Source organism: Notechis scutatus, chromosome 2, assembly GCF_049901735.1.
Source record: "Notechis scutatus isolate UNSWTSFEM ecotype Mainland chromosome 2, rNotScu1.2, whole genome shotgun sequence".
In the NCBI taxonomy this organism is placed as follows: domain Eukaryota; kingdom Metazoa; phylum Chordata; class Lepidosauria; order Squamata; family Elapidae; genus Notechis; species Notechis scutatus.
Window position 1 is genome coordinate 36774353 of NC_142010.1, and position 118626 is coordinate 36892978.

Consider the following 118626-nt stretch of genomic DNA (forward strand, 5'->3'; position numbering starts at 1 on the left):
CATTCTAGATTTGATACTTTAATTTATAAAGTAAATCCAAGAATTTATATCCTGCTGGTTTTATTTTATAATCCTCCAGATTCTAAAGAAAGGTAACATAGTTCATCAGGATCAAGTTTCAAACATTTTGCTATTTTGTATGAATCACCCCCTGTTCTTGCATTAAAAAAATTATACTAATTTAATAGTGTTTGCTAGAAAATTGTGTTCCAATATATCTATTGTATTTCTAGTGGCCCTGTTTTTGAAATTTGCACAAATAGGGGGCATACGAAGATTTATATAATTAGGGCAGATTTATTTGTTGTTATGAATTTTATTATCAGAAGGCGGGGGATCACATTTAATCAGAACTATCTTCAGATTCTACGTCCTATTTAACAAAATACCCAAAACCTTAAAAGGTGGTGTATGAAATATACCTTCCATGCTGCAACAACCGTCAATCAAAATCCTGCTAAATAGATTATACCACTCTGCCTTTATGGGAACATGTTTTCTTTGTTGGATCCAATGTGGGTCGATCACTGGGACAAGAGGTTTAATCTCCTGAGCTTTTGGACTTATGCTGGAGCCTATTCTCAGAGAAACTCTCTCTACTGGAATGAGACGGACCCAGACTGGATCGTGCAATATTCTGAGACATGTATATTTGCCTTCATGTTTTCTTTTTTTAAAAAACACAATACTATGTGATTTTAAACAATCCTCATCAATTTGAACACTACTATGTTCCAATCCAAACCAGGATGGATAAGATGTCTAAAGCAGTATGGTTTAATTGTCATTTTGCTTACGAGGTCTTGTTAATTGTAGAAGCAGAAAGTTGCATGGTGTTTATGAACTGAGCATCGTCAGTAAAGTTTGATGCCTGGAAAGGTTTGTTCCTACTTGTTATTTTGGTGCCAATAATTTCATACCCTTAACTGGAATTAGCCAGTGGGCGAGGGCTTAATGTCATCTGAAATGCTTAATCCAAAAAATGTTGGCTTGTTTGCTAAAACCAGGAGGTGATCTTAGATCTACTGCCAACTGAATTGCATTGCGGTTAAATTTTAAGAAGGTAAATTCAGGTAGTTGAGGGAACCCTATATCTGAAAGACATGCATGCAGAGTGGGGACATAATGAATTATTTTCATATCAAGGGTTAATCTCTGTTACTGTTACCTACCAAAAATGTAGGCACTATATTGTGTGTCCTCCCCCCCCCCCCAAGAGATGATTATTATACACTTGTCTGTTCTCCTCAATACTGCTAAGTTTGTTGCAGGCCCAATTTTTGGATTCCCCTTTTCTCTCCAAGCATACCAATATGCAAAGCTCCACCAAGAAAAGAAAAATTTAGAACGTGGACGAGAGCATCAACTGACCATTAGAGGGAGCTTTAACATTTTATGAATGTGAACTTTCTTGCCTGCTGTGGCTTTCATCAAAAATATACATTGCTTGAAACAATTGTAAATCAGATTTCAGAATAGTAGTCTTCAAGCCTTAAAATTGCTATCTACTTTATCTGACAGTTAAATAGAATAAAAACAACTGTTATTATATGTATGCCTATATAAAGTGTGAGTTATATAACATGCTCATTTCATCCCAATACATTTTAGAAATGATAAAACTTAATTTTGACAAATGTCCAAGAAAGGACTTGGCCAAACTCTTAACATCCTTTATGTAGGAATCCCCATTTGACTCCGATCCAGACCATGCCTTTTTTTTTCTTCCTTGCTTGTTGAAAAGGCTGACCAATTCCATTCTGGTTCACATGTCATGTTTATAAGTACCGAAGTTGCCTAACAGTTAAATGCTCCCAGAGCTGATGTATCATATAGTCCTTGAATATAATTTGTACTGCAGTAAAGGAATATACAAAGATCCTGTCTTATCAGTCTAGGAATGCTTCATCTGCTATTTAACCCTGCTAAGGACATATTGGGTTTAGAACTTTATATATGCAAAGTAAATGCTTCATCTTGCCTTCAAACTAGCTTTATTTTTCCATGAAATTACACTGTCTCTTTTAAAAAAAAACCCAAAGGAAAGAAAAATAAAATCTACACTTTTGTCTGACTTTCTGAACGCATCCATCTCTGTCAATGAATTAAATGAAGAGTCATTTCAGCTCTACTTACCTGCTTGCTTATTCTCTTTTATGTATAACACTAATTTTGAAGGTTTTCATTTATTTCATAAAGAGTAATCAAATATGTTTTCCAATGTGAGAAATACATATTTCCCCCATCATTTAAGGGGATAACTAGAGGCAATTATGCCTTATTTAAGTCTCACAAACTTTGACTTCGACATCTCAGTAATCACCCTGTAGATTTCAGAAATTGATCATGCCTGCTAAAAATAAATTTCTGAAGAGTTCTATCAGAAAGCCCATGATGCTATCTGCCTGGAAAAGGTTATAGCACCATTTCTAAGATTTTAGAGCTCTACCAATCTATAATCAGAGTCATAAATTTGAAATGACAACATTTTGGAATAATATGCATGTTCCCAATCGTAGCTTTCTTGTCAAAATTGTCCCACAAACGTATCATCAAGATGTTACAAAAAATCCAAATGATAGGCCATTCTTTCTTAAAATCAATGTTTATTTATTTATTTAATTTTATTTGTTTGTCCAACATGTACAATATAACAAGTATAAGTATGAACATAAACAAGAACAAAGGAAGTAAATACAAGAGATAAATTAGGACAGTAAGACTGGGATGGTAGGCACACGGATGTGCTTATGCACGCCCCCTTTAAGGACCTCTTAAGAATAGGGTGAGGTCCACAGTAGACAGTTTGAGGTTGAAGCTGTGAGGGGTTGTTCATGATTGTGTCATCAAAAAAGCCAGACAGATAAAATTGGGATTCCTGGAATACATTTGTGTCAATTCCAAAAAGCACAGAGGGTGAGTCAAAAGAATTAGGGATCATGGGTCATACTGGCAGAAACACGCTTGAATTCGCAAGACCTTGTATCATTTCGCATAGTGATAATGCAGGTTGGGAAAGCAAGACTCGTTTGGACTGAAGGACCAAATCCTATACAGAGAAGCACAGGAAAAAGCACTGTCAACGATCAACGCTCAGACAGGACAGGATAACTAAGAGAATGAAGAGTAACGGGGGGGAAAAAAAAACAATCAATGAGACCCCCCGGACCAGAAGAAGTACTTAGTTCAGTAGAAGAAGCAAGAGCAAAACCACGTCAAACTTAAGAATTTAGAAATGACCATATTGGTTCCAAAAGCAAGCACATAGCTAAAGATCCAGACTGGTGGAGGAATATTATAAAGGCAGATGAGTCAAAAATAGGACATTTCAAGTGACATGGGTATCATTCAACATGACATGGCGAGTTTGAGACCCATGACCTAGGGGAAAGAATGGAAAAATCTATTTCTCTATGATATACTTAAATACAGCTGTAAGATGCTTCCAGTCTGGTGTTCTACATATGTATAAGGTAATGAAGCACTTACTTAATTACAAGATACAAAATGTTCACCTCTGGAGGGGAATTAAAAAAAAACACAACTTGAGCCAATAATAGTATTAGAGCAAAGATATGGTGATCTTCTGAATGCTAATTACAACTGGATTGAGAAGTTTATGGTGTCTTAGTATCTCCCCAAGCTCATTAGCTTCACTGTGTTGCTTTTAGGAACACAGGCCAATGATTTTAAAAGCTGTTAAAATAAACATGTAGAAAGTGCCTGTGGGTTACTCAAGATTTAAGAAAACTGTTGAAGAAGAGTAGCAATGAAAGAACAGGATTCAAGAGCAGGTTATTAAATAACCAGTTTTTAAGATATACAAACTAAGATGCAATAATCTGAAAAAAATATGAATGGTTATTGAAATACATTCAAAGGTAAAGCTGGCTGTATACTGAATTAATATGCAGCTCCTGTGTTTGCTACCTAAGGACGAACCATTTAAATAATCTATCCATAAATACCATTTAGTGAAGTAATATCTATCTTAAACTACAATAGGGGAATTGTTTTGGAAATGAAAGAGGTTAGCAGTACAATTCAACATTATTCAAATTACCTAGTGCTTTGAAATAGTTTGGCATATGGATTGGGAAGTGACACAGGTTGAAATTTTAATAGCAACCATGGTGTCCAATTAATGTTTTGAGTTACAAACATGATATTTAATCTTAACTGATGATGTTCTGAGATGAACTAATTCTGAACTGAACAAATCTAGAATTTGTCCTAATTTGGGAAAATGACTTCACTAATATTAAACAAATATAATTAATCACAGCTAAATATTAGTTGTGTGATTGTGATACTGAAAATGGGTTATTTTACAGAGCATTTGTAATGGAACGTTGAAACTGGAGGAATATTCCTCTCCTTTTCCTTTTAAAGTTGCACAATTACTATACATTTTTTTACTGTAATAGAATATTGATTCTACTTTATATTTGTTGTCTTGTGAACCTACTTCTTGGTGGTAATAAATCTAAAATAAAAAAACCAAACACTTTTGAAACAAAAGATAAAATGATCTTTAAATACTCATCTCCACTAATTTATTTATTTAAAACATATAGCTGCCCATCTTATACAGGTGGTCTTTGACTTACAAGTACAATTGAGCCTAAAATTTCTGTTGCTAAGTGAGACAGTTGTTAAGTGAATTTTGCCCCATTTTACAACCTTTCTTGCCACAACTGTTAAGTGAATCACTGCAGTTGTTAATAACACAGCTCTTCTTAAGGATGTTCTGTTATGCGTGTACAAGATAAGCTATAAACAGGAAAGTTCAGAATTAGAAGATGATCAAACGTGGAATACTATATTATTTTAGTTAATATTGTAGTATGACTTTCCTTCTATGTGCAAAAGTGACTACAAAACCTTTCAGATACAGTGACTGGGATCTTGCCTGACAGAAACATGTATCATATTTCCAACCCTTAATAAAGGCAATTTGAAGCAGAGGTGGTATTAAGCAGGTTGTGACCAGTTCTGAAGAACCAGTAGCAGAAATTTTGAGTTCGGAGAACCAGCAAATACCACCTCTGACTGGTCCCGCCCCCATCTATTCTCTGCCTCTTGAGTCCCAGCTGATCAGCTGGGTCTTCTTCTTTTTTTTGAAAATTTTATTTGGGTTTTCACAAAAACAAAATACAAATAAAACATCTTTTTTTGAAAATAGCATGGTCCCAGGTTATCACTTCTTCATACAGACACAAAACTCAATTTCATGCTCATTTGTATATTCTATTCCATATCTTTTCCTGTTTTATATTTTTTACATCTTATTTAAGCTTCAATGTATACCTTTAAAATTATAGCATTCAATATACCGTGTTTCTCATATAATAAGGCCGGGTCTTATTTTTTTAGCCCGGAAAAAATGGCTAGGCCGTCTTTTGGGGTGACTTAATTCCCCGTATCTTTGGGCAGGCAGCCCAGCTTGGATGTTGACTCGATGTGGTGGGGCACTCATCAGGTCGCGCAGGCAGCACCATTCCGGGTATGCAACAAAAGTCTTCTAAGCAAGCCCCTTGCCCCCATTTCATGTTTTAATATAGGCCTTAATATGGGGAGGGTAATTTCATTCATGCCTATAAAACATGCGGGACTTCCTTTGGGGAGGCTGTATTGTTGGAGAAACAGGGTAATACACTTCCAATCGAATTCTGCTACATTCTTAAAATACACACTACATTCTTAAAAAGAAAAGATTATATATATATATATATGTAAATAAAACACACATTCCATTCCAATTCAATTCTGTCATTAATATTCATTAAAATCTTAACATCTTTAACATTTCTTTTCAATTAAATATCATACTTCCTTGGGAACACTTATAAACTTTCCATAGTTAATTCTTTTTTTCCCCATATTTCTCACTTATATTTTTATAAATCATTAATAATAATTAAAATGTTCCCATTTAGGTTCTCTCATTCACTTTAATTCATTTATTTATTAACAAACATTCCACTACAGTAAATATTTTATCCATCATTTTAGTCATATTTTCTAAATTTATTTCTGTTTGTAATATAACAATGCTATCTTATCTACCTTTGCAGAATCCCTTTTACAATTAAATTTTCACCCATTATCTCTAAACAAGCTTATGGTTACAATTCTTATATCTTTTCCCTGTTTCTCTATTTCTTGTTTCTGTCTTTTACAACTTCTTTTCCTTACCTTCTTCCCCCTTTTCTTCTCCCTCCCATTTTTACCCCCTCGTCTCTCTACTTCTAACTCTCTCATCTGTAATCCCCTCTTCTGTTGCTTTCTAATATTATACTTATCTTTCAAATTGTTCTTCTTTTTGGTTGTTTTTTCTGGTTCTAAACCTTTCACTCTCTTTCCCCCCTTTCCTTTTTTTCCCCCACTTAAAATTATTTTATCATTAAAGATGGCTTCTTCTTTGTCCCAATCTTCTTGTTCTGCAAGCGTTTCTTGTTGTTTCTCATAGTTCCAGATCTCCATTTCTAAGAATTGAAATACGAGCCAAAAGAACCTCTCCCTTCTTGTGCATCTTCTTTCCATTTTTTAAGTTCCATTTTCAGTTCTTCTAAGAGTGATACCATTTTAAAGACTTTTAAACAACCACCCAGTTAATTTTAGTCATATAGATGCAAAAACCAAAAATCACCAAATAATCCAAATAATCCAAGGCTGTTTCTTCTTACTTCTTTTTCCCACTTTTTCTTCCTGGGGTTCTATTATTTTGTTGCCAAGTTTCAGTTAAAATGTATCTTTGAGGAATCTTGTTAAAATTTCACTGTAAGTTCCTTTTAGTTACAGTTCCATTCCTTAGTTCCAGGCAGTCTCCTCCATTTTTCCAGATCCTGCCCTTTTATTCTTTTTTTTTCTCCTTTCCTGCTTTTAAAAACTTTTAAATATCCAGAAATCTTTATTATCCCTTTGACTTTTATTTTCAGCTGAGATGCCTATTAATGTCAAAGTGGATTTTTTTTTCAATTTCTTGCTTAAGTCTCTTGGCTGTCAGTATAAGGAAGGGAAGAAAAAAAACCTAATCCTTTCCCTTCTCTCTCTCCTTCGCAGCTTCAAAATCTTCTTTGGGAACAATGTTATTTAATTAAATTCCAGGGTACCTTACGTTGTTGCTTTTTCGGTTTAACCCGGTCGACCAAAACTTTCTCTTATCTTCCTCCTGCACATTCTTTTCCGGTTCAGTTCTTCTCTGAGGTGGCCATTTCTGACCACCGCTGCAACTGCCTTCGGGAAAGGGAGTAAAGGCCAGCTGGGGAAGAGAGATGCGGCTCTCCTCGACCCTGCTGGCAGTCTCCCCCTTCTTCACCACCTCTACGGGGTGGCTTAGCCCCAAAACCAGCCAGCTCGGGGTGCTCTGGCGGCGACCACGGATCGAAACTGTGCACGATCGCGGATTTCGGTCTGTCGCCAAAGAGACTCAAACCGGAATGCCAGCTGGGTCTTTTTTTGTCACCCTGCACAGGAGAATGGAACTGGAAAGCAGGTTAGCAGGGTGGGGAGGGAATGGAGATTTTGCAGTAACCTTCCCCTGCCATGCCCACCAAACCACGCCCACCAAGCCACACCATGCCCACAGAACCAGTAGTAAAAAGTTTGAATCCCACCACTGATTTGGAGACTTTCAAAGTGGTCCTGTCTGAGTGGAAATAATGACTGACAAGGGAAACTCCATATTATACTATATGCATTAATAAACCGATCTTGCAGGGAAAAAAAGTAATTATGGACTTGTAAAACAATTTTCATTTACAAAAATGTTCCTGGTTCACACATTAGTCTCATAAGCATTCTTTGAAATAGAAATGGGGAGAAGGAGAACTAGGATGTTAGTTTTCTGGCCCAGGTCTATACTGACTTGTATCATGGTTGGGTTTTTTCTTTTTTAAATCTGAATTACTACAATTATTTCTTTTAAAACAAAGCATTCAAGTTAGCCTATTACATAACATCAATGTATATATAATACATGCGCCAAAAAGGGAGCCATAAATATGTTATCAACTCTGTCATTATTTATGGTGTTCAATATATCAAGGTATTTACAGTATGTGGGTATTAATGACATTAAGAGGTGGTAGTGATAAAGATGAAGAGACTTTTTGTATTAAGGGCCTGTTTCTACCTCTGCCTCCACCCCCAAATATAGTTTATAAATCCTGTCTTTTGAACACGAGTACTCTAAAGCATGAAAAGTGTATGTGTATACAAGTATATATCCCAGGGTACTTTGAAAAAGTACTATAATTTTTAAAAACTTTTTCTAACTTGGCTTTTCCAAAAGTTAGAATACCGTTCTGAGGTAGTGCTCTATTAAGCAGATACATGTTCTTCTTCTGTTTCTGCACTAAAAAAGCACTTCTTAGGCCTTGAGTTCTGTCTGAAAGATTAAAAGATATATCAAGAAACTCCTTTTATATTCCATGTAATTCAGTATTTGTTCTTGGGAAATGGGAATGGTTCGCCCAGATATTAGGTAAGGAATCTTTTAGCCCAACTTATAAGCATGAGGAATTTGGGTCTCTGTAATACAAGGATGTGTGCTGTCAATGAACTGTGGCATTTCTTTTGCAATGATACTTATTATAATATAAGCCATGGTAAATCTGCTTCAGGTCAAGCTTAAATTCTTAGAGACTCTCTCACACTGTTTAGGTTTCTAAAACAAACCATAGGAACCGGCTCTTCAACCATATAATAAATAGCTGAAATTCTGCCTCTGTACACCTTTGAAGCAATACAATTTGTGACACTAGTTCGAGAAGTAAATTTTCAATACAGGTAGCCCCTGAATTACAACCACAATTGAGCACAAAATTTCTGTTGCTAAGCCAGACATTTGTTAAGTGAATTTTGCCCCATTTTATGTCCTTTCTAGACACTGATTAAGTGAATCACTGCAGTTGTTAAGCTAGTAATATGGCTTTTAAGTTAACCTTGCTTCCCCATTGACTTTACTTATCAGAAGGTTGCAAAAGATGATCACATGAACCCAGAACACTGCAACCATCACAAATATGAATCCATTGCTAAGTGTATGAATTTTGATCGTGTGACCAGAGGTGATATTCAGCAGGTTCTGACAGTACTGGAGAACCGGTAGTGGAAATTTTGAGTAGTTTGGAGAACTGGCAAATACCACCTCTGACTGGCCCCGCCCCCATCTATTCTCTGCCTCCCGAGTCCCAGCTGATTGGCTGGGTCTTCTTTTCTTGCCCTGCGCAGGAGAACGGAGCTGGAAAGCAGGTTAATGGGGTGAGGAGGGAATGGGGATTTTGCAGTAACTTTCCCCCAGGAGTGGGGAGGAAATGTAGATTTTGTAGTATTCTTCCCCTGCCACGCCCACCAAGCCACGTCCACAGACCTGGTGGTAAAAAAATTTGAATCCCATCACTGATGTGACTACAAGGATGTTACAATGGTCATAAGTGTGAAAAATAGCAATAGCAATGGCAATAGCAGTTAGACATATATTGCTTCATAGTTCTTTACACCCTCTCTAAGCAGTTTACAGAGTCATAAGTCACTTTTTTCAGTGCCCTTGTAACTTTGAATGGTCACTAAATGAACTGTTGCCAGTTGAGGACTACCTAGTTTAGTCTGTCATAGATTAAAAGATCTGAATGTTGTGTTAATTTTGCCCATTTTGATTAAGTTAAAGCAATTTTATTAGTTACACAGTATAAAATTTGATAAGTCTGAAGTCTTTTAGCAAACAAAACAAAAGATATAGGAACAGCAAAATATGCTTTGGCTCTATTACTGTTTATTTTTTTTTCATGTAAATGGCACTTCACACAAATTTAAGATAATAATGCATTTTATTAGCCTTTAAGGTGTCACCCATTTTGTTGGTTTGGGCTGCAAAACACCAAATGTGACCACTTTTCTGGAACCCTTTAAAAGGGAGCAGAAGTAGCTCAGACTCCAAGCTGATGATAAAAGCATTGCAGTCCACTATATTTGGAGGGCACGAGAAATTTTATATATAAAATTCTCCTCTCCTCTTAAGCATATTTTGGGAGCATTGTCATATTACAGGTAGTCCTTCACTTATAACATTTATTTAGTGGCCATTTAAAGTTACAATGGCACTGAAAAAAGTGACTTTGAATTTGAATTTTTTATTGTCATTGAACGTATATATACAGTATACATCAGGGGTCCCCAACCACCGGTCCACGGACCGGTACCGGTCCGCGGAACAAGTCCTACCGGCCGCTGGTTTGCTGGCGCCGCCATATTTTTGATGAAAAAGTGCTTCCCGTGAGCTTTTCCGGTAGAAAGCTCACCGGAGCACATTTTCATCAAAAAGATGGCGGCGCCAGCGTCATGAGCTTTTCCGGGTAGAAAGCCATTTCTCCGGAAAAGCTCACGAGCGCTAAGCGCCGCCATCTTTTTGATGAAAAGTGCTTCCGGTGAGGTCACCGGAAGCACTTTTTCATCAAAAAGATGGCGGCGCCAGCTGATGCTGAATGGGCGCGGCGCCCAGCTGATGCCGGTACCGGGCGCGGCGTAAAAAGGTTGGGGATCACTGGTATACATACAACAAAATTCACATAACACCCAGAGACCAGACCCAATACACACACGTACATGACAATCCCCCAAAATCCCCCCGCCCCCTAAAAACAAGCATCCACACAACAGACCAAGTAATACTGTCCAACAGCTCACTGATGGTGGTCCTTAAGTTCATTGTTAAGTGCAATTATAGCTCTGGGATAAAAACTGTTCAGAAAACGTGTGGTCCGAGTATTAATTGTTCTGTATCTTCTGTGAGTTCACAAAGATTGTAATGGGAAGATGGGAAGAGTCTCTGAGAATTACCATCGGCTTTCATGCTTATGACCATTGCAGCATCCCCACAATTACGGTACATGACCTAAATTCGGATGCTTGGCAACTGTCATGTATTTATGACATTGGTACTGTACCGGGGTCATGTGATCCCCCATTTGTAATCTTCCTAGCTGGCTTCTGTCAACCAAAATCAATGGGGGAAGCCACATTTGCTTAATAACTGCATTTATTCACTTAACAACTGCAGTAATTCTCTTAACAACTGTGGCAGGGAAGATAATAAAATGGGACAAAACTCACTTAACAATGGTCTTGCTTAGCAACACAAATTTTGGGCTCAGTTTGATGACCACCTCTGTATCTATCTGTATAAGTAAATTGACCACCAAATAACCAGCCCGGAGTCATGCAGTGAATTCTCCAATTAAGTGAGAGATATTAACCAGGAGAGATGGATCTGTGGCCCTTCAAACGTGGCTTGAACTATGAACCCAGCATTTTAGTTGTTTTGTTTACCGCATTTATCGCTCATCTTTTCCCTCGCACCTCAAGGCAGCCGAGCTGGAAGTTGAGCCTCAGCAAACTGCAAAGTGAGAGGAGGAGCCAACCAACCAGCTTAAAGAGAGCAGTTGGCCCGCCCCCTTTCTTTCTGCGGCACGCTGATTGGCAAGTTGTTGTTGTTGTTTTTTTTTCATTCTCTCTTTTGAGGGAATGGGGGAATATGGCCAAATCAGAGGCGGCTCGGAATGAAGGATGAGCGAACGGCACTTTAAAAGGGCAAGTTGCCCGGAAACGAAAGGTCTCACTGGGACCAACTGACCCAGGACCGTGGTGGTTTGGGGAAGGGAGGGTGGGAGGAACTGATCCAGCCATGACATGTCGATGCAAACTTGCACGCGGTGGCATCCTTTGTGCACTGAAATCATTCCAATGACATCATGTTGGCATTGTTGTGGCTTCCTTGTGTGCGCTTATTGTCAGGGAATCTCGGCTTGTTTTCGAAGATCAAGCTGCGTCTTGGCCATCTGCTGCCCTGCCCTGATCTGTGGGGATGCTGATGAGCTGGGTGGGATAGATTTAGGCAGGCAGGCTCGGACGCCCAGCCTCCCAGGAGTATCAACGGGGCAACGCGTTGCCTGACCGAAAGCCGCAATGAAAAGAAGCGACGCTTGCCGCTGAGCGACCTCCCCCTCCCCAAAACCGGGTCCCCTTTTGCGCAGGCTCAGCCTGTCCCTCCCTCCATCATCCCCGGAGGAGCATGCCCACCGGAAGTGCAGCGGCAGCCACTAAGACAAGGTGGCTGCGCTCGAGGCTGAACTGGGGCTCTCCGCGCGCCAGAGCTGCTGGGGCGCCGTCGGGGAAGTCCGCGGCCAGCAGCGGGAGCAGGAGGAGGAGGAGGCGAGCCCAGCCTTTCCGCGGAATCCAAGAGCGAAGCAGAAGGTACCCGACAAGAGGAAGGCGCGATGCTGGGGGAGCGGCGGCTGCGGCTGCAACCGCGCGCCCCGGTCTGGAGAAGGAAGGCACGCGGGAGTCGCTCCTCTCCCTGCAGCCTTGCCGGCCCGCTCCCGTCTCCCCGGGGGCTGTTTTAAAGTTTCGGGATGGCCGCCCCGCGGATTAAGCGGGAGTCTCGCGTTCCAGCCGGGCTGCCGAGGAGAAGGGAAAGCCCTCGGCGCGGAGGGTGCCGGAGAAGGCGGCTCCGCTGAAGCCAGCCTGCCATGCCGGAATGGGGGCGCCGGGCTTGCGCACAGCCTGAGCTCGCCGCCGCCGCCGGGCGGGAGGACGGCTCTGCGGTTTGGGAGCGAGGCCGAGGAAGGGAAAGCGAGACGGGAAGGGAGCGGGGTAGGGATGTCGCTGAGGGGAACATGGGTGCAAGCAAAGGGGGCTCCAGAGCGGGAGTTTGTTTTCTGGGCGAGAGGAGCCCGGCAGGGCGAGACGGCGGCGGCCGTTGAAGAAGAAGCCGCCTCGTCCCCGCCCCTGCCATAGCTGTGCCTGAGCGTCGGGAGAGAAGGGGATTGTCTCCGGCCCTGCTATAGATGGCGAACTCCAGCGAGCTGGGAAGCAGCAGCAGCAGCAGCAGCCCACACCTGCCTAGCCCCGGCAGCCTCCTGGGTGCCTCTGGCCTGAAGCTGGCCTCCCTGGGCTTCATCCTTTGCCTCAGCCTTGCTGGCAACCTGCTCTTTGCTTGGCTCATCCTCAAAGACCGCCACTTGCACCGGGCCCCTTACTACTTGCTCCTGGACCTCTGCCTGGCGGATGCCTTGCGCTCCCTGGCCTGCTTCCCCTTCGTCATGCTCTCGGTGCACAGCGGGGCTGCCTTCTGGCCCCACGGGCTGCTCAGCTGCAAAGTGCTGGCTTTCCTGTCGGTGCTCTTCTGCTTCCACGCCGCCTTTCTGCTCTTCTGCGTGGGGGTGACGCGCTACATGGCCATTGCCCATCACCGCTTCTATGCTAAGCGCATGACCGGCTGGACCTGTTTGGCCGTGGTGTTCATGGTGTGGACGCTCTCCATGGCCATGGCCTTCCCTCCTGTCTTTGATGTCGGCACTTACAAGTTCATCCGTGAGGAGGAGCAGTGCATCTTTGAGCACCGTTACGTAAAGGCCAATGACACCCTGGGTTTCATGCTCATGCTTGCCACGGTCATGGCGGCCACCCACCTGGTTTATGGCAAGCTCCTCTTCTTCATTCACAGCCACCGCAAAATGAAGCCGGCCCAGTTGGTGCCGGCCATTAGCCAGAATTGGACTTTCCATGGGCCTGGAGCGACTGGTCAGGCAGCTGCTAACTGGACAGCTGGCTTTGGCCGGGGTCCTACTCCTCCTACCTTGGTGGGCATCCGACAAAATGCTACTCATAGCCAGATCAAGAGACTGCTGGTCTTAGAGGAGTTCAAAACGGAGAAGAGGATTTGCAAGATGTTTTACATGATCACCCTCCTATTCTTGCTTCTCTGGTCTCCCTACATTGTGACTTGTTACTTACGTGTCTTCATCAAAGCCAGCACAATCCCACAGATTTATTTGACCATCTCAGTCTGGATGACCTTTGCCCAGGCAGGAGTCAACCCCATCCTTTGTTTCATTTTCAACAAGGAGCTTAGAGTCTGTTTCAGATCTCACTTCTTTTGTTGCCAAAGCATACAGAACACTCAAGGCACAATTCTGTGTGATCTGAAGAATTTGAGGATATAATTCATTCCCCCCCCCCCAAAAAAAAAAGGAGAAGAAAAAGTTTAAAATGTCTATGCTTATTCTGGCATGTGCACTTGCTAATGATTATCTAAGCAAACCTCTTGGCCTCGGCCAAATCAGTAGTTTAAAATAAGGTATTTATATTCAGATTTGATCTGAGGGGGGGTTGGGGAATCTTTTCTGTGTCTCTGGAGGGTAGGAAAAAAAAAACAAGACAAAGTCAATTTTTTCCCGTCTGTTCTGAATTTCTACAGATAATTCTGACATGGATTAAATGCCATAATTTTGTGTTAATTTTTCTTCCCAATCTTGCCAGTTTTGATAAAGGTTTAGCAATTTTATTCCTTAAGTAAAATTTGATAAAAAGGGCAAGACAAAATTTTGTAGTAAAATTATTTTTTGATGACTTCAGAATCTTGTATTGTAATATTTGTCTTTCAAGGGCAGTGGAGATGGAGAAAGTCACTTCCTTGTGGGGAGACTTGGGGCTAATTTTGTTTCGGTACTTAAAAGTAACTTTCTGGCCTTGCCTGAAATATGGATACTGTCTTACCCTGATTTTACTAGAATCATTAGGTCATTTCCTGCTAACCTAATGAACATTGTGTCACCTGATCTGATGTAGAACTTCTTTAAACTTTCTTGTTGTACTGTTTCTTTGATAGTGTTTCAGAAACCTAATGAAAAATGGTAATTTTAAAAGAAAAAAAATGATCAACTTTTAAAACTGTTATCAGGTTTTAAAATTATAGTGACTTTCATACTTTATTGGCTTTATAAGTTCCTATCTACAAACTGGACAACACTTGTATATTTCAACTGTTTTAATAAAACACTCCAGTTTTTGTACATACATGAATTTAAATGTCTGGGTATGCTTTGCTGCCTTCTCTTTAAATAAGCAGGATTTGCCTGCAGACCATTCAAACAACATTTTTTTTAAAAATCACACCTTAGATCACAATCTGAGCCCATAGGACCATCTCTTATTTTAGAAAGTTAAGTAGGATTACAACTAGTTGAGACTTGGATGGGAAATGTCCAGAAAATCTCAGGGTGTTGTCCACAATATGGAAGAAGGCAATGGTGGACTACTTCCTTACACTTGTCCAGGAAGTTAGTGAACCAACTAGACTTTAATTTTTTTCTTCCATCTATCCCAGTATGCTCTCATATGATTCTCACTGGGTTCACAAAATACAGATTTTAAAACAGTTATGTATTTAATTTATGTAGCCACCCATTTCACAAATGGAACCATAATCCAGTAACACCCAAAAACAAAGTACCAAACCACAAAATCCAGTCCAAGAAAAACAGAAGACAGGCATCAAGTGCCAACCTTGTCTAGAAGAGTTCATTTTAAATGCTTTTGGAAAGTAGCTAGAGCCAGGGTTAGTTTAATATAAAAACAGCCCCTTTCATGCCTCAGTTGCCCACACCTCCTCATAGAGGAGAACCCACACTTCTTGCTTTTCCTGGCAAGTTCAAGTCAGTGGAAGCAATTCTAATGTAGCCCTGAAGGTACTTGGTGCCAAACCATAAAGGACTTTATAGGTTAACACTAGCACTTTAAGTTGCACTGGAAGCTGACATGGGTTCTGCAGCATGGATCTAATAAATTGTGACTGCTGGACAAAATGCAATGACTTCTAAAGGCAGCCTTATGTAGAACACATTATAGTAGTCTAATTGAGTAGTGACAAGGTGACCTAATAAAGAAGTTGTGTTTATTTTTGACTACTTATAAATAGAATTATGTTTTTATATTATAAAGGGAACATTTTGTTAATGATATTTTAGGGCATAAGTAAAATGACTACCTTCTCCCTGACATACATATCTGCCCAATGTAATTTCTATTTAAAAATAGTTGCTCATCTGCTAGTGCCAGAAGAGTCTCTAGACAATTCTGGATTGCAAAATTTAGTAGACAAAGCAATTCCTGTGCATAATTGCTTATCTGTTTATTTGTTTGCACAGTTGCTAGTGTATTTTAAATTTCCAAGCCCTAGCATTTTTAAAGATGCAGATTATGAATTTTTAAAGCTTTTAAAATAACCTTTAAAATGTCCCGATTTACCTTTAGAAAATAAGCTAACAGCCTCTTTTTAAAATCTATTTTTAATACCAAAGAAGCCAAAGGTGTTCAAAACTGAATGATCAAAAATCATACCTCTTCCAGAACTTTCAAAAATGGAAATGTTGCAATGTTTCATAATACAGAACCGACATCATAGTAAGAAGCAATGTGGCTTTTTAAGAAATAAGGAAATGGAAACACATACAATCTGTTTAAAATCTCTTACATTCCTGAATTGTCTTCCTTTTTAGAAAAAGCTCTCATCCCTTTGATTCAAGTGAACTTTCTACTGAAGTTGATGATGTGCTATCAAGTCATTTCAACTCTTAGCACCCACACAGATTTCCTCCCCGGAATTCTACTTTAATCTGGTGCCTTAGATCTTCCCAGTGCCACTGTCACTGAATTTATTGATTTTTATTTAGATAGCTGCCATCTCACATATGTAATTCTGGGCAGCTTATAAAATGAAAACACAATAAAAAAAAAGAAGAAGGGGAAAAAAGGCAAAAATAACCATACAAGGTTAGAAACATTAAAACAATGCAAACACCATATAATGAATGCACAAGCACAGTCAATTCAGGAACAGTACAACCATTTATAAGGCTACCACTACCTGATCCCCAGACCAGATAGCAAGCCAGATCTTGAGGCCTTTTCAGGATACCACCCTAACCTTGGGGGAAATGGTAGGTATAGTAGCAGAAAAGTACCTCCTTCTGTATCCTCCAATATTAGGAACCTGCAACATGCCCCTTCAGCCACAGCTGAGGGGACTGCTAGATGAAATTGGGGAGAAGTGGCCCCTCTAATGACCCCCATCATTAAGCTTATGCAAGATTGCAATGTACAAACTCAACCACACATGCTTTTGATAATTCAACAAGACGAGTTCATTAAGCAAAATTGAAATAATGTAACTTCAGATCCACACAAGACACAAAGCTATAAAATGTCGATGTTTTCATATTTCCTGATCTTAATTTTTGCAATCTGTAATCATCCAAAAAGACCGTAAATTAATATAAACATGGTTATCGTCTACATTTTAATACAATATTGGGAGGCAAGCTAGACAACAGGACATTGATAGGGCTAACATAATCTACAAATTACATAAATTATTTAGAGGCACTCATAGTAAATTGGAAAACTAAAATGGTTAAAACTCACTAGGTTATGAATGGTCCCAAAACTTCTAGAGGTTAAATATAATTCAAAAATATATTTTATAAAATTGGGACAAAGCAATATTAATTCCTAAAATAAGGTTTAAACAGACAAGTGACATATAGCTTATTAGACTAAAATGCAGTTGGCTAGTTGCTGCTGCAATATGAATCTGGCTTGTATTTTATCTGATGCTGTGCAAATCCAGATTCTTGGCTTAATTCAATAGGTCATTGTTTAATAATGTTAATGTGCAAATGCAGTTAATTTGTAAAAGAGAAAAGAGGCTTAAGAGAGGCATCCCTTCCAAACGCTGTATATTCAATACATGTTTATATGGTTTTCTATTTTTTATTTCATGTTTTTGAAATTCCAAAACAACAAGAGCAACAACAACCCTGCACAACCTGTTTGCTGATAACAAAATCTGGATGAATGCATGTTTATTTAATTCAATTTAGACACTACCTCAATCCAAAGTGATTGGGCAGTTCACAATATAGTCACAGTAAAATGCAATATAAAACAAAGTAGGTTGGAATCTGGTTGTTCTATGCAAAACGTAAAAGTACATTCAACAAGGAGCTCCATCTATCATATTTCATTAGTTTTGATCCAAATGCTGAATATTCAACAGTAGTAAATAAATTGGAACAAAGGCGTCTCTCTATACTTTTCTATTCTAAGTTAATTTGTGAGGAAGCAAGTCTGTGAGGAATTTGCTTTTCATAACTTCTGTTTGGTGTGTAACTATTGAAAGATACAAACTCTTAATCCATGATATAATGCATTCAAGTTTAGAAATTATAAATATTGCTTGTTGAACATAAATCACATTGTATTTAGTACACAGTGAAATTTCCATACACTAGTGTGAGTAAGCATATTTATAATTTCTAAACTTGAATGCATTATATCATGGATTAAGAGTTTGTATCTTTCAATAGTTACACACCAAACAGAAGTTATGAAAAGCAAATTCCTCATAGACTTGCTTCCTCACAAATTAACTTAGAATAGAAAAGTATAGAGAGACACCTTTGTTCCAATTTATTTTGCAACAGAAAACTGTAAACCATTATATATATATATATATATATATATATATATATATATATATATATACACCATTTTATATATATATATATATATATATATATATATATATATATATATATATATATATATATATATATATATATATATATATATATATATATATATATATATTATTTATATTTATATTTATATTATTTATATTTATATTTATATTTATATAAAACCGCCTTCGGGAAAGGGAGTAATGGCCAGCTGAGGAGGAGAGATGCGGCTCTCCTCAACCCTGCTGGCGGTCTTCCCCCTCTTCACCACCTCTACGGGGTGGCTTAGCCCCGAAACCAGCCGGCTAGGGGTGCTCCAGCGGCGAGCCCAGACTGAAACCGTGCACGATTGTGGATTTCTGTCTGCCGCCGAAGAGACTTCAAGAAGACCAGTCTAGATTACTTTATTTGGCTTGTGGCCCCTTCCCTAAGACAGCAAGGAAGCTCAGGGTTGACCAAAACAGTCTAGATTCACACTTTGACATCTCCAGTTAAATAACATTAAATAAAGAGGACCAAAGAGAAGGTGCTATGAAGAATCTTTTCCTGTCAGTAGACAACATTTAGAAATGGTACAACGTAAAAAAAAAAAAGCTAGCTTACTTTAATATCGATTTTTTTTTCTCAACATAATTTTTCAAGAAGAATATCTTCCATGGGATGAGACAGGCAGATAATATGATGAACCTGGAGAAGGTAGGCTCTCTTCCAGGACATAAGAGATATAAGGAATAAAAGAAGAGGAAGCCCAGAGTCTATGAGTGGTGGATACACATTTTTATTTAAAGATAAATGTGTGTTTCAATTTTCAAATATTCTGACATTTTCGGTAATGCTTCGGTGAGATGACTGACATCAAAGTTTAATAATAAATAAACAATAATGGTGGAACATTTTGAGACTTTAGGTTTAAAAACTATAATTCTAGTAGGAATAATATTTTTTTTGAAACAGTGGAAACCTATTATAATTTCTAACCCTTAATTATTTGCATAAATTTTTTATTCACAATTTATTTACATTAATCCAGCACACCTTGTTCATAAAAATGTACCTTTGTGCACTTCTAAATTGTAAAACCTCCTGCTTACTAATGACTCATGTATTTTTCTTTGAAAGCAGTATGGATGCGTCTATGTGCTTGTTCTTTTTTATCAAAACAGAATGAATCACAGATCATACTAGAGATATTAACCCTTGCATCCTTCTGTCACTTCTGAAACAAAAAATAGCATTTTAACACATTGCCATTTTTTGTAGGGAAAAAGCGCTACCTTACTATGCTGAAAAATAAAGTTTTCAGACTGAAATTCATGGCACTTTTTGACAGCCAGAGAAAGTGGAGTGATTTAATAGCATGCTAGTTCATTCTATCAAAATCCTCAGTCTATTCATCTGTCACCCAGCCTCTAGAAGGCAGATGAAAAGAAAGCAGCTGAGCAGTTTCAATGACACAAGTAAATCAAAGGAGGATTTTATTGCTATGGGGTTTTGAAATCTATTGCATACTTTTTTTTTTTTTTGCAGTTGAGGGTTCTTCCATGTGGGATTTTCCACATTTAGCAGAAGTAACTCTGCATCTTTGTAGTCTCTGTGTTCTAGGCTGTGTTGTATGTTAACAAATTTATTTGTGGTTCAGCTGGAGGTATCCAGAATTGTACAAAGAAAATATTTCCATTTGCTGGGCTGAGGTTAGGTATAATTTGTGAATGGGCTTTTTTTCCCCATGGGGTGGACCAGTCTGTCCTCTTATTTTAAGAGTAGGTCTTTCAAATGTGTGTCTCAGCAGTTTTGCATCTCTCAGTTGTATTTGCATAACAGAACAACATAATATATTTGGGAAGGACCTTGTTGGTCTTTTAGTCCAACGCCCTTCTCAAGCAGTAGACCCTACACCATTTGTGACAAGTGGCTGTCCAGTCTCTTCTTGAAAGCCTCCAGTGATGAAGCACCCACAACTTCTGAAGGCAAGCTGTTCCATTGATTGATTGTTCCCACTGTCAGAATTTTTTTTATTTCTAGGTTGAACATCTCCTTGATTAGTTTCTATCCATGTCTGTTTCTATCCATGTTCTGTATCTGGCCTTTGGTCCATCAAATATTGGAATGCTGCTGTCATGTCATCCCTGGTCCTTCTCTTCATGAGAATAGCCATGCCCAGATCGTGCAACTATTCTTTATATGTTTTAGCCTCCAGTCCCCTAATCATCTTTGTTTCTCTTCTCTGCACTCTTTATAGAGTCTCAACATCGTTTTTATAGTGTGATGACCAAAACTGGATGCAGTATTCCAGGTATGGCCTTACTAAGGTTTTATAGAGTGGTATAATATCTCACGTGATCTTGATTCAATACCTCTATTAATGCAACCTAGGACTTTTTTGGCTGCTGCTGCACGCTGCTTACTCATATTTATTTGGTTGTCCACTAGGACTTCAAGATTCCTCTCACAATTACTGCTGTTAAGCCAGGTTTCACCTAATCCGTACCTGTACTTTTGGGTTTTCTTGTCTAAGACCTAACTGTTGGCTATTCCTGCCATCTTAGTATAATTTGCAAGTTTGATGAGTTCCCCTTCTACTCCCTACTTGAAGGGGAGAGGAGAATTAAAGGCAAATGCAGACATCCTGATTTTTTATTGGGGAATCTTTCCAGACGTCCAGTTTGCTTTAGTTCTTCTGATTCACTCTGAGATAAAAGCAGCATCGGCTAGGATAATTGTCTCATATCTGCACATCATTCTTATCATTCATCTACAGTCTTCATATCCTCCAAGTACCCCTTTCACCCCTTTGTCATCTCTAACTCATTAACAGCTTCCTGGCTGGTTTTCAACTTTGAAAATATCTAAACAAGTTCCTGTTGAGTTGTTAGTTTACTTTTGTCTTGAGGTCCTTTCACAGGATGACTGATTGACTGCATTTTTATTATTATCCTTCTCTTTTCCTGCTAGAGATTTTGCACTTCTTTTGGATTCCTACTTTCTGGCAAAATTAGGTGGGATAAGTTAGTTTCCCTTCTAGCTCTTAGATTGTATGAATATAAAAGGACCCCCCTCCCTATTATAAATCCAGAGTGTGAAGTCCTGGTTTCCTTTGAAGCTTAGTCTCTGGAAGTAAATCAAATTGCCTCCCTCCCAGTTTTCCTCCTTTGAAAAAATTATGTTTCTATTTGTTATCCTGGTGATGAGCTCAGACCATCTGCTCAGCAAAGAAGCAAACATCTCTGCAGCCAAAAAAGCTACATAGCTCCACACAAGCAATCAAATAATCATCCTGAAAATTAGCAGATCTCCCCCACAATGCAGCAACTCCCTTGCAAACTCCTCTGTACTTGTTATATTTTGGGCACTTTTACGAACAATATTTTTCTTCACCTTGTTTATAGGCTGATAGGGTTTGCTGATTCTTTGAAATTATGAGCAAAATTTAGGAAATCAGAAGGTATCAATGTTCTTTTTCTAAATATCAATAACTGCTCTGGAAGTTGTTTGACTTCTTGCTTTTGCTTCTCTTGAAATATAGTTATTCATGCTCTTATATCTTTTTTCTTTTCCAAATTTAATTTGCATCTTTGTTTTATCACTTTTATTTTTTAACTTAAGTAGAAATGGTTAATATCCATTGCTGGAGATTGGACTAAATCAACTATTAACTCTGAAAAGGATTGGTTTTTCTTATATATGTATTATCCAATGGTGGATAATGAAAATAAAAATAAAACTGATCACATGCTTGATTTGTATGTAGACCAACTTTCAGATTCTCACCAATTTAACAATTAAAACAACTATAATTTTATTTTAAGAAATAAAACCATGTTTTAATTAGCATTTCTAACATAAATTTTATCTTCTATTCAAGAAGTAATAAAGTTTTCTATTGTTTTGGGTCAGCTTCTCGTACAAAGCAATAGACACCTAACAATTTAGACTAGTGTTTCCCAACTAAGCAATTTTAAAACACGTAGACTTCATTTCCCAGCATTCCCCAGCCAGCATGGCTGGTTGGAGAAGTCTAGAAGTTCAGGTCCTCACATCTTAAAGTTGCCAAGTTTGAGAAACACCAATTTAGACAATGCTACCCCAGAACTAAATCTACTATCAGCATTAGTCTCCATTTGACATGACATAAGAGAGCAGACTTCACATCTTTATTCATCAAAAATGCATTCTTATTCTTGAAAATTTAAAGAATTAAAGCCAGTAGCATTATTATATGGCAAAATTTGGAAAACTTACTTCAAAAATACAGCTTTGGATATTTATGAAAATTCTTTATCTCCATAGTTTCCCCATATATTCATATATCTTTGAAACAGAAAAATTAATACAACTCAGTTGTACTGGAGGTTAGTATCATCACTGTCTATCTTTCCTTGAAGATTGAAATAAGATACTGTCAGCATTCCAACTAACCAACTCCAAACCAATAAACTCCGAGACAGGCATTTCCTCAAAGTTCCATTTTATGAATTGTCATATTGGCATACCTGGGAAAACCCAAATCTAAGAGTTCCAGGTTTTCCCTTCCCCAAAAGAAAATAAAAAATCCATGCCCTGCACCAATAAGTCCATCACATGGCCCAATCAAATCATCGTCCCATCTGGAGACATTCCTCCAGACACTCCTCCAGGTGCAGGGCAACATGTCCTTGACTCTCTGAGAAAGAACGTTGTTGAGTTTAATCTTCTACCTCACTATGAAATGCCCCCTCCCAAATCTCCAGGCACTAAATTGGCAGCCTCAAAGCTTCCAAGTAAAAAATGGCTTTCAAGATTGACAGATACTTTAGATGGGTTATTGATTGCATAGAAATGTCAACTAGAAATTAGAAACTGACCTATTTAGGTTTAATTAAGATGTCCCTTTAGACTAACCATTTTCCCAATCAGATATTAACCAATCATATAATAGAAGTTCAAGATTTATATAAACATTTTCCCCTCCCTCCTCCTTTTTTTCTCCTTGCCGTTTCCCACTGATCGAGAGCCATCGATAAAGCAGCATCATTTTGTCATCTGTTTTTGCATTCGTTCTCAACTGTCATGAGAGACCTTGGAGCAAGGACAGTTCTTTCCTCTTGACGTGTTTGGCTGATGAATTCCATTCACACAATCAATGCCTGCCTGAAAAATAGTTTGCTAGTTGATAAAAGGCAGCATTGCTCTGACAAGATATGAGCTATATGAAGCACTGCACCTGACTAAATTCTCTTTCATTGTTCCATGAATCCAAAACAATTTTATTGCTGTTCCACTTTATATATTTTATTATATGCTTCTTGGTCTCTTCACAATATTGCAAATGACAGAAACCAAAGACCTCAGTGGAGTGCACTATAGCATTTGATCTACTTATGCATTTTGAAAAATAAGCAAGCACTGAAGAAATAACACAGTTTTGAGGGAGACTAAGTTCTTCCAGCAATGGGTAGATTATTAGAGGCAATTAAAGAGGATAAAACAAACCTGAAGTGCTACAGAACAGAAGTAATAGAAAGACAAGCCTGAAATAGTTTAACCAAATTATTTCCAAATTCATTCACTCGAAAGATTCTATGCAAGTAACTGGTTTTCTAGACATTTTCTGAAACATTTAGCTTTCTTATAAACCTAAGCAGATTTAAGCTTATGCATTTCCTTCTACCTTTCATGGTCTCCAAATCTGTTTTGCAAGAATTTTAACCATCTAGCTAGTAAAGCAGAATACATTTGGGGAGCTAACAAATGTTTTTCCTTCAACAAATGCATGATTATATTTGGGTATTTTCTTTTATCTAAAATCAATTTCTAGGAATAGAGCAATAAAGGTTCTTTACCCTGTTAGTAGAAATAATTTGGTCACATCTTCAAATTTACTAGCTAATCAGAACCATGTTATGATTATTCCTACACTGTTTTTTTTATTAGTTCACAGAGTGAATCAAATCTGGCATTAAGATTTCTCTGAATTTCCTAATAATGCACATGTTAGTTCAAAGGATTAAGCTAGGTTTTCCCTGACATGCTACTTTAATGCAAGCAAGATATTCTGATGTGATACATCCAATGCTTTACTACCAATTTAAAGTAAGCTTATATTGACTATGCAGTTTTTAGTAGCCTCGCTTAAAATAGCAAATATCTGGCTTTAGCTACTTACTTACTGTTTGCCTATATACTGTCAAATATATGTGTAATTCTGTTTCACTTTTATAGTTCATATTTTCTTGAAATACTTAACAGATCTTCTTATCTCTCTAAACAAAGAAAATGCAGAAACAAAATATGGTAAGGAAGTTCTCAACACCCAACATTTACTCATACTCAATCAGATTTATTTCTAAATGAATATGTTTATGATTTTTCTGATTATTGTTAACTTATCTATGAAGCTTTATAATATATTCAGAATTTTCATATATTGGAAAAATTGGAAAAACATCTTAAATTTAATAGGCCATATTTTAAGCTAAACTTTTTGTGTGTGTTAAACCTTGTAAATTCCTTAGCACCTACATGTTTTTAGAATGTTTTCTGAATATAATGTTGGTGAATGACAACTTTTACAGGATAAAAACTATATGTAAAAATAACAATGCAGACCTCAATAAAATATTTTAATTTTATTATTCTGATACAGAAACCTTTGCATATCAGTATTTACATATGAAGTCAGAAGCTTCAAAAGATTTTCAGATTTTAAGAAATATAACAGGAAACTGGATTTCAGGTTCTATTTATACTAGATAATTCTTTTTCTCATTTTCATTATATGATTTTATTTTAAATGATTCTTCTAAAATTTAAGTTCCGCGGTGCAAAATTGGTTTTAACAACTTTGTTTCAACCTAAAGCAACATGTTGTCTATTTTTAAGCATACTTTTAAGTATACTAAGCATACTTAGTACAGCAAATTTGTAATTGAAATATCTTAAGCAACTGTTGCTTAAGAATGAAGTTTGAGGAAGTTGTGGCTGCTTCAATGCTATTGTCTGTTGCTGCACCTGCACTCCCATAATCTGACCTGCTCCCATTGTGTGCCTTCCCTGACTCACACAGCATTTTTGTGCACCCCCATATGCCCTTCCTGACTGTGCTGCTCCCCAGTTTGGCATCTCTTGTACACCCTTCCCAGCCTACACTGCCCTCTGAGTGTTGTCCCTAACTTGCATGGTGCTTCTTGTGATCTTCCAAGCAATCTCAGGCACACTTCCTAACTCATGCCACTGCCTTGCATGCTATCCCCAACTGATACGGCACCTCTCACACACACCCCTACACCATTCTCACATTCTTCTTCCCTCTACAACCCCTTGCATGCCCTACTTGACTGTGCAGCATCTCTTACACATCCCTATGATCCACTCATTCTTCTTGATCTGCAATGCCCCCACCCCCTTCAGCACAATCCACATGATACCTCTCAACAACCCAAGATACCTTTCTTAGACTATGCCACCCATCCTTATGCCATGTGTTACCTGTGATGTCCACCCAACCTTTCCCAAACCACGTGGCACCTCTCATGCATCCCTTTTTCTTCCTCCCTCCCTCCCCTACTTACCTGCCTGATGTTCTTGGACTTGTAACTTCCTACTGGCTTCTCCACTGACTTTCTCCCTGCAAGCTTCCCACAAGCAAAGTAAATGGGAAAGTTGGCAGCAATTTGAGAGAGAGAAAGAAGGAAGATAAATAATGACAGAATGAAAGTAAGGCAGGAATGAGGCAGGGAAGGAAAGAGGAGGGAGGGAGAGAAGAAAGGATGGAAGCGTAGAAAAAACAGTGGAAGGGAAGGAAGAAGGGGTGGGAGAAAGAGAAGGAAGATAATGACGGAGAAGGGAAAAGGGAGAAGGGAAGGGAATGTTCTCTGCCAGTTTCCCACAAGAAAACTCATTGGGGAAGCCAGCAGGAAGTTGAAAGTTGCTCCTGCTCCCATTGGTTTTTTGCCCACCCATGGACATTCTTTCTTGATTCAGGTAAGGAAGTATCTCTAAAATAATGATCCAATGGGGCGCACGTTGTCCAGTATAAACCGACATTCCCAAATAGGAAATAGGCATTCTAACTGTACCTCCAAAGTGCAGCAACATAAACACGTATATACACAATCTGACACACACCTTTACCAGCATTGTATCCATCCTATTTATGGAGCTAATATAAATTAATTATTTCTCACTGATATCAATACATCAGTGAATTTCATGTTATTTTTCCCTAAAAGACCAGAGCTTCTAATAGAAAAAATGCTTGTTTTCTTTCCAAATTTGCTAGTGCAAATCCACCAGGAATTGGATGTGAAGATTTCTTTGCTTTTTAATTTTTTTTTTCTGTAATCAGTAACATTGATGTGTTCATTTCAGTTTGGCAGGCTAAAGAAAACTCTCCAATTAAAAAAATGATTTGATGATACTGGCTGCTGAATGGACTGGGTGACTGATTAGAGTATTTTAATGGGAAGACAATTCGACAATAATATGACTTTTTTCTAGGTGTGCTCTACTTGTGGCCCAATTTGCCTATTTTTATGACATTGCCAATAATATTTTTCTACCCAGAAAAATGAATTGGGTCTCCCTTGGTCTGCCAAGCATAGATGATGGGCTGTATTCCAGCTAGCATCGCTCATATTATACAGGCCTACCTCAGCCCATCCTTATTTGAGCGGACACAAATATAAAGAAACTGTACTTGTCTAACAAAAACTCTTGGGCTAATCTTAAGTATAGTATCTTAATAATAAGGCTAGAAAGTATACTCTAAATTTCCTCTGTGAAACAATGTCATCACAGTAACAAATGGGGGTCTTCATTCATGAAATATGCAATGATACATAATTCTTCATCATCCTTCTGCTAAAAATAGATGTCATCATTTTTGAACTCTGGTAAACATTTGTATTTGCTTGGAGAAATCCGGACACAAGCCAAGTTAGGTTCACAGGGACAGCTGTGATGCATTCTTCTTCCCCAAAATGGAATCTGGAAAGAAATATTTAGAGTTAAGACATAGGGTGACTCCCCCCAAAACTGAGCAATGTTTTGATTCAGTGCCCATTAATGTACTTTCCACACTTCGAGCTGTTTCATAGATATGCCATATCAGTTATTCTATCTTCTTTGTAGCATATGGCAATATTAACTATTTCCATAGCATGATTACATTATGAAAGCATCAGCTTTGAAGAATCAGTTCAAATATTAGCTAACTCCCATGTGGCAGTTTGCTAGATAAAGCATTTCAATAGCTTCAACCAACCACACATTATAAGTTGGTTACCCAAGTTGTGAGTGTCTTTGGTAGATAGCAAGATACTTCTGTTAGTTACAAATATTTTATCGTTTTCTCTGTCTCCTTAAAGAAGAGATATTGGATGTACTAGAAAACAAATGGTAGTAAATAAGCATGATTAATAAGGAGGAATGAAGCAGTAAATACAAAAAAGAAATTATTCTGTCTGCATAACTGGCAATAAATAGGATATGTAAACATGTTTAAATCTATCAGTTAATAAATACATTCATGATATAATGGTGCCTTTTCCAATCTTCTGCTCTAAGAATGTGAATTCTGGAGGTGCAACTGTAACACATTCAGAAATTCCAGAAGTTTAAATCAAATTAAAAATTAAAAAGCTTAAGTTAAAAGGAGAATTGATCCACTGAAATTTATGCTACAACTTTGTGGTTTTTGTTCCCACTTATTTCAATGGGGATTGTGCAACTAACAGTCTGGATTCAACTTTAACTTAGAAGTTAAAGGAAGTTTTTGAAATAAAAATAAAAATATTTGTTTAACATCCTTTTACATCACATTCTATGTAAAATTATTTAGCTAACACTGGATATCTTTAGGTATTATAAGAGGAACTTTAGTCATAGTAACCATCATAATTCAGTTCAGAAAGGTGGCAATTAGGAGCCCAATAGAAATGAAAGCACTCAATTTAAAAGAAGTACCCCAATATAAGGAATAGATGACCTGATTCCTTCCAGATGTTTGTGATCACATCTCCCATTTTGTCTTGGTTGAGTTCAAATTCAAATCCATCTGAAAGACACTACGTTGCTTGCCTCAGATCAAAGAAATGTGTGTTTCAAATGTGATTTTTAAATAATCTTCTCTGTCTAGAAGAACATAAGGGCCTAAATATCCTAATAGTTGGTCTTTCTCTTTAAAAAAATTGGTTAAATGAGACAAGATCAAGTAAAAGCAGATAATAACATGCTGATAAGTTCTAGAATGCAAAATACTAGTTCGCCTTAGATCTTTTATAAGGATATCGTACAATAGGAATAATGATAAAAAACGTTCTTAACTTTTGCAGAAAGAATATTATTTTATACAGTTTGGTTTATTGCTAATATTTCTATTAATTTTTTTTCTATATTTAACATTATACAAGAACTAGAATATTACATAATAGACTAACTTTATGACTTAAAGGATGACAGTCTTCTCCAAAGATGCCCATTGGTGTGCAAATTCGAAGACTTTGGATCCAGAGACTAACAGCACAGCACATGCCTCCACCACATTGCAGATCTCTGTCACAAGCCTTTAATGTAATACACAGATATATAGCATTAGATATATAAAAGAAACAATAAAACAATCTCAGGCTATTCCATTTGCTCATATATCTAGAAGAGAGATGTTGCTTACAAAAAAAAAAATCAAATCAGAGATATAAAACTGAGCAAGCAACTACTGAAATAATTTGAGTTATATCTTCTAGAGCAGTAGCCCCCAACCTTTTGGGCACCAGGGACCAGTTCCATGGAGAGAGGTTTCACATGCTGCCTGCATCCCATGGATGGGGGAGTAGAGATAGCTGAGGGGAATGTGTAGCCAAAATAACATTCATTCTTCTGGGAACCGAGGACATTCCCACCAGCACCTGGAGAGGCCTGGAGGGAAGTCACCCAGGAGGGAGAGTGTGACCTAATTGGGGCATGTGATGGTTGTGTGTAATGGGAGGGGAGCGCTTTGGACTTTGAATTGGGTGGAAAAAACCCGGGGGACTTCAAAGTCAGGTTTTCACCAGCTGTGCCAATATGACATGCCTAATAACTGTACTTTGAGGAAGCCTCTGTCCTTGGAGTTTTGATTCCATTTGGGCTGTTATTTGGAACCCTGACACGTCACTTGTTTGTGCGGATTAGTTTCTGTCATGTTGCAGACCTGGGCCAGTCCTCGGACCGGGGTTTGGGGACCTCTGTTCTAGAGGAACCCTACATCTAATGCTGTAAAAGTTGCTGCTTCTCTAACAGAGTGAGCCACAGTTTCCCTTGGTACCTACTTGTCATTGAAGGAATGTGTCAGACTCATAGATGCTCTGCGCCACCTATTGATGGTGGACCTAGAAATTCACTTTTCAGGATTCTTCACTTTGAGATAAAAAATCTCTGTCTAGCATCCTCCAGGCATATATTTCAAATAAATACATTTGACTCCCTAACATAAAAATTAGATGAAGACTACCCTAAGTGGAAAACAGATAGGGTTCCCCTAAAAGAGGTAGCCCTCAACTATCTTATGTCAGCTCCATAAGGTAGACTAGATTAAGACCCTGTAGGCCTAAAACTATTTTTATTAGAACAGCTATAGTAATAGAATTATGCAAGTCTGAATATGCTTCCTCTTCTCCCTCCTTTATCTTCATGTGATGGAGGGATTGTCTGAAGCATTTTTGTCTTCTATCATTACAAAAGCGTTGATTGGAGAATTGCTCATCTTTCCCTATCTCTCTGAAGAACTTCAGTGTGCATTTTGTGTGGAAGGTCTGATAATTTAGCCAGACTGCTAAAACAGTGTCTGTGTTCTTTTCACCATTCATTGAGCAACTGTTCCAAGCTAGGATGGCACTGAACAAATAATACATACAGCCATTTGCAGCACCCCCATGGGCACAAGATTAAAATTTAGCCTCTTCTAGGAATGTATTCTTGATGGTTTTAAGCCAGATAAGTGAACCTGAAATTTCTTAACTATTGAACTTACAAGGCACACCCAGCCTGGCCCTTTGCAAAGAAAAAGAAGGGGAAAAATGCCGAAGGCAGGAGAATGTTTTGTTTTTGGAATCAAGGATTATCCTTTCTTTTCTTCTTTTCTTTCTTTTTCTTTCTCCTTTTCATCCTCCTCCTCCTCTCCTCCCTCCCTCCCTCCCTTCTCAATGACTGTTAGATGCTGTTTCAGATAAATCACAGGTTCCTGGGTATGGAATCATATATTTAAAAAGAAGAGCTTCTGTCTCATTTTTAACAATCAACTGAATGGATTTACGTGAAACACATATGTTCTGTAATAGATATAAAAACCAAACAGTTTTAATAAAGTTGGAAATATAGACATAAAAGGCAATGAAAGGCAAATTGAAAATGGAGAACCAGCACAAGTAATTTTAGAGATATGAGTAAAAATGATATTAACATTTTGAGACACAAAGTATTGCTTTAATTTATTTAATAAAATGTTTCCAGGGAACTCTAGGAACAGATTTGATATTGGCAAATATGAAATGATTTGAATTATTGAGGACTACATTGTTATATTACTGCACTTATTTTGGCTTCTCTTTTATTTCAGGTTTTAAGATTACTAAATATTATAAGGTTTTTCCACAGTGGCATAATAAATAAGTGCAATGACTTCATGAGCTGATAATGGTGCTGAGGGACACATTAATGCACATTAAACCAAATGTTCTGTTTAGAGGGTTTCATTATGAATATAATTACACTATATTCTACTCCACAACTATGTAATTTCAGCAATAAAATTGATAGCATCACATGTATTTATTAAATAGCTGTTGTCTGAGAGAAAAAAAGTCCAGATTCTCCACATAATAATATTACAATTCAGGAATAAATTTTGTATTATACTGAAAATTAGGAAAGTAGGCTTCCACTGTGAGTCCTGACTGACTGAAGAACTTGTGAAAAAAATGAAGACAAATGCTGTAAAGAATGAAAGGCTGGCAAGTAGACTGGCTCCTTTGAATCTCTCTGGAAGAGGAAAGATTGGGAAATTGCCCAATGAGCGCTCTGAATGGTAGTTCCTTGTAAGGAGACTGTAAAATAGCAGCCTCCCATGGTTCTGAGCACCAGAGGCTGAGGGAGATGATATCTGAGGTCTCACCAGTGACAGCATGTTTTAGAAGGACCCTAAACCAGCTAAACTTACTTTCTAATCACATTCAGAAAAATTCAATTTCATAACTTTATAGATATTAGAGATCTTCAAAATAGTGAGCTTAATATGACACCTGCCGACTATTACCTTATTTGGATTTAATATATTTTAAGCAGAAATTAAGAGTTTAAAATAATATAAAATTGACAAAAGCAAAAAAAAGGGAGATTTTGATTTAAGAAAGTTTAAACAGATTGGAAGATCAAAGAGATTGGAATATTGGTTATTTTTATGGTAAGTTTTTTTTTAAAAAAACAAGTAGATAATTTAATAATATACTTGTGGGAAATGACTGAAACTGAACTAAAACCCTATTAGAAACTGAAGGTTGCAAATGGACCTAATAAAAAACTAAAGGATGAGGCAGAAAGAGTTAAAATGGTTAAGCCAGCTCTAAATTTTTCTTAAAGGGTTTTGAAACATGGACTGAAATATTAATAACCAATACATATTTCAATGGATAGACTTTTAGAACATGATGAGAAAATTTTTACAAATGTTTACCTACATAGACATTATAGAATTCAAACACATGGAAGAAACTGCAATTACCAAAATGTGTATACAAAAGAGAAATCAAGAAAAGGATCTGGGCATGGAACAGCTGTGGTAAGAAATCCTAGACAATGCTTCCTTATAGGACTTACAAAGTAGCTGAAAGGTTTGAAGACTCCTTTTAAATGCAAAAATATGATGAAAAATCAAATCCTGCAATATTATTAGAATGATTTTAATGATCAAGGTTATGTAGAACAAAAAAGACATATACATCTGGGCTACTTGAACAGGGATAAACTATTGATATTTCTGGACCTTTTGCTGAACTGGGATTGAAAATATGATTTCTGGGTTTCATATAGATAAAAATTAGATAAAAGATAAAAAGGGAGAAGGGAAGGCTTTTTAAAAAATTTGCAACTTTAAAAGAGAGTGAAAGTATATTAGCTTATGCTTGATATGTCATGAATGTTCAAAGCCACTTCATTACAGTATTGTCTTTGCTGTCTTCTACCTTTCTTTTTCTTTTTCATTTTTCTGTATCTTCTGAACTTTTATTTTTATTTTTCTTTAGTTTGTATTAGTTTTTACTGTTTATTAAACATAGCAATATAAACTTTAGTTTGTATTAGCTTTTACTATATTCATTAAAAACTTCAATTAAAATACTAACCAGAAAATTAAGACAAAAAATCAGATCCATTCATATATCAATGTGGGTAAAAAATCCTAATTCAGCTTCCAAAAGCTTTCCTTGTCAAGTCATTACCTTATTATCAACATTTTAATTCAATTATTTTATCACACATTCATGTTTCAGATGTCTAAAATTTATAGATGTTTCAATTCGCTGGTGTTTGTAAGTTCATGATGAACCAAAAAGTGAAGTTCCTCTAGGATATTTTGCAAGTACATGAAGTACTACACTATTTTTGGTTGAAAGAGAAATTCAGTGGTCTGTTGTGGCCCAGGCAGCATGTAGTTTGATTTGCCTCATGTAACCACACACAGGAGCTGCTGAAAGGACACAATCTGATTCAAATCACTGCTGACCAGAGGTTGCCTGTCTTCAATGTAGTTCCTTGAGCCAATATGGGCAAAACCAGAGATGGTATTCAGCAGGTTCTGACCAGTTCTGGAGAACTGGTAGCAGAAATTTTAAGTTCGGAGAACTGGGAAATACCACCTGACTGGCCCTGCCCCCATCTATTCTCTATCTCCCGAGTTCCAGTTAATCGGCTGGGTCTTCTTTCGTTGCCCTGCACAGGAGAATGGAGCTGGAAAGCAGGTTAGTGGGGTGCGGAGGGAATGGGATTTTGCAGTATCCTTCCACTGCCATGGCTATCAAGTGAAGCCACGCCCACCAAGCCATGCCTACAGAACCGGTAGAACAAATGTTTGAATCCTACCACTGGGTAAAACACGAATGAGGCAACTTCTTTTTTCTTCTTCTTCATAAAAATGGTATTAAATGTTCAAAATATGCTAGAATGTTAGAAGGGGACCAGACGGACTCATTTCCATAGAAATGCTGTCGGAGTATTCAAGCTATTATTTCTTTATTTCTTGGCAGAGAATGTGGGTCCAGTATCCTCTCTGGTGGGGAATATCCTTGCCAAATTTCAAGGAGCTATATTGGATTGTATATAGAAAAACTGCTCTCAAAGAATACTAACACTTCTTGAACGTAGTAAGTGATTGTTGAAGTGAGCAATAGAAATGTAAGAGACAAACTCATCTTTTCAATAAATAAATCTCCTTTCAGCTACCCCAAGAATCCAGACTTGTCACAGAATTCAGTAGTGCTTCTTCCTTTCCACTCGACATGTTATTTTATGTCGATGATCAAAGCCCTCCTCCCAATTTCTTTGTGGCATGACTGCTATTATAGCAGTACAGTTGCATCCCAGGGCTCTAGGAGATCAGAAATGAAGCCTGGAGATACTCATTCAGAACTGAAATAATTTCAGAGTTCTCCCTTTTTCTCCCAGATAAATGAAAACATGCTTTGTATTATGCAGATGCCAAACTTCAGCAGAATCTAATGAATTTGGTGTCACGGGAACGAGCTTCCTTCCTGATGCATTGGTCAAGATGCTAAACTAGGCCTGGGCAGTCCACCCTCAGCCATGGAAACTCACTGCAGGACTTTGATACGGGCTTTTTCTCACAGTCCAACATGCTCATAGGAACGTTGTGGGGATAAAGTGAAGGGGAATACAGGAGCTTATAACAACTACTTGATACTATTATTGTTTTAAAATAAATCACCCAACAGTATATAAGGGCCTTCAAACTTGGCAAGTTTAAGACTTGTGGACTTCAACTCCCAGAATTCCTGAGCTAACATGACTGGAGGAGGAATTCTGGGAGTTGAAGTCCACAAGTCTTAAAATTGTCAAGTTTGAAGACCCCTGGATAACATATAAAGAGGTTTTCCCCTCCTCCCCAAGATTTAAAGTTGTACTGAATCTTATCTCCATTTTAAATGTATTTATTGTGGGCATTTTATACAGTCTCAAATCTTAAACAAGTAACTCTAATAAACATAAAAATAATCATAATTTATACCCCAATATGCAGCAGTGCAAAATACAATTAAAAATAACCATCACATCATAACTGAGAATTTCAAAAACAACTCACAGTTGGGCTTCACTAAGGTTTGCCCCCAAAGAACCAGGTCTTAATGGCTGTCTGAAAGGCCAAGAGGGTTAGATCTTCTGAATCTCGGGCACTAGGTCAGAGAATGGCTCTCAGTATGTGAGGAAGAGAAGATCTGTTTTCATCTGACACTCAGACAAAACTCCTCATTTGGTGCAATTAGTCATAATAAACATTGTACAACTATAATGGAATAAAAATCCAATAAACAGATTTAAAAAAAATATGAAGTAGACAGTTCACTCAGTTTAATAGTAGAGAGAGAAAAGTGTTTAAAGTCTAGGTGCTGAATTCCCAATCCAAACAATTTACTATTAAATCTTTATAATACTCAGAATGCCACAAGCAGTGCATTTAATGACAAGAGTAATTAGTAGTTGTTGTTCACACATATAGACATACATACACATGAAGTTTCTTTCTGAGACTGGCAGCAGGAAAAAGGAAAACGAGACAGGTTTCAATCACTGAATTAACACTTTTAAAAGTATCTTCCTGTCAGAAAATACCAGAAACAACTCCTTCATTCTGTTTAGGTTATAGATTAATTGGATAAGCATTAAGAATTTAACACCCCCAGATATTAGTTCATGTACTATGTTTGCTTCATTAAGTACACAGCAGATTTTATGGCAGAATAATGGATATTTCAGAGTTGGTTGTTGCAATGGTTAAACTACTGGGATAGAAACTGGGAGACTGTGAGTTCTAGTCACACCTTAGGTGCAAAAGCAGCTGGGTGATCCTAGACCAGTCACTTTTTCAGCCCTAGGAGGCAATGACAAATCACTTCTAAAGTCTTGCAGAAGAAAAGTATAGGTTGCACAGACTGTCCAACCTATATTGACTAAAAGGTGTGCATGCACACATACACACAAAAACCTATTTCCCATGGTTAACTTAGACTTAGAAGACTTACAATAAGAGAGTTGGAAGGGACCTTGTAGGTCATCTAGTAGTCCAACTCCCTGTTCAAGCAGGAGGCTGTCAACTCATAAAATATTTCTATGGTCTTTTTAGAGTTGCCAACAGAAAGGGAGGGGGGAAAGGGGTTTGAAAGCAGTGCGGCAGCTTGGAAATCAAAAGTGCATTCTATAAATAGTTTTCAAAGATAGTAACTAGGTGACTGAAATTTCTGCCGCACAAAATTCTAACTGGAGAACATGATGGATGACTCTTGGCCATGGTTGTGTCTCATTGGAAAATATGAATTATGATACACCCGGGCCGGGGTGGGGGGGAGAAGCAGGGTCAAGGGTGACAATGAATTATGTGTCTCAGAGTTGGCTACATCCAGGCAGTGCTGGACATGTTAACTCCCAATAATTCCTTTTGAAGTTTTGGAAATTTGGCTCGAGACTTCTGACAGAGACCCTATACCATTTCTGACAAGTGGCGGTCTAGTTTCTTCTTGAAAGCCTCCAGTGATGACGCTCCCACAACTTCTGAAGACAAGCTGTTCCATTAGTTTATTGTTTTCACTGTCAGAAAAGTTCTTATTTCTAGGTAAAATCTCTCCATGATCAGGTTTCATCCACTGCTATCATGTCACCCCGGTCTTTCTTTTCACTAGACTAGTAATGCCCAGTTCTTGTAACCGTTCTTCATATGTTTTAGCCTCCAGGCCCCTAATCATCTTTGTTACTCTTCTTTGCACTACATCCTTCAACACCTTGAATCTCCAAATACCTATGCAAGGGGCTTCTTTGTAGACTTCAGTTCAGCATTAAATACCATCATCCCAGACGTTCTTCTAACTAAACTAATCCAGCTAGCAGTACCTGAAGACACTTGTAAGTGGATCATAAGCTTCCTAACAGACAGGAAGTAGCAGGTGAAGCTAGGCAGAATCACATCTGATACCTGCACAATTAGCACAGCCCATCCCCCAAGGCTGTGTGCTTTCTCCACTTTTCTTCTCCCTATATACCAATGACTGCATCTCAAACGATCCATCTGTTAAAATACTGAAGTTTGCAGATGACACAACAGTGATTGGTCTCATTTGAGACAGTGATGAATCTGCATAAAGACAGGAGGTTGTATAACTTGCCTTGTGGTGTACCCGGAATAATCTGGAACTGAACACACTCAAAACCGTAGAAATGGTGGTAGACTTTAGAAGAAACCCTCCCATACTATCACCTCTTACAATACTAGGCAACACAGTATCAACAGTAGAGACCTTCAAATTTTAAGGTTCTATTATATCACATGATCTAAAATGGACACCTAACATCAAAAACGTCATCAAAAAAGCACAACAAAGAATGTTCTTTCTGTGCCAACTCAGAAAGCTCAAACTGCCCAAGGAGCTGCTGATACAGTTCTACAGAGGAATTATTGAGTCTGTCATCTGCACCTCTATAACTGTCTGGTCTGGTTCTGCAACCTAACAAGACAGACTTCAGAGAGTAATTAGGACTACAAAAAAACAACAACAATTACTACCAACCTCCTTCCATCAAGGACCTGTATACTGCACAAGTCAAAAAGAAGGCTGTGAAAATATTTACAGACCCCTCACATCCCAGACATAAACTGTTTCAACTCCTTCCCTCAAAACGATGCTATAGAGCACTGCACACCAGAACAACTAGAAAGCCATCACTTTGCTAAATAAATAATTTCCTCAATACTGTCCAACTATTTATAAAGTCTGCACTACTATTACTATTAACCTTCTCATCTCTCATCACCCATCCCCTCCCACTTGTGACTGTATGACTGTAACTTTGTCGCTTGTATCCTTACCATCTATATTGACTGTTTCCTAGTAGGATTTGGTTGCTTATTGTACCCTATGACTATTATTAAATGTTGCATCTTATGATTCTTGACTCTTGACGAATGTATCTTTTCTTTTATGTACACTGAGAGCTTTTGCACCAAGACAAATTCCTTGTGTGTCCAATCACACTTGGTCAATAAAGAATTCTATTCTATTCTGTTTTTCTGTAATGAAAATAAACTTCAGAAACAAAAATATATATCTGTACAAACAGAAATACTGCTAGAAAGTTATAGACATTTCTACTGCTCTTTCATTAATAAGCCAATGATATTTACTTTCCTATAGTTTTAGACACATTCTAATCCCAAGTCCGAAATTTCCTCTTGGCAACATTTTATCATTGGATCTCTTTCTTACAGAAGAACTGGACTGTGGTAATTTAGGAAATGTGTTTGAGATGGAACTACTGTTTTTTTTTTTTTCCAAATAGCTTTTGCTTTGCTCTGTAGCTATCATCTTTCCTCCCACCTATTTAATGCTTCTAACCATGACAAGATCTCAGTTCCTGGACTAAGGTTTAGAAAAAATGCATCCCTACTTCAATATAATAGGGAATGAGATAGCCAGTTCTGGATTAATAGTTAAGGCACCAGGTTAGAAAGCAGAAGACTGTGAGTTCAAATCTGCCTTATGAAAGCCAGCTATGTGACTTTGGGCCAATCACTGTCTCTCTGCCCAACCCACCTCTCAGGGTTGTTGTTGGGGAAATAAGAGGAAGAAAATATGTTGGATATATTTATCCCCTGAATTATTTGTAAAAAGAATATAGGTGGGATATAAATAAATTAAGATGGGAGGAATCTAGAGGTAGTCCTCAACTTACATTGACACCGAAATTTCAATTTTAAGTCTTTGTGGTTGTAAATCATCATGTGATTTTATCACAATTTTTATAGCAGTCGTAAAATGAATCGTGGTGATTTAATTAATCGCATGGTTATAAGTACAAACAACCCTCACAAATGGTATTTTTTGCCACTGTTTTGCCAGAAACTGGCAAAAATTAGCAAGACACCAGTCGTAAATGTGAGCCAGTTGCCAAGGACATGAATTGTGATCATGGATGTGCAGTGATGTGACATTTTACAATGGTCAGAAGTGCTTTACAAGTTGGAAATCATCCTTTTCAATACCCTCATAACTTTGGACCCTCATTAAACAGTTGTAAGTTAAGGACTGCCTGTATACAGAATAGGGTGTATGGATGTCTTAATTTCATTTAATGCTGCACAACAGGCTAGTGATCTATGTCACCAGAAATACTGCTACATGTAAAATCTCCATGTTGTTAGTATCTGCATGGTTTAACAAGCAAATGGCACAGGAGGCAGGAGACTGAAAAACTGTGCACAGTGAACGTCTAAAAATTTAAAAATACACAAGGCACATAATTCTTCCCTAAAGCAGTTATGGGGCTTAAATACTATGTAATATTTAGAATGTTAGGAATAACAGAATCTTTAGCCAAGGAGAAATCTGGGAATTTTTTAGAACTGTAGCCTAGTTTTTCATATTGCAGTGAAATATGACACATTCATAAAACCTGTCTGTTATCAAGACTCTATACACTGACGAATGAATGGCAATGAAAAGTCTTTTAAAATTATGCCCAGACTTTTGCTTTCCTTTTGCAGTTTTTCACAGAATGATACACAAATTGGCAAGGAAATCTGGAACTATTTTAACAAAGCCTTTTGGAAAGTTCACAACATTTTGAAAAGTTTGCAAAATTGAATTTAGGTGCATGGGGAGTGGGAGAATCTGAAAAACAGAAGAAGTAAAATCTATTTTTATTATTATTATCTCAGAAAGGAATTTTGCAGTACAGTATGGCAGGGAAGCAAATTCACTTTGTTGCCATTCCAATTTTTTTTTTTTTTTTTGGAAATAAACCATGTTCCTTTGCACATTTGCATTAGCTAAAACCATATTTTTAGCTGAATCTAAGCACATACAAACATATACTGGCAACATTCCCACAGTGTTACCTTCATCCCATTCTACAAATTAGACAGCCTTAAATATGTACTCCTTTCCTGTAACTGATGTTAAGTCTGCACAGAGTTGCTCTGTAAGTGAGATGCATTTGATATAAATTTTGCACTAATTGCAACCCTGAAGAACGGCATCCTGAAGGCATATACATATAATCTCTTAGTCTTTGTCACTCGTTACCTTGGATGGTTTCTGATAGCTGCAAGGATTAGAAACTGCAGCAACAGACCCAGTTTAGTATAAGGATCAGGACTAGGGCAGCACCTTTTATGGTTTTCTGCTGAGTCAAGGATGGCTAGAAAGCAGGAAATTCAATGGTTGAGAAAGACCCTAAATGTTTACAGTACATCCTGAAGCTAATTTATTTATTTAATTTAGTTAGCACAATCGGTTTGCCTCCAGAAGTTGTGAATGCTGAAACACTGGAGGTTTCAAAGAAGAGATTAGACAAGTGTTTTTCTGAAATGTTATAGTGTTTCTATATCTCAAGGTGCTTTTTCAAGAGGCAACTGAACTTTCTGGTTTTGTTCTTTGAAGACGTTTTGCTTCTTATCCAAGAAACTTCTTCAGCTCTAAACAGACAATTATAAATTTCTAAATAGACATCCACAGACATTTAGTGTCTCTACGTAACATTTGAGCAGGGGTGAACTTAATAGCTAGAAGACCTGCAAGGTCCCTTCCAACACTGTCATACTGTTACTTTCAAGCCTCTATATTAGACACGCATCACGAATTAAGGAAGGAAGGGGAAAGCAACGAGCTTCAAACTTTTCCCCATAAGAAAAACGTCCTCGAAACAGACCAGATCCAATCGCCGGTGGCAGCAAGGGTCTTTAAAGGCACCGCGGAAACAGCCACGGGGAGAGCCGCGCTTGGAAGTTTTCGCCGCAACTAAGGGAGGCTGCTACGAGCACGTGCCCCCTCCCACCCCAAAAGACATTTCATCAGAGCCCCCCCTCCCCAGTATGCACCTGTTAACAAAGCCTCAGGGACGAACAGTCTGGCCCTTGGCAGGTATTCAATGAGACTCCTTTCAGGCTCAAGGACAGGCACCCGCCTCTCCTGTTCCCGCCGCCTGAAAAATACCCAAGGCTCTTGAACTAATTCCCCGCCTCTGCAACCAGCCTTGACAATTCGTATCTACTCCCTAATTCCCCCCCACACACACAAAACGCAAAACCAGCCCAAGACCCGCAGCCCCGGTCCTTTCCTCTACCCTCCCCCCGCGCCAAACCCTTCCAACGACTTATTATTATTATTATTATTATTATTATTATTATTATTATTATTATTATTATTATTATTATTATTATTATTATTATTATTATTAAAATAGAGAGGGCCATCATAAGCGCGCCTTGCTTCTTCCTACTTGCTCTGCCTGCCCCCTGGGCTCAGCGCGATGCCAACCTTCGGGACAATCTTCAATTTTCCCGCCAAAATGGACTGCAGCCTCAGATGGGACGGAGGCGGCCCTCCGTCTTCCCGCCGACTAAAACCGTCGGAAGATGAGTCCGCCCAGTCTTTCTTGCCCAGAAATGCCTGTGAGAAGGGCTGGCGCCCGGCTCTCACCCCAGTGATGACCGCCGAGTCCCCCGAGCAGAAGAGCAGAAAGAGGAAGGGAAGGCAGGGCAGGCTCTTCATGGCGTCCTCCGGTATTTATTTTTTGTTTTGTTATGTCTGTCCCGAGGCTGCGTCGGCAGCTCTGCCCCTCCGGACAGCAGCAACGGGAAGAAGAGCAGAGCTTGAGCTGCGGTCGCCGGAGCCGTTTTAAAGCCCCGGGCTGCCATTCAGAAGCAAGATGAGTCACTTCTCGAGCTACCCCGGCAACGCTGCTGTGCCGTCGGGGAGAGGGACCGGAATCCATACACGCCAATCCATACGAAAGCGCGAGCTGAAATACGAAAGCGCACCTCACCATATAGAGGAGGTACCCGCGGCTAGATACAGAGAAGAGCAACGCAATTCCTGGGAACTAAGGAGAGGCTGAAGGCGATCATGGAAAGGGTTTCAGGGCGATGTGAGCCCCCTTAGGGAAAGCTTTTACAACAGGAGCTGTAGTCTTAGCCAAGGGAACAACAATCACAGTGACACGGTAAAGCACTCAGAAACATACATGCAGATCTCATTAGACAGTCATCATCTGGCTGAGAGGTAATTTCATGGCCAATTAAGGCATGCAAATAAAAAAGAGACAGAATCTGGTGGTGTAAGATATGTACCCTACTTGGTGTGAGTATAAGAGGCACTACTCAAATTTCTCACACTATTAAGCATCTTTTAGTACAGTAGTTTGGGACAAATTCCTTGCAACTGTTTTTAGAATCTGCCCCTTATTCTCATATCCCTTCTGGGTGTTCCCCAAGTTAAAATAATAGGAAATAAATAAATGGAGAGATAAGACCAGACACCAAGCAAGATAAGGCACCTAGCAATATTGAATTGGATACATAAGCAGCAGATTTTCCACTAGAAAATTTCTCATTATTTTGAAAATAGGGAGAAAGATCTATGTCAGTGTTTCTTAAAGTATGGTTGTAGGATCCCTAGGGATCCCCCAAGATCCAGTCAGGGTCCATGAAATATAAATTATTTGCCAGCCTATGTTGAAAAAATAATACAATATTAAAGTACTACCACTCAGCAGTAGCAACAGTGAATGCATCGATTTTAGTATTTCATATGATAAATATAACCCATACAAACAAAAGGGGGTCCTCCATAATTTTTTTAAATGGAAAGGAGTCCTGAGAGAAAAATGGTTACCAAACATTCTATATCCCTAAATATGTTTCAGGATACTGTTAAAGCAGAATAATACGAAAAAGCCTCTTCTCCCCTATGGAACTTTGAAGATCTACTCTTTTAGCATGTTATAAAGAAATAGCACTGATATAAGATTTCTTCCTGAAATGAAGTAGTGGGACTCTCTTCTCTTCTCCTGGCCTTCATTCTAAGTATGGTAGAAAATTGGTGTAAAACATGGAAAGAGGAGACAATATTGAAGGTCACAAAAATCACTCAACATAGCTAGTTTAATGAAAAGAAGGGGTGATGTGATAGCAGTCCTCCAATACCTAAGGGGCCGCCACAAAGAAGAGGGGGTAAATGTATTCTCCAAAGCACCTGAAGGCAAAACAAGAAGCAATGGATGGAAACTAATCACGGAGAAAACCTAGAAATAAGGAGAAATTTCCTGATAGTTAGAACAATTAATCAGTAGAATGACTTGTCTTCAGAAGTTGTGAGCACTTCATCACTGGAGGTTTTTAAGAAGAGATTGGACAATTATTTGTCTGAAATAGTATGGGGGTTGGATTAGAAGATCTCCAAGGTCCCTTCCAATTCTGTTATTCAGTTATTCTAATGCAGAGGTCTCCAAACTTGACAACTTTAAGACCTGTGGATTTCAATTCCCAGAATTGAAGGAATTCTGGGAGTTGAAGTGCACGAGTCTTAGAGTTGCCAAGTTTAGAGACCTCTGTTCTACAGCATGAAGGAATTTAGAGGACAATGGCTGCACCAAGGCCTTATTTAGGACCATCAGGAACAGGTTTAGGCCTTTCAAAACTCCCAAATTTTACCTCTGATCACATCCACAGCAGGTCACCTGACCTCCCAGATACTCTATGAGCAAGAATGATACTATTCGGACATTATGAAGTTGTGGTGGAAGAGCCTTGGTTTCATGCTACTTGAAACCCAATATAACGCAAAACTATTAGTTTCACTTATGGCCTGGGAACATCAGGTTTAGGTAGAAGACTAGATTGTCAGGAGATGACGGGACAAGAGGGGACAAGGTTTCAAGTTTGACTATTGCTAGGTTGAATGAAGTTTTTGAACTTTATTCAAGTTCAAAATTTATTTGAACTTTCATTTGTACAATGAAAAAAATACTGCAGAATTGAAAAGTTGAAAACAAATATGTGTTCTAAAATAGATATTTGAAGGATAAAGGCTAAGATTTGTGAGCGGTTTTTAATTTGTGTGTCAGTCCTGTTTTACAAACTGCAGATTCATTTTAAAAATCTCTTTTTTGTTTTATATATTTTGCACAGATGTATTTTCTTAGCTTTTTCTAAATTCAGACTGCAAAAACATCCTCTATTCCTCCAACACACATATACATGATTTTTAAAATAATCTCATGGTTTATCAGAGGCAACTTTTCATTCATTTGAAAAGACAATCCTGGTTTCTTTTTAAAATCATGTCTGGCATCACTTTCTTATAAGATTACTATTAGATGTTTATGATCTAACAATTTGACACTCAAAATTAAAGTCTCAGTCAATAATGCTTGACTCAATCATAATTTTAATCTTAAAAATACTAAGGTCATTTGAAAGGGATGTACGTGGAAATAATTTACTACAGGAATAAAAGGGCCTTGCAGGAATTCTTGCACTTCTACAGCATTGTTTCTCTTACACTATTGTTCTGAATGGTGGCCAATTTATATTCATTACATAATTTAATAAACATACTGTAAGCAATATTTTTAAACTATATACATTTCTGAGGAAATGGTATCATAGTTCAGTTGTCCCATACAAGAACTTGGCTAAGAATGAAAATTTTAATTTAGTGTGGATTTCCCTTTAAGTGAAACATGCATGTATTTTGGTATGAAAATTATATTATTTTCATGTTTCTCTTGTTTCAGTTTAGAAAACCAATTCTGAATGCTCACCCACTTCCCGCCTGTTTAGATCACTGATAAAATGCTACTGTGGTGGAGGAGGGGAGAGACCCAATAAATTCAACTCTGCTCAGTGCAGGAACCAAATATTTATCTGTTTGAACTCATACAGCAAAGTCAGAATTTTCCTCAGTTATTGCTTCTACTGCAATAATCTTAGGAAGTTTTCCTCAATGTTCACCTGAAATCTACCTTCCTATAATTTTATCGTTCTCTTTTCGAGCAACAGAGAATTGTAGTGGCTCATATAATGTCCACTCATCCTGTGCTGTCCAAACAATTGGCTTGCTTCATGTCTAATTGATTAAGCAATGACATTTAGCAGGACCTTCTCTGTCACTGCACTTGCCCTTTTGATTAGCATCCTGTTGGACCTTGATTCCTCCCCCCCCCCCATTTACTTTTAAGTGCTCCTTAAAATTATGGCTTTCCCTTAAAATGTGAACTTTGGATTAAAAATTGATGGAGGAGGTAATGTGGAAAGGTGATCTTGTTTCTTTGGATGGTTGTTGCTCTATGGATCCTTGTGTTTCAATTCCTGATGGAATGGAAATTCTTTAAATTTTGTGAAGCTGCCAAGAGTCATTTGGGGTTACATAGTTAAACTTATTTTAGTAGTGCAATAGTTTCTCATATGAATTTATCTTGCACCGTATCAATCTGTTAGAAGAAGCAATTTTTTTTGAGAATCTTGGCTTTGACCTACTCCTTTTCTTTTATTGCTTTAATGTACTGTTCAATAAAAAAGCTCATAAAAACAAAGAAAAAAAGGAAAATAAGAACATATTATAATACATAAAGAAAGGGTTACTTAGCCCAATATTTAAATCCATCATTACACTGTTACCACCTGGAATACTACAGTATTGAACAGTTTTTCTATTATATTGATAGAGAATTCACGGGCAGAAAGTGAAATATCAATAATTCAGACTTGCAATGTCTTTCCAACATTAAAGAATAATGTTTTTAAATTATCTTCATTGCATTCTATTTAAGAAACCCCATTTGCTGTCATAAATGTAAGATATGGTCCTGCACTTTTGAACTAAAGAATAGGGCTAGGTTTAAAAACTGAGTGAAAAATTAAATCACACAATAAGCAGCTTCAATCTCAAATTTACATATCGGCTAAAATCCATGAGGGCTGCTGTGGAAAGCTTTCTCCCAACTGCAGTTGACCTATCCAAGCCAGTCATCCTGGGCAAAACTGCTTGTTGGAGTCCATTTTCTGGAAGTCACAGGTTGAGCACGATAAACATTATTTACCAGTAATGGCTCTGGACTTGGACTATATTCACCCTCTGGAAACAAGATCCTTTCACAAGTTAATTACAATGGACATGTTGCAGAAGACTTTTGAGGATTAATTGAGGTGTCACCTGTAGATGTTATAGCAGATGTTCGCTTTTAACCTAGTCTATAGCTATGGTAGAAAATACCTAAGGAGAGTGAAATCTTTCTGTTTCAGGTACCTAAAAAAAGATGAGAGGAATACACTAGAGGTTTTCTTAAGCACAGGGAAATGGAAGGAAGGAAAGAAAAAAGTAATTTTAAAAAGTCAGATTTCAAACCAGCAATTTTCTCTTTACAAAAGAGAATTATAGTTAATTCTGCTATAATAATGTCATAGTTATTTTTTTAAAGCAACTTTAGAGAACCTGGAAACAATCAAAGGGAAGTTCCTTTCTCTGAAAAGTATTCTGTGAACCATTACTGGGTGTAGCGTGCAACAAACCTAACTGTGATACACCAAATGGATGAGGAAACTTCATAAATGTACTTGGGAAGTGGGAGAGAAAAGTGTGGTCTCTGGTCACAGGGAGTAGATGGATTAATTGAAGGGAGTAGGCTTTCCCTCTTTTTTTTATCAAACCAGCTGGAAATTCATTTGAATTATTTCTGAGGTAGGCACATATTTCCATTATAAAAATAAGTGTAGGAAGCTGAAGTGCTCTCTGAGTAACTGAACTTTTTGCATGTTAACAAAATAAATGGATAGCTTTTAAAACCTCAGGTTCTTTTTATGCGCAAGTGCGCAGCTATTTTTAGATTTTCAACAGAGTTGGTAAAAATAAATCTATTTTAACTTTCAGTGAAAGCTAATTGTATGTGAGTAGGAACTGGAAAATTAATTCATCAACTGAAGTGATAGGGTAGAACAAAGGGCATAGATTATTGAACAATAGCTATATAAATACAGTAGCTTTCTAAAAGGATTAGGAGTGACTAAATGCAATTGCAATTGCTAAATGCATTCATGAATTTTTCCTTCAGAAATCTTGCTTTTTAACCAGTGATTTAAATTGTTTTCTAGTCCGCTAAAAGAGAACGTTGTAATTTGTTTAGGATTGGTCATTACATTCTATGCTGCAATACAAAAATATTTTTCTAAACAAGTTCTTTATATAAAGAACCATAAAGCTGAATATTAGAGATAAGTAATTTGGTTTAGTTTAGGTAATATTTTTCAATATTTTAGAAATGCATTTCTTGAATTTTGAGATAGAATTATTTGTAATGCATGTTAATGCACATTGATAAAATAATATTCTTCTTCTGATGTTTTTAAAAATAGATAAATTACATCTATCAGAAAAACTGAAATGTGGTCAAGATCATTAATATTTACATTTAATACTATTTTGACAAATCAAGAAGCCAAGATATAATTTTTGTGTGTGTTTTTGTTCACTTTAGTGTTGATAAATTGGAATAATTCTCAATGAACAATATTTGAAACATATACTTATTACTGACAGAACAGTACTTGCAATACATGCCAGTTGCCAAGCACCTAAATTTTGATTATGTGGCCATAGGGATGCTGCAGTGGTCATAAATGTGAAAACCGGACATGCGTTACTTTTTCATTGCTGTTGTAACTTTGAATGGTCACTAAATGAATGGCTGTATGACAAAATTTATCTGTAACGAGCTTAGCATGTAGTGCACAAGTTTGCATGTGAGTTTATCTAATATAGAAAATTTCTCTTAGAAAATTTCTCATAAAAGAAAGTTAGAAAAATTGAATGTGGGATTCTTGGTGATCTCTGAGCTTGGTTGTTTTGTTGCAGACATTTCATTAGTCAACTAAGTAACATCATCAGTGCTAGAAGGGAGTGGGATTTGCTCTCTGTTTCTATACAAGTAGCTTGCCCTGTCAGAGTTGGTGAGAATGGTTTCGGAGGTTCCTTTGTTTGGCTGATGTTTACTGTTAGCTTCTTTGTATGAGTTGATAGTGCTATTGAACTATCAGGAAGCATATCCATCAGTTACTGTAGTACAGCAGGAATAGGCTTGCCTGATTGCAAGACTTTGCTTATCATGTCTAGACTATTATCTGTGACCTTACTTCTACATCTCATTTCTGTCATTCCTTGAATTGTTTTTTTAATTAAAAAAGGAAAATTGGAGTCATGAAGAGAACTGTTTCATAAATTTTTTATTTAATTTTTTCTCCCTTCCCTTTTTATATAAGCATCCAATGCTGCCTTCAATATTCCTGTAGTTTCTGTTCAAGACAATGGCCTTATCCTTCTGCTTTGCATTAAACTTGCAGTAAAGAGGCATAGAGTTAAATCTCTTACAGTGCTGCCAGCTAAGTGGTCTAGTGCTAGTATACAATTTTGGTAAACTACTGTTTAATTTGCTAGCTGCTAATTGCTTTCACAATTCTGGAGAGGATATGAAGCAGCAACATCCATGAGTCAACATAAGTTGCGTTGACATGAGTTTGTGTCAGGGAATCAGTGGTGGGGTTCATTTTTTTTTACTACCGGTTCTGTGGGCGTGGCTTTGTGGGCGTGGCAGGGGAAGGATACTGTAAAATCTCCAGTCAGAGCTGGTATTTGCCGGTTCTCTGAACTACTCAAAATTTCCACTACCGGTTCTCCAGAACTGGTCAGAACCTGCTGAATGCCACCTCTGCTGGGAATTCTTTACATGTAGCCAGGACAAGGTCACCAGAGGAGAATCTTTCTGCTAAGAAACATTTGGCTTCACTGCTCTTGTACAAATTTGAAATACCACTGGTAGGCAAGGAAATTAGAGGGAAAAGGAATTATCAATCAAGCCAAAGTACACCTTTCTCATCCACTATTGGTTTACCTGATTTTACCTCTGATATAATGAATAATGCTGAATAGAATATTTTATATATGCTAGGGTTTTCATTGACAGCCCAGGCTGGGGAATATATATGTATATTTTAAAAAGTATTCTGTTTTATTGATTGATTGATTAATTAATTAATTACACCAATTCAAATAGCGGCCCATCTCACAAACAAGTGACTCTGAGTGGTGTACCACATACCACAGAGATAAAATCTGTTAATTAATGATTTTAGATTATAAGAATGCAATATTGCAAGATAACTCTGCTCGCTGTCAGGAGTTCAATCCTGATCGCTCAAAGCCTTCCATCCTTCTGAAATTAGTAAAACGAGGACCCAAATTGTTGGGGGTAATCTGCTGACTCTGGCTTCACGCGTAAAGCACCATGGAACTGCTTCATAAAAGATTAAATGCTATTTCTATTTCTTATTGTTAATAAACAGTTAATAATTCTACCACATCAAGACTAAAACAGAATGAATAAATGAGTGTGTGTGTGTTAAGTAAGGATTACACTATCCTTACCTTAACAGCTGTATACATTGCATAATGAATATTCAAAAAAAAAGTTTGCATTTATTTACAGTGCACATAGTTTTCAATTTTTTACAAGACTTCCTTCAACTCTTTTGAAGGATATTTGTATCTGACAAAATTACTTTTATATTTTCTGCTGGCTATAAATGCTCTTTTGAAAAATTATATATGGAAAGAAACATGGATATGTATTAGAAATCTGTATTTTTAAGATTTGAAGAATATCTGCATACTACTTTGAGGCTTGAGTAAGAAATCTTCTGGAACATGAAAGTATAATGAAATTTAGTGAAAGACAATATGATCATGCTAATAAGAACAAAGCAAGCAGGATGTAAGCAGGATGACTAGGGTATGAAAATAGTAATTTTGGAATTATTAAATCTGAATACTACCATAAAATAATTAGGGTGCAGCAAAGATTTGTCAAAATATGTCACCAGAAAAACAAACATTTCATTGAAAGAGTTTATTAAACAGCAGTTTAATGTTTAGTTTGGTTGCTTCCTAATTTTGGAACAAATGTGATTAAAAAGGACAGAAATAACTGGAAGGGGTCATTTAGTCTTTCAAATCGAATTTACTGCTCAGGGCAGGAATCTTCTAAGTGAGAGGTGATAGAATATGTCCAGTTTCTGCTTAACACATCCAAACAATGGTGATCCCCATACCGTCTCTATGAGTAATTGATTCTACTGTTAAAGTGCCTTTTTTTATGTTAAGAAGTTTTTACTACATTCTACTGGAACGTTGCCTGCCGGCCTGCCTATAATTTATGACTATTATTTAATATTATTTTGGGATGAAAGAAAACAGGTTGTAGCTTTCATTTGAATGACACCCATTTGGGTACTTAAAATACTTCAATTTCCTTCTACTGTCAACTTTTCCAAAATTAAAAAGCCCTGTATTTTTTTATAGATGTTTGGTTTATTAAATAGTGAATATTAAATATAACAATACCTGCTTTTGGAGATAAGAATCATCCAACTGATGGTATGTTTACATAAAATAAAAGACATGTCATGTTTTAGTTACTTAGGATAAAGAGAAGATGAGTTTCCATTTACATGGCTGCAATATTCAAAATGAACAAAGTTGTGATAGACAGCTGACATCTACAGTGGGTATGGAATTGAAAAATCAAAGCTGGTGACCATCCATCCATCCATCCTGTTTTGATATCTTACCAATGCATTTGGCACCATATACATGGAATATATATCCATTGTATAATGCACAGTACATACTATTATACCAAACTTTCAGTCTTTTAAAACTTTACTTTCTGTTGACAGTATTTAAATGACATACTTGATAAATTGCTGACCACATATCAAGTGAATGTTCACTCTGATCACTGGTGAAGCTTTGCAAGTCTGTCTAATTAGCATTCTGATAAAGAGCTTGTCTATATAATTAACTTAATTATCCAGATATAAATACATGGCTGGGTTTCACTATAAGCCTGAAGCTGTGCTTCTTCCAGCATTTTATAGACATGAATTAATGTCGACAAGCTGAAATTGCCCCTGTATTCTTCTCTGACTGTTTGATGTTCACAATTACATATATGCAACTAGAAAATAAATTTATAAATAAATTCATTTATAGATAAACACAGTTTTAAAGGCACTGTTCGAGAGGTGGTATTCAGCAGGTTCTGACAGTTCTGGAGAACCGGTAGTGGAAATTTTGAGTAGACCGGAGAACTGGCCCTGTCCCCATCTCTGCCTCCCGAGTCCCAGCTGATCGGCTGGGTCTTCTTTTGTTGCCCTGCACAGGAGAATGGAGCTGGAAAGCAGGTTAGTGGGGTGGGAAGGGAATGGGATTTTGCAGTATCCTTTCCCCCGGAGTGGGGAGGGAATGGAGATTTTACAATATCCTTCCCCTGCCATGCCCACCAAGCCAAGCCACACCTACCAAGCCACGCCCTCAGAACCAGTAGTAAAAAAATTTCAGTCCCACTATTTTAATTTATTTTTATGTTTCTCCTAACATTAACCTGGTCTTACTTCAATGTAGCAAAGTGGGAAGAATACTCTTATATACAGTCATTTTTGCTTCTTTACAAAACATTCATTCCTTCCCCAAGTTTACCTACTACTCTTTCTACCAACAGGGACATACTCTGCAATTTACTTTTTTATCTGTAATAAAAATTCCACCAAGGGATATTAATTCATTTATTTGCTTTGGTTTTTCAGAACTTATGTGTAGCTAGCTGTTTGTAACCTTTGTTTGATACATTAATTTTCAGATCTATACTCTAAATCAGGGGTCGCCAACCTTTTGGACCTCAGGGACCACCAAACTCATAATTTTAGATCCCAGGGACCACTAACTGGTTCTGTGGGTGTGGCCTAATTTGTGGGTGTGGCTTGGTGGTCATGTGACTGGCTGGGCATGGCTTGTATGTAAATATAAATATTTATATAAATATTGAATTTTTTCTAAAAAAAGAGCAACTTTTACCTAAAATCAGGCAAAGGAGGCAGATTGAGTTGCTCACAGAATCATTCAGTGATCTATTTATCTGCCATCAGCTTGCTCAGTCTCTCAAATTTGCTTGCCGTGAGTTTGTTTGCAAGCAAACCTTCAGTCCTAAGGGAGGTTCAGTTGTACTTAAAAGCAGAGCCAAAGATCTAAAGACTAGCTAGCAAGCAAGAAATCCAACCATTTCCCACTTCCTAGCTAATCTAAATCTCCCGGCACAGCAGAACAGATGATGGTCAGAAAAAGGAAAAATATCAATTTAGCAGGCAAGTTTACTGGGTGAGGAGTGAGTGGGCGGGGAGGGTTCCCACAGGCCATGTGGGCAGTGCAGCCTTGTGTTTCTGCGCAGCCTAGATTAATTGCTTTGGGGGGATGCTCTGGGGGTGAGATTTCTCTGTGGCCCACCAAAATTTTCTCACGGCCCATCAGTGGGCCGCGGCCCACTGGTCGGCGACTGCTGCTCTAAATTGTGTCATATAATCTAAGATTTGCTGCAAATTATTTAAGTTTTCACTCAACATTGCAATATCTGCATAGAAAAATGCATATGTATTCATATTTCCAAGTAACAAGTATTCCTTATATATTTAACCATATTAAATAAGTAAGAAGATATACATACACCAAGCATTCAGTTTATTCTTATGTATACTTTACTTCCATCATAGTCTATCATGCTACTCTTACTGAATTCAACAAACAATTTTCAATTCTTTATTTGTGAACATTCATACATTTCTCTATGAAATGATCAAAATGCCAAGACACTTTTGCTGACAACCAAATATCTGGTTTGTACAACCTCTGCCCAGTACAAAGCCATACTATATTAGCAAATTTTGCACATTTCTCACCTCTCACATGCTTCAAACCAGAGTTCTCTCAAACAACCAGAATTTTCCTCCTATAGTTTTAGCTTATATTTTTGCAAGCGAGGAATATAAAATGACTTTAAGTGTATCCTCACACATGGCTTTATCATCAACAATATGAATGGGAGAAGAAATATATTAACACTGAGGAAATATAACCTTAATAATAAATAATGGGATTTATTTATACAGAATACCAAAAGCAAACCAAGCCACTTAAGCTTTAATAGTAAATAAATTTTCCAGTGTCCCTACATAGTTTGCACCTTTGTAATGAACTCTAATAAATTCACTGGACAACATGTTAAATAAAGAGATGAAAGAGTCTAATTTGCTGGTTCATTACACCAACTGATTTGTAGAGCACCAAGCATATCATTGTGTTTTGTATCTCTGAAACACAATAGAAGGCAAATAATCCTGCTGTAATGCAGTCTGGTGCATAATGAAGTGCTCAAAAGCCTTGAATCTGTTTCATCGCAACACAGATATGAGATAATTATTATTTCATTGCCAAAAGCTGTCAAATATTACATGTCTTCAATAATTATGGTGCTATCTAATTTGAATATTTTAAAGGTGCTATCCGTCCTTTGAAAAAGCTTAAGTATCCTGTTTCGGTGCTTTGTATTTTGATGATATTTTCTCCTCTAACAATAGGTTTTCTTGGTGTAATAGGCATCAACCTGCTTGCAGTATAAGAGGATACATGCAGTTGCAAATTGGCTCATTGGATGATTAAAATGCAACAACAAAATTATTGAATGTTGCAAAATATGGGGCTACTTTTCAAGAAGGGTTTGAAGATTAAGAATAGCAGCAGTTTCTCTATCCCAGTCCCTTTATTTCTATCACCATCTTGCATTCTCATTAAAATGCCAAAAGTGGTCCCCAAAAAGACACTCATATCTTTTTAGCTGAATCACCTTATGGGATCCCACCATCTGGGATTACTTATGTCTTCCCAGGAATCTGATATTCTGAAATGTAGGTTTAACCTTTCAGAATATTTATAATGGGTTATTACATCTTGGAAATTTCTTACTAAATTCTAATCTTATAGACATGCTTTAGCAGAACTTGCACTGGATTGATGGTTGGACAAAATGATGTCTGAACTCCTTACCAACTCAATGATTTTGTTAAATCTTTTTCAAGAAAGAAGTAGATCAATAGTTGTGCAGCCAGAAACCTAGTAGTGATTGTACAATAAATGTACAGTTTTATGAGGGTCAAATGTATTTTTTTAAGCTAGTGGTAGTGATAGTGACTTCCCTCACTGAGAAATTATTTCTAATCTTTCATGATTTACTTTTGATAATAAAATTGGCGGTACTTTTTAAGAACTCTTTAGACCAGTGTTTCTCAACCTGGGCAACTTTAAGAAGTCTGTGGACTTCAAGTCCCAGAATGGAATGGGACAACTTGGCACAGCCAATTTGTCATGGCCAACTTGCAATTTGCCACAGGACAACTCATTGTGGGATAATTCAACAATTCAGTTTAATTATTTAAAATAGTTAGAAAATATTTTAATTTTTGTCATTCAAATTTTATTATCTTCATCCTTCAGTATCCTTTCTTCAATGATTCTGTTCACTATTTCTTCCATATTAGTATAACTTTTGTCCTGTGGTGAAATATCCCATGACAAGTTGGCCATAGTGAATTGTCCTGTGGAGAGTTGACTGTGGGAAGTTGTTCATGGCGAGTTGGCCATGGCGATTTGGCCGCATGGAATTCTGGGAGTTGGAGTCCAGACTCCTTAAAATTGCCCAGATTGAGAAACACTGCTTTAGACCAGAGGTGTCAAACTGGTGCCCTGCAGGCTTGATGCATCACACTCAGGGTACACCCACCCCAGCTTCGCAAAGGCAAAAAACATAGCAATTTGTCACATGACTCGATCGAGTTTGAGACCTGTACTTTAGATCATCCATCCTCCATTCTTGGCATGCTGTCTCTTTAACAGCCTGAATATATGACTCATACAGAATGTTGTGTATTTTTTCTTTGCTTTGGATTGAATTTAGCATCAAACAGCAGACTGAACATGAATATATTCTTATTATTCATCTGCACTTAATAGTAATATATTTGTAAATGTCAAGAATTTACACAGTGTTGGACTCTTTCACTTTATAAAGTGACAAATTTGAACAATACAAAAGAAGATGATGCTTGGTTCAAATATTGGGTTCCAAATTTAATAAATTATGCTTTATCGAATTGAATGTTGATTCCCTTCCCCTCACATGAAGACTTTAGTGTTGCATCTGAAACCTATTCCTGAAATCCTAATTCCCCAAATGATTTTAATGTTTTACTTAAGTATTAAACTGGATCAAGCATAGAAGAAAACCCTATAGCTTAGTGGCTAAGGAGGCATCAAGATTTCAATGCAATTACCATACAGTATCTTTTGGGCATATCCAACAATATTTCATATTGTTTCATATCTGTGTTTAGCAATAGGTTTGTCATCCCCAATTACTATAATTAAGCAGTACTACCTGTACTGGATTCTGCTTATAATTCTCTGGTCATTGTTCCTAGTTTGCTCAGTGAAACATGTGACATCAGAGCCTTGCAGAATTCATTTCTGTCTTTTCACTACTTAATATTAAAAATATGTATTAGATACAATCATACAAATGGAAGATGTATTTTCAAATAAGGGATAATGGTATTCCAAGGACAATAGAATCTGCTTCGCATCCTATAGTCTCATTAGCATTCTAGTCAATAAATTAAAGCCCCTTACTTGTAGCAAAGTTGTTAATCTATTCACAATATTCAATTTCCTTACACTGATAGGGTTGATTTATTTGTTCTCTTTTAATGGCAGAAGCTGCAGAATAACCCCATAATTTTTTTTCAGCTTTGATACTCAAGGTTATTAATAAAAAGATTTTAGCTTTTATCACATCTGGAAATGACCTCAGGCTTTTGTAATGGTATTACTTATAATTGCTAAAGGCAACATTATATTGTATTGTTTGTGTGTCCTTGTTGAATGACACGTATGTATAATTTTTGATAACGGGAAAAAGAAACGTATTTGAACATCACAAACACACCAATAGTAATTACTATTATTAAATATAATGATTATTAGAGGTATGTATGGTTCATTATAATTCTTGGAGAAGGCAGAATGATTACAGTACTAGATACTGAGATAAGAAGCCATCTTAGATGGAATTGAGAAGTCACCATAACAGAACAAAGGACTAGAATTGTGATTGGACCTGGACAAAGCACATACTCTAAGGCTGATGGGGATAATTCAGAAGAGACTATACGGATCTGACACAGAATTGACTGACTTAGCTTGCTTATTTCTGAATTCTAGTCTTCCATGAAGCACCAGTCCAAGTTCACTTTCCTATTTTCATAGATGACTTAAATAAAAAAGTAAAAAGGATGCTCATCAAATTTGTAGAGGTTTTTTTTTTGCTAGCACCTCAAAAGACAGGTTAGGGATAAATCTCAATTTTAGACTGTATCTAACAAAATGGAGTTTCATCGTGAAAAATACACACTTCTGCCTTCAAGGAGGAAAAACCAGATGCATTGGTATTGGATAGATGGTATCTGCTCAGCCATAGTATTTGTCACAGCTGCTAAAAGAACTAATGCCATCTGAGTGTCAATATCACAGGAAGTATGTGCTTCATTGGTCAGATGCACCTGGAATACTGGGATAATGTGTCCACTTCTGGTCACCACAGTTCAAAAAGGATGCTGAGGAGCTGGTGCAACAAAGATGGGGTGAGAGAAGGGTAGCTCTTGAAGGCTAAAGCCTATGAAGGACTAGTAAAGGAATCTGATATGTTTGGCCTAAAGAAGATAAGGCTGCTGGGAGGAAAATGTGATTTTATTCTATTATTGTTCTCGGAGCAAGAATTGACAGGTGGAAGCTTTAAAGAATGAGATCAAAACACTTTGCCTTCTGGAGTTATAGATGTTACATTGCTGGAGGTTTTCAATCAAAAATTGAACAGCTATTTGTCTGGGTTGGTGTAAGGATTTCTACTCTGGAGAGGGAATTGACCAGAAGATCTAACCCTAACCCAAAAACCCATCCAACCCAATGATTCTAGTCAATTGCACAGGAACCTTGGCATGCTGATAGTAATGGACCCACAGATGTCACACATTAATGCAATATTAAGCAGCGGGGGTGGGAGTGGTATGTGTTGTTATTTATGTAAACATTATTGTGGGGAAAAGAAATGTATTACTATTCATGCCTCTGTTCAAATCTGAATGGTACACGAGACCAGAATCAGTTGCCCAATGGGAAGTGAACAATGATTGAATTTGCATCTTTGAGTAGCATGCAAAACTTAGCTTAGTTAAGCTAATGCATTTCCATTTTTTCCAAAGCATTTTTTTTTGCTTTGTATGAGCTGAGAGATAACAAGCTCCTGACTTGACCTCAATTAGATGATCATTCCCCACTTTCCCTATAACTAGGCATCCATTCCTAGCTAAGTGCCTAACAATGTAAACTATGTGTTATGCTCCCTTGCAGACTCTTAAAATATTCAGCTATTTCTTGACTTACTTTCTCAAAATATTTACAGTCCCCTCTCATCCCGGATTTAAACTGTTTCAACTCTGTTAGGGATAACATTGTTTTACCCTAACTGTTTTGGGTAAAGATAATAAAATGATGAATCATGGTTTGTCAGATAAAGTGTATGTGACTTTAAGCTAAAGGAATGTAATTAAGGGTGCAGCTGTAAAAGTACTATATAAGCAGCAAGGCACTCTCTGGCTCTTACTGGCTGGCTTATTGAAGATTGCATTCTTGCTGGATCGGGAGGAGAAGTGTTGGATTACTTTGAAGATATTTCTCAACGGAGAGAAGATAAGTTTTGGACAGATTTATTATATGTGTACTGACACTGGCTATTTGACACGGACTTTCCAATTAGAGTATCCTCGACAAGACTTGACTGAATTTGGTATTTGACTAATGGACTGTTTATAATGACTATGCTATAATTCTTAAATGGAATAAATTATAATTTTTGATAGCACAAGCGTATCTGTATTTTTACTGCATGTTAACTAGAAAACTTATCTCACACATTTACCTGTCTTCCTATCTGACTTCGCTGTACATTCTGTTTAGTTTGTTTTCCTTAACACCAGTTGGGGAATCCAGGCTTAACAAACTCCTTCCCTCAAAACGACGATATAGAGCACTGCATACCAGAACAACTAGACACAAGAACAGTTTTCCCCCGAAAGCCATCACTCTGCTAAACAAATAATTCCCTCAGCACTGTTCAACTATTTACAAAGTGTTCACTACTGTTAATCTTCTCATCACTCCTTATCACCCATCCCCTCCCACTTGTGATTGTAGGACTGTAACTTTGTTGCTTCTATCCTTACAATTTATATTGACTGTTTCCTAGTATGATTTGATTGTTGATTGTCCCCTATGACTATCATAGTTATGATTCTTGATTCTTAACTAATGTACCTTTTCTTTATGTATACTGAGAGTATTTACACTAAGACAAATTCCTTGTGTGTCCAATCACACTTGGCCAATAAAGTATTCTATTCTATTCTATTCTATTCTATTCTATTCTATTCTATTCTATTCTATTCTATTCTATTCTATTCTATTCTATTCTATTCTATTCTATATGCAATAGGCATAATTGCAAAAGGGAGTGGAAGAGGACCAAGGATTGTAAAATTGTTTCTTAGTCCTTCATCCTCAGCAATCATGATAAATATTTGTGAATGCTCTTAGCTAACTGGCTAAAGCACTTGTTTTATTTTATGGACAAGGCCAGTATATAACCTATTATTCTTAAACTTATCTCTGCTTTTAATCCCTGAGAATTAGCTCTGTGCTGTAAAAGAATATTACCATCACTAATTGATGAACAGATTGAGTGAATTTCTAGGACTCCTAATCCCAACAAGACAATATTTTAAAACAGAATAGTCTTTTAAAGAAATAAGGGCAAAAATATAACAACAGCAGGCCAATAGTTAGTCTAGGCCAACCTAAACTTGCCTACCCAGGCAGTATCATAATAACTGGTTAGCTTGAGACAAGATTTTGTTTATTCTTTTGATAAACCTTTTGAGTCTCAATTAATTACTTGATTAAATAAGAATTTATTGTCAAGGTCCATCAATCTTAGAAAGCCCCAAAGCAATCAATCCTGTAGATATTTCTAGAGGCACCAAGATTTTGAAGGAACTTTAGTCTATCCAACTTTCTTTCATGTCTCAAACTGGAAAGGAACTTGGAAAAAAATACATAAACCGGTTTAAATTATTTTTCATTTTGTATAAATTTGGAAAAAATGTGGGACTAAGCGCACATCATTTTTTTCATTAAGAAGTTCAAAAATAAACTGCATCTTCACTTCTGTCAACCTTAAATTGCAGGGAAATCATGAGTCAGCTTGCTGTGGAGTAAGAAAAAGTTAATTACTGGCAATTTTTCCTTATCCCAGCATTTTTTTTATTCATTGGGTTATCTGGCTATTTGTAAAAAAAATAAAAAATAAATAAATGAGTGGTAGCTATAAGAAAAAATATTTCTGTTTATTACACAGCATTTCTATCTGCATTTAACCATCTCTTGTGAGTGCTTAGGGTGAAAAGATATTATACTGATATTTTGGCAATGTACTTGCACCTATGTCTTTAATCATGCTTCCATGCTGCTATGCCATAATGGCTACATGGTGGGGAAGAGGAAAATATTATATTCTAATTAAATAATGTCTATACCCTGGCACCAGGAACTGTATGCTAAATTTCAGACCTATGTGGGAAATTATCTACATTGTTTAGATAAACCAGAATAGAAGCAAGAGAAAAAAGTTGGAACACTGAAAATATTATGGGAACCCAAGGGTTTGGTTAAATGCCAATTATTTTATTTTTTCAATTCATATAGCCACCCAATTCAGCCAAGGGCGGCTTTCAATTCTAAAAATTGTAGAGGAGGAGAGAATGAGAAAGAAACCCACAATTTTTCCACTTTATTAACAAGGACTGCAACTAAAAAACTGGACCTGGAATTCTATCTGATGAGAAAAAACATGAAGACTACGGGTATGTTCAGTATTTCATCTTAGCATGTTAAAGTTTACTGTAGAATGAGAGTTGACAGCTGATTGAATGGTACGTATGTTTTTTTCTAAACAATTTAAAAAGCCAAGCCAATGGAACCAAGGACAGCCTTCAGAGACTGTTTATTAAGAAAACAGTTTACCAATTTTCCATAGAACTGTAATTACAGTATGATATTTCACATAATGTATATGTGCATGCAAATTAGATATGCTTGACTATAGTACTGTTACCTCTACATACATCTTCCAATCCCTCTTTTCTGTCTGAAAAATGCACCAGAACGTTAAATTTATTCAACTTGTTGGGTCATTTGGAAGCTTCTTCTCCAGCATGTCTTCTCTCCTCACTCAGTTCCCATGGCTGTGCTCACCAGTTACAAGCCTAAATTCCCCAACTAAATGGCCTCTTTGTTTCTTCTCAACTGAACTGATCTTTAGAAAATGATTAAAGCAAGTATGGGAACCGAAGTCCCATCTGTCTGATGATGAATCAAAAGCTAATGTAAGTGACTCTTTAAACATGGAGCTAATTAAAAAATTTGTCCAAGAGCACAGCAGGATTAGCTTTACCACAGTAGTAAGCAGGCAGCAATTGAGCTGGAAGGGGAGAACAAAGCAAGCTGAAAACACAGTATGTATTGCGAGGCAGGGACCTAGAAAACAGAAAGGCTAATCAACATAATTAAACAAATATCTCAATGCCCCTAATGATTTATGATTAATTCATAATCTGTTCCCACATCTTTCTCCTAACAAATTAAGGACACCATTGTATATATATCCTATAGTATACTGCCCAGTTCTTGAAAATGTGATCCTACATGTAGGATTGTAAGCAGGATCTCTTGGTGATTTATGAAAGGGAAATAAAAGCCAAACAAGCACTTAAGCTGCAAATGTGCTTAAAATAGCAAATTGGGTTTTTTGAAAATTACTTGATGTATTTCAAACTTTTTCTTGGTCTAAGGTGGGGGCTAGGAAAGGGAACTTGAAGATGGGCCCTAGGGACAGGAGAGAGGCAATAGAAGGGCTATATTTAAGAAAAAAATGATAGTAAAAATATATACTACTGGATGAAACAGAAACGATCTGCTTCTTTGAAGCAGAATATTTGAAAACATTAGAGCTAATATAGCTTCATAATATAGGATTTGGAAAAAAAAAATTCTTCCTGCACTGAAGGAAAGTGGGGAAAAAAACCAGCAGTATTTTTAAAAAGCAATGAAGTCTTTTGAACTTACATGCCTGAGATGAATATTATATTGTTAAGGTATTGTTTGAGGTATATATTTACATGTAATATTAAGAATGTGGTAGAATTTGTCAATTACAATCCATTATTTTTGTTATTTTGTTTTGTTATTAAGAGTATAGGGGATTTTGGGGGGAGGGTTAAATTTTATATATTTTATTGGTAGAGGTTTTTAAACATCAGAGCCTTTGAAAATAGTTCCCTGCCCCCATTCATGCTGCAGAGTTCAATGCAATTAGATGACATAATAATTATGCTGCTACTTTGATGTAAATATTGTAAATATTTTACGGGATAAAATTCTTTATAAACATGTTTTTAGCACTTCTCCAAAAATGGAGCTTCTTCATTCTACAATGACACATAACTAAGGACAAACTAAGACTTAGGACCAGTTACTGCCTCAATTTGCCCAGGCATCCACAAAGGGTGTCCCGCATAGTTCCGGGCATAGACCTGGTCATTCTCAGCGAACTCCCTTGCCTGGCTTTTTGACCCTAGGGGTGTGACTGGGGCATAATGCGGATGGAGTCTGTCTAGGGTGGTCCTCAGATGTCTACCCATGAGAAGTTCAGCCGGAGACCTATTAGTGGTGGCACAGGGAGTTGTGTGCTGGGTCAGGAGATACTTAGCAAGCCTAGAGTGCCAATCTATAGGCCCAAACCTTGCCAGGGCCTCCTTAACTGATCTGACTGCCCTTTCAGCCAGGCCATTACTGGCAGGATGAAAAGGAGCTGTAAGTGCGTGCCTTATTCCTAGGTTGGCTAGGAAGACCTCAAACTCACAGGAAGTAAACTGGGGGCCGTTATCAGACACGATGGTGTCAGGGAGGCCATGGGTAGCAAATATCCTTGATAGAGCCTTTGTGACAGCTTCTGAAGTTGTGGTGGTCATCAAGGTCAGTTCTACCCATTTAGAAAAAGAATCAACCATCACCAGGAATGTACGCCCATGAACGGGGCCAGCCAGATCAATATGCACCCGGGACCAAGGGGCCACAGAATCTTCCCACTTGCCTGGAGTGGATGTGGGTGGAGCAGGTCTGGTAGCTTGGCATGGCTGACAAGCATTCACCCAACTTGTAATCTGAGCATCCATGTCTGGCCACCATACATAACTGCGAGCCAGGGCCTTCATCCTGACAATGCTGGGATGGCCCTCATGCAGGACCTTTAAAACTGAGTCTTGCAACTTGGAAGGGATAACTACCCTCGTTCCCCAAAGTAAACAGCCTTGCAAAGAAGATAGTTGTTGCTGGCGAATTTTGAAAGGCACGAATTCGGGGGCATAAGGAATTGCTGGTCACCCCCTTCCCACCCAGTCAAGAACTTGGGCGATTACCTTGTCCCTGGAAGAGTGGGCAGCGATATCGAGGGCAGTGATGGGGAGTTTGAGATCGTTGATCTGGAAAACAACATTAGTTGGTGCAGGATCCTCCACAGAAATAGGCAGGGGGCAGCGACTAAGAGCATCAGCGTGGCATAGACTCCTGCCAGGTCGATGAACCAGTGTATAGGAATAGGCAGCCAGAAATAAGGTCCACCTGGTCATTCTTGGAGACAAAATCTGAGGAGTTTGTCTTTCGCCAGACAGAAGGCCTAACAGAGGCTTGTGATCTGTGATCAACTCGAAATAGTGTCCATATAGAAACTCATGGAATTTTTTGACAGAAGCAACTGCAGCCAAAGCCTCCTTGTCAATTTGGCTGTAGTTGTGCTCAGCTGGGGAAAAAGTTCTGGAGAAAAAGGCAATGGGTGCTTCAGAACCGTTAGGCAGTCTATGACTTAAAACAGCACCTATGCCAAAAGGAGAAGCATCTGCTGCTAAAACTAAACGTAAATGTTCATTAAATTGTATCAGGACAGCATTGGATGTAAGTAATGATTTGACAGCATGGAAGGCATGGGCTTCCCTAGGTCCCCAGTGCTAGGGGGATTGCTTGTCCAAGAGTCTGTACAGAGGCTCTGCAATGGAAGCTTTATGAGGCAAAAATGAAGCGTAAAAGTTAAGAAGTCCTAAAAAGGCCTGGAGCTCAGTTTTGTTAGTTGGCGTGGGTGCCTCGTGAATAGCCCTTACTTTTGATTCGATTGGGTGAATACCAGAGGCGTCAATTCTGTATCCCAAAAATTCTACCTGTGGGGTGGCAATAGTGCACTTTTCTTTCTTTAACTTAAGACCATGCTGTCTGAAACGATCGAGGACTCCTCTGACTCTTTGCAGTAACTGAGGCTTGTCAGGGGCAGATATTAAAATGTCATCAAAATACGGAATTACGCCCGGTAATCCTTGAAGAAGTCTTTCCATTAAGGATTGGAAAATTCCCGGGGCTACACTTACGCCAAATTGGAGGCGCCTACATTTGAAAGCGCCCCTGTGTGTTACAATAGTTTGTAGTTCAGCGGCTGTGTCATCAACAGGGAACTGTTGATAGGCCTGTGACATGTCTAACTTAGCGAAAATGGTTCCTGGCTCAAAAGAATGTAGTAGGTGCTGGATAACAGGGACTGGATAGGCGCTGATTTGTAAATATTTGTTCAATGACATATTGTAATCCGCGCAGATTCTTATGCTCCCGTCTTTCTTCAGGGGTGTCACTATTGGGCTTTCCCATTTTGCGAAGTCCACAGGCTCTAATACACCTTGTTTAATTAATTTGTCAAACTCCATGTCTAATTTGGGGCAGATTGCAAAAGATACCCTTCGAGGCTTTAAACGGATTGATACTGCCTGAGGGTCCAAGTTGAAAGATATTGGGGTTCCTGAATAACAGCCCAGCCCCTTGCTGAACACATCAGCATAGTCATTAAACAAAGTGTCCACTTCAGCATTTGTAATAGAGTGGATTCCACTTATATGGAGGCCAAGGGCAGGGAACCAGTCTAACCCCAACAGGCTAGGGAGGGCACCATCCACTACCACTAAAGGCAAGTGACCTTTAAAATTTTGAAATTGTACAAAAAACTTGCCTTTTCCGATGACTGGGATGGTTCTGCCTTGGTAGTCGCGTAGGGTTAACTGGCAGCCGTGAAGCTTCTTCTTAGCCATTCTGGGAAGTAGTTGTTTCAAGGTGCTCCATGAGATGATGGACAGTGCTGAGCCTGTGTCAACCTCCATCCTGCAAGGTTTCCCTTCTATAGAAACAAAAACACTAATTTTATTAGAGCCTTTGTTAGTCAGCTTGGCTTGATAGCAGGTAAAACAGTCTTCAACTTGTTTTTGGAAATGTTGGGTTGTCTGAGGCTTTTGGGCAAAAGTCTTTCCTGCTTGACAGATCCTGGCTAAATGACCCTTCCTTTGGCATTTTAGACAAATGGCATTCCTGAACTTGCACGATGCCCTGAGGTGGTTTCCCCCACAGCTTAGACAAATGGGCTGATGCCGTGGAGGTAGATTGGGGTTTGGCCTGTTTTCCCCTTGACTGGTATTTTGGTGCCTGAGGCGATTTACATCATTAGCCTCTTCATAGCCTTCTTCTGAGGAGGCTTCATCGTAATGGATGGCTGAGCTGCCCTGGCTAATTGGATTTCCCTGAATTTCTGCTGCTGAAAGTGCTGATAGTTCAGCAGCTTGAGACTCTTCAATTGCTAATTTAAGGGTTAAATCCCCTTTAGCCAATAGACGCCTTTGTAGCCTTAAATCCCTGACTTCACAAACTAGTTGGTCTAATAACATGTCTTCCAGATAGTCTCTAAACCCACAATGCAAGGCAGCTGTTCGTAGGGCAGCCATGTACCCACTAAGTCTCTCCCTCAGCCTGAATCCGTCTCCTAAAAGCATGACACCTGGCAATTTGGGATGGCTTAGGGAATAGTGGTTGGAAAGAATTTCCTGCAATTCTTCCCATGGAACAGTCTTAATTGAACGTGGAGCCAATAATGCTGTAGCAGTGTCAAACACTGTGGCTCCACAAAAACTTAAAAAGTAGGACTTTTTCCTATGGTCGGAAATGTGAGCAAGGTCTATGGCATCTAGGAAACAGTCAAATCGGTTTCTGTAGGACTCCCATGTTTCCGCTGTCAGTTTGAAAGGTGGGAATGCAGGGTTCGAAGTCATCTCGACTCAGTGGTGCCGGATCTTTCGAGGAAAGTTGAAATTCACACTCGTGAATAGTGACAGTAGCTCTTAAAGTGACATTCAGCTCGGTAGTGACTTTGGCTCTTTTTGTAGTGACTTCACTCAGCGATTCTTTGCCTGGTTGCCTCTTATAGGTATCCCACCCTCGTCACCAGTGTTGTGGAGCGGCGGAATAACCTGAGGCAAAAATGGAGCGAACTTCAGCTTTTACTTTATTGTAGCAATAAAGGGTTGCCGCGGCTGCCGTGCTAACAAGGTAGCCAGCGGGCAGACAACAGCTGATGCCATTTGACAGCTCCCTTTTATAGCCGGCTGTCAAACGGCATCAGCCAATAGTAACAGTCCGTGTTCCCGCTGGAAACATGGACCAGAGTGAAGACTTTAGCTCAGTCTTTTCCGAACACCACAGTTAAGGCACAGCTTTAATTCAATTTTGTACATTAGAAATCTTGCTAGTGAGACCTGTATACTGACAACAAAGACCTGCTTACCACTGGACCTTAATAAGCATTTCCTAATTGATTTAGGAAACCAAATGGAGAGTTATCTGTTTCTGTGTCAGAACTGTGGAGTTTTTTCTTTTTATGTCTCTTTCCTGACTGAGATCACATCTTTAGCCCTTAAGATGCTTTTGAGTTTTAAAGGTAATCAGAATCTTCAGATTACAACTGTATCTTCTAAGGGTCAAGCATGAAATAATACCCAAAAGATAAAGCTTAATCTGAAGCTCAAGACATAATTGTCAGTGCAGTGCCTAGATTATAGCAGTCAACAATATTAATTCTCTGAAAGCACATTATATAGGATATAAGGCCCAGAAGTACTATATAAAAATTCAAATGACAGAATAAAATGTCATTTAGCATAAATGTCATTTAGCATAACAATCTTTTTTAAAAAAAATCTGGTCTGGATGTGTAGTGGATCTAAAAGACATTTATTTATATTATTTATTTATATCTCACCTTTCTGATTTTTATAATTCAAGGCAAACACACACAATATTCCTTCCTCCTATTTTCACCACAACAACCCTTGTGAGATATATAGATATCTGTGAGTGTTCAGAAAAATAAATAAAAAACTGCTTCCCTTTCTCTAGTGTGTATTCTTCTCCATGTGTATTCCCAGTTCAATACTGTATGTAGGATTTTTTTTTTTAAACGTAATTGTACCACAAGGTGACAGGCAGCCAAAGTTAGGCTGTGGTTATTTAGGCTTCTAAGCCTGAAATTAGTAGTTTCTGTCTCTGTTACTCACGGGTGTCAAACTTGCCGCTTCATGTTGCCGTCACGTGACTTTTTGTGATGTTTTCCCCCCTTTGCGGAGCTGGGGTGGGCGTGGCCTGCGCATGACACACCTGGCCACCAGTTTGACACCCTTCTCATTCTTGTTTACTGTCCTGGCCATGTGTACTCTTAATACATCCACATTTATATAGTATTTTCACAGAAAAAAATTTATAGCCGCCCAACTCACACATAGGTAACTTCAGGCAGCTTACAATATTTTAAAAAGCTGCCATATAATAAAAACCCACTAAAACACCCCACCTGATTTATTCATCTTATGACCATATAGTAATGGTTTCATGTATTTAATTCCTCTGTTTTTTATTAGGAAAAGTGGTATATGATTTTGCCATAAACTTCTGAAAAGTGAGAAAGTAATTAGGGTCCTTAACTCAGTGATGGACAGAATTAATTAATTGCAGATAATTAAAGGAACATTACTACTATTCTGAATGCAAAGTATAATTAGCGTGAGTGATTTGTAACTAGATTCTGCATAATGATATTGGTCATAAGATGGATATTGCCGGATAATACAGTGCTATTTAAGGGCTGGGTGAAAACTGTCTTTTAATTTCTCTTCCAGCTAATTGCTTCAGTAGTGTTAAAGTGGCTAAGGCCAGAAGCAATCAAATAATAGATTAATCAAGAAAGCCAATCACTTGATGAGTTTAATAATCATGACCAACTAATATATTATTTGCATTGTAGAAAATCTACAGCTTTTCTTCCTGGGTGTCACTCCTTTCTCTCTACTCATTTAAAACAGCTTTGGAGGACAAATGATGGAGACTCCCTCACAATTTAGGAGTACTTGTAAGGGAGGTGTCTTATTGATCTAAATGGCATGTTTAAAACTGCTAGAGGGCGATTCACATTTATTATTAAAGACATTAGTAGAAGCTGAAAGTCAACATCTTTTAATTTAGAAAGGTTAAGGAACTAAATTAGGCACTTCCCCATTTCCGAGTAAATTTCATGACTGAATTATAAAAGGGCAGCTTTATTTGAATCTGGGGGATGAGAAGTTTTTCCAGAATTAGAAGTTGTTGTTTTTTACTTTCCCAGGGCATCCGCCCAGAGACAGCATCCAAATCAATATCACCACACCCATGGTAGTCTGTTTCTGATTGACTTCAAAATCAGTATTGCCTCACCTTTTGATTATTTGGATTAACCTTAATTTATTGAATCCATCTTTCTGAATCCATCTTTCTGAATTCATGTATAGTTCGATCACTAGATTACAACAGGGAGATATAGAAAACTTTGCTGACATGTAGTCATCATCTATGTTTTTTTTGTAACTGAGATGTGGTAGCCCTATATGGTGTATCACTCAAGTCACAAGCAAGGGTGACATAGCCAGAGAGCCTCACTTGGTAAATTTGAGCCAATCATCTTTTCTCAGTCTAAGAACCATGGTGGTGACACAGTGGTTAGAATGCAGTATCGCAGGCTATTTCTGCTGACTGCTGGCTGACTGCAATTTGGCAATTCGAATCCCACCAGGCTCAAGGAATCTCACTCAGCCCTCCATCCTTCTGAAGTGGGTAGAATGAGGACCCGGATTGTTCGGGGCAATATGTTGACCCTGTAAATCACTTAGAGAGGGCTGTAAAGCCCTATGAAGTGGTATATGAGTGCTATTGCTAGTGCTATTGCTAATTTACCTTATGATTGCTGTTGTGGGAATAAAATGAAAAGAGGCCTTCTTTTGAACAGCTTGGTTCCTAGAGCAAAGGTGAGACTTGAAAATAGCAAATAAATAATATCAGCTAACAATATAGATTAAATTTACAATGCATAAGGCTGAAGTGTGGTTGGTAAGTTTGTGGTTCAACAGCTTGACTCCTAGATCAAATGTGAAAACAAATGCAGCAAATAAATAACATCAACTAACAATGTAGATTAAATTTATAATGCATAAGGCTGGAGCATGTTTGGTATGTTCATGGTTCAGAGTGTTATCTGAAAAAGGCTATAAAATATCTTGAATCCTGCTCAAAGGCTGCTAGTTTTGCACATCTTTCACTTCCTCAGCTTTAATGGCTTAAAATTTGATTGCAAGCTCTTATACACTGCTCAAAAAAATAAAGGGAACACAAAAATAAGACATCCTAGAACTGAACGAATGAAGTATTCTTATTAAATACTTTTTTCATTACATAGTTGAATGTGCTGACAACAAAATCACACAAAAATTATCAATGGAAATCAAATTTAGCAACCCATGGAGGTCTGGATTTGAAGTTACACTCAAAATTAAAGTGGAAAAAAACACTACAGGCTGATCCAACTTTGATGTAATGTCCTTAAAACAAGTCAAAATGAGGCTCAGTAGTGTGCGTGGCCTCCAGGTGCCTGTGTGACCTCCCTACAACTCCTGGGCATGCTCCTGATGAGGTGGCGAATGGTCTCCTGAGGGATCTCCTCCCACACCTGGACTAAAGCATTCCCCAACTCCTAGACAGTCTGTGGTGCAACGTGGCATTGGTGGAATGAGCGAGACATGATGTCCCAGATGTGCTCAATTGGATTCAGGTCTGGGGAACGGGCGGGCCAGTCCATAGCATCAATGCCTTCGTCTTGCAGGAACTGCTGACACACTCCAGCCACATAAGGTCTAGCATTGTCGTGCATTAGGAGGAACCCAGGGCCAACCGCACCAGCATATGGTCTCACAAGGGGTCTGAGGATCTCATCTCGGTACCTAATGGCAGTCAGGCTACTTCTGGTGAGCACATGGAGGGCTGTGCGGCCCCCTAAAGAAATGCCACCCCACACCATTACTGACTCACTGCCAAACCAGTCATGCTGGAGGATGTTGCAGGCAGTAGAAAGTTCTCCACGGTGTCTCCAGACCCTGTCACCTCTGTCACATGTGCTCAGTGTGAACCTGCTTTCATCTGTGAAGAGCACAGGGCGCCAGTGGCGAATTTGCCAATCTTGGTGTTCTCTGGCAAATGCCAAACGTCTTGCACGGTGTTGGGCTGTAAGCACAACCCCCACCTGTGGACGTCGGGCCCTCATATCACCCTCATGGAGTCTGTTTCTGACTATTTGAGCAGCCACATGCACATTTGTGGCCTGCCGGACATCATTTTGTAGGGCTCTGGCAGGGCTCCTCCTGCCCCTCCTTGCACAAAGGTGGAGGTAGCGGTCCGGATGCTGGGTTGTTGCCCTCCTACGGCCTCCTCCACGTCTCCTGATGTACTGGCCTGTCTCCTGGTAGCGCCTCCATGCTCTGGACACTACGCTGACAGACACAGCAAACCTTCTTGCCACAGCTCGCGTTGATGTGCCATCCTGGATGAGCTGCACTACCTGAGCCACTTGTGTGGGTTGTTGACTCTGTCTCATGCTACCACTAGAGTGAAAGCACCGCCAGCATTCAAAAGTGACCAAATCATCAGCCAGAAAGCATAGGAACTGAGAAGTGGTCTGTGGTCACCACCTGCAGAACCACTCCTTTATTGGGGATGTCTTGCTAACTGCCTATGCTTTCCACCTGTTATCTATTCCATTTGCACAACAGCATGTGAAATTGATTGTCAATCAGTGTTGCTATCTAAGTGAACAGTTTGATTTCACAGAAGTGTGATTGACTTGGAGTTACATTGTGTTAAGTGTTGCCTATATTTTTTTGAGCAGTGTATTTTGCAGGTATTACATAGACAAATGCAAAATTGCATTCTGTGGTGATATCATTAGCAGTGGCATTCCTATGATAAAGAAACTGTAGTTCTTCCTTTTTGTATTGTAATATCAGGTAAGATAAACATTAAATAAATTTAGATAAACTATCTTATCTTAAAACCTTATCTTAAAAGATCAAGAACTTAAGGAATCAATGCAGTGTTTTTGTCCTTACTGTGCCCTTGTGGGAATATTATATTCATAAAGTTGAGAAAATATTAACTGTATCCTTTTCAGTGCATTCTTAATAATAGACTACAATAGTCCTCAACTTATGACCACAATTGAGCCAAAACATTTCTGTTGCTAAGAAAGACATTTGTTAAGTCAGTTTTGCCCCATCTTATGACCTTGCTTGCCATGTTTATTAAGTGAATCACTGCAGTTGTTAAATTAGTAACACAGTTGTTAAGTGAATCTGGCTTCCCCATTGACTTTGCTTGTCAGAAGGTCACAAAAAGGGACACCGCAACCATCATAAATATGAGCCAGTTGCCAAGTGCCTGAATTTTGATCATGTCACCATGAGGATGTTTCAACAGTGGTAAGTGTGGAAAATGATCATAAGTCACTTTCTTCGGTGCTCTTATCACTTTGAATAGTTACTAAATGAACTGTTTTAGGTTAAGGACTAACTGCAGTGTATTATTTTTATTTCTTATCTAGAATGGAAAATCCTGTAGGCAGGGCAATATAGTTGTACAGAATTGTGCAGTATTGAATTAACTCTCACTTCTATTCAGATATCACACTATATAGCCTTAGTATATAATTTATTTGTATTTTAGAATAGAATAACAGAGTTGGAGGTCTTCAGGTCCAACCCCCTGCTTAGGCAGGGAACCTGTGATGACCCGGGGCATGGCACAAAAGCAACAAAGTCACAACAGTAGATAAAGTCCCTTTAATACCTCCAACTTGGTGCCCAATGTCCAGTTATCATCGGCTGGAGAAAAAACTCTCCCAAGAACAGTTTTTAAAGGGAAGAAATTCAGTCCGAACCCAAAGTACATATAAATTATAAATAAAAACCAACACAAACCGCGCAATTAACGAGATAGGGCAAGATAAGGAATTGAAGACTTCAAAAGATAATGAAACACACACAGTTGGGAGGAAACCAGAATCCAGATAAGACTTGACAAACAAAGATAATTCACGCTTTGCTTCCAGCAAGGTGCTGTGCGCAAATGCCCTTTTTAAATCCTGTTTTCCCAGGTGCAGCTAATGAAGTGAATCAGGACCCTTTTCTCCCCCATAACCCACGTAACTTACGTTGCTCCCTTCTCCGTTCCTCCCTGAGTGCCCTAGGATGAAGAGGGGGTGGCCCTGGGTCTTCCTCTGAATGTTCAGCTGGATTGTACCCTTCCCCAGTTTCTTCCACCGGAGCCACACTCCCACATCCTGTCAGCTGCTCGACCTCCCCCTCAGAATCAGATTCCAACAGGGGCATGACAGAATCCTACACAATTTCAGACAAATGGTTGTCCAATCTTTTCTTAGAAAGTTCCAATGTTGGAGCATTCACAACTTCTGGAGGCAAGCTGTTCCATTTTGATAATTACCGTATCACCAAAAATAGCCAATCAAGTGGAATGAATAAGAATTTATTCACAATGTTGTGATATGACTCCCTTGTTTCTTGATGCTATAGCAAAAAAGAAGTTTTCCATTGGATCACTAGCTAGATAACTCAATATTCAGCGGTATCCTTGGAAATCATTGCTTACTATAAAAACCATGTGCTTTCTTATGTGGATTGGACCTATTTTTAATCCGTGATATTTCTAAGAACTTGCCTAAGCACATATTAGAATGTGATGTTTTGGCAGCCACGACCTTCCCTGGCAATTTAAACTTCCATTATTAAATTCAATAACCATATATTACTATAAGCCATAGTATAACTCAGGGCATCCAGAGACTAACCCAGATGGATCATTAAACATACCTTTGCAGCCAGTGCACCAAGAGCAACATTTTACACTTGTTATAATTTACAGTTGTTATGACTGACAGAGCTTCTTAGTCAGCGAGTGCTGACCAAGGACCAAATTGGTTTATACCGCAATTCCATACACTCTGCTAAATGAAAAGGGGCATTCATCAATGAACTCTAGGAGGCTCCTGAGGGAGCCATTAGATGGCAGCAGGAAGAGATAAGACTTAGGCAAACAGGTAGCTTATACTTTTCTTAAGAAAGCTTGACTCTTATTAGCATTAGCAATAAGAATAATAAGGTGCACATTAGGAAATAGTTGAGTAGGAATTGTTATTGAATAAATGCTAACAAGATGTTTGTTATGAGATCTGGCAAATCCTTTCTGAAGTTGTAATTTGCAACATATGGGAGCAATATAAAAGCAGCCACATCTTTTTGGAAGTTTTAAGCAAGGATGCATTTTCAAGACTTCTGTTGATGCTTCCGAAGCTGCTCTTAGGTGTTTCTGATTGAATGTGTATGCACAGCCATTTTGGGGAAGTTGTTTCCAACACATCAATAGAAGCCTGGGATGCAGTTATTCAATAATAGTTCCTATACATAAGGTGACCAACTTTTTTACAATGAAAAGGAGGACACAAATAAATTGAAGAACAAAACCAAGCCACTTGTGCACGGCACACTCTCTCAAAACAATTCTCCTGTGTGGAGCGCATGCATTTCATAATCGCGTCTCACCGCACTGTACCGAGCCTTGATGAATCGTCATGTCAAATACAAATATGTCACATCACTCACAACGGATCAGATCGGCATCAATCAAATACGGAGATTTACAGATTAGTCTTCAGACATCAAAAAGGAGGACATGTAGGAGGACACTTTTCGAGAGAGGACAGAACTTACAGAAGGAGGACTGTCCTCCCTAAAGGAGGATGGTTGGTCACCTTACTATGCATCCATTTCCTAACATGCATTTCATTGTTATTGCTATTAGGGCAGAATAATCCACCTATATAGCCAATAAATTGGAGAAAATATGAACAATCATTTTATTATTGAAAAAAAACATTGGCAAGTGATACTAAATCACTAGTCTCTGCTGGCAAGAGCCACAAGGTTACTTAGATGACACAGAGTACTCTGATCAAAAACAGTTTGAGCATGCAGAGATCATAAATAGAAACTAATTGCTTAAAGAAACATAATGTTGGAAATGTAATTTACAAATTTCTGAAAGTAAGAATAATTATTATTCTGCTTTGATCACATTATATCCCAAATACTTTGTCCAGATATTTTATCTTATTTATTTTATTTGTTTGTCGAGCATGTATTAGAAAACAAATATAAGTATAAACATGATTATTAATACATGAAATGGATATGAATAAAAGGGAACATTAGGACAGGGATGGCAGGCACGTTGGTGCGCTTATGCACGCCCCTTACAGACCTCTTTGGAATGGGATGAGGTCAACAGTAGACAGTCTAAGGTTAAAGTTTTTGGGATTTGGGGAAGAAACCACAGAGTCAGGTAGTGTACTCCAGGCATTGACCACTCTGTTGCTGAAGTCGTATTTCCTGCAATCAAGTTTGGTGCGGTTTACCTTGAGTTTGTATCTATTGTGTGCTCGTGCATTGTTGTGATTGAAGCTGAATGTCATGCCCCTGTCAGAGTCTGAATCCAAGGAGGAAGCCGGACAGCTGACAGGGAGTGGGAGTGTGGCTCGGTTGGCTGTAGAGGAGGCTGGGGAAGGGCAAAGTCCAGCTGGGCAGAGCAGGGGAGAGATAGAACAAGGGAGAGGGAGAACCAGGCCTACCACCTCTTCATCCTAGGGCACGCAGGCAGGAATGGAGAAGAGAGCAACATGGGTTGCATGGCTTATGTGGGAGGAAAGGGCCCTGATTCCCTTCATTAGCTACAGCTGGGAAGACAGTTTATAAGAAAGGCAGGCTGCATGTGGCAGGCTGCTGGGAGCAAACATGACTTTATCCTGTGTTGTCCTGGCTTATCTGAGTTCCTGGTGTCTTCCCAACTGTGTTAATTTTGCCGTGCCTTCAAGTCTGAAATTCTTGCTCCTCCCCTGCCAAATTAATTACTTTAGTTTGGCTTGTTTGGACTTTAAGTTACAGTTTGTCCATGTTTTGGACTTAATTTTCTGCAGCCAAAGGCTGTTCCCAGGAGAATTTTTTTCCAGCCAGAAAGTAACCTCGACATTGGGGGCAAAGTTGGAGATAATAAAGGGACTCTTACTGATTATCTGACTGTGCTGCCTTTGTGCCATGCCCCGGGTCATCACACTGAAGGGTAGAACTTTGCAGTGGATAATTTTATATACTATGCTCAGGTTGGACCGAAGGCGGTGTAGTTATGGTCATCATATTTTAAAAGCACCAACTTCTATGTTAAAGGGGTTACATATGTTATTCTGGGATGCAGCCACAATTTGCAACACACTCCTAGGGCTGCAGGTTGCATACTTCAGTTTTGTTCTCTCCGTCCCATCAATCCATAACTCCTACATAGTTATGGACTGATGGGACGGGAGACACTCAAATCGCAATTTCACATATCAAATAAAAAGCTACTAGAACATTATGTAAAAGGAACAGGACTAAACATCAAATAAGTAGATATATTTCCTGCATTATTGGCATGATAGCTGACTAGCTTATTTTTTATTATGTCAAAATATCTGAAGTATCGATCAAAACCTTACAGGGCCCTCTCTGCTGAGATTTGCTTAACCATTCATAATGAACTCAAGTTTGTAGCTTCCTGTATTTGGGGGAAATGAGGGCACATGTTTGAGCATGATCAGTAAAAATATATATAGTAAAAAATAGGATTTACTTTACTCGCCTTTGTCATGCAGTATAATTCTGAATGGCTTACTCAGATGCGAGCATACCCCTTTGGGAAAAGTGTTTATCATGTCAGTATCAAAGTATTAGGAGTTGGCTCACGCCTTTGGGAAAATCAATTGTGCAACAGCAGTACTTCTCACTTTCCCATAAATAATACAATCTGCCAAATATAATTCAATTTTGCATTTGATGTCCCTCAGTAGGATGAAACAGTGAAGTTAACATCTGATAAACCATGTTAGATATCAGCCTCCATGAAATTTTATATGACAGTTGAAAGGTGCTGAATTATTCACAAATAGTCTGGGAGTTCACAGTTCATGCATCTTGGCAGCTTAGAACAATGAAAAAAAATCCTTTTCAATCAATTCCTATCCGTTCCTTTTTAATTGCAAATGGAATCCCAGTCACCTTATGAATTTCAATTCTTTCCTGCAGGGACTTAGGAGAGAAATATTAGTGAGGGTTTGTATTATTTGCTGATTCTTGCAGAGAAGTCTGTTTTCAAAAAAATCAGCATTCAGTGGGACTTGTTTTGTAGAATTCATATTTGGTATTTCAGCTTTAATCCACTAAACATACTGGACTCATTGTTCAGACTGAAAAAAAATGCTTTGATTTGGGATGTAAGTATGCATGTTAGGGTTTTGGACTACAGAGTAAATCTCTCCTGACCAGTGGACATGCTGCCTGGAGCTAATGGTAATTGGAGTCCGGATGATGGCCCATCAGTTCCTATTGAGATCTTAATGGATAGCTACTGTTGAAAGAAAAATATGGTCTGGTTCCAAGCTGGGAGAATGGCGCTGGAAATAAATGGAGGCTGATTGGAAAGAAGGATTCTGTTTACTGATGAGCAGAACCACCAACAGCATGTGGTTCTGGGACAGCTGACAAATTGGTTGAATGAATAGATGGATCTTTATAAGTTTCTGTGACTTTGAAGTTTGAACTGATCATGGGATTGTGCAATGAAGGGGCTTTTGTGTCTCTTGCTATTTCAATGGTGGGTTAATCCTATTATGTCCTAAAAGTCATGTCTGATCTTAAGAGCCTCAGTGGCGCAGTGGTTAGAGTGCTGTACTGCAAGCTACTCTGCTGCATCCAGCTGCCTGCAATTTGGCAGATCGAATCTCACCAGGCTCAAGGTTGACTCAGCCTTCCATCTTTCCGAGGTGGGTAAAATGAGGACCCAGATTGTTGGGGGCAATATGCTGACTCTGTAAATCGCTTAGAGATGGCAGTAAAGCACTATAAAGTGGTATATAAGTCAAAATGCTATCACTATTATCCTTCTTAATCCCATCACCTGGGGCTGAAGGTGTTTTGTTTGTGAATAGATTAGCCCAATCTTTCTTAATGGGCACAAAATATCCACCTCTAAAGACTTCAGGCATCTGCTGGAGGCTGTTTTACTACCATAGGCAGGCAATTGGGGCTGCTTTCTGCCTTTAAGAGCATGTTTCTCCATTTCTCCTTTGGGGAAATATACTGTAATATTCTGCCTCTTAATATCCCCCAAAATATTTCATTCTCTAGGAGGGGATGGGGGCTTTCCACACTACAATAACAGAATAATGGAGTAACAGAGTTGGAAACCCTATATTGTACCCTATACAAATGGTTGTCCAAGCTCTTCTTAAATACAGTGATACCTCTGAGCATGTTAGCATAGTGCTTTGTTGGCCATCCCAGCTTCTGCATTGCAGGAGACAATTCTGTAAGCCTCTCAACAAATGGCTCTTTTCAGGTTGACATTATTAGCATTCCTTCACATAGCTATTTGAACGGGTAAGGAGCAAAAATGAAGATGAACAACTGCCCATTTTTCCCCACTTCCCCAATTGGTTGCAATACCTCTACATCACTGTCAATCAGCACTAGCAATTCAGTGTGGTCCATCGAATTACACCTGAGAAAGATATGTGATGCGCCTAATACATTTACATAAGAACATCCATTATCCCACCTTTGGCTCTCCAAAGAATTTGTGCTGTGCACCGTCAGCATGACTGTCCACCTTCATGCAACTCCAAAGGCAAGTGATGCAAGCACAGCAATCCAAACAGCCGCCTCCTGCAATACATAAATAACTCATTGCATCCATAAAGCAAGCTACAGCATTAATCATAAGTGGAAAACTCTTGGAGACCCTCGGATGCATTGTATAAGTATTAAAATATGGGGAGTGGGAGGGAAAAATGGATTTCCTGAGTCATTTAAAAAGTTTGTACTAGCAGCAGTAAGTGAGCTTTATGCCTTAGGTCTGCCAATAGTTGTTGGATTACATACTTAACAGCCCGGAGTTAACTAGAGATTATGTAATGAAACATCTGAAGTTTTCAAGGTTATCATCTCTACTTCAGTGGTGGGATTCAAATATTGTTGCCACCGGTTTGGTGGGTGTGGCTTGGTGGGCACGCTTTGTGCACATGCACACACTTTGAATGCACCACATGTGCCAAATGCACACTTGGTGCAGGTGCAGAGGCATTCTAACTCACCTCCTGCAAGCCTGCACGATCCCGGTCGCTTCAGCAGCTGCCGTGTGCTGCCGGTCACTTCAGCAGCTGCCATATTCTGTGCCGCGCAAAGCAGCTGCGCTTCAAATTCAGCAGATAAAAGTGAATATGAGAGTCCGGGAGGGCGGGCCCAATAGCAGAGCAGCAGAGAATTGGTTCGGTCTCCACTGCTCATCGCTCCTACCGGCTCGCCAGAACTGGGCCGAACCGGTCGAATACCACCACTGCTCTACTTGCAGAATTGACATATTCTACGACACTAAGAGGGGGCAGATTGGAATGACAGTAAATTTTTATCTTTTCTTTAAAAATATGAATGAAGATACACAGAAACATTGAACACAACACAATAAATTTCATTCACCCTTTAATAAGCAGCACCCTAATTCAGAATGTAAGACATTCTGACCAAACAGTTATTTCCACAGTCAAATATGGCATAATTGTAGCAGTAAACTTCAGGTTAGAAAAAATTCTTGAGGTAAATTGAGCATGGTATTAGTCAAGCAAACCTTTGTCCTCAGCTCAAGGACTGACTTTCAAATCAATGTTTACAGTACAGGCAGTCCTTGACTCAAAACAATTTATTTAGTGACCAAAGTTACAACGGCCATGAAAAAAGTGACTTATGACCGTTTTTCACAGTTACGGCCTTTGCAGCATCCCCATGATCATGGGATCAAATTTCAGAGGCTTGGCAACTGACTCATACTTATGACTGTTGCTGTGTCCCAAAGTCAGGTGATCACCTTTTGCAGCTTTCTGACAAGCAAAGTCAATGGGGAAGCCAGGTGTCGCTTAACAAACAGGTTATCAACATCCAGTGATTCACTTAACAACCGTGGCAAGAAAGGTCGTAAAATGGGGCAAAACTCCCTTAACAAATGTCTCACTTAACAACAGAAATTTTGGGCTCCACTGTGGTCGTAAGTCGAGGACTATCCATTTAGCAATGTTCAAAGTTCCAGTGCACTGAATTAAGTGATTTGTGGCCAGTCTTCACAACTGTGATGGTTGCAGCATCCCCACTTGTGCACTTCGGCATGTATTTAGAACAGGCACAGCATCCTGTGGTCATATGATGGCCATTTGCAACCTTCTTAGCTGGCTTCTGACAAGCAAAGTCGATGGGGAAAGCCAGATTTGCTTAACAAGTGTGTGATTCACTTAACAACTGCAAAGGTATGATTAACAGCCATGGCAAAAAGCCGTGGCATAAAATTGTATGTTACTCACTTAACAACCGCCTTGCTGAGCAACAGAAATTCTCATCCGAGTTTTGGTGGTAACTTTGAGGACTACCTATATTTAGGTAGGCACGTGTTGTAGTTTTGGATTTCATGGTTTTCAGCAACAGACTTGCTTACAACATAATATAGATTTTCATAAGGTACAGAGTTTTAGGAGATTTAGAATAGAGTAGAGTAGTGTGGAGTGGAGTGGAGTGGAGTGGAATGGAATAGAATAGAATAGAATAGAATAGAATAGAATAGAATAGAATAGAATAGAATAGAATAGAATAGAAGGGATCTTGGAGATCTTCTAGTCCAGCCCCCTGCTCAAGCAGGAGAACCTGAACCATTTCCAACAAGTAACTGTCCAGTCTCTTCTTAAAAACTTCCAGTAATGGAGTGCCCACAATTTTTGAAGGCCAGCTGTTCCACTGGTTAATTGTCCTCACTGATAGGAAGTTGTTTCTTAATTCCAGATTACTTCTCTCTTTGTTTAGTTTCCAACCATTGTTTCTTGTCGGTGCTTTGGAGAATAATCTGACCCCCTCTTCTTTGTGGCAGGATCTCAAATACTGGAATACTGCTATCACGTCACCCCTAATTCTTCTTTTCTTTAGACTAGCCAAACCTCAAACCTGCAGCCATTCTTCATATGGTTTAGTCTTCAGGCCTTTGATTATCTTAATTGCTCTTCTTTGAACTTTTTGGGATATCCTATTGATTTCTGAGCACAAATGGAAGCAACAAAAACTAGCTGCAGTTTTATCCATCTTCTAATGGGACCCTACAGTCATTCTTGGATCCCGAATTTTATATATTTGTATGCAGATTCTACTAGATTAGCATTTCATGAGAGAAACGTCTTCCCTCTTACCTGTGTGGTCCATGTTTGTTTGTCTATTAAAGCAACACCTTTTTAAGCCTTTAGTTTACAGCAGGGTGTCGAACTCAATTTCATTGAGTGCCGCGTCAGGGTTGTGTTTGACCTCGGGGGCCAGGGTGGGCGTGGCCAGCTTGATGTCATTCGTGTCGAGGGTGCCCATGGTGGCCTGAGTGCTCTGCCAGCAAAAAACAGGCTCCCAAGCTCTGTTTTTGGCTGTATTGGTTCCTGCAATCCTCTGCCAGTGAAAACAGAACTCAGAGGGCTGCCTGCGGCCCTCACGAGCTCCATTTTTGGCTGTGACGGCCTCCTGCAACCCTCACCCGTGGCCCTCGCAAACTCCTTTTTTTCTGGCAGAAGCACCACAGGCTGGTCCTTTGCTGTTTCCAGGACAGTCCCGCGGGCCACATCTAAGCACCATGCGGGCCGGATCTGGCCTTGAGTTTGACATTACAGAGGGTAATTCTGCTGAATAAAAGTGCTTCTGCTCCTTACCATCTTGTAGGTGGATTTTGCTCAAGCTATATTCAGGGAAAACGTGAAAGGGCCTCCCACCCAACCTTTTCCATTATACACACTCCTGCTATTACCCAGCAGTTAATCATCAGGTTTCTTCTTTATCTTGCAATGCAAAACAGCAGGAGATTAACAGGATTCATGATGAGTTTTTATTTCCTTTGCCAGAAAAAGTGCATTTATAAAGTCACATGCTCAAGTCATACTGTGTTATCATCACATACCTGTTTGGGAACGATTGGAAGCTGAGAATGAAAAAGACAAACAGGCAAAAACTCTCCACTTAAAAGATTTTTCTGAACAATTGCACTAACTGGGGTTACATCAGTCTTTCCCAACTGTGGGCTTTCTGTCATATATTGGGAGCACAATTCTCAGCACTGTAATTTTAAGGATACATAAGGCCCCATGGAAAATTATTCTGTGAATTCTATTCTACTAGTTTACAACTGCAGACAGACAAACAAAAAAAGAGGAAAAAAAAAACCCTCCAAACCCCGTCTGCCAGTTAGAGATGCCAACATTGGTATTGGAACAAATTATTTCCTCCCACCGACCAGCTGCACAGAGAGATTGGTACATGTGTGAAATTCAGACCAATATGTCCTAAAATGTATCCTTTAATTACCATGCTGTTTCTATTCATTTCATATCATATTCTGAATCTCATCCTAATCCAATAAGGCATGTCTAAGCAGCAGCTGTATACAAATAGTCTTGACTTGGCTTATGAATTTTCATTTAACAACCGTTAGAACTTACAATGGCCTCAGAAAAAGTGACTTAGGACCCATCCTCGAAGTTACGACCATCACACCATGGTCACATGATTGCAATTTACAACTTTTCCAGCCAACATCTGACAAGCAAAGTCTGTTGGGGAAGCTGAAGTGCTTAATGACATGATTCATTTAATGACCATGGCAATTCACTGAACTGCTATAAAATGGTCATAAAATCAGGTCCAGTCACGTGATGATTCATTTGATGAGCATATTTTTTAGTGACTGAAATTCCAGTCCTAATTTTGGTTGTAAAGACCACTTGCAAAATCATAGAATCATACAGTCGAAGGGAAAATAAATAAGCATGAATAACCTCATCTTAGACGTGTGGATAGACATAATCTGTTTTAATCCCCTGCTCATTGCAGGATCCACTATAGTAACGTCAACATTGACAACATTAAGATGTATGGATTTCAATTTCTCTGTCAGGGTTCTGGCAGTTACTCCAATTAAATCATGAGCCTCGAGCCACGCTCCCAAAACTAAAGAGGATTTATTTGAAGCTACCATTCTATGTCCGGCACTAACCTTGGCATAGCCAATTCTGAGATACGTAATTCACTGTCACCCTTGATCCTGCTTTTCCGCCCACCCCTCTGGGTATATCATCCAATGAAAAACATCCATAGCCAAGAGTCATCAATCATGCTCTCCAATTAGATTTTTTCGTGGCAGAAACTTCAGCCATCTAATCCGTCTTTGAAGAAAATATGAATAGAATGTACTTTCAATTCCACACTGTTGCCTGCTCTTTGAAACTCCCCCCTTCTTTCTGTTATCAACTACAAAACATGTATACAAAATGTTTTATGAGTTGACATTCTCCATGCTGGCTGGGGAATTTTGAGAGTTGAAGTCCACAAATCTTGAAGCTGCTGAGGTTCAGAAACATTGCACTAGATTAGAACATCTCTGAAAGATGACTATCCACCCTTCATAATTTTCAGATTGGTATATCCTCTAAACTGTTCCAACTTTATACTATTGTTTTCTGAGTTCCATATTAAAAAGGATGGCCAAAGATACAACCTAGTGCCCATGCTATGCTAGTTACTAGTGCAAACAGGCCAGGGTCAGATCTGCCTAGTCTCTGTTGACTACTTAGGCTGCTTTGACAAACTCTCTCCAGACTCAGAACTGATCAATTTGAATTGGGGTGGGCCAGAAAAGAAATTGTCACCCTATGGGGTTGTTGGAAGAATTATCCTTCTGGGTTCAGTTCCAAGTGGGGAAAAAGATACTGGAAACATGGAGGCTATTTGGAAAGATGGTTTAATGGTGGACAGGACCACATGGCTTGGAGCTCCAAAGTGAAAAGGATGATCACATGCTTCAAGATGTTGGGTGAGGGAAAAGAAGGGCGGGCCAAGATGCTGAGAGACCCTTATATACCCTCTGTTGGGCCCCATCTTAGTGTTTCCTGTTCCTGTGCAAGAAATGTGTCCCATTGGCTGTCAGACTCCCAGCGGTGGGGGTCTTAACTAACTTTGTAGGCTTTGTCTGGACCACATGGCTTCACCTGAGTGTTGGCTGATACAATCTTCCCAGGCCAGGTGGTGAGATGGGTAGAGGCCTTTATTATGTAGAATACTCCTTAATGGCCCATTAGCAAAGATTGGGGGTGGGGCTAGTTTCTGCCTCTCTGAGGTGAGTTTCTGCTTCTGAATTTCTACTCTTTTTAGAGGAAATATTCTGCCTTTTTAATATTTTAATATTTCCTAAGATTCATTTTTCTAGGAGAGGGGTGGATGCTAATTTCCTACAGGGTAGACCAAACAAAGAAATCCATGCAGGTTGGCACTACATAAAGTAATATTGAATGTGTTTCCTCCTCCCGCTATTGTGTGAACTAGGGAAGAGCCCTTTCTGAGATATTTTCTCAAGTTACTTTTTTGGCCTACATTCAGGTTCCTCTTACCTGACCATTGTCTTGGTAGCAACTTTTCCTCCTATCAGTCAAGGCCTTTCTCTCTGTCCTCTACAGAAACTGACAGAGATTCCATTATACAAAGGAAGGAGTAGAATAGAAATGAATTGAATTAGTGAGCCTTGGTGGCACAGTGGTTACAATGCAATACTGCGGGCTAACTCACTACTCATTCCAGGTGTTTGATTCTGAGAGGATCAAGATTGACTCAGCCTTCCAACTTTCTGAGGTTGGTAAAATGAGGATCCAGATTGTTGGGGGCAACATGCTAACTCTGTAAACAGCTTAGAGGGGACTGTAAAGCACTATGAAGTGGTATATAAGTGCTATTGCAATTGCTAAGAGGAGACACAATGTAAATCAGGATCACATCCATCCTATTCTATGACTGACAACTATAAAAATAGAGGTAGTCAATTGTAGCAACCACAATGGGGACTGGCAACTCAGTCATTAAGCAAATTAGTTACTAAGTGACATTGTGACTGTGCTTATCAACTTACTTCACCTTTCCTTCCCTGAGAAGATCATAAAAGCGAGAATTGGTTGCAAAGTTACTTTTTCATCACTGTCATAACTTGAATGGCCACTGTAGAAGTCAGTCATTCAATAAGAACTACTATATTTTACTTCCTAGTCATATTGTTCAAGTTTGTGGGAAACTTCTTCCTATCTCATAACTGCCTTGGGAAAGATTGATAATATTGATTCATGAAACATGGCTCAACGCATCTCTCTCTGACTCCATTACCACAGTAAGAGACTATCATGTTTACCGATCAGATCATGAAATCCGTAGAGGAGGTGGTGTTGCTATCTTCTATAAAAAGTTCCTACATCTAAAAAACATCCAAGTTACCCAAGAGCTTGCTATTCCTGAGACCATCATCTGTGAACTGTCCTTAAATATCACATTTGGGTTCTTACTATGTTACAGAGCCCCGGATTATGACATCGAACACGCAAACAAGCTAAATACACTACTAACATGGGCAGCATCCTGCCCACACGTTTTTATCTTTCTTGGTGACTTCAATCTACCTCACATTAACTGGACCCTAAACGCATGTACAACTGAACCCACACTTGCAACCTTATACAATGCAGTAACAAATCTGGGATTAGAACAACTAGTAACCAACAACACTAGACTTAACAACTGCCTCGATCTCATCTTCTGCAATAGTTTGAATTCAATTTATGGAATAAAAATTAAAGAATCCTTTTCCAACAGTGACCACAACATGATTGACTTTTGTCTCAACATACGTCCACCCAAAAATCATCACAATGATGGAATCCCCAATTATAACTTCAAAAAAGGCAACTATGATCTTATAAACAACGATTTCTCATCCCTTGATTGGCAATTTCTATTCTCTGGATGCAATACTGTAGAAGACCATTACAACATATTTTTACTTGAAGTCAAAAGAGTCATCAGACTATATATACCATTAACAATTCCCAAAACCAGAAAAAACAAATTACCCAAAACAATAAGGAAGCTTCAATCCAAAAAGAAATCACTTTGGTGGAAAAACAAATCTGGTCATGTTGCCAACTTTAAAAGCCGATACAAAAAATTATGCCACCAGATAAAAACTGAATGCACTAATTATCACATTAAACAAGAAGAAAACATACTATGCACCAATTCTACCCACACTTTCTACAATTTTATAAACAACAAACTAAAAGACTCAAGGTCCATCCCACCCCTGAAAGGACCTAATGGTAAAGACTGTAACGACGACACTATTAAAGCCAATCTCTTTAACACATTCTTTGGCTCAGTATTTGTAAACAGCAATGGATCATGCCCAGTATTTCCTAGTCGAACCACAGACAACTACAATGATCTAATACATATCGATTTTACAGAAGACATTGTTGAAAAAGCACTGCGCAATCTAAAACCATCTCTATCTATTGGACCGGACAGAATATGTGCCTACTTCTTAAAAAAGCTATCCACTGCCATAGCTGAACCTCTAAGCATAATCTTTGAAAAATCTTTCAGGACCAGCTCCTTGCCAAAACTATGGTCACAAGCCATGGTCATTCCCATCTTCAAAAAGGGAGACCCCAGCCTAGTTGAAAATTACAGACCAATCTCTTTATGCTGCGTCACCTGTAAAGTCATGGAATCAATTATTAACCAATCCATCATCCTCCACTTAGAAACAAACAACCTATTCTCTAATAAACAATTTGGTTTTAGGAAAAAACTATCATGTAATCTGCAACTCTTACACTGCAAAAACATATGGACTACACAACTCGATCAGGGCAAAGCAATAGACACAATCTACATAGACTTCTGTAAAGCCTTTGATTCAGTGGTGCATGACAAACTACTCCTAATACTAAAATCTTACGGTATCTCTGGACATCTGCATAAATGGATAGAAGCATTCCTGTCAAACAGACAACAAATGGTCAAAATTGGGAGCGTCCTATCAAATTCTGTACCTGTCAACAGTGGTGTCCGCCAAGGCAGTGTTCTAGGACCAACTCTTTTCATACTCTACATAAATGACCTCTGTGATCATATCAAGAGCAACTGTGTTCTCTTCGCTGATGATGTAAAGCTATTCAACACCACAGACAATACTGCTACCCTTCAAAAAGACCTTGACTATGTATCAGAATGGTCAAACAAATGGCTACTTCAAATCTCAACAAATAAATGCTCTGTCCTACATATTGGCAAAAAAAATCAGAAAATAAAATACAGGCTGAATAGTCAAGACCTTGTTGATGATCCAAACTCTGTCAAGGATCTTGGAGTACTCATCTCAAATGACCTAAGTGCTAGAGCTCACTGTAACTACATAGCCAAAAAGGCATTAAGAGTTGTTAACCTAATCTTACATAGCTTTTTCTCTGGTAATATTACACTAATAACTAGAGCATACAAAACATTTGCTAGACCAATACTCAAATACAGCTCATCAGTCTGGAACCAACATTACGTATCTGATATTAACACAGTTGAAAAAGTCCAGAAATATTTCACAAGAAGAGTTCTCCACTCCTCTATTCGTTGCAGAATACCTTATGCCACCAGACTCGAAATTCTAGACCTAGAAAACCTAGAACTATGCCGCCTTCGGTCTGATCTAAGTATAGTATATAAAATCATACATTGCAATGTCCTACCTGTCAATGAATACTTCAGCTTCAACCATAACAACACTAGAGCAAACAATAGATACGAACTCAAGGTTAATCGCACTAAACTTGATTGCAGGAAATACGACTTCAGCAACAGAGTGGTCAATGTCTGGAATACTCTATCTGACTCTGTGGTTTTTTTTTTCCCAAACCCCAAAAACTTTAACCTTAGACTGTCTACTATTGACCTCACCCCTTTCCTAAAAGGTCTGTAGGGGGCGTGCATAAGCGCACCAACGTGCCTGTCCTATTGTGTCTTTTATTTTTTATTTTTCTTATATGTATCCATGTATCCATAACTATGTTTTTACTTATACCTATTATCTTGTAAGCAATTGACAAATAAAAATAAATTAAAAAATAAAATAATGCCAGTATATAATCTACTCCCCTGTTTATGGTAACTCGCTGTCAAAAGTCTTCAGGTTTCAGGTAGGTGTTTTTAAACATCCCAGCTACCTGGGTTGTTTTAACAGGAGTGCCTGGGTCTTTCTGCAGGCAAAAAAGACCGGATCTCCTGCCATTGTATTATAGTGATCCTCAGAGCTTTAAAGACCCCTGAGAAGTCTTGGAGCAGAATGTTTTTACTGAAACTCCTCCTGCTCTTCGCACTGCAGCATAAATCAGTGTAAGTTTCCTTTCTATACAGGAAAAGGTGATGATGGCAATTGGAACCAGAATTTGGAATACCGTCATAAAGCGTGACATCATGTTACTGCGTCGTTTAGCAATCCCTGTCCCTGTGATTCTAATTAAGTGAGGATTGTGGGTCTTCATATGATCACAACTTGCAACTTTCTGCAGGCTTTCTACAAAGTTAATGGGGAAGCTGGCAGGAAGTGGCAAATGCTTGTGAGGCTTACAAGCAGTCCGGTAAGTGGGGGAGTGTTTGGTAGTGCAGATCGGGTGGTGGGGGGCATGTTGTGATGCCGTACAACTGCAATGGAAATAAGGGAGAGGTGCTGCAGTGGCATGCAAGTGTGGGACAGCAGGGGATGGGTACTGTAGTGCTGTGCAAGCAAGTGTGGGTGGAGGAAGGGGTGTCACCAGAGCATGGTTGGGTGGGCTGGCACAGTTCAGGGCTCTGTGTGTGTGTGTGTGTGTGTGTCTGTGTATACTGAGGACAGCTGCACATAGGCAGAGAAGAAAAAAAAATAACCTTTACAGATATTTTGTAAAGTAAAGGAAAATGGAAGAAGGATCATAAACACAGTTGTGATTTCTCTTAGCAACCCCTTTGCTTAACAACTGAGTTCTGGTCCCAACTGTAGTTGCTAAACAATATGGATGTACCTGTATAACACTGAGACAATTCTCTCCTAGTCCCTCTGTAAAAAGGCCTTGGTTCTTCTCTATATACAGTTTCAATCCCTGTATAAGTCCATGAGGAAAAAATTGCCTCTCCTTAGTATATAATAAGCCAAAGCTGGAGCTTGTAGCTCCAGACTCCAAAGAGGTTACTGTCAATCATCAAATATCTTTGTCATCACCTGATTATTATTATTTACTTGTGGGATAATGGGCTTTGTAACCAGCAATACTACAGCTACCTACCATCTTCATCTCTCTAGAATCTTTGTGCAGAATTAGAAGCATGTCATGGAAAATAGCAAGCCAATAACATTATATGTGGCAGTATAATTCAGAATGCAGCCAACCTTTTCCATAATATATTTTTCAAACACTATAAAGGATGCTTGCATTTGCTATTCTTGGCTCCTTCAGGGAAGGTTGCACTGCTAGTGAAGAGCAAAGGTTGGGAAATAGTAATTTCTCCACTATGACCTACAGCATCTTTTAGAATCCTCCAACCATTGTAGGGCTAAAACTATACTAATGAGAGAACAGAATTTATATCACTTAAATGATATCTGGATAATGCTATGAAAATTTTACAAGTCATTAATGGAGAAATGACCACATCTTGCCCAGGGCTACTTCTCATCTGGTACTAGTTTAGAAATGTATAGCAGAGTACAATTTTAACACCTTCAGTAAGGTTGGAAAGATGCTGACCCTTTAAAAGGCTCAGCAAAATTGGCAGGTTGGAACCTATTGTTAAGATAATTGTAGAAGATTGCCAGTTGTGATGCTGGCGTGCTGCTTTGTCCTAGTTCTACAAGACATTTTAATTTGATTGTGATTATAACCCATTATTAATTCATAGTCTTTATGCTATTGAGGGTTGAAATGAGAGTTCCTTGGTGCTCTCTGAGCTTGGTTGTTTTCTTGCAGATGTTTCATTACCCAAACTAGGTAACATCATCAATGTAATGAAATGTCTGCAAAAAAATATATCCAAAAAACCCTCCCCATCAAGATTAGAGAGCATCCAGGATTCCTTAAAATGTAAAGCAGAGGATATATATTTTGTGATTTAAAATGAGGAAAAATTGTGTGGACTTCCTATGCATGTTTTTAATATTTGAAAGCTGTTTCCTCTGCCTTCCCACTCTTGGATGTGTTTTTAATGTCTTATAAGAAGAGAATTCTTCTAAATTTTATGGGTTAGGAGAGCACATTCTTTTCACTATGAATTTCCATGCAATGAAAGGGTTAAAGATCCTTTTCACAGTAGTATCCTTGTTCTTAACCACCCTGGAATTGATTTCTTGGCAGCATCCACTGAAACAATAAATGTATTTATTTATTCAATTTCTATAGCCACCCATCTCAGCTTACAATTCAAAAATATATTGCAACCAAAATACTAAAAAACCTTCTGAAACAATAGAAACATCCAAAATAAATATACATAGCAGCCAAGATACTTGGCTAGTTCGCAAGGAAATGGGGCCCTTAACACATTCAGCATCCCAGCATGGTAACATAGCCATGTTTGTAGGGTCTTAAGAATGGCTATGGGGTTGGGGCTTCTCTAATTGTTGAAGAGAGGAAGTTCTATAGAGCAGGGGCCACTGTGGGAAAAAGTGGATTCCCAAGCCAGCTTGTCATGGGAAGATAAGGAACATCTATTCAGAATTAGAAATCTGAACTTCTCTGTAAAACAAATACTTTAAACAAAATATAGATCCAGGTTTTTAAACTTTTAAAATCTTGTTACATTTTAATATTTACAGCAATTTGTATTTCCAGGAAATCTTTATTTTCTGTAGATTGAATTTCTGTTGAAGGATAGACTAAATATATATATATAATGAACTTGATGACATGTGCTTTATTTAGTAATGCCTCAGCTGTGTCCCATTAATACAGAAATGCCTTTTCATCTCTTGTTTCTTTTTCTTTTCTTTTTGTCCACTGCTAGTGTTAAAATTGCATGTTCCAATAGTTTTTGCCCACTGTGGATGTAATTGATCGGTGCAAAATACTTGTGATTATAGAGTGGGCAAATACATTCACAGAAGTAACTGTCAACCATTGATTGATAACCTTGAGCCATTTGGCAGGGGGAAAAGTGTGACACAGCCAAAATAAGCAGACATAATCAATTGGGGTGTGAAAGACCTGGCAAGAAAAAACATTTTGGCAAGCAAGAAAGGGATAATAAATGCCTTTATTTTTCCATACATACACATAACTTTCTCTGGAACTTAAAGAGCTCTTAAGATACAACAGCTGGGAAGGACTATATCAAAGGTGACATATGCCTCAACTATGTTTTTCAGATCTGGACTGCAAAATCTGAACCATAACTTGACAGCAACAAATAAAAGTTTTTTATATCCATCTAATAATCATCCACATTACAGAGTCTTTGGTGCTATCTCACCAGGCTCAAGGTTGACTCAGCCTTCCATCCTTCTGAGGTGGGTAAAATGAGGACCCAGATTGTTAGAAACAATAGGCTGACTCTGTAAACTAGAGAGGGCTTAAGGCAGTATATAAGTCTTAGTGCTATTGCTTTCTGAGCTTGCTTATAGATGCTTTTTATTATCTGACTAGGTAACACCAGTGGTAACTGATATTATTTACTGATAATGTTACACCTGCCACCAAACAACTAAGCTCAGAGAGCACCAAGGACTCCTCAATTCAACCCTGAACTATCTCTTCTATTGGATTCATCCAGATTTTTAAAGAGCAACACTGTAGTCATACTTAAGTAAGAACTACCTGGGAAGAGTATGTAAATGCTAACTTAAAAAACCTGACAAGATTAACATATGTAGGCCCATGACCCAGGAAATTGCTGCCACAATAGCAGGTGGCCCATTTGCTTGGTGTATTGCCTGTACAAGACATTTTGTCAGTTCCTACACTTAATAGGAAGCGTGGACAGATGCGTTATTATTTTCATCACATGTAGAAATAATTGTAAGCAAGGAGATTGCAAAGACCAGCTGGTAGCAATGGCTTGCTGAGGTATTTTAACTAAAGTACAAAGAGAATTAATGAGATCGCTACAAAAGTGAAGAGTCTATCTGTACTTTTAACAGCTGGAGAAATAGCAGTGGAACGCTAACAGGGAATCAATTTTCTTCTCTTCAAAATCACAAAATTGCTCACATTTAGTTAGTCTTATTAGGAACAGATGGAGGTTTGAGATTTAATAAGCTATATTTTACATGTGTTTGAAAAAAAAAGGAATGGTTATGGATAATTGCCTTGTTCTGTGGAAATTTAAGGAAGGAAAAATCAGAATATTTGAATGGGTATATGTAGATCACTGTTTCTATTCTTGGTATCTATTTTATTGGAAATGCTTCTTTTGCTTCTTGCAAGTTTGCTCTGCATTGGCTTTACTTCTGTAACACAGAGAAGGTTGCCTATTAGGAACAAGAGAGTATCATTGCAGTCTTTCTCTTTTCATTGGTTTTCTAAAGAACCTTGGAGTCCATGCGTGAAAGAGTTATGAGTGACATAATGGGCAGTAAAACGGCTTATGGAGAATAAACTGAAAGACCAAAAAAACAACATTTTATATGAAAGAAGATAGTAATTTTTGTTAAATAAGTTTCATTCATCATCTTGACAGATCAGAATTACTGGGTTCTTATAATTAAGACAATAATTAATTATTATTATTAATAATTAAGACAATAATTAAGGCACCAAGACAAATTCCTTATGTGTCCAATCACACTTGGCTAATAAAGAATTCTATTCTAGTGTATTATTCTCTGGGCAACTTGGCCTTGCTAATTCTCCTTTTGCTTGTAGTTGATGCCTGCTTACCTGCTTTTTCTTAATCTACAAGAAACTAAATGACCAATGGAATAAGAAGCAATCACACACAGACAGCATTTGTAAGAAATGATATTTTTCATTCATTCTTGCAATTGTTCAACTAAAAAGCTTTTCAGAACTGCAATACCAAGGCACATTTATGTTTAGTTTTTATGAATGTGGGCTGTTTTATTGAACCTGCTCTATAAAGTGATTCTTGCACAATGTTGAAAAAGGAGTTATTTGTATCAAGCAAGTATCAGGAATTTCTCTATATACCATGAATATATAGTGCTGTCTGCATTTCAAAACTTTCTAAAAAGGAAACAGCAAGCCAAATAGAAGCTCCATTATAGCAGAAGGGAAAAAAATTAAACATGTTACAATCATTCTAAAGGATTTGGTATTCCACTGTGTTGTACGTATTTGCTTAAAAGGTTTTGGGCAAAGGGTTTCAATGCTGCATTGCCTTAGCTGCCAATAATCATGGCAAAGAAGATAACTTTGGGGAAGCATATTTGAAAGACTAATAAATGCTACAATAGCTTTCTTTCAGTGATCTCTTGAAATTATTAAAAGAAAAAATTGAGAACAAATGAGTTTCCCTACACTGAAATACAGTACACTTCCAAACTTTTGAAAGATGTACCTGCTGATAATGCCTAACTGAACAATTCACAAAACACCCTATGTTTTTGTTACTCAAAACTCCTAAACCCTAGCATCTCTACTTCTTAAATACATCTATTTTTGTGTCAGTTTAATAGAAATCCATTATAAAAAGATCAAAACTTCTATAATGTTGTGGGTTTCGTACTAAATCTCGCTTCTGTACTTGTTGCATTTGTCATTGTTGATTTATTGCCTTTCATAGTACTTCACAAACAACATCAGAAAATCAAAGCCATCTCTTTTTAAGGGCATGGATTACAACGTTCACAGTTTCCAGTTGTCATGGCAATTAGCTGTGTGTGAGTTAAGAATTATGGGAACAATATTCATTAACAGCTGGTAGATGAGAGGTATAGGAGGGCCGTCCCAGAAATCTATAAGAGCAATTCATAATTTCTTGGCCAAATTTTACTTGTGAAACGTGCCTCTGGTTTCTATGTAGGCTACTATTAGCAGCAGATTGGATGTCTATAATTGCAATCTGTTGATTTCAGCTGGATTCAGAATTATTTTATGGGGCATGAACTAATTAAGGCAAGGGTCCTCAAGCTTGGCAAGTTTAAGACTTATGGACTTCAACTCCCAGAATTCCTGAGCTAACATGATAGCAGGAGGAATTCTGGGAGTTGAAGTCTTAAAGCTGCCAAGTTTGAAGACTTCAGAATTAGGGCATGATTTTTTGGATACAAGATGGGCAGCAGATAAATTTATAATAAAATAAATGATTCCCTTTTTTCACCCTGCTGGTTTAGGTGAAGTGCACTCATAGAAAGTGCTTCTACAAGTACTCCTTCATGAACACTCATTCATCAATTGATGGCTCAAATTACTTTGGAGCTGTTTGTAAGAGCATGCTGAATTTCAACTTGTATGTTTGGCAGAAAATTCAGAAGCTTTCTTGGCAACAAGTGCACTTAAAGATAAGCTTTGACCCAGACATAAAAAACAGAGACACTGTTTTACTGTATTTAAGAGTAATATGAAGTTGCCCTTGTTTCCAAGTAATTCTACTTAAGTGCAAAATCAATATCAACATGTATCTCAAGTGACAGTGGCCATAGCTTTCCCATTATGACATTACTATATCTGTGTTTGTTTTAATCAAAACTTTCTTCCAATGTTTTTGGATGTCATTATATATGAAAACAAGAAAATTAAATTAGTATAATATATTAAGGCTGTAGTGGAGAACATCTGTAAGTTTACCCAGGCTGAAGTCCTGGACCAATTTTATTCCTTGATATTAGGAATCATGTTACCACTGAATTATGAACTTCAGCATATAGCCTCTCACAGTGCTGATTTCCATAAGTTTATCTATTCTTCCCATTAAAAGCCACTTAAGCTAATGGTCATAACTCATGTTGTGATAACAAATAACATAAATGTAATACCTGAACAGAATATTTTGTCTCCTTGGATATTTTGAATCCCAGAATTAAAATAGGGGGAGCTAACCTGATATTTAGCATGGACTTGTGATCTAGCTGGCCCTATATAATGTTTTTGAGAATAGTTTTGCAACCTCCAAGTCCAGTACTGTTGGGATGGTGGGGCTGATGTACTCTGCACCTACATACATCTTTTGTATATATATTTTAGTTTGTCCTTTGTCATTTCTGGAACAAACCCAAATCCTGCAATGGTTCTTCATTTGTTTTTGTCTCCAGGCCCTTAATAATGTTAATTGCTTTTCTTTGCACTTGTTCCAAAATCTCAACATCTTTTTTGTAATGAGGTGACCAAAACTGAATGCAGTATTTCAGGTATGGCCTTACTAAGACTTTATAAAGTGGTACTAATACTTTTTGATTCTATTCCTCTGTTTATATAACCAAGATTGTATTTACTCTTTTGGCTGCCACCGCACACTGCTGGCTCATGTTTAAGTGATTATCCACTAGGACTCCAATGTCCCTCTCACAGTTACTGTTTTCAAGCCAGGTTTTGCCTAATCTATACTTGTTTGCCTCATTTGTACTTTGGTTTTTCCTGCCTAAGTGTAAAACCTTGCTTTTCTCCACATTAAATTTCATGTTGTTGGATAGGCCCCATTGTTCAAGTCTCTCAAGATTTTTTTGGATCCTGAGCTTGTCTTCAGGCATGATGTCTACTCCTGCCAGCTTAATGTCAATTCAAAACCAAGTTCAAAAACTAGTGCAATACAGCTTTGGGGTTCCTAATGGGATTGATTAATAAATTACAATTATTGTTGATTTAATTGCTTAAATAAAAAAATATCTATAGTATTTCTTTTCAGTTCCACACCACAGCTATTCAAACAGCATGCAAGGTTGCTCTCTGGTGGTAATTGCAAAGGAACAGAAGACAACAATTTTGCTAGGCATGTGAACATACTTCATTTTGTGAAAAGATTAGAAATAATTGTCAATAAAACCATGAAGAGCAGGAATTTGGTTTTGAATGGATTCCTTTAATTTCGTGGTTTTAAAAATTGCAATATTTAAAATATCCATTTAAGGGGTAATTGCTATAAAAGTGCTGTTACGGCCATAATTGATATTGGCAATGTTAGCATTTTTGCTAGATTAGGAATTGCTGAAAGACATAAATTATCATACACTATTGAGGGGCTATTTAGTTTTGAAAGATTTTGAACATAGAGAGCAGATATCAAATAGTGATATCAAATTTTTAAAGAAGGACAAGGAATGTAAGCTACTTACAACCTTTTACATCCAACTCTTTGTCCCAAAGGTGCTTTTCCAAAAAAGGTAACTTTTTGGTTTTTTTTTTAAAAATGTTTCACTTCTCATCCAAGAACTTTCTTCAGCTTCAATTGATTGGCAGGGAACGGAAGGATTTTCAAAGAAAAAAGTTCAAGAAATTCCAGTTGCCTTTTTGAATTACAGAAGAATTGCCCCATTACTAATTCATTGCATTATCAGGAACCTACAGCTTAGATTCATCATCCCCTTGTTAATCCAATTGAATCAATCCATATTAGATGGGGAAAATTATTTTCTATTGTCTGATGACCATGTAACGAAACAAGTTGCATTGTTTGCAATGGTGACAAGGAAGTTCCGAAAGCACACATTGAGATATAGCGCAGTTAATATTAACAGATAACAGATAATCAGAGTTGGAAGAGACCTTATAGGTTATCTAGTTCAACCCCCTGCCCAAGTGGGAGACCCTACACCATTTCTGACAAATGGCAGTCCAATCTCTTCTTGAAGGTCTTAAGTGATGGCTCTCCCACAACTTCTGAGGACAAGCTGTTCCATTGGTTGATTGTTCTCACTGTCAGAAAGTTTCTCCTTATTTCCAGGTTAAATCTCTCCTTGTTCAATTTCCATCCATTATTCCTTGTCTGGCTTACAGGTGCTTTAGAAAATCGCTTCACCCCTTCCTCTCTGTGGCAGCCCCTCAAATATTGGAAGACTGCTATCATGTCTCCCCTGGTCCTTCTCTTCACTAGACTAGCCATGCCTAGTTCCTGTAACTGTTCTTCATTTGTTTTAGTCTCCAGTCCCCTAATCATCCTGGTTGCTCTTCTCTGCGCCTTTTCTAGAGTCTCAACATCTTTTTTATAATGTGGTGACCAAAACTGGATGCAGTACTCTAGATGTGGTCTTACTAAGACTTTATAGAGTGGCATTAGTACCTCACTTGATCTTGATTGTATCCCTCTGTTAATGCAATTTAGGATTGCATTAGCTTGTTTTACTGCTGCTGCACATTGCTGGCTCATATTTAGCTGGTGGTCCACTAAGACTCCAAGATCCCTCTCACAGTTACTGTTATTGAGCCTGGTTTCACCCAGTCTATATGTGTACTTTTGGTTTTTCTTGCCTAAGTGTAGGACTTTACTTTTCTCTACATTGAATTTCATTTTGTTAGATACGGCCCAGTTTTCTAGTCTGGATCTTGAGCCTATCTTCTAGGGTATTATCTACTCCTGCCAGCTTAGTATCATCTGCAAATTTGGTAAGTTCCCCTTTTATTCCCTCATCTAAGTCATTAATGAAGATATTGAAGAGTACTGGGCCTAAGACAGAACCTTGTGGCAACCGACTGCTTACTTCCCTCCATGTAGACTTAGACCCATTAAGGACTACTCGTTGAGTATGGTTTGTCAGCCAGTTGCGAGTCCATCTAGTGATGGTGCTATCTATTCCACTTTTTTCTAGCTTACTAAGAAGTAGGTTGTGGTTTACTTTGTCAAATGCCTATTAGAGTGGGTATATTCAACTGATATGGATTGCTATAGTTTTATATGAATTTTGCTAAAACATGTTGCAAATAAATGTTTCAATCAAAGGGGATTGTTAAGTAAAAGGCCACCACAGTGGATAGATTGGTAAATGCAATGGGGTTTATATCTTGGTGGGTAAGGATATTGGCTCATTAATTAATAGATCAATTAATTAATCTAATTAATTAATAGATTAAACATGCCTGTAATGTAGTATGGTTCCTTGATTATGTATAGCCTGTATATGTTTCGATGTCTTCAGATTATCAATTAAGATAAATTTAGTAATAATCTTTCCAGAAAAGAAAGAGATAATCTTCATTCCAGAAGGAAGAAGAGTGCAAGTAGAAATAAGTCCTATTAATGAAATGCACAATTTTTCTTCTTGCAATTGGCTTCCAGAACACCCTAAGATTATACTTTATATGTGCCAGTCTCCTTTCCATCAAGATAATTTGCAACAACATTTACAAGGGTTTAAGAGAATTAGTGGGAATTTCTAGTACTTTCTGAGAGCATTGATTAGCAATTCAATGAACAGCCCTTTTATTGATTCTCCAATTAAAGGCTATCTCCCTTTTAATGTCCTATAAATTGCATATTATTAACTCAGCCCATGGGTTGAGGAAGAATATTGCCAAACCACCTGATATATGCTGTTATGATATCCAAAATAATTGTAAGATTTTTGTATTTTTAATTATTATATTTTTATTCCATTTGTTTGTAAAAGAATCTATCTGTGGTGATTAAGACTAATAATTTAAAAAAATCCCAAGACCACATTAATAAAATGCTGGAGCTTCCCTTTGAAGATCTGTGATTAAAAAGCATGTCTTTCAGTTCAATAGCTGCTAAACACTTCTGCTGCTGTCTTGTTCAAGTCTTGTTACATCATAATCTACCTGTTCCTTTGGAAGTGAGTCCCTCTGTGTTCAGTAGCATTATTTGCCTTTTTCGAGTATTCTGCAAATAAAGTATATGGAGTAAAGTTACCTTTAAATCCAAAATAAACTAGACTTGCTGAAATTTATTGATTTTGGGAGAAGCATGGAGTAGTAAATAGCACAATTATAGTATTCTTATCCCTTTGCCATTGCTTTTTTTTAAAAAAGAGAGAACTGAGAGTAATGATTCCGAGGTGTTATTGATTTGTCACTGAAGTGCAAGACCTAAATTCCAATAGAAAATTAGAAACTTTAACTCAACCCTGTTGCTTAGTTAAATGTGTTAATGATGACTTTCAGTAATGAAATTATTAGCAGAGTTTATATTGGAAAGACCAAGTAGCTACAGAAGATCTAAACTGCTTGAGACCAACAGGTTAATACATAGCCTAAATTTTTGGTGTATATCATGTAATGAAATGCTATACAGCAAAGTGAAGGTAAGTAATTCTGTATGAATTTACAACTGTATGTACAACTGTCGGTATAATCAAATCACATGCATTAAAAGTTGCTTGTAGCACTCCCAGAATTGAAAACTCCCAAAATCAGAAAATTGGTCATAACACTTTCAGAAGATTGATGTTCAAAGTTTAAGTGATATGTGAGGAATGTATTATAACAAAGACTTATCAGGGGTGTCAAACTGGCAGCCTGTGGGCTGGATGCAACATGAGCAGGCCATACCACCCCAGCTCCGCGAAGGGAAAAAAAGTCGCAATACGTCATGTGACAGCAATGTGACGCAGCAAGTTTGACACCTGTGCTTTATTTCCTTCTCCTTGTTGAGAAGCTATGTAACATAACTAGACCTGAGATGTAACACTTGATCCTGCAAAAGTTAATTTTATGTTACATAAATATCAGCAGGCTCTAGTTATCTAGTATTGCTAAATTAAGGTGGTTTTGTTCTCCCTCCCCTCTCCCTCTCTCTCCCTCCTCCCAGGATGAAATTGAAAAGGCTGAAAGTATAAAATACAAGGCACAATTCAGCCTTTTTAAAAAAATTCAGAGGTTTTGATATATGCAGTCTTTTATATAGTAATACAAGTTTGTGAGAGTGAGGATATGAAGGAATGAGATGTTGATTGTTCTTTTGCCAAAAACTCAGATATATCAAGATTCTCCAATGCCAAATCTTAAAGAAAGACTACACCGGTCTAATCTAGTGATGAGTTTCAAAAAGTTTTCCTGCTGGTTCAGTGTGAGCACGTGCTTTGTGCATATACAGCATTTGTAACTCACCTTCTGCTGCAAGCCTTGTGTGTAAAACAGCTGGTGCACAGCAATCAGCTGGGCCGCGTGAAGCGGTTCACTCACAGATGATGGTCAGAGCTACCGGTTCAGCTGAACCAGCCTGAACTGGTAGAATACCACCACTGGTCCAATCTGTTTGTCACTCATACTCTGATCTGCTTTCATTTAATGCTGGACCTGGCTATTGTAAACATTTTAGCAACCCTGCAGGTTACAGATTTCCAGCTGAGAGTCTTTTTTTTTTTTTTGAAGTTGCTGCCAATTTATCCAGGAGAAAAAGGTTATTTCTTGATATTTCTCACCAAAATATTGGTATAAAAGCAGATTCTTTATGGTGTGGTAACAGGATGACTTCTCTTAACTTCACTGTGTCATTTTTGTCTTTTTCATATACGATGTGGAAAAAAACCAAGCTAAATATAAAGTGTGATTTGCTATGTAACATGAAAATCATGAAGCTACAATTTGCTGCAGATTCATCTTTTAACTAAGTCCCTACAGCCCCCTCCTCTATCAATAACATGTGGACAATAAGATCCATTTTATAGAGTTTGTGTGGAAACAAACATAGTCACAGTGCTTGACACTTTGAAAGTTCAATTGTTACCTAATAGAGGGATTATTAATGGCACCAAAGAAAAAATGAAAAGTTTCTTCGTTCACAGGCTGTAGGAGAAATAGGAAAGAATATAATTTATATTTTTATTCAGTCACAGTACCAGAATGTTCATTTAGTTGTGACCATTAATTTTAATTAATGGAATACATTTGTATTTAAACAGTAGAAGACTCCAGAAGTATTATTACTTGGGTGGAACTGTAAAAAATTATAAACTGTAAGAATTACTAATGCTATGCAAATCGATATTGTGCAACTAATCATTGAGGTGTTGTTTAGGATATTATATTTACCAAAAGTGCTTCTCTTTTATATTACTATCATTTGTCACTGTATGATTTTAAAAAACCCATTTCCATTCAATTCTATTCTCTGAGACTGCAAGGGCAACTCCCTAACAAGTTCAGGGCTTATTCAACAATAATATATACATTATGAGTACAATCAAACAAAATTTCATGTACAGGTAGTACCCAACTTACAACGATTCTGTTACTGATTGTTCAAAATTACAACAGCACTGAAAAAGTGACTTACACATAGTTCTTACACTTATTATAACCGTTGCAGCTTCCCCATAGTCACATGATCAAAATTCAGGTACTTGTCAATCAGCATATATTTATGATTGTTGCAACATTCAGGGATCATGTGATCATCCTAGCTAGCTTCCAATGAGCAAAGTCAGTGTGAGAAGCTGGATTCACTTAACAACTTAGTGTTTCTGTTCCGAATTAAGCAACTCGTTAGTTGCAATTCTAATAGTTTTCCTTCCACGACAGGCTCGTAAACCTGCACTTCTGATTGGCCTGCTAATAGCGGATCGTGATTGGTCATTTTTGGCTGATCTGATTGGCTTTTGGCGGGTCGCCGCTGATTGGACGCTCCCAGCGCGGCAAACTCAAATCATTGGGTGTTTTGACAGCAGCCAGCTCTATAAAAGGAGCTGTTGCTGCCCGAGTATTTTCGCTCTGTTCTGAAGTCATTAATAAAGAGTTGGAGTCACTATTCGATGCCTCATCTCCGTTCCTTGCACCCACTCTCCCAGATTTAACACTGGCGACGAGGATGGGATGCGGAGACGATAGAGCTGACTGAGCACTCGCTGAACACTAACAGAGCACGTGGCTGATAGCGCATCAATAGCGGCAGAATGACCAGCGGTGCCATACCACCCTCTCCATTTGACCCAGCCAACGAAGACTGGGACTCGTATATGGACAGGTTTCAGATGTTCTTGGAAACCAATAACCTGAAGGATGCTACGCCTGGCAAGAAATGAGCTGTATTCCTGGCCCATTGCGGACCTGCCGTTTTTAAGATGGCAAAGGCACTCGCTAAACCAGCAGAAGTCAAGACGATGGACTGGGACAACCTCGCCCCAATCCTCCGGGCCCATTATGCCCCAGCGGTGCCAATACTCATCAGGAGACATGAGTTTTACCAGAGGGACCAACAGGAAAGCGAAAGTGTTGGAGACTTCATTGCGGACCTCAGAAACCTGGGGGGACTCTGTGGCTTCGCAAACTTAGAGGAAGCCATGAGAGATCGAATCGTTCTGGGTCTAAAAGACCCCACAACCCAGAGCAAGATTATGGCAAAGGGAGACATCGGCCTCGCAGATGTCATCGCCGATGCTACTGCAGCAGAAGCAACCAGGAAGTCAGCAGCTCAAATGTGCCGAACGAACGGACCGCACCGCCAACTCGCTAGTGACACTACGTCCTTTTCTGAGAAGCACACAACGACCACCCACCATGAAGACCTCGAATCCTCATCAGAAAGCGAGGAAGAAGAGGTCAACAGACTCAGGTCAGAACGCGATCAGCGAGACCAGCGAAATCGCAAACCTTCATATCAGTGTGCTGGATGCGGGGGAAACCACCCGCGGTCAGACTGCAAATTCCTAGACGCCCTCTGCCGTTCCTGTGGAAAGAGGGGCCATATTGCAAAGGTCTGTAGAAGCAAGCGAGGGTCCAGCCCAAACCAAAGAGAAAATAATTTCCGGCAGACAACAGGCACCCCACCAGTAAATCGGGACCGCCCAAGCAACCAATGGAACCACTACTACAGAAATCGAGCACCAGCCACTTCTACCAGACGAGAAGAGGCACACCAAACCATCACCATCGGCCACGCGTCATCCCTTGATGCAAGAAAGATCCGAGTAAGGGTCACCATTGAGAATCGGCCATGCGTTATGGAAGTCGACTCTGGGTCTTCCCTATCAATGGTCTCCTGGAAAACCCTCAAACAGCTGATCCCTGACATCTGTCGCCAGGACCTCAGCACACAGAAGATTATATTAAAGGACTACCAAGGTAATAGGATCCCTGTCGCCGGTTCCAGCCATGTCCAAGTTGCCTTCAAAGACCACACCGCAACCCTACCTCTTACCATCGTCGATAAAGATCGACCCAGCTTACTAGGCTTGCAGTGGTTCGCGCCACTAGGAATCGAACTGGCGGGCATCAACCAGACCGAAAGTGATGACTGGGAAGCGGCCCTTGTCCAGGACTTCCGGGAAGTTTTCACTGAGAAGCTAGGCAAGTACAAGGGATCCCCTATATTGTTTAATCTCTGCCCTGATATTGCGCCCATTCGCCTTAAGCCTCGTCGAGTGCCATTTGCACTCAAACCAAAGATTGATGAACAATTGGACAAATTAATAGCCCAGGGCGTGTTGGAACCAATTGACCACGCCCGATGGGAGACCCCAATTGTAACCCCCATAAAACCTGACGGATCTCTGAGAATTTGTGGGGATTACAAGGCCACCCTAAACCACGCACTTCAGCAGAGCGCTTACCCCGTACCTGTGGTCCAACACCTTCTTCACTCCCTTGGGGGCAGGAAAATATTCGCAAAATTGGATCTAGCCCAGGCGTACCAGCAGCTGCCCGTAGATGCAGAGACCGCAGAAGCCCAAACTATAGTCACGCACAGAGGTGCATTCAAGTGTAATAGACTCCAGTTCGGAGTGAGCGTAGCACCTGGCATCTTCCAAAGTCTGATGGAAAGGTTGCTACAAGGCATAAAAGGGGTTGTGCCCTACTTCAATTATGACTTGATAGCCGCCCCCACTAGAAGCCTACTAGAAAAGCGACTAAGAATGGTCCTCCAAAAATTCAAAGACGCTGGCCTGAAGGTCAAGAAGGAAAAGTGCCAACTATGCACTGAGAGGGTTGAATTCCTTGGTTACCTTCTTGACAAACAGGGAATTCACCCTACGGAAAAAAAATTGGCTGCAATAAAAAACACCCCGATTCCTAGAAACAAAACAGATCTCCAAGCCTTCCTGGGACTCATCAACTTTTATAACATCTTCCTACCCCAGAAGGCGACTGTTGCTGAACCCCTGCACAGGCTCCTCGACAAGAAGGCTTCCTGGGTCTGGGGACGTCGAGAAGAGCGGGCTTTTCAGCAAGTAAAAGACCTTTTAACATCAGATGCTGTATTGATACAATATAACGAGACTTTACCATTAACTGTCACCTGTGACGCCTCACCGTTTGGAGTAGGAGCCATCTTGAGCCACATCCTGCCAAACGGTACTGAGGCACCCATTGCATTTTTTTCAAGAACTTTATCTAAAACTGAGAGAAACTATAACCAACTAGATAAAGAGGCTCTCGCTATTGTGTCAGCGATCAAACGATTCCACGAGTATGTATATGGAAGACCCTTTTCTATAATCACCGATCACAAACCATTACTTGGCATCTTGGTGGGGGATAAACCAACTCCCCACATCTTATCGCCAAGAATGACACGCTGGTCAGAGTTTCTAGCCGCATACGATTACCAACTGCAACACCGACCAGGAAAGGCCATTCCCCACGCTGACGCCCTGAGCCGCTCTCCACTACCAGAAGTCTTAGATGACCCAGCTCCAACCCTAACTACACTGCAAATCGAGACACTTCCTTCACCACCACTAACTGCACAAGACATCGCATCTGAAACAAGGAAGGACCCTTGTTTGGCACGAGTCCTCAGCTGGGTGGAAAGAGGTTGGCCTGACAACGAACCCAACGACACCTTCAAGCCCTTCAAACACAGGCAGACAGAACTTTTCTCCCAAAAAGGATGTGTTTTGTGGGGAGACAGAATCATCATCCCAGGAAGACTACAGCATAAGGTCCTGAAACTACTGCATGATGGACATCCAGGCATCGTGCGAATGAAGGCACTAGCAAGGAGCTACGCTTGGTGGCCAGGTATGGACAGGCAAATAGAAAACTGGGTGGCCACCTGTAACAAGTGCCAGGAAACACACCTAGCTCCACCAAAAGCACCACCAACAGAGTGGGAAACGCCCCGAGGTCCCTGGTCCCATATCCACATCGATTTTGCGGGACCCACCAAGGGGCATACGTTTCTCATAACAGTGGATGCCTATTCCAACTGGCTTGAGGTCCACAAAATGAAGAGCACCACCACAGAGGCCGTCGTTAAAAAACTAAACAGACTATTTGCCACACACGGGTTGCCAGATGTCTTGGTTTCAGACAATGGCCCACAATTCACCGCCTTGGCATTTGAACAGTACCTAGCAGACCGGGGGATACGCCACACCTTAACATCACCGGCTCACCCTGCGGCCAATGGTAGGGCTGAACGAATGGTCCAATTCACAAAGAAAACCTTACACAAGATGGAGCATGGGAACATCCACGACAAGGTGACCAGGATGCTTCTCCTCCAACACATTACTCCAAACAGCACCACAAATAAAACCCCAGCCGAACTCCTGATGGGCAGGAAACTTCGATCACATCTTGACCGCCTACACCCTGCCTACACACCGGAAAAGCCCCTGGGGTCCAGCAGCAAGTATCGCACGTTCAAGGTAGGCGACCCGGTCTTTGCAAAAAACTTTACAGGTGACCCGTTGTGGGTCCCCGCTACCATAACTCAACTTACGGGTCCCCGTTCCTACCGTTTACAAACTGCTGATGGGAGACTGTGGAAGCGCCACATCGACCAACTACGCTCCAGGTTGGCACCTACCCCCTTCACAAACCCCGAACTCCAAACCAGGGGGGGAAGGGAAATCGAGGGGGCCGAAAATGAACTAGTATCCGACCCAGTACTCGAAACCCAGAAATCAGCGCAACCAAACCCAGAATATTTACCTTCCGAAGAAGAGCCGGGGCAGATGGTCATCTCTCCACGAAGCAGCAATGCGGCATCAGCTAACTCAGAGAATCCAGATGATAGCCTTGACGGAAGTAGGAATGACAACCCTGAGTCACCCAACGGAGAAGTCAGATCATCATTACCGCCGAGCTCAATGAACAGCCCACCGGAACCAGAGTCCGGGCAAAGACTGGTGGAGCAACGCAAATCAGGTAGACAGGTGAGACGACCTGCCTACCTGCGAGAATACATCACCCCACCCTTGAGACGGAACCTAGGGGGGAGGGGTGTTCCGAACTAAGCAACTCGTTAGTTGCAATTCTAATAGTTTTCCTTCCACGGCAGGCTCGTAAACCTGTACTTCTGATTGGCCCGCTAATAGCGGATTGTGATTGGTCGTTTTTGGCTGATCTGATTGGCTGTTGGCGGGTCGCCGCTGATTGGACGCTCCCAGCGCGGCAAACTCAAATCATTGGGTGTTTTGACAGCAGCCAGCTCTATAAAAGGAGCTGCTGCTGCCCAAGTATTTTCGCTCTGTTCTGAAGTCACTAATAAAGAGTTGGAGTCACTATTCGATGCCTTGTCTCCGTTCCTTGAGCCCACTCTCCCAGATTTAACAGTTTCACTTGCCTGCAGTTTTTCGCTTAACAACTGTGGCAAAAAAGGTTATAAAATAGAGCGTTAACAGAGTATTTAGAAATAGAGTAAACTGAACACTATAATGCAGAAAAACATTTCCCTTCTTGCCGTTATGAGTGGTATGTGTCTTCCTTAGTCTGGAAGCTTGAGGTTTCTGCAGAATATCTTAACTGTTCCTAGCCCCTCACTCTTCTGGACAGAGAGCTCTGATGATATTCCTAGGATCTGTGGGAGCCACTCTCCCAGCTTAGGAGTCACAGTCCCAAGTGTTCCTACCGTAACTGGGACCACATTGGTCTTTACTTTCAACATCTAGTTACTCCATCAAGTCTTGATACTTCTCCAGATTCTTATACTCTTTCCTGATGTGGCTGTCACTTGGCAGAGGGAAGATGTCACTTCCACTCCATTTATGCATTGCTTCCCTTTTTATCCAGTTCTTGGTTGATTTTCATACTCTTAATGTTGAAAGTTGTAATGTTTTATTTTATGTATAAAACCATTGTTTTATACTATGTTTTAAGAGTCACTTGATGGTAGATGAGGAAGCATATAATTTTGATAGATAGATAGATAAAGAAAGAAGGAAGGAAGGAAGGAAGGAAGGAAGGAAGGAAGGAAGGAAAGAAAGAAAGAAAGAAAGAAAGAAAGAAAGAAAGAAAGAAAGAAAGAAAGAAAGAAAGAAAGAAAGAAAGAAAGAAAGAACTGGATGCAACTCACTTAATAATTGCCTTGTTTAGCAATGGAACTTTCCTTTCCCTTCCTGAATAACCAGGAGGACCAGGGGAGAAATGTTTATACTAAGATGTCTTCCCTTATAGCTGGCCAGGCCAAAGATCTGCAGTTCTTGCCAATTTATCAATAGTTTGATAAGGTAGTAATGAGGAAATTTCTTGCTGAATCCTCATTATCTTCTAGTCACGTCACATTTGAATTGCTTTCATGTAGGCCGAGGGACAGGCCTATGTTGAGTACAAGACAGTAACTGAGAGGTAGGGTCACTTGTGGGTGACTCATTACATCTTAGTGGACTCTGTCCATGAATGACATTTGCTGGAATACCATGTAAAAATGACCACTCCCAAACAATTCAGATGATTATTGAAAATGAAACATACAGAGACATCGCACAAAAACCACGGCATGAAAGCTAGGTTATCTGTAAGGCATGGTGGAAGCAGCCATTTGAGAAAAGCAAGCAAAACTGTTCCATGCAGAATAGACATTTCTACAGCCATGCAGAAATTATGCACACGTCTAGAAATCTCACCCAATGAAAAGTTTGCATCACATAGTTTAAATATCCACAAATACGTACGTCAATCAGAAATGTTGATGAATAGACAGAGCTAAGCTGTCTGTTTGCAAAGTACAGTTGTTCTCAGATTTATTGTTGTTTTTAGCTTGCTGACTGGGGATTCTGGGAATTGAAGACCACCCATCTTCAAGCTACAAGGTTGAGAAATACTGGATTAGAGCCTACTTGTACCTAATTTGGGAGACATAAAACACATAGAGTTGTCAAATATGTTATTCCTTGTAGGCAGCATGTTCAGTGTGAACCAAAGCAGTGTGCTTAACCCATCACAGCAAGCTGAGCTTATGGCAGAGCTGAATGAGAAAGATAATAAAGACATCTTTTCCAGGGCTGTCTCAGCTGCCCACCTGCTGCTTGACAGCTTTACACAAGTATGACAGGTAGAAATGTCAGTGACAATCTCCCTCTCTAATCGACTGTTTAAAAATTGAGACTGACGCTGTCTGTACATTTCTTGGAGGGGAAAAAATGTGGGAATAATTTACAGGCTCTCTCCTGCTCTTATAGCTTTATTTGTTTATTTGAATGTAACTACATTCCAGCAGTTTCTCCAATCTCCCCCCTCTGCTGTTTAATCTAAAGGGAAGCTTTAAAGAGCCAGATTGTAAAGCTTACACTCAGAACAAAAAGGCTTCTTTGGTGCAAGAGCTCTACAAGATTTCTCCATAGGGCCAAGATCTTACAAGGAGATATTTTGGATGCTGTAGAGGTAAAGGTGTCCTTGTGGATTTTAATCATGACTGGCTTTAGGGGATAATTTCATCTCTGCTTCTTAAGCCAAAGAGCCAGCATTGTCCAGAGACATTTCTGCGATCATGTGGTCAGCATGAATCACGCCACAGCTCAGACGATACAGTGAAACATGGAACTCTGTTACATTCCCACATATATTTGGTACCTATTCATCTGCTTGCATTTACATGCTTTCGAACTGCTAAATTGGCGGGAGCAAGGTTAAGCAACAGGAATTCACGGTCTCACAGCACTCGGGTCTCAAACTGCCAAACTGTGGACCTTTTAATGGTCTAAGACTCAGTGTCCTAACCACTGAGCCATCATGTCCCTCTGGATGGCTCAGATAAATTGACTATGAAGTGAAGATGAAGCTTTGGGAGGTGTTTCACTTATTTAAGATTGCCTTCACAGGCAAAATGGACCTATTCCTGGAGTGGGTGTTTTTGAGGCTTCAAGCAGATCAGGACCCCAGGAGACCAAAATGGTCATGGCTAAATCACAAGATAACTAGTTTCTACTTTAGGAGATTCCTTCAAGTTGATAGAGCCTTTACCCACATATCCTGTACAAGAAAACAAAACAATGGGGAAAAGAAAGAAGTGATTTGGAATGAATACACTGGAATACAGCTAACATCTAAGCTGCTAAAATAACAACAACCCTGGTCAGAATTCTCTCTCCACATCTTTGCTATGAAATGAAGACAGAAGATGATAGGATACTGAGTCTGGCCATTTCTATTGTCCATCCTGCAAGACCGTCTCTATTTACAGGGCAGTTACTATATTATTCTGATGCAGTAAACACCAATGTTTTTTTTTACTCTACTCTACAACTAACAAACTAGTTCTTGGGGCTAAAAATACAAAGAATTTTCTGGCACTCAAAAGAGAAGTGCATGTAATATGGCACTGATTACATTGAGTGTGGTCCTTGTAAACGAATGCCTTATTAATTGGTTAGTAAGGTCTCTGATGTTTTGCCTAACAAGTCAAATTCAATCATTATCAATCATAGTGATACACTACTACTGTTTCCTGTAATAGTCTAACAAGACTCTCCTTTTGGATACGGTGGCTATCAAATGGGATTTTTCCTAATTTTATTAGATATTGAAATGTAAGGTGTATATTTCTTCATACAAAGCATACTTTATATTCAAGTAAAGGATCCCTCTCTTGCAATCCTTGACACATCAGTTGAAAAAACCCAAACAGTAAGTTAAAAATATGCCTAAATCTATGAAGAGTAGAATCATAATCCTAGCTTATCTTACCTTGATTAAGATATATTAAGATACAAATGAAGTTAAAGTTGAATGTATCTTAATCAAGGTAAGATAAACTAGGATTATCAATCTTAACTTGATTTGTTTCAAAGGTCAAATCTTGGATTAAAGAGGATGAGTATATTGTTGTATGAAATTCCTTGAAAGAAAAGTTGATAAGCAAACAATCTATATTCCATACAATATCAAACAAAAATAATCTTTAGTTTGCCGGTTTGTCGGCTTCGCGACGGCAGGATTTGCGGCTGCTGCGATCCCTGCCGCGCTAGCGCTTTTGGGGCTCCGACCCAGGCGGAGTGCAGAGCTGGGCTGCCCTGCAGGGGCAGCTGAAGGTAGGGGGATCCGGAGAGGGGTTTGGGGGTGTTGCAGACCCCCTCCCGGCCAGTAGAACCCCTTTTCCCAGGAGCGGTGCAGCGGCGGTCCGTAATGGCCGCCACAAAGAAGCTGGCAGCCGGGTAAGAATGCGCAGGAGGAAGTGGAGAAAGTGCTTGAGAGGAGAAAGTTTTTCTTGGCTCCTAGGACTCTAAGACATATTTAATAAAATTCCTGAAAAGTATGACTTTCTGAATAATACCTGCCAGAAGAGGAAAAAAGCGGCAGTTTGATGGTGCTGAAAGGATAGCTTTCCCTCTTTTCCTACGGAATAAATAACTGGATATTAAGAAACCTATTTTTTTAGGTGAAAATTGGTTTTAAGCGATGAGTGGGAAGAGAGAGGATTAAAAGAAAATATTTGTATGCTAAGACTTTGTTGGAGGAGATGCCTTAAGGATTTGAAGACTAGAATATATTGCAATAAGATTTTAAACAGATTTGGACTTTCTTTCTCTTTGATTGATATTATCCCAGAAGGAGAAAGTGAGAACTCTGCCTTGGTTTGGACTGACTGATAACTTTGGGACTGCTTTATTTTTTTTATTTTCTTTTGAATATTCTGGTTGTTGTAAGAAGAAAGAAGGGGAAAAGAAAAGAAAAGATTTATAATGGCTTTTTCTGTTGAGGAACTAAGAAAAGAATATGAACAAGCAAAAAAAAAATGGTAAAGATGGTGTGGAAGAAGCTTTCCTTTTTTTTAGAAATGGCGCTTGCTAACTATCAACAAACATTACAACAGATGAAGACAGCAGAGGAACAAGAAAGAAAGGAAGGAGCCATTTTTAATGAATCTCAGAATTTGATCAAGAAAGAAGGAAGAGAGAAAAGAAAGAGAACTAAAGGACTTAAGATCTAAAAAAACATTTAAGAAAGGAAAAATAAGGTGCAAAATCAATATGATGATAGTAAACAAAAGGGAAAAGGAATACGACAGAGAAGGGAAGCCAGTAAGGCAGAGGCTAGAAGAAGTGGGGGTAGAAAGGTTTGTTGGGAGAAGAAAGAAAGGGAAAAGGTGGAGAAAAGCTACAATGCTTTGAAATTAAATGAAAAAAAGGAATTTTTATGGATAATGGATAAAGTATAATTTTTTTAAAAAAGATTTTGCAAGGTACATAAGATGAGATGGTAGTATTGTAATGGTTTAAGAGTTGATAAGAGATTAAAATGCTAAAATGTTTAATAATGATTGGCTTTAAAATTTAATAATAGGGAGGTTTAGAATACTGTTTTAATTAAAGAGTTTAATAAGATTATGGTATTGATGTTATTATAAAATTTTATTATAGTATTTGTTTTTAATATTTGGATTTATTGTCTAATTATGTATTTAATTATTTTGGATGTACTAGTTAGATAGAATGTACCAAGCAAAATTGGATTGGGTATTGGATGTTATCTTAAAGGTTAATTTGATTAACTTAGGGGGAGATAGAAAGGCATCATACTCTGATTAATGATTTCAGGAGAAACTTATTTTCTTCTTTTTTATAAGGAATGAGACAAAGGGATGATAAAAAATGGACAAAAGATACAAATATAATGATTCAAACTAAGATGATTAATTAAGATAGAATTAAGAAGAGTGAAATATGTGGAGAAGTTAATATAGAAGGTTTAGAATGGTAAATAAAATAAGTAATGATATGTAAGATGAGCATGAATATAATTGAAGTCCATGAAGAGAGAGATACCTGGGTCCAAGTTACTTTCCAAAAAAGATATTTTTATGTTTTGTGTGTTGTGTTTTTTTTTGGGGGAGAATTAGTAAAAACTTGCAGAAATATAGAATGAGAATAATGGTAATTAAGTCAGAAAGAAATAGATGAAATAATAATAATGATATTGAATAAGAGTAAAGAGAAGTAAAGAGAAATTGAATAAGAGGTTTTTGTATGTTATATGGAAATGGTTTAAAACAGAATCATAATTTATCTGACTTGTTAAATTTACAATGAAAAAAGGTTTAAACATGTAATGAATAATGATAATTTGTGTGTTTTAAAAATTAATAAAACTTGTTTTTTTAAAATAATAATAATAATCTTTAGTTTGATATTGTAAGGATCTCATAGCTCTTACAATACTGTACATTGATGTAGGCTTTCACAGCTAGTATCTATTGCGTAGAGTTGGCCTTCAGGATCTAGTGGCCATGGCATAGGAAATAGATTTCTTGATGTTTCAGCAGCAACAGTGATTGGCATCTTTAAAAGCAAAAATGCTATGCCAAAGAAGGATTCTTTATTTCAATAGTAAAGTATGTGCTTTGTGTGAAGAAACTTCCACCTTCATTTCCCAGCATAGCAGGATACTTTGCATCTGTGTTTGTAGCACAGTTGCTAAATCTTGAAGTCTCACATTCACTTTGATTTACCATTTGACTTGATAGGATGGATGATGAGTCAAGTAGTTTTTTAAATATAGTAGATAACAGAGCCCATCTGCTAATCAGTTTTGAAATGGAACCAAATGACATTTTACCAGCTTGATTCCTTGGTAGGTGGATTTCAATTCAATTAATATTTCAGGATTAAGGTTTAGAATCTATGAAAAACGTATTGCATCTCACTTGAAGGACAGCATTTTAATATTAATTTTCTGCAGCTATAACTCACTGTCACTAGAGGGCACTGTAGAATATTCTACTTATATGTTTCTCCCTTCCCCCCTTCTATGAAATACCAGGAGAAAAATGAAACTGTCTTTCTTTCCATCTAATGACAGTTTTTTTCTGGTGCTGGTAACAACATGTAAGGATAATAACACACATTGACAAATGCATCCCTAATAAAGTAATTTGTGCAGGGCCAGGAAGCAAAATGGAACATAATGCATTTTAAGACTTCGAGAAGACTTTTTGAAGTCTGAAATGGACTGTGTCTGTGAAATCAAATTTTAAAGGAATGAAGTCTTTGCTATTTGCTTTGGTGGACTATTATTCTCTGCATCGTTATAGCAGAGAAGCGTTTCCTTTTTCTCTATTCAGGTATGCTAATTTCTAGAGCTATCAACTGGGAATGTTAATTGATTCATCATCTGTTTTCTAAACATTTATTTCACTGATTAATTGCATCTAAATTAATCCAAATATAATCAAATCCTCGATGAGAAAACTGTTTTGAGATATTGAAGAAAATGTGAAATAAATTAAAGCTTCCTCGCAGATCAACAGTTTGCTGATTAATTAGTTTAGGGCAGTTAGTCAATTTTTCCATCACAGTGAGAATTAATAGTTAAAAGATGGTTGCCTGATATCACTATGATCTTGAAACAGGTAGCAGAGCAGAGGTGGTATTCAACAGGTTCTGACCAGTTCTGGAGAATCAGTAGCGGAAATTTTGAGTAGTTCGGAGAACGGCAAATACCACCTCTGACTGGAGATTTTACAGTATCCTTCCCCTGCCACGCCTACCAAGCCACGCCCACAGATCTGGTAGTAAAAATTTTTGAATCCCACCACGGTAACAGGGCTGACCCAAGATATTTTACTGCCAAAGGCAAATAGCATCTTCATCTCTTTCCAAATCAAAGTTTATAGCTCTTAAGGTTGATCAAGTTATTCTGGTACATGAGAAAGAAATGTTCACATGTGAGATAGAAATGCTCACATACCACATCCTTGGTAATGAAATATTAGATAAAACACTGACCATGAAAATTTAATATTAAACTACTCAGAAAATATATTTATGTTAAACTAATTTGAAAAATCACCCAATTTGATTTAAATTTAAAACCACACTTTGATTTGGAAATCAGAAAGCCCATGCCTCTCATTGACTACTATAATTGGAGCTCAACCAACATTTATAATTTCTCTGAATGAAATATTGGACCTGCTGTGAATTAGTTGCTTCAGTGATAAACGGAAGTCAGTTATAGCTAAGGAAAGCAAATTCAATCGGTTTTATATGGATGCCTTTAAAATGCGTATGTGTATTGGTACCCATGAGACCAATTCTTATGCTATGAATAAAAAGCAAGAATAAATTTGGCTAGTTGGCCCAAAATGCAGAAGTATGAACAGTGATGGGCGTATCTCAGTAGGATCATCTCCATAAGTTGACTCCTAATATATATCTAGTGGTATTTTAAATGCATGGCACAACATAGGAGAACAAACCCATCAGGACTAGGTTCAGCAGTCCATCTGCATCTAAAAGACAAAGGCCACTCTTTTGAAGACAGAAAAGTCCACATTTTGGATAGAGGGGACCGTTGGTTTGAAAGATGGATTAAAGAGGCCATCTATGTCAAAACTGAACAGACCTCTCTCAACAGAGGGAAGGGATATGACATCATCTATCTCTAGTCTACAACACAGTCCTTTCAGCAGTTCCAAGCAGGTCCCACCCATCTGCACTACTGATAACATAGATAAACCTGCAGGTGGCCTTAACAACTTGCTAATGATTAGCAAATGCAAATGATTAGCTGTCTGCAAGGAATATAAATCCTTCCATTCCCCACCAGTCAGAGCTGAAGAAGCTTCTTGGATAAGAAGTGAAAAGTCTTCAAAGAAAAACCAGGCAGTCCAGTTGCCCCTTGAAAAAGCATCTTTGGGACAAAAGAGAGATGAGAATAGGTTAGCCCACAGAAAAGAGAGCCCATATAATCTGTTGGACAAGATTGAAAGGAAGACCAAATCCAGAGAGTTTAAATGTTACTTCTGTAACTAGAGTGCAGCTTATCTTTGCATCATAGCAGTTGCTGAACTTCTTTTGGTCATGGCTTCCTGGTGCCAAGGAAATAACTTGTTTTTCCTCCCTTTTTTTTGGAAATTAGTATGAAAATGGCATAACTTATTAACATCCTTGGAAAGAAATAATCTCAGAAGGAGAGAGGAAGGAGTTTAAAAAATGCAAGATTAAAAAAAGTGCGCCCACCAAACCACACCCACTGAACCAGTGGTAAAAATATTTGAAACACACTACTGATCTGTATCACTTTTTGTGCTTCACATCTGAAGTCTGCATACTCACAACCTGCTCTATTGTTTCGTCTTGCCTACCTAGAACTCTGGGAAAGTGAGCAGTAATGAAGAAAGCTTTTCATTACAGGCTCTGTTATCACAACCAGGCAGCAGACAACACTGTTTGTGAAGGGGCCAAGCCATGCTTGCTGTTGCTTGATCGGCCAAAGGGCTTGGGGCTGATATAGTCATGTGACCCTTAGTTTCTCTGGGCAAGGGATCATTATGGGATACAAGGCACTTGCTGAAAAAGTGGACCATATCCCACCAACGCCCGAAATTGCTGACTTTTGACCTACTGTTTGTGATAGTGTGCTGTCAGAATAACGAGGTGTTGAGAAGTTAGTAAAGAGTTAGACATGGAACCTTTTATCTGAGTCTCTCTCTCTCTCTCTCTCTCTTTCTCCCCCTCCCCTCCCTCCCTCCCCCTCTCTCTCCCCCCTCCCTCCCTCCCTCTCTCTCTCTCTCTCTCTCTCTCTCTCTCCCCAAATGAATTTTCGGGGCTTTTCGATTTGCAACTTGTTCTACTGCATGATATTGTGCTATGATCCAAACTGTTCAAGAACTTTGTATGTCATTCTGATTCAGGTTTGGATCAGCTTTACACTGAATTTAATATATGATTCTAAAATATATGAGAACCAATTTGGTGTAATTGATTAAAGGCAGCAGGCTAAACCAGGAGACTGTGAGTTCTAGTTCTGTCTTAAGCACAAAGCCAGCTTGGTAACTTTAGGCTAGTCACTTTCTCCCAGCCCTAAGAAGGTGGCAATAAACCATATCTGAAAATGTTGCCTAGAAAACTATGTGGATTTATCCAGGCAGTCACTGAGAGTCAAGGCTAATTTCAATGCATTCTATATACAGTATATATAAAATTATCCATATAAAAAGTGACTTCATTGATCATATCTGGGCTGCAAATCTTCACTTGGCTGTGAGATAATTTTTTTTTCTTTCAAAGACCCTGTAATCCCTTGCATCAGGGTAGAGTTGGGTGACTGAATGAAACTGAGCATTTACTGGCCAGATGCCCTTCTTAATGCTTACACAGAGTTCTCGGCAGTTATTTTCTCTGTGCACCCAGAATGAAAAATAACTACCATTGCCTAGGATCGAACTCACAGCCTCCTGACTGTGAGGCAAGAGGTCTACCTCTAGGCGACCATGCTGCTCAGCTAGGAGATAGATAAAACAGAATATTTGCTGCATATTTGTAGTTATCTATAATTCTGTGGTTGACAGACATCTGGACCAGCTACCTATTTGAATCTAGAATGTTTAGTATAACAGAAGGGACTTTGGAGGTCTTCAAGTGCAACCCCCTGCTTAGGCAGGAAACTCTAATTTCACCTTGGAAGTAATATAGTGAGACAGAGGGAGCTGAGTTTGCCCAATGCTGTCCAATGCTGTCTCCTACCTTTTAGGAATATTTGTTTGTCTTCCGTGAACGCTCTGCTTGAAAAATGTGCAAATAAACATTTGCAGGTGCTTTGAGCTTTAAGTGCACTCTCATCTGGAGAAATATTTTATCCAGAATGATTTCCCCTTGGGAAAATAAAGATCTTGTAGTGTTTCAATATAGCATGCAAAAAGCTAGTTCTCTTCAAAATCCTCCCTCAGGTTTATTTTTCATTCCAAGTTGCAGAAACATCACCGTGCCACAGGAGCCACCTAATTAATAAAAAATGCATCTTGCAAATTCATTCCACCTCATTTAAATGGGCCGTTTCTGATCTATCATATAAAATTTGAAATATTTGGCTTTCCCTGTAACTATTTCAGGTTATCAAATCTCCATGTAACTCTGGGTAATCTTTTCCATTTCCTTGGATTGGCAGTTTTTGTAAAAATGCATTGAAATTCACATTAATGTATTTTGTATCCACATAAATGTAGCAAGATTATGATGCATTTCCTGATGCGCATAGAGGCAGGCTTACACACACACACACACACACACACACACACACACACATCATGCTATTTCCTTTGGGGTTAAGCAACTGAATGCAGAGTATAGAAAAGGGGAAGGAAGATTAAGAAAAACATGAATTGTAAGATTTTGAAGTGACACTGGAAATAATCTAATCTGACCCCTGCCCAGTGCAAACATCTACAACACAAGATGTTACACATATGTTAATGCCCATCTGAAATGAACATTGAGAGAAAAGCTTAGGTACAGGGGGCCCCTAATAAATGCTCTGAGTGTGTTACCAGCTGCAAACTTGAAAAGGGGTAGCAACTTTAATCACTAGAAAAATACCTAATGATTCTCTCCCTTCAGATACTTTCACAGCCAGACTCTTGCAGCTGAAACCTACAATTAGCTACTGAAATATCATTACCCGGAGCCTTGTATAAACTGCACCAAGATTGCATATTATGCCAGCCATTGCTAGTTTTAGGCCCAAGTCCAACATGCTCATATCTGGAAGAGAATCTGTGCCAGACATCCAAATATTTCTGGATGGGGTTTTAAAATCTTCTGTTTTTGTTTTGTCACACAAAAAGTCAATCATGTCGGTAATTATCAGCAGTAAAAGGACATGAGACCACCCTAGTACCCACTGGCTGGACACTATAAAACAGGGCTGACAAATTCTCGGTCCGTGGGCTGGATGTGTCATGTGCTGGCCACACCCATGCCCAGTTTAGTGAAGGGGGAAAAAGTCCTGATACATCATATGATGCTGCCATGACGACATGAGTTTGCCACCCCTGCTATAAAGGATGACACCGGGATGAGCAGGGAGGATCTGAAGCAGTAGTGGGATCCTACCAGCCATCCTGATCACCAGCTCAAAGATTTCTTCTTTCTGCCTGCTGATAGGGCCAGCTATTGTCTTGATTTGATTGTGCAGGATGGCAAAAAAATTGTCTGGCCAAATTAATTTTATCTGGGGTGCTTTGAATAGGAGATTAATTGGCTGCCCACTCTATGAAATTAATATAAGTATATTCTAGCCATGTATGGATATAAATGAAGAATGCAATTTCATCCAGTTTTATTTTATTTGTTTTTGGTTCTGCAGCTCAAATCTTTGATGTATTCAACAAGGCCTTTGGAGAAGAATGCACTATGAAAAAGAAAAATACATGCTAATTGCACAGGACCAGCATTCTTTCAGAAGTAAAGAACCAAATATTTTTTCCACTATTATTATTTTTATGCCCAACAATGATGTCCTACAATCCTGGGCAGTTAATGAATCTCTGTTGTCTATTCAGGATCAAAGCCATCCTAAAATGTATTGCAACAGCTGTTAGGAAAATATACCACCTTGTGCCTAGCTACTTGAAGACTGCAGTTGGATTTTCAGACAGGTATTTGAAGGTTGATATCCCAAGTAGCTAGGGAGGAGGTGGTGTGTCTAGTTGTCTTGAGCCTATTGACTTCACAACTTCCTGGATCAATGTTCTATGGTGGCACAGTAGTTAGACAGCAGTATTGCAGGCTAACTCTGCTGACTGCCAGTAGTTTGATTTTAACCAAAAGTTGACTCAGCCTTCCATCCTTCCGAGGTCAGTAAAATACTCATTACCTTTACCCAGATTGGTTGGTGACAATATGCTGACTCTGTAACAATGACTTAGAGAGGGCTGTAAAGTTCTGTGAAGCAGTATATAAGTCTAAGTCCTATTGCTATTGTTATTCAAATTCCATCAAAAGCTGTTCATTCAGCTAAATATTTAAATTTAGTTTTCTTCCCAGGCCCCATAATAATATTATTATATTTAGTAGAGAAGAGGGACCCTAAACCTAATCTGCAGCATTGAACAAAATTAAAGAATAACTTCTGTTATGTTATAGAACCAAAAGAGGCAGACAGCCTTATAAATTGTAATAACAGCTAGGAGCTCACCACACAGTGTTTCTTTTGTGGTGGGTGGCTTTCAGATTATATGTTGGTAACAGTTATTATAATTATATTAATCCCCATATGTGTAAATTAACACTGCAGGAGACACATTGATAATAGATGCCATTTTGTCACAATGCACCGTTAATCAACAGCAAAGACATTTTTAATTTTTTAAAATGTGAGTTTATTGATGCTTCCATGTAAATAGGTGGCATCGTTTAATCAAACACAGCTTTGGAAATAACAATTCTCACCAGGATGTTGACAAGGAGCTCCACAGACAATAGCAAAAATTGACTGGGGTCTTTTTGCTCAGATTAAAAGTATCAAAGTATGTCAGGGGGAGATATGCTTATCCCAGGTCTTCCAATCTAATGCTCTTCTTTTGTTGGGATTCAAAGCCAATAATTCTCAGTCAGGATAGACAAGGATGTTGCAATCAAAACTATCTTCAGAAATGGCTCCAGGATAATATAATGCTGTTCAAGTTTTAAATTCAGAGTTTTCTTAATCTTGATTCATAAATCAAGCCAGGGTGGTAGAAGTTCTCTTTCGTTATGAAATATTCTGACTTTGCACTAACTCTCAAAGTCTTGGTCTTGTCAGAGTGTTTTGTCTTCTTCCATTTCAACAACATATATATGAGAGAAGGGTCCCCCACATTCTCTTTCAAAGACAACAGGGAAAAAAATCATTTTCACTACATCATAGTATCATAGATACATAATTTGAGGTTGAAATTATGATACAAATATTCAGCAAATATGACAGATATAGGATCCAATCTGAGTTGGTCACCGGACCAGAGGTTTAATTTTCCACCGGACCAGAGGTTCAATTTTCAGACTCATGTTGGAGCCCATCCTCAGGAACTTCTCTCTCTCTAGATTGTGTCACAGCATGAGTCTGAAAGCTTGGAAGAACAAACCTCTGGTCCCAGTGATTGCTTCAGACTGAATCCTGCAACATTATGCTGGGGCACATATATTTGCCTTCATTCATGACATCCTATATATGACATCCTATAACTAGGATTTTCCCAGGTTTGTATAACATTCCCAAATTAACTTACTGTATATGGAAAAATAAAAATTGTGGTTGGATTCCCTGCATTAAAATCCAAACTACTGAGTCCATCCAATTAGTTACTCAATGTATTATGTTCTGCTATTCTATTAAAAGTCCTGTTTTACCATATTGTACAAAGCAACATGTTTACAATAACACAGCAATTAAAATGCACCAAGTTAAAGACACAAAACACTAAACAGTAAACCATGAACCAGATTGGAAAGCCATTTATCTCTTCCCTCCCTCCCTCCCTCAAGGCATGCATCCTTTTTCATATGCTGTCTAGGTAAGAAAGGAGAGATCTGGCCAAGTGATCTTCATTGGAAGGGCTCCTGGTGCCACTACCGAAAGGGCTTCCCGTAAGTTCTTCTTTCTCATCACACTGAGGACTGAGGCATTTCACTGAAGCTTCTGCTGACACAAAAGACTCATGGGGGTTAGGCAACCTTTGGTCTCAAATAAGGGGGGGTCATCTAATTTAGTTAATAGTTGGTTCCATTAGATGTTTTCAGCTTCTCTTCTTCACCTCATCTGCTCTTGTTTGCAATAAAATTGTAATACTTCACCTAAGCACTTAAACAACTCAATAAACGTAATATGTGCTTGTTTTCTCTCTCTCACTGTCCCCCACCCCCAATTAGAAGGCTAGGTACTGGGCTTAATGCCTTCCTTTAATAGTGCCATAATTATGCTACCTGAGCAACTGGGAGCAAGAATTTAGAAGAAGCTAAGCACTAATTCCAAGATGAAATGGGCACCGGTCATTAGTGTCTCCATTTTTTATAGGCTGGATCTGCTAACCTTCATTTGATTATTTGCAGAATATCAGAATTTCAACTGCATC

General features: G+C 38.6%; 2 protein-coding genes across 3 annotated transcripts; one reads left to right on the top strand and one right to left on the bottom strand.

The window, feature by feature from the left end:
- The first annotated feature begins 11512 nt into the window (after window positions 1-11512).
- Window positions 11513-14865, top strand: GPR27 (G protein-coupled receptor 27). The gene has a single exon (XM_026679100.2). The coding sequence runs from the start codon at window positions 12849-12851 to the stop codon at window positions 14004-14006; it is 1158 nt and encodes a 385-aa protein (XP_026534885.1). The 5' UTR covers window positions 11513-12848; the 3' UTR covers window positions 14007-14865.
- Window positions 14866-25046: 10181 nt separating this feature from the next.
- On the bottom strand, window positions 25047-41507 carry PROK2 (prokineticin 2). Of its 2 annotated transcripts, none has more exons than XM_087954583.1 (3): window positions 40907-41507; window positions 28778-28903; window positions 25047-27326 (listed from the first exon to the last, which is right to left on the bottom strand). In XM_087954583.1, exons 1-3 carry the CDS (start codon window positions 41138-41140, stop codon window positions 27201-27203), a joined length of 486 nt encoding a protein of 161 aa, XP_087810709.1. In that variant the 5' UTR covers window positions 41141-41507; the 3' UTR covers window positions 25047-27200. The 2 variants fall into 2 exon arrangements, with proteins under 2 accessions (XP_087810709.1, XP_026534876.1); XM_026679091.2 differs by having other exon boundaries at window positions 25048-27326; window positions 41069-41507.
- Between the last annotated feature and the right edge of the window lie 77119 nt (window positions 41508-118626).

Bases quoted from the DNA above. Each gene is read 5' to 3' on its own strand.
- PROK2 (XM_087954583.1), bottom strand. From the start codon at position 41,140: ATGAAGAGCCTGCCCTGCCTTCCCTTCCTCTTTCTGCTCTTCTGCTCG. The intron at 28,904-40,906 runs GTTGGCATCGCG...ATTACATTAAAG, and splicing joins AATTGAAGATTGTCCCGAAG to GCTTGTGACAGAGATCTGCA. The intron at 27,327-28,777 runs GTTAGTCTATTA...ATTTCTTTCCAG, and splicing joins GTCATCCTTTAAGTCATAAA to ATTCCATTTTGGGGAAGAAG.
- GPR27 (XM_026679100.2), top strand. From the start codon at position 12,849: ATGGCGAACTCCAGCGAGCTGGGAAGCAGCAGCAGCAGCAGCAGCCCA.